The 144,179-nt window shown below is 37.7% G+C and overlaps 3 protein-coding genes and 1 long non-coding RNA gene across 8 annotated transcripts in view; 3 read left to right on the top strand and 1 right to left on the bottom strand.

Annotated features, from left to right (window-relative positions):
- Positions 1 to 10,138, bottom strand: part of LOC129776451 (uncharacterized) — a 12,446-nt gene extending 2,308 nt beyond the window's left edge. The window contains exon 1 of the mRNA XM_055782106.1: positions 9,713 to 10,138. Within this exon, the coding sequence (XP_055638081.1) occupies positions 9,713 to 9,871 (159 nt within the window). The 5' untranslated portion in view covers positions 9,872 to 10,138. The remainder of the gene's footprint in view (positions 1 to 9,712) is intronic.
- A 10,420-nt stretch (positions 10,139 to 20,558) lies between these two features.
- On the top strand, positions 20,559 to 21,389 carry LOC129779655 (uncharacterized). The gene is made up of 2 exons (XR_008743731.1): positions 20,559 to 20,793; positions 20,872 to 21,389. It is a non-coding gene; the product is annotated as an uncharacterized LOC129779655 (long non-coding RNA).
- Positions 21,390 to 29,918: 8,529 nt separating this feature from the next.
- On the top strand, positions 29,919 to 75,011 carry LOC129780023 (BUB3-interacting and GLEBS motif-containing protein ZNF207). 5 transcript variants are annotated; one of them, XR_008743814.1, is made up of 8 exons: positions 29,919 to 30,237; positions 30,384 to 30,697; positions 37,846 to 38,083; positions 38,141 to 38,546; positions 46,644 to 46,799; positions 47,041 to 47,179; positions 69,042 to 70,015; positions 70,581 to 75,011. XR_008743814.1 is itself a non-coding variant. In XM_055787876.1 (7 exons), the coding sequence occupies exons 1-7, from the start codon at positions 30,197 to 30,199 to the stop codon at positions 69,134 to 69,136; spliced, it is 1,389 nt and encodes a 462-aa protein (XP_055643851.1). In that variant the 5' UTR covers positions 29,919 to 30,196; the 3' UTR covers positions 69,137 to 75,011. The 5 variants fall into 5 exon arrangements, 2 of the variants coding, with proteins under 2 accessions (XP_055643851.1, XP_055643852.1); XR_008743815.1 differs by adding an exon at positions 53,625 to 53,827 and having other exon boundaries at positions 69,042 to 75,011; XR_008743816.1 differs by adding an exon at positions 53,588 to 53,827 and having other exon boundaries at positions 69,042 to 75,011.
- Positions 75,012 to 86,817: 11,806 nt separating this feature from the next.
- LOC129778751 (protein yellow) lies at positions 86,818 to 141,084 on the top strand. Its single transcript, XM_055785845.1, has 3 exons — positions 86,818 to 87,186; positions 108,551 to 109,342; positions 139,345 to 141,084. The coding sequence occupies exons 2-3, from the start codon at positions 109,054 to 109,056 to the stop codon at positions 140,454 to 140,456; spliced, it is 1,401 nt and encodes a 466-aa protein (XP_055641820.1). The 5' UTR covers positions 86,818 to 87,186; positions 108,551 to 109,053; the 3' UTR covers positions 140,457 to 141,084.
- Positions 141,085 to 144,179: the final 3,095 nt, after the last annotated feature.

Here is a 144,179-nt window from a genome sequence, read left to right as displayed (position 1 = left end):
AAAAGCACAACACCACCTCTAGGTGGATTAATTCGATTTTTTCATCATTTAACGGACATTCGGGATGAGTTCAGACCTTGGATGAATAAAATTATTCCTCTCACGAACGATAAATCTCTACGCTTTGTATATTACAGACCTGTCCATATTCCCCCCACTATATGTCCATATTACCCGCATCGAAAAAAATATTGTACTTTTCGGTCCGTTTTAATTTCAGTGAAAAAACATTTAAAAAACATGATTTTGTAAACAGTATATTGAATTGGAAGAAACCGTATTCAAGTTTGGCAGAACATGAGTTTCCCAAGATATAATTGAGGATCTTTTTAACATGCCCGTATTACCCTCACCTACCCTAATAGTTTGATACCTACATGTTTCTTACATAGAATTGTAACTGGCTATATCATGGTTTTTTTTTTTAAACGGACGTCAACTCTCCTGTTAGGATAAAATTCGTTAATCATGAGTCCATTAGGAATCGAAGCAAGTAGGGTGTGCGAGCAGGGATGATTTGGACCACCCTTTTTCTCGAAAAGTACGGTTCAACTTGGATTTATATATGTCATCTACTTTTGTTGTTGAACCGAATGTTCCTAAGTATGTATGTAACTTTGCTAAAATTTGACAAGGGGTGGGGGGAACGGTAACATGAACATAGCAAGCATTTGATTGTAAGAAAATGTTTGTGGTCGTTGTTTTAAGATTTTTTCCGCTGATTTCACAAACTTTTTGTGTATTGTGAAGTAAAGTTTTGTTCGCCTACAGAAGAAGAACCGTCTGATGCAGCGAAACTGTAAGTTTGATAACGATGAATGAAATAAATTGCATTTCGATTTTTGCATGCTGTGTGGGGTGATATGGACACGTTTCTGTGAGGTGAATTGGTCATACATGATTTAAACTTTTCTTTTTTTTTATTAATAATTATTTTTAATTTTTTAATTTTTTATTTTAATTGGTTTAATTGATTTTTACAGGCTCAGTTACATAGGTTTAAAGGAGCCAAACTCCTAAAAAACTTTTCTTTGGTCTAATTGATTCTAGATGCCGCGAAATTACAAAATAGGATGGACAGAAGGAGGAGCTTGAAAGAGCAGCGCATACCATCCAGGACAGATTTATTTGTACAAAGCATTGAAAGTATTTGAAAATGCTCGAACAACAGTGAAAAGATTCATGTAGAATTCGAAATGGTCTCAATGCAATCTTTCTGGTCTAGCTTCTCACCAAGATACCTGGTATCGATCCCAGAACACTGTTACTGATTGTAATATTAGCCCAAACTACTTTACATAAACATAGGTATGTTTTTTTCGATGACACACACACACAGTGTAGCTGAGTGTACAATGTGACATTTTTTACCGTATTGGTTTGGAAATATTAGGCGATTCACTTAGGGGGTCCAAATTACCCCCACTTACTGTATAGTTAAAATTTAATCCATAGAAAAAAGACAAACGTCGGAAAATGCAGTCTTAAACTCTCCGAAATTTGGGACAAATCCGCTAGTCACCCCAAAGTTCAAAACGAATGAATAAATCTAGATAAATTCCCTCATCAAATGCAATTTAGATGCAATTGTATCTAAATAAGTACAATCTTCAAAGATGTAGGATCATTTGAATATTGAAAGAATGTTGCTAGTCTCATTCTTCTTGTCTTTCCAATTCCATACCTCACCTAGCACACCAAAGTTATTCTATCAAAAGGTCGCCTCCATTAAACATGATTCTGGGGTACTTGTCTCCAGCTTCCCAAGGGGTCTAATCAATCGCAAGTCGCTTTCGATCTGGTCTGCACGCTGTGCTCCTCTGTTCATGGTACCAGAAGTGGTTTTACCGCGCCATCCGATCTCTTTACGTTTTCGATCCATCACAATGTACTGACTTCTTCAGATGCACAGAGGGGTCCTCTTCAAAGAACGCGTGCAGCGCCATCGCCATATAGTACGAATGTTCATTACCTTGTCTTAATTCTCCGCGTGATTTGTAAAGACTCAATCATGTACTCATTTTTGCAAAATATGTTAGATTGAAAAGATTTGATCCGTGGCAGCACGGACTCCTATAACTCCCATCTTGGCAACTAATCTCTAGGTTATCAGTGATAAACGTCAACATATGATTTGGGGGAATATTTCTTCTGTGGCAATGATAAACGTAGTGTCACGATAGTTGCAGCATTCCTGCTGGTCACCCTTTTAGTAGACGGGGTAGACAACTCCCTGCATACAGTCATCCGATAGTTTCACGATAGTCTCAGACCTTGGAAATACAGTGTTCTTGCAAAAGGTTTGTAGAGCTCGATGGACAGTCCGTTTTTGCCGGTGGCTTTGTTGTTCTTCAGATTTTCAATCTCTTGCTCATCGAAGTGCCGCTTCCACCTCGCAACCTCCTTCATTCGTGATCAAGTTCCCCACCACATCCTTGGTTAATCTTCTCCTAGATCTTCCGCGTATTCTTCCATTTTTACATGATAACAGTCCTCCTGTTGACGATTATTCTGTCTCAGAGTCGTGGTCATGCCTTTCCGTGCCTGTCTGTGCTAGACTAAACTCACCCTCTCATCCTAGAGCTCAGGTAGATCGCCCAGTTACGGCTTTTCGCAACGATTATGTAGCGTTTCTAGTTGATCGTCTGTCAGGTGATTTCAATATGCCCTGAGGAATGTCCTTGCGGAGGAAGAAGGATCTTCAAACTACCAATCCTAGTCCCAGAAAATCCAGAATATCTCCGGAGTCCATGAGACCTAAATCAGAAGCCACGTGTTTTTTCGAGTTTAAAGAAATATGGAAGAGTTCGGTTGAAATTGAGTATATACGAGTAATGTAGAATATAACAACCATTTGAACTTTATTGTTTTGTTCAAGCACGAAACATTCAAAATATAAAAACACCAATGTTTCATAACTGTAGAACCAGACGGAAAAACTCTCATTCCTTTACAAAACTAACATCAATTTCGCACGAATTACAATAAACTTCTAATTCGTAAGTCATCTTCAGTTTCAATCAGTACAAATAACCTTTTCAGGGTGGTTCCGACCAAGCTGCGGCATGTTGTAGTGTGTATCTCTGATCTCTACCGTCTGAGCTCTTCAAAACTCTCAATTAACTCGGTGGCTTTGGTGCAGAAACAGCAGTGAATGATCCTGAAATACTACGTTAAACTTCTGACTGTTCATTCGTGTTGATGAAAAGCTATCTTAACCAGGCCTTTTTGAAATTATTACCCCCCAAACCATCAGATCTCCGCCTCAAATTTGAACTGCTAGAAACTGATGTACGAATTAGAAACTTATTGTAATTTGTGCGAAATTGATATTAGTTTTGTAAAGAAATGAGAGTTTTTCCATGTGTTTCTCAAGTTATGAAGCACTGATGTTTTTTGTTTTTGGAATGTTTCGCTCCTAAACAAAACACAAAAGTTCAAATGATCAGTCCTATAAACTACGATAATTATTGAGCAATTCCACCCCAAATCAACCGGCCGTTGACCCGACCCTTTCCGTTTTTTTCAAAACTTGGTACTTATGACCTAAAATCACAATTTTCATTATCATAAATTATCAATTATCAATTGAAATTACGACTGATTTTATAAAAGGGCGTATACAAAATCATTGATCTGTCTTTCAAAAAATCGTAACTCAAAATCAAGATGTCTGATTCAAATATGATATTTGACAAAGTTGCTGGAAAATAAATGAACCATTTAGGAAAAATCACATTTAAGATGTAATGTTAAAAAACTTACTCGAAAATTGAATATAATATTGAAAACTCAAAACGTTCCTATAGGACATTTCAATACAGAGATATTGTAGTTTCCCCTTCCCCTGATTAATTGTTCAATAAATAATGAACTGCAATAAATTATGTACAAAGATAATTTGTTACATTGAATTAAAAAAAATAAATAAAATTTATTATTGCATCAATTTAGAAAGAAATGCCTAAAACCTGTGTATCAATTTGCGATGCGATCATTATTTCTAGCACAATTAATCATCAAAGACGAAGAAGAAATTTTTCATTCAAACAAAAAATCCTCTGTATTGAAAAGTCCTACAGTAACGTAATAGGAATCAAATGAAAGCTGGTTGATAAGGCTAATTGGATTTGCTATTTAATTAGTTAACGAATTAGTTAGCGAATTGTTTGAGGTCACAAAATTTTTGAATAAACAGAAACAGAAAAGAAACATAACAGAAATAAATCTATTTTTTATTTCTTATATAAATTTGTTCGTAAAATTCGTTCCAAAACTTGAGTGTTTAAGCTTTGAAATCATATACATCCCATCTTTATGCGTTCACTCTATATACAAAAATAATGTAATTTATTTGTAATGGAAAAATTAACAATAACATTTCGGGCATCCAAATATAATAAATAAATAAATTGTAAGAAATACATTCGATGTTTCAAAGATTCCTTCTCTGGTACTGATTTAATCCTTAAATCATGCTGTTTAGATAATCGATTCATCAAGATCGATCTTTTTCTAAAGATTGCCAATCCAGGGTACCAATCCAGGTACAAACCGATCAAACTAGCGTTGGCAGAAAAAATTTCATCTTCGGCAGAAATAATGCTTTTTCGTGTGCTGAAGGGTCAAATTAATAAATAATGAGTTGTTTTAAAAGCTTTCATATGTTTGTATGTATGGGAGCAGACATCTCTTTCTCTTTTCTTTTGACGTAGAACTACGTCTTTCATGAAGGGTGCCAAATCAGAAAACAGGTCACGTTTTTATAAAATAAAGTTAGCGTTAATAACTATTTTTGCAGCGAACGGATTTTGGCGATTTACATACTAAACGAATCGGAAATTCCCTAAGATTTGTTTAATATGCTATACATTAGAATCCCCTGGTTTGTAAATGGTAAAATTCATGAAAACTCTAAGCGTTTCCATTTTCCCATACATTTGTTCTGTCCATTTGTGTGCTTTCCCGAACAGAGCAGTCAATAACGAGCAACTCATCGACGAGCAACGAAGGGGAAATCGTAGGATATAAAGTCACCGTGAACAAAGGAAAAAAAGAAGAATGAAGGGGAATACTTGTCTAGAGTGTAAACAGTGGATCTCGCTGAGGCAATATATGTTTGTATGTATGGGAGCAGACATCTCTTTCTCTTTTCTTTTGACGTAGAACTACGTCTTTCATGAAGGGTGCCAAATCAGAAAACAGGTCACGTTTTTATGAAATAAAGTTAACGTTAATAACTATTTTTGCAGCGAACGGATTTTGGCGATTTACATACTAAACGAATCGGAAATTCCCTAAGATTTGTTTAATATGCTATACATTAGAATCCCCTGGTTTGTAAATGGTTAAAATTCATGAAAACTTTAAGCGTTTCCATTTTCTCATACATTTGTTCTGTCCATTTGTGTGCTTTCCCGAACAGAGCAGTCAATAACGAGCAACTCATCGACGAGCAACGAAGGGGAAATCGTAGGATATAAAGTCACCGTGAACAAAGGAAAAAAAGAAGAATGAAGGGGAATACTTGTCTAGAGTGTAAACAGTGGATCTCGCTGAGGCAATATATGTTTGTATGTATGGGAGCAGACATCTCTTTCTCTTTTCTTTTGACGTAGAACTACGTCTTTCATGAAGGGTGCCAAATCAGAAAACAGGTCACGTTTTTATGAAATAAAGTTAACGTTAATAACTATTTTTGCAGCGAACGGATTTTGGCGATTTACATACTAAACGAATCGGAAATTCCCTAAGATTTGTTTAATATGCTATACATTAGAATCCCCTGGTTTGTAAATGGTTAAAATTCATGAAAACTTTAAGCGTTTCCATTTTCTCATACATTTGTTCTGTCCATTTGTGTGCTTTCCCGAACAGAGCAGTCAATAACGAGCAACTTATCGACGAGCAACGAAGGGGAAATCGTAGGATATAAAGTCACCGTGAACAAAGGAAAAAAAGAAGAATGAAGGGGAATACTTGTCTAGAGTATAAACAGTGGATCTCGCTGAGGCAAACTTTCATTCGGCATCGGACTGTTGAGCAATTCAGTTCACTTTGCTTTCGCTGCGCTCCGATCTAAGATTGGACCCCACCAGTGGTAATTCAACTTGGATATCGTCGTGTGGTTTTTCCAGTTCGTTTTTCGCGTTATTCGTATCGTGTGTTTTTCTTTCCGCGTCATAAATTGGACGCTGTGTGAAGAGACAAGAAGAAGAGGAAGGCAGGCTTGAGCCCTGCAAAAAACGAACGCATTGCCAGGGGCACTAAAATTTCGAAGCAAGCGTCATCTAATGATGCACGCGATGTTGGTGCAGTAAAAAGCGCTCGCACTGAACCGAACCTTTGCGAGAGTGACACCGCATTGACATGAAATAAATTGCGACAAACGATCAGCTAGTGTATTGTTTTGCGAGGGCAAGAATGAATCATCAATCAATTATCGTCAACTGATTCTACAATGAAAAAAACATTTCAGGGATTATTCTACTAAGCAGTAGTTTCTAAAATTTCCCAGCATTATGGAATAATATCCGAAGGTATGAACAAGCGACTTATATAAAATAACAGCGTAGTTCTACGTCAACAATGCGGTCGTATCTTGGACACAACTTCCTATAATTTTTTTCATCTCTTTTGGGATTGAACTAAAGAAAAAGTCCATACAATGTCAACGGGGATCGAATCAAGGCCAGATGGATATCATATGAATAAAGAATTTCATTGATATACAAAACCGTTTTTGTTTTATTTAAAAAAAAACTTTTGCAGCGCTCTTATTGGAAACCCCGAAATATTGTACAAATGATATACAAGTATTGGGGAGAGTAGCTCATTTCCTGTTATCTTTAGGCTTATTTAATGTAATAAATCGGGATTCCAAAACATGTGCTAAATATTAATATTGGGTGTACCAACTATGGAGTTTGTTTCACCTGTACAAACGATTAGTGAAGAATGTTGACTCTAATATCCAGAAAGTTGGACTCTTCTACGCGATGATTCACTACTAGTTAATAATCGTGTCCAATTTTCGGCTCTAAAACGCGACTGTACTCTGTAACATTTTGCCTTTTGTACCAAGGCAAAATTAGGAAAACATTTTGGACGACATCAGGGCTATTCGAAATGCTTCAAGCGTTAAACACTTATTTTTAGAATGACATAGAACAGACAATTGAGTCGCAATTAATTCGATGTAAAAATATATTGAAGCTTAAATAAATTGAATTGCACGTATTTTACTGTTGCAGTATCGGTATCATAAACGCCATTCACAGTTTCAGCGGCTTGCATTTTCGCCTTTATAAAAGGAAATCTGTAAAATGTATCGAATTTTCAATTTGTTGGCCTCCATTGTTAACACCTTGTAACTCATAATTGAATGGAACAAACAAAAAACAGCAAAAGATTTTTCTTAGTGTGAAATGTTACCTTTACAACAAGCCTAAACTTGAAATTGTATGATCGATATCACGCGATATATTGATTACTGTACCCATTTACCGAGAAAATAATGGATAACTTTTTCCCCAACCTAATATTAAATGCTAATCTATATAAATAAAAATATAAGGCAAAATCTGTTGGTAAGCGGAAAACCCGAAGAAGAGATGGTCCTATTTTAGCCTTCTTTATTTTGTTGTGTTCGTCTCTTCCCGTAGATCAATATATTGGAGAGAAAAACCGGAAAATTTTTGGAAAACTCTGAAGGAAGGTCGGAAAATTCGGAAAATTGAATTCCCACATGTTCGAAAATTACATCATAATAAGCGTTGTTAGTCCATTCGATGTTTGCGCTATCGAAATTGATCTTTGTTCGTAAGTGGAAATGGATTTTCAGACGAAATAACGCATTTCCATATATTATATCTATATAAATAAAAATGTAAGGCAAAATATGTTGGTAAGCGGAAAACCCGAAGAAGGGAATCTCCGATTTTAGGTTTCTTTATTTTGTTGTATTCTTCTCTTTCCGTAGATCAATATATTGGAGAGAAAAACAGGATTTTTTTTTGGAAAACTCTGAAGGAAGGTCGGAAAATTCGGAAAATTGAATTCTCATGTAATCGAAAATTACATCATAATAAGCGTTGTTAGTCCATTCGATGTTTGCGCTATCGAAATTGATCTTTGTTCGTAAGTGGAAATGGATTTTCAGGCGAAATAACGCATTTCCATATCTTTTATCTATATAAATAAAAATGTAAGACAAAATCTGTTGGTAAGCGGAAAACCCGAAGAACGGATGGTCCGATTTTAGCCTCCTATATTTTTTTGTATTTGTCTCTTCCCATAGATCAATATAGTGGAGAGAAAAATCGGAAAATCCTGAAGTAAGGTCGGAAAATTCGAAAATTGAATTCCCACGTGTTTGAAAATTACATCATAATAAGCGTTGTTTGTCCATTCGAGATTTGCGCTATCGAAATTGATCTTTATTGGTAAGTGGAAATGTATTTTCAGGCGAAATAACGCATTTCCATATCTTATATATGTATATATATATATATATATATATATATATATATATATATATATATATATATAAAAATGGAGTGATGTCTTTCTGTCTTTCTGTCTGTCTGATTTCGTGACAGTTTGAGACTCCTCCCTTCTCTCTAAGGGGGGACTGCCATACAAATGAAACACAAATTTCTAAATTTCTCGAGAATTGATCAACTAAATGAAATGAAATCTGCCGTGTGGAGGTTTTATGGTTCAATAAATGATTCTGTGGTGGATAGATACCCCTCCCTCCTCTCTTAGGGGGAGCTGCCATACAAATGAAGCACAAATTTCTGCATTTTTCTTTCTTTTCTCGAGAATTAATCCAGCAAATGAAACCAAATTAGGCATATGGAGGTTTAAGGGTGCAATAAATAATTTTATGATGGTTAGACACTCCACACAAATTTCTGCATTACTCGAGAACTAATCGAACAAATGAAATGAAATTTGGCATTTGGAGGTTTTAGGGTGCAATAAATGAATCTATGGCGGTTACATACTCCTCCTCCTTCTCTTAAGGGGAAGCGGGACGGGGCTGGTTCTGCCATACAAATGAAACACAAATTTCTGCATTACTCGAGAATTAATCAAGCAAATAAAACCAAATTTGGCATGTAACGTAACGGAGAAACATGTTATTTGCAAGTGGTTAAAAATCTTGAACGAGAATTGTGTCTGAAAATAATCTGATATTATAATGTCGAGTTTTGGTAGAAGTACTAGGAATTTTACAGTAAAAGGTAATTTTAAAGGGTAGATAAGGAGATCAATCAATGAACAATTCTGCGATTGGACCCATGAACAGCGCTTAGTGAGAAAACGTGAATGTTTGAAGATATTGATAACGAAAAATAAATTTTGGGCGGGTCGAAGTTTGCCGGGTCAGCTAGTATTAAAATATTAATACCAAATTGTTGCACATTTGTCCGGAAGCTTCATGGCTTAATTAATACGTCATTGATTATAGTAATTAGTAATTGTAATTTATTGTAATTTATCTTTTTCATAAAAAAAAATGTTTCGTAAAATATTTTCAATTAATAAAATAAATGAGATTCACTATCGTTCACTGAATTGCTCACCATACCTACAGGATACTTATTGACTTGATTTCATTTAAATTTCGAAGTTCGTTTTCGAAGCTAGATTATTTCGTAATCCGTTTTCGATAAGCATAAACATGTTCCAAGAAATAACCTACCGGATAATCATCATACTGCACTTGTGGAACCGGAGGATACTCCAATGATCTACCGTTTCCCGATTGTTGTTTGTTCTTGAAACTGGCCGCTTTCGCAAGCAATAAATTCGATTCCAGCAGTACCATCCATAGTGTTATTTGCAATACTACTCGCTTCATGATTGTTGTATTGCAATAGTTTAGTGTCAGTTTTATCTGCAATCTTGAACAATTTCCACTTATCCGATTATCTGGTTCACGCAAACCGTCCACTCTCAAAACTCACAATTTACCAGAGTAAATTATTAATAAATTCATTCATTGTCGCTGTCCAACACCGTTGAGATTTGTCACTGATCAACAACTGTAGATAACCCTTGGAGCACCACAAAACACCGCAAAACGCGCGTATCCTTCCGGACGACCGATCCGAGCGCTCACACGAACACGTTGAAAGCAATCTAAACGGTTTCGATGCGCTCCCATGCTCTTTTATAGAGTGTGTCGAAAATCTGTCCGGGGCTAGGAAAATCGAATGCCGCGGGAGGTCCCACTTGGCGGTGCTTGCAATACAAAAGTAACCATGTACACAAACAGAGAATGCGCTCTGCCCAAGGATTGGAATGGGAAAACATGTTCGTTATGATGGCGAATGTTATCCTGTTGCACTTTCTTCTCTGCTGCATTGAACGGTTGTATCTTTGTTTTCGATGAATCATACATTATCCAATATGCAATACATCATTTGGAATACTTTTGAAATCCAATACATTATATCAATTAGTAAATCATGTCTGGTTTGAAAACATAGAAAGGTCTACTCATTTCGTCTGATTGCCATATTTGATTGGTTATATAAGGCTTTTTAAATATCGGCTATGTATAATCGTCTATCGCTGTATTTCATTAATGTTTTATGGCAAATTTGATAAATATCTCGCTTTTCTACTTACACTTCATCTACCCCTGCACATTACTTCTGAAGACGGATTATGGTAGATTCACCGGTGCTGGACAAGAAAATCTAGAAAAAATTGTATGTGTACATTGCTCGACACTTTTTACCTGACCATGAATAAACACAAATAAACACACCTCTAAATTGCAACGGCCATTAATACATTGAGCCCCGCGTCGGTCCCAAGGGACCGAGACTGCACCGAAACCGAAGTTGAAATTGAAATGTTGTATCGTATACTTTTTGCCGAAATTTCTGTCCAGTTCATAGAAAGAAAATAGTTATTAATGTTAATATTATTCCACAAAGAGTCAATAAATACATGATGATGATGATGATGATGACTGATTGGGAATTGAACCCAATATCTAAAAGTTTCTACTTAGAACATAAAAGAGATCTGCTACAATCAGAAATAATCGATATAACCATTTGATGAAAGATAGTTTACGGCAATTCCGAATGAGCTATCCCAATTCCAGTTTCCACTCCAGACCCTATATAAAAATTTCATCATGTGTCAGTTTTCTGCCAGTGTTCATTATTAACATTCGTCCAGTCGAGTTCGGCACACCATAACAGTTTTTTACATTGAATAAAATAATATATGTCAAAAAACTAATTATCGAACAATAAGTAAATCTCAAACGTTATCCAAACGGAAATACCTTGGTCATCTGGTCCGGGTCAAAATCGAAGTTACAAGCTTCCTCTTTTGAACTCCCAATTATTGCTCAGTCATTTTCTGATAGTTTTACGAGAGTTTTGCATCAATCATTTTGGGCACTCCATAACGATTCATTACAATGAAAATAAATAAAATAATATATTTTTTAAATGTATATATATATTTTTTTTAGCCCTCCACTCACCCCCATCTCGAAGAAACTCTTATTCGAGAATCCTAGAGTTGGGCACGAATTATTTTTTGCTGAAAAAAAAATTTTAAGATAATTTACAATTCCATAGGACGAAACAAGATATTTAGGTACGAGGTGAGCGAACAATAACATGTAAAGCAAAGATGTATGGATCCCAGTGAAAAAAGGATTTCTTTTAAGGATTCCAATATAATATAAGAATATAACATAGTAAAAAAGATAAATAGAAACAAACAACAAAAATTTGAATATAAAACATAGATGTAGAAAATTATGAGAAAAACTGGCAAGTATACAAAAATAAGAAAGCTAAACACTGAGGTGGTTTATTGTGGTTGATCGAAATCTATACTAGGAAAACTCTTATGATCGATTTTAGGTATAGCTTCAATTTATTTTTAAAAAGATCTGAACGTGTTATTGCTCGGATTTCCGGTGGCAAAGCATTGAAACGGGACGGTCCATAAAACAAAATGCGCTGTTGACCAACATTGGTTGTTGCCCGACTTCGCATTAAATTTTGAGCTTGTCGTGTGGAGTGTTGGTGATTTGCTGTAGGTATTGTCAGGTTGTGATGGATATTATTGTCATTTATAACGCTGTGAATAAATTTTACAGTCTGTAATTCGCGCAGTCCAATAAGAGGCAGTATACTATGAGAATCGTCAGAGTATAAGTCCGAAGTAGGATGAAGAATTGGTAGTCTGTATATGATTTTCAAACATCAAATTTATAACACTTGTAATTTTTTTAGTTTTGTTTTACATGCATGCCCCCATACTATTATTCCATATTGCAATAGTGAGTGTATACATGCAAAGTAGAAATTGATTAACGCTTTCTTGGCCACAAAGTGGGATACTCTCTTTAATAAACCACAGAGTGAAGAAATTTTTCTCTCCAAAGAATTTACTTGTTGTGTCCATGATAAGGTCGTGTCTATCTGAATTCCAAGATATTTGAAGTGGTTAACCTTGTCAATTGAAATATCCCCGACCTTTGGGTCGGGACAAACGATGATTTTTTTCCTAGGTGAGTGAAAGAACATATATTTTGTTTTTCACAGATTAAGTGACAAAAGATTGTCTTGAAAATAAGTAAGAAGAACATTTAGATCATTTTCAATATTTGAGACGACGGTTTTTGATTCAGAACAAGGATAAAATAATGCAGTGTCGTCAGCAAATAGTCTAGCTGTTCCTATCAACGGAAGGTTACCTATATCATTAACGTACATAAGAAACAGCAGAGGCCCGATATTACTACCCTGGGGTACTCCTATATTTATTGGACTCTTATATCTGGCATTATTCAATGCAACATATTGGTGTCTATCGGTGAGATAATTTTGCACAAGGTCGTTGGCTATTCCTCGAATACCATAGATATTCAATTGTTTTAGTAATACATTATGATCGATTGTATCGAAGGCCTTTTTTAGGTCAAGAAATAGTGCTCCAACTACCTTTTTGTGATCGATTCCATCTATCAGCTCATCCACAAGCTCAGTGACGGCAGTTACAGTGCTGCTGCCACGCCGAAATCCGTACTGGAGCTGGTAGAAGACGTTATTTTTATTCAAAAAATCAAGAAATCTGACAATAATGAGCTTTTCAAATATTTTATTAAACACTGTTAGGGTTGATATCGGTCGATAGTTGCTAGGATTCGTACAATCGCCGGATTTAAAAATTGGCACGACTCTAGCAATTTTTAGACAGTTTGGGTATCTTCCTGTAGACAGCAATATGTTGAACATTTCTGAGCAAATTCTAGAAAAGGCAACTGCGTTCGTTTTTATTACATTCACTGGGATATTATCAGATCCGCAACCTTTTTTACTGTTCAGATCTTGTATGATCGTTAGCACCTCAGCTGGATTTGACGGATATAAAAAAATTGAGTTTGGGACATAACGAGTGTACATCGATGGATTACCATTATTACGCTTAGGAATTTCACGAGATAGTTGAGTTCCGATGCTTGAAAAATATTCGTTGAAAACTTCACACACTTCTTCGTCCTTTGTATACTCAATACCATCATTAATAAGATTAATTTGTGTTCTTTCCTTGGAGCGTCCAAAAATGGAATTAATTGTTTTCCACATTCTTGAATCATTCGTATTGTTCAATAATTGTTGGAAAAATGCTCTTTTACTGTGCCTTTTCTCTACTTGAACTTTTTTTGAAATATGGTTGAGCATTTCTTGTAGGTACGTATCATTAGGACGGCTTTTAACCTTTTTCAAGTATTTGTCTTTAATTTTCAACAATTTCCAAAGATCATATGACATCCAGGGACAAGCGTTTCCTTTGGTGTTGACCTCAACAGAGATGGTTTTGGAGCATTGGTTTAACAACGCTTTGTACGTCGACGAGATATTTGTTAAGCACAATTCAACGCTTTGCCCACAACTCACTGTTTCCAAGAAATTAGAGAAGAGCGTGTTTAATCTGTTGTGGTCTACAATGGTCTTTTTCAGTTTTGTTTTGACTTTGCAACCGTTTAGTCTTAACGAAGATACAATCAATGAGTGATCACTGAGACAAGAGAAAACAGTATCATTCCGAATGTTTGGCACGTCCATGATTCTGCATACAACATGGTCCAATATATTGTTATATATCGCCAGAGCGAGAAAATTCTGCAGGCGTTCCTCAGGGCAGTGTTCTTGGACCAATTATCTATCTCATCTACACAGCTGATCTGTCGACCGCGCGGAACTTAATGACTACAATATTCGCAGATGACACAGTTATTCTCAGCAGGCACAAAAACAGAACGATTATATACAGTTTGGAATTTTTTTTTATATTTAAAATATGGCTTATTTCAAGAAGAATATTGTTATATTTTATGAAACTACAGCCATCAATACCATGGTGCCTGGGGAAATCGGCATTGCAAATACTGCATGGAAATGAAGATAAAAAACACTCTAGGAAAGTCAAAATTGTAAATGAAAATTATCTTTTAACATAACATGTGTTTTGTGGTGAGAAAAATTGATAATTGTGTTCTGTAATGATGATTATCTTATATCATATTGATGAGTTTTTTCTTTGTTTCATCCATACAGAACACAAGGTCAGGGTCATCCGTCTCGTCCAGGGTCACAGAGGGCGGCTTTCATTTCCACTTCTTCTATCGTGATACCCTCTACTGATCTGTCATCATCACTTTGATGTTAACACAGTTGGAGTGAACAAACAACACCCAACTACGGCCTTTTTTCAGGGTCACCAAATCATTATCGAAGGGTTTTACGATGTAATTTATCAAACATATCCAAAATCAGCATACAACAGATAGCCTAACGGAATCCTACGTTAACTATGCGGTCGTGTCTCGGAAAAAAGAATGATTTAGATCTAAACAAAAAAAAACAGATTTAAAATGATTCGTTATACAACATTTGTAGCATGGTAATCGATACGTTCGCCCACAATTGTTGAATAAATATTGATTCTATGTTTTATGGAAGCTTGTTCTATTTTTTATACACAGTACCGTAACCAGAAAATTCAGAGCGTAATGTGTATACTGCTGCCTGATGAACTTGGCAAGCACGCTGTTGTGGAACGTAGGGAAAGTGGGGACATAGTGGTCACCCTAAGGAATATATTGTTTCCAGCATCCACATACCGCTCCAATCCCCGTTTTTAAAAGAATACCTTTTGGGGATCAAGGCTGATTACAACTCGTGGTTATATAACGTTATCACTGACTCTGGCTATGACATTGCATCATGCGGCGAACCGACAAACTGGCCAGAGGACCTCGCACGACTTCCGGGCCTGCTAGATTTAGCTGTAACAAAAAATATTAATAGTAAACAAATTCGTTCGAAGCTTCTTCTGGACTTATCATCTGATCACTCATCAATATTCCTGGAATACTTCATAGAAAAGGAAGTGAAGCAGACGTCATCTAATCCCACTAACTTTTCAACGAACTGGACAAAATATAAGAAATATATCTCCTTTAACATTCTCGATCTACCTCTGGATAACGAACATCATATCGAGGACGCAGTTAACCAGCTCAGTGTACTCATGACGAATGCTGCGAAGATTGCTACCCCACCTATGAAGACCCAGAAACACAAAAAAATTATTACTGCCTCCCAGATAAAAGCAGCAGTTGCAGAAAAGTGATGACTAAGACGTATCTGGCAAAACAAACGATCGCCAGAATCTAAAAACCAATTCAATATAGCATAACGTAAATTAAGAAAGCTATTACAAGACGAGAAAGATAAAAAAATCCATGATTACTTAACTGAATTGTCGCCAAATCAAGATACTAATTACTCACTATGGAAGGCAACTAAGAATCTAAAACGACCTCAGTTACAGGTCCCGCCCTTTAGAATGCCCTCTGGTAATTGGACCAGAAGTGACGATGAAAAAGCAGCAATTTTAGCAATCCATCTTCAAAAAGTTTTCACTCCGAATCAATCGGGACCTAATCAAGAAACGCTCGAATTTTCTGGTGCCACAAACCGAAACAAAATGAAAATCAAACATCGGCTGGTGAGACATGTTATCAAAAATCATATTAATGTGAAAAAGACACCCGGTATCGCCCACATCAACGGAAATATGATCAAGGAACTACCTGACCTAGCAATTAAACATCTCACGAAAATTTTCAACGCAATGACCCATATAGGATGTTTCCCACAAGCATGGAAAATTTCGACCATCATTATGATTCCTAAGCCAGATAAAGACGCACAGAAAGTGGATTCTTATAGACCTATAGACCTATCCTTCCAATCTTCTCAAAAGTGTTCGAAAAAATTCGAAATTGATAGAAGGAATTCGTAAAGTATATGAAGGCCGCGGATATTGCTAGGCTCTTTTTCTTGATGTAGCTCAAGCATTCGATAAAGTCTGGCACGAAGGACTGCTCTATAAAATTAAAAATATGCTACCACAAGTATATAAAATTATGCGTTCTTACCTACTGGAAAGAAAGTTTCATGTTCGGTATAACCAAACACTATCGCCAGAGCGAGAAAATTATGCTGGCGTTCCTCAGGGCAGTGTTCTTGGACCAATTATCTATCTCATCTACACAGCTGATCTGCCGACCGCGCGGAACTTAATGACTACAACATTCGCAGATGACACAGTTATTCTCAGCAGTCACAAAAACAGAACGATTATATACAGTTTGGAAAAATTTTTTTTTTATATTTAAAATATGGCAAGAAGAAATGTTTAATGTAGAGCCAGTTTGATGCAAAAGAGTCCGAAACCAAAAAAAAAGTTCTATAACTCTGTCAATGTTGAAATTCGAACATATTCGTAGGGGGATTTTTTCATTAAATATGATCGTCTATCACCTCCTGAAATAATCTGGATAAATTAATTTTTTTCATGTGAGAATGGTGTTTTCTGACTTTAAGGGGATGAATCAAAAATCAAATTCCTCTTTCATTTTCAAAAAACGAATAATACATGCAAAAAAAAACAAATAAAAAAAATTTTTGACTCGATTATATACAGGATTTGTTTATATACAGTGAAAAGAAATCAAAAACTGTATATAATCGAGCCCGCGCTGTATTGTTATTCCCACATCATGGAAGATTCAATAAATGTATGTATGAAAAAAAAAGATCTCAACATTTTCATTCTATTCAAACCGAAGTCCCGATGTAGAGTGATGTCTAGCATTCAGATTAAAACCGAATTTAGCTTAAGTGGGTATTCTAGTGTAGAGACACGATTTTCGGATGTTTCTTCGAGCTTTAAAAAAAAGAAGAATATTTTTACTATCCATCATTTCATTTTTTGTTTCTTCATCTTTTAACAATTCAACAAGAACTAAACGAGAAAAAAATAAATTAAAGGGTGTGTCACATCAAATTGCATCACGGAAAAAACGCTGTAGAAATTCGCCCAGTAGACCGATCCTTTTGAAAATTTTAGACAGTAAAATAAAAACTATTAAACAACTTTTGGCATTTTCTTTTTATTCATACTTCGAGCCCAAGCCCGTATGCTCGCACCTTCCTCTTTACCCCGTCCATAAGGTTCTGTACAACGTCAGGTTGTAGTTTTCTTTGAACAGAAATCCATTTTCTCTTGAAGTCCGCCTCCGATTTGACAACTTTTGGGTTCTTCCGGAGGGCCTGCTTCATAATCGCCCAATATTTCTCTATTGGGCGAAGCTCCGGCGCGTTGGGCGGGTTCATTTCCTTTGGCACGAAGATGACCCCGTTGGCTTCGTACCACTCCAACACGTCCTTTGAATAGTGGCACGAAGCGAGATCCGGCCAGAAGATGGTCGGGCCCTCGTGCTGCTTCAATAGTGGTAGTAAGCGCTTCTGTAGGCACTCCTTAAGGTAAACCTACCCGTTTACCGTGCCGGTCATCACGAAGGGGGCGCTCCGCTTTCCGCAAGAGCAGATCGCTTGCCACACCATGTACTTTTTGGCAAACTTGGATAGTTTCTGCTTGCGAATCTCCTCCGGAACGCTGAATTTGTCCTCTGCGGAGAAGAACAACAGGCCCGGCAGCTGACGAAAGTCCGCTTTGACGTAGGTTTCGTCGTCCATTACCACGCAATGCGGCTTCGTCAGCATTTCGGTGTGCAGCTTCCGGGCTCGCGTCTTCCCCACCATGTTTTGCCTTTCGTCGCGGTTAGGAGCCTTCTGAACCTTGTATGTACGCAGGCCCTCCCGCTGCTTGGTCCGCTGGACGAATGAACTTGACAAATTCAGCTTATTGGCGACATCCCGGACCGAACTTCTCGGATCACGTCTAAACTGCTTAACTACGCGCTTGTGATCTTTTTCACTGACGGAGCATCCATTTTTGCCGTTCTTCACTTTCCGGTCGATGGTTAGGTTCTCGAAGTATCGTTTTAGTACTCTGCTGACCGTGGATTGGACGATTCCCAGCATCTTACCGATGTCCCGATGTGACAACTCCGGATTCTCGAAATGAGTGCGCAGGATTAATTCACGACGCTCTTTTTCGTTCGACGACATTTTTCCAAATTTACGAAAAATTTACAGTGAAGCATGGCCAACGTGATCTATACACTCTTATCTGATTATAAGCGAAAGCTGAAGATATAATTCCTAAAAATTAAATTTCTACAGCGTTTTTTCCGTGATGCAATTTGATGTGACACACCCTTTAGAATAGTTACAAACTGGTAAAGTGAGGGAGTCCCAAAAAAAATGTTCGCATGGCGTACACCATTCCAGCCATTCCGGTTATCGGAAACATAATATCGAACAGATTCTGAATCAGTAAAAATCGACTATGGTATGAAGCTCAGACAAGTAAAAAAAATTACGAAATGGTGACAGTTTAAAAAATGGCATTTTGCACGTTTCGACGACATTTTTTTTTAAATAGTAAAATAGAAAAAAAAACAATTTCTATTGGTTCATGCGATAGAGAGATGTATAAAGATTTAGTCACATTAAATTAGGAATAAATCGGTTGAGTTCGAACTAGTTTCAAGATAAGTGCGTTCGAAGTTTTATGTCGAGGCCGTACTAAATACCACATCACTAAAGAGGCTATAACTTGGTAAATATTGGAAATTTCGAAGTCTTTTCTAGGGTATATTCTGGAATGTCCAAACTTCAAATATTTAAAGAGATAAAAATCGCTTTTTTTACAAATTTCTAGACTAGTATTCCCCCTTAGTGTATACACCGAACAATGCCAAAGTTGTTTTCTTCAACTCAGTCAATTTTGGCAGATTCCAAAACCTAACTTCTTTATCAACATTTGATAAATGAGAATTGTTCTTGATTTGAGAATACATGTCGATGTATGCTCAAATTTGATTGACTAACAAAATCTAACGGGGTGAGACACAAGTAAGGGGCTGTCCACATAGCACGTGGACAACTTTAAGGGGGTAGGGGGTACGAAGATGTTCACGCTTGTCCTCGGTGAGGGGGATGAGGATACAGACAATGTCCACGTGGCACGTAAAACAATTTTTTTTAAATACATTCATATCTGTTTAAAAAAATAAATTTTCAAAAATCTTCAAACTTTCCGCAAATTTTGAACATTCCATATTTATCCATAAAATAACGGTTATGTCGAATATTTTTCCATATCATCGAACTTCTGAAATATGTATTCTGCATATTTAATACAGAATGGTCGCTGGGAATTTGTTAATAAAACATATTTTCGAAGCGCTCTTAGCCGATATATGGAACGGAACGCGTCCTCTGAAAATGTTCCAAACGATGACAGGAAAGGTTTTGTCACGGCTTACAGAGACAAGGCTAGCTACTCCGGATCAGTCATTTTTTAGTGACGTCATCTGAGTCGTTGAAGTAAACAATGTGTTCTTATTTTTTATTTTTCGTGCTTTGTAAGTTTGTGCGTTGATAATATTGTTGATTATATTTAACACCATGAATAATTTGATAAAACATTTATCCACAAAGAACATAATTCTCGGTTTTTCGGAAAGCAAAAGAATCTCTTTTTTGGCCCGATAATGTCATTTTCATAATTTATACACCCGCTCACAGCGCATTGAACCATTTTCGATTTTTCATTTCAGGAACATTTACGCGTAAGTCGGAAAACAAAATACAACTGGCGACTGTTTACACTGACAATTCGGATGACGTCATCAAAAAAAATGTTTACTCGCTAAGGAACTAACCTTGTCTCTGTAAGCCGTGAGGTTTTGTATTGCACTGACAACAACAGTCAAGTTGAGATACTGTAGCTGGATAAAGTACAGTTGAGAAGCTTTCGAACTTTTGTCTACTTAATTTTTTGAATATGTGATTTGCGGAGACGAATGAATCGAAAGATTTTTAGTCTCCATTAACAAAAAAAGAACATGTTTTTTTCATGAACTATTTTTAATTATTAAAAAAACACCGAATATAAAATAAGACACTAATTTAAAATTGAATATACGCACAATGCAATTATTTCCGTTTTTCAATCAAAATACATGGAAGTATTTTGGGGAGTCTAAAATCGTGCTTTTTCTGTCCACGGTGTATGTGGACAGCCCTTAATGAGATTGAATTCATGTGACGTTTACCGCCACACGCGCTAGAGATAGACAATCAGCTGTGTTTCATTTTGTTCTCCTCTTTGTGGGAGTTGCTCGTGCTAAGTGTGTTTTCATTTGTTTACGATGAAGGTCTCGGAACAGAGTTGTCTCAGAGAGCGCGTCTCTCGGATGCTTGGACAGCATCCGAAATCTGAGGTGACTAGACGAAAGAATGTTCGCCAAAAATGGTTGGTTTTTGTAAAAAAGCAATATAAAGATTTTTCTTATCTTTTATCTTTTTCTTATTTTACGTCGGTATATTTCAGCCACGTTTAGTGTCAATCATCGACCAGGGAGACGACTCCACCACCTGTTTCCTACCTATCAGATTCAACAACTCATGAGCCAGGACAACAGCTTTACTTCCTTTCCGAAGGAAGAGGTAAACAGAGATTTTTCATCTCAGGTCGCACGGGTTGGGAAGCAACGACTGACGCCGTCATAAAATGATGAAGATATTTTGTTCTGTCCGGACCTAGCTTCGTGCCTTTACGCATAGGCCTTTCCGGATTGGTTTGTACGTAAAGAAGATAATCTCCCAAACGTACCTCAGATGTGGCCAATCGAGTCGTATTGGGCCATACTGTCCCAGTAAGTGTACGAAAATCGTAAGACAAAAGAGGACCTCATGGTGGTCCAGACCATGATCGCGAGTGTTTAGGGAATTTCGAGGAAGATTGAAGACGAAGGGCCACTATCTGTCTAATTATTTGAATAAAACGCACATTGTACGGACATGCGAAAATGCAATAATGAATTGAATTTAAATAAACTTTTCACCGAACGTGTTTTCATTTAGTCTCGCTACTTATGACTCACCCGTTAACTACTAATACAAGCATAAGAACCACATATAAAAATAAACAAAATGCGTTTGTATCCAAATGCACAATTGATGTTTAGTACCAATCGAAAACTCAATATCATCAGCACCATTTAATGCCAACTATACAGCTCTTGCGTACCAGAAGCCCCACTCAAAGTCGATCTCCCATGATGAATTTAACAGAACAAAACGCTTACTGCCCTCAGTGGGAGTTCTCAAGCGTATAACGTGGGCATTAATGTGGTTAATGGATAATCGATTCCAGGATTTTTGCCAGCATAATGGTTCATGACGCAACGGCAAATAACCATGCGTTACCGTATTGCACTAAGTGTGTGTGTGTGTCTAACATTAGGAAAACATTTTTTCTTGGATAGGATCAGACTGTTCCTCAAGACATTGGCAGCTATTTGAGCGTTTCAATGCGCGAAATAATCAAAAGAGTCCATGACCTACGGAAAATCATGCATCGAAATAGAACATCAAAAGGCGCATATATCACTCTAACGACGGAAATATCTCACTTTACACGTTGCAAGAAGATTCATTTTTCATTTGCTGAAGGAAGAGACAGTTTTCATGCTCTCGCTGCAGACTGTAATCATCTTCTCAAGTGAAATTGTAAAAATAACAAGAAATGCGGATTGAGAAAAGAATTCTTGTAATTCACATATTAAGTTGATTCCGAACTGACAGAATGAATTTATGATGTTCATATTATGAGCATGAATACACAGCACCAATTATGCGCGAGTTATGGTTTCCATAGATAATGAAATTACAATAAAATGAGTTGATAAGTTCGACGATAAAAGAGGATTAATCATTTCCAGATAAAAGCGAGCTTTGATATGTTAAACGACTGTTTATCTTCATTTCAGCAAAATTAATTCATGATCGTGCTGCAAGTAGAAGGACAATAGCCGGCTTTAATTATTAATCTACAATTTATTCCGGTAATGAGGCCGCTTTTCACTGACAATATCTTACTTTGATGTTAGGCAATGCTGCATACGTTCTATAGTTGCCTCGCATCCATGGCCACATGAGCTCGGAAGCTACATATTTCAACATTTTCAGCAATATTCTACACCGGAGCATAGGGTGAATTCTTCACCGATGTTGCTTCAGCAATATCTCCCAGGCGTTATATCAACCGAATAATGCTATTTAAAAGAATTACATTACAAATTGTGCTAGAATTTTGAGGAAATGACCAGCTCTACAAGGGATTGTAATAATAAATCTCTGGAGCATTTTCTGAGTCAAGCTGAAAATCCAAAGAAGTCGCGTGCACTGCAATCGGTGAATGTCCATTTGAAGTAGAACAAATGATTCATGATCCATTAATGCAAGTACAGTAGAACCCCGATTATCCGCGGAATAGTTGGGCAAGCTCACCGAAAATCGCGGATAACACAAAATGAGGTGCAAACACGAGAAAAAATATGTTTCAGCATGAAAACTACGTTTTATCAATACAGAAATCATTCAACTTTCCATCTATGAGGTCGTGTACACCAGTGACCAAATAACCTGAAAGCCATAACCGAAACAAAAAAAGCATAAGTCTACCACTCACTGACAAATTCCGAGAAAGTCTATAGATTTACTAAGGAACTCGGATCATCCGCTCGTGAATAATCGAGGTTCTACTGTATCAGGTGTTTTTGGTAAGGTTCAACTTTAAAGTTATCTTTAAAAATCAGTAAATCACTAAGTTGAAATCTGTTTGCAGCATATACAAGATATAACACATGACTTTTGATAGAAAATAAAAATTCACACTGGATGCTCCGAAAAATATCAATATTGAAAATGTTTAGTTTTCATATGCATTGTTTCCCGTTGTCTCGATGAACGGGGTAAGTTGAAACGTAGAACTATCATGAGTTTAATGTACGGTTTTGCTTCTCGAACTATCTACTTACATATAAACATTTGGGAAAAAAGGGTTTGGTACACGTGAGATATGGGGGAGTAGGCTAATACACACAAAATAGACACTACATACTAGAAATTAAAATACGAAACAATAATATCAAGAATACTATACTATTTTAGACGGTTTCATGTCAGAGTTTCATGTCACTCGAAACGGCCACTATTGAGGATTATGGGATCATTCAAATATTCAAATAATACGTAACGCACTCAAATAGGGAGGAAGGGATGGCTTGTGGGAACTTGTATAGGAGTAAATCCAACTAAATCTAAAGGGTGTGTCACATCAAATTGCATCACGGAAAAAACGCTGTAGAAATTCGCCCAGTAGACCGATCCTTTTGAAAATTTTGGACAGTAAAATAAAACCTATTTAACAATTTTTGGCATTTTCTTTTTATTCATACTTCGAGCCCAAGCCCGTATGCTCGCACCTTCCTCTTCACCCCGTCCATAAGGTTCTGTACAACGTCAGGTTGTAGTTTGTTTTGAACAGAAATCCATTTTCTCTTGAAGTCCGCCTCCGATTTGACAACTTTTGGGTTCTTCCGGAGGGCCTGCTTCATAATCGCCCAATATTTCTCTATTGGGCGAAGCTCCGGCGCGTTGGGCGGGTTCATTTCCTTTGGCACGAAGGTGACCCCGTTGGCTTCGTACCACTCCAACACGTCCTTTGAATAGTGGCACGAAGCGAGATCCGGCCAGAAGATGGTCGGGCCCTCGTGCTGCTTCAATAGTGGTAGTAAGCGCTTCTGTAGGCACTCCTTAAGGTAAACCTACCCGTTTACCGTGCCGGTCATCACGAAGGGGGCGCTCCGCTTTCCGCAAGAGCAGATCGCTTGCCACACCATGTACTTTTTGGCAAACTTGGATAGTTTCTGCTTGCGAATCTCCTCCGGAACGCTGAATTTGTCCTCTGCGGAGAAGAACAACAGGCCCAGCAGCTGACGGAAGTCCGTTTTGACATAGGTTTTGTCGTCCATTACCAGGCAATGCGGCTTCGTCAGCATTTCGGTGTACAGCTTCCGGGCTCGCATGGTGGGAAGACCCCACCATGTTTTGCCTTTCGTCGCGGTTAGGAGCCTTCTGAACCTTGTATGTACGCAGGCCCTCCCGCTGCTTGGTCCGCTGGACGAATGAACTTGACAAATTCAGCTTATTGGCGACATCCCGGACCGAACGTCTCGTATCACGTCTAAACTGCTTAACTACGCGCTTGTGATCTCTTTCACTGACGAAGCATCCGTTTTTGCCGTTCTTCACCTTCCGGTCGATGGTTAGGTTCTCGAAGTATCGTTTTAGTACTCTGCTGACCGTGGATTGGACGATTCCCAGCATCTTACCGATGTCCCGATGTGACAATTCCGGATTCTCGAAATGAGTGCACAGGATTAATTCACGACGCTCTTTTTCGTTCGACGACATTTTTCCAAATTTACGAAAAATTGACAGTGAAGCATGGCCAACGTGATCTATACACTCTTATCTGATTATAAGCGAAAGCTGAAGATATAATTCCTAAAAATTAAATTTCTACAGCGTTTTTTCCGTGATGCAATTTGATGTGACACACCCTTTATTTCCTAGTGGCTTTGGTTACTTCGAGAATTTTTATTGTCAGAAAATGAAGCAAATATCAATATCCCCATTTATTTTTTTAACAACATGAGTTTGCTTTCGTTTTTTTTTATCCGATTTTTTATCGGAGATTCTTCAGATGGCTTGTGATGTTCGTTAGGAAAGCTACATCTGCTATACATTCCTCGTTTTTGGAATTCTCGCCCGGTTTTAACACTCCTATACTCGCGCATTAGTCTGTCAGACCGAAAAATCAATAATTTCTCAGAAAATATCAACACTGCGACTTTGCGATTCTCTCTAGCTTCGTTATTCGTCGTTCGTCATCGTTCAGCGTATCGCATCTGTTGGTACAAAGGGGACGTGTGTCACTTTTTTTAACACTTTCGGTCTGACACACCGACGCGAGTATAGGAGTAACTTTTTTGGACAAGTGCCTTTTTTCATATTCTAGAATATACGTTCGAAAGCAAAATATAAATGTTTGACTTTCGTATAGTTATTCGCTAAATATAATACATATACACACATATACACATATACACACTTGTGAAAGACTTTCACTTGTAGAAGAATTGTAAACAGTAAACTATAAACTAATCGGTGGCTTATGGTAATTTTTAATAGTTACAGTTTCGGGAATATTTTTTTGTAATGAACAATATCGACAAGAAAACAAGAAAAGGAAAAGGAAGTTCCTAGAAATCCATTTATATCATCTTTTTATGTCCCATCTAAGAAAAGGCATTAATTCTTAACTAATCAAGAATACAGAGACAAAGAATAGTAGAAATATGCAAACTTTATATTCCAGAACCTTTATCATCTGGCAATTATTTAGAAGGTCGTTATAAATTCTTCTCTTCGATAAAAGACCTGAAAACACGCAACAACTGCATGAAATGTAAAAAATATGTTAGTTTCGAGCATGCTGTTATGCTATGTTCTGATTCTTACTCCAATGAAAACACAATCGATTAATACGTTTTTATGTTATTTTATAGCTTTTTATACTTCCATGAATTATATTCAGTTCCTTACTTTTAATCAATAACAGTGAAAAATTCAAATTTCGTTATTTGTGTTGGAGTATCAAAAATTATTTTGTTTTGAAGAGACTGAACTATTGAGACTTTTGAAATATAATAAAGAAGAAGAAAACCTATTTTTTGGAGTTTTTTAATTCAATCATACCCTCTTCTTCAAATAAATGCCAATAAAGCCTGAAAAATACACAATGGAAACATTACAGCGAAGTTCAATTTTCGGTCTGTGACACCGTGCGCGAGTATACGTGTTATGATTTTGCACGCGAGTACAGAAGGGTTAAATGAAAGATGGAATGTCGCCATAGAGCAATTCCAAATGAAATCGACAAATGACAAAACATGAGTATTTTTGATTCGAATGAAAGTCTGTATTCCGTTTGGGTTGGAGGAAATATGAGTTTTCCACAGCAATTGAGAATGTTTTGACTCTAGGGTAACTTTTCAATAGGGCGTATCGATTTTAGTAAGAGAAATTATGATAATTTATATTTTAAAAACTATGAGTCGTATCGAAATAGTGTCATGAAAAAAGTAATCGAATATTAACGTTTAAACGTGAAAAAAATTACACTGAGAAAAAAATTAGTACTCTTTTTTAATTAATTAAATTAAATTAATTTTGCAATATCTTAAATATGTATTTTTTAATTTTTTTTTTCATATATGTACATGTACAAAGTTCTAAAAATGGGTCCAAGATGGTAAAACTATTTTTGACAAACTTTGTGAAACATCGTTTTTTTATGAATCTTCGAAACTTCGAATTTTTGTATGTTAACAATCAATTTTAGCCACAAATTATGAATCCTGATGTGATTTAAACAAGAAAGCTCAATATAAATCTCCTTCTAAATGCAGCCATTCTCGAGATATTTAAAACAATATTTCTAATTTGTTGTCTTTTTATAATAAATAGGCACTTTTAATATGTTTGTTGTGTTATACCAACATGTTTATGATTTTTCTGAATTTGCTTATAATTCCCAACAGCTTTTCCAAATACATAATTATGGTAAAAATATATGTTTAGGGGCTACGTTGAAAAACATTTGAAGGCTTGTGGGTTCATACAAAACGTAGCAATATTTAAGAATGTTTTCTTTTATTAATACAAACTTTTAACATATTACTCGTGTTGCACAATCAAAACACAAACAGTTTTCAAAGTAGAATTGAAATCCCAACAACACAAACACACTTCGTTGATTCAGCCGGACATTATGGGTAAAACAATAATTAACTTGTTTACGTTATGCGTACCTGATGTCAGGTATCTTTAAGGTACCTCTGTATATAAATATAAAGCCAAGTATCTCTAAGGCTCCTCTGTATATATACTACATGCGTTGAAAATTCCCGAGACTTTTCAACAGATGGCACCACTAAAAATGAACAATATTCATTTCGAGAGGTTCATCTGTCACTAGCTTATGTGTATAGTTCCATGACATTTCGTTTATTTGTATCCATACTACACTTGCTTATGTGTCACTACCTGAGCATTCGTATAGAAAATTAAAAAAAAAGAATATCAAACATTGTTTTTGATAAGAAAAAAACTCCTGAACAATCAATGCAGTGGTTGACGAAATGTTATTCAATTTCCGCTTCTTCGAGAACAACAGTTTATTAGTGGTTTAGTGAATTTCAAATGGACCGTACAAGCATCGCAGATGCACCTCGCTACAAATACAAAAATCGTAAAACAAGTGCATCGACTCGTTTTAAACGATCGTAAAGTGAAGTTACGCGAACCGTTAGGCATTTCAAAAGAACGAGTGGAATAAATTTTGAACGACATTTTGGACATGAAGAAGCTAACCGCGCGATATGTGCCGCGTTTGATGACAGTCTACCGAAAACAGCAACGCGTTGATGATTCAACAGCCGGTTTGGCGTTGTTGAAGCGTAATCGAGTGGACTTCTTTCGACATTTTGTGACAATTGGTGAAACGTAGATCTATTATCACACTTCTAAGTCCAATAGGCAGTCTGCAGAGTGGCTCTGAGGAACATTTCGAAGACTTAGACGTTTCGTAATACAGAAAGGTAATAGAAATGTTGGAAGCTCGCTATACCAAATTATTAATAATTTAGTTATTGCCCTCCAAGGAAACTATGTTGAGGAACAAAAACAGCTTTGCCCAAAAAACTGACTGTTTTCATTAACAATCTCGGGACTTTTCAGCCCATGTAGTATATAAAGTTACTCATACTCGAATATCGTTCATCAGTCGAACAATCTTCCTTATCTCCATATAGAGATAAGTCTTTTCACGTTTAAACATCAATACTCTATAACTCTTTCTAAGACACGTTTTCAGTACGAATCATAGTTTTTGAAATTATCAAATCTCAACTTAACAAATTATCAAAGATTTCTCTTACTAAAATCGATACGCCCTTTTCAAAAGTTACATTTGAGTCAAAAAATTCCAAATTGCTCTGGAAAACTCATATTTCCTCCAACCCAAACGGAATACAAACTTTCATTCGAATCAAAAATACATGTTTTTCAAATCTGCATTTTTAGGACGATTTCATTAGGAATTGCTCCAATCGAAAAAAAAACCGGCATCTCTGTTTTCTTTCAGTTACAGAGATGCCTGTATTTGTGAAACGAGTACTATTAAATTTTAGCTGTCAAGATCATGGGTGCCAGGTGATTTTTTCAGAAATCTTCACATGTTAGCAACAAATGTCTTCAAATGTCTTCACAATCATATTGAAGGAAACTATAATTCATAACCTTATTTTGTTGGAAAATTTGTTGCCATTCTGAAGGTAGCTTCATAATGCCTGTCTCATAGAAGTCTTGATCCTTATTGGAAGAAAATTCTAGCAATGGATTTTTATAATCTTCTCTTGGTCCCAATTTCTTATTACTCAGGAAATTTGACAATGAGAGAAAAAGATAGTTATCACTAGGGACCAGATCCGGACTATGTGGTGAATGCATTAAAACATCCTAATCAAGCTCCCGGAGTTGTGTGGCCTTGCGTTGTCCTGATGGAACACAACACCCCCTCCGTTGTCCCATTCTGGACGTTTCTTTTCGGGTTAATCGCTAGCTTCAAACGGTCCATCTGTTGACTGTTGAGATCTTAATTCAGTGTATTGCACTAAAAAAACAATTTTGGAAAAATAATTGCACGTATTTTACTGTTACAGTATCGCCATATTTAACACCATTCACAATTTCAGCGGTCTGGTTTGCATTTTCGCGTTTATAAAAGAAAAATTGAAGAATGAACCGATTTTTCTCTTTGTTGACTTCTATTGTTAACACCCTGTAACTCACAACTTAATGGAACAAATAAAAAACAGTGAAATATTTTTTTTAGTGTGAAATGTCATCTTTATAAGGGTGCTCATACACTGTTTGACCGAAGCCAAATATTTGACTCTTTTTGACAGATAAAATTTGGTCAACGTGTACTGATCAAATATATTCTACACAAAACACGACAAGCAAATATTCAATTATTGGATGCCTAAAATATTTTTTCAGTCTGTTCTTCGAACCTGTCGATACATGGTTAGGTTACCTTGAATATTTCAGTTGATTTTTTCCATGTTCGGTGTTTGATATTGTTTACTACTGTTGAAAATTGAAGAGTGGCAAACTAAATAGTGTTTGTACAAATATCAAATCAAACCTTATCTGTCAAAAAATAACAAATATTTGAGAATTGAACTCGTGATCTCTGCGTGAGAGGTATGGATGTTACCGCTACGCCAGATCGCCTCCTCAGGTAAATTAAACTGTCCGAAGGCCGTCAACGTGAATAGTGTTTAAATTTCATTAACGCACCTCTCTCTAGCGCCAAAAATAGCTTTAACACAACCCCTCGTTAAACGTCAATGTATGTAAATGTGCTGTTAATAGCAACACACCTGGAAGTGAGCATAAACGTCAAAACTCATCAATCGTCTCCATTTTCCTTCGTGTTCAAGTGGATGGTGAAAAGAATACACGCGATATTCTTTTGCCAGTTTAGTGAAATAGTTCCCAATTGTTTAAGAAAATTGTGATATTTTCTTTATTGTTGAGCCGGCGTTAAACCGGTAGCATTTGTGAAGGCTCGATTTAAAGTGATTCTTTGGAAATACTCAATTGATCACATCACGGCTCTGCCCTTGATGCTTAATTAGTAGTGACAGTAGAGACCACAGAGAAGAAAAAATCCAATAATGGGTCGCAAAAAGAAGAAGGCATCAAAGCCTTGGTGCTGGTATCCTTTAAGATTGAAATTACTACGATTTTCCGTTTGATGATTCCGATTATATAACTGCATAAGCACACAACAAAATGTTTATTTTTTCCTTGACTCAGCGTTCCGCCCTCGTGCGCATTAACTCCCTTTCCTCACTAACACAGGTATTGCAATCGTGAGTTCGATGACGAAAAAATTCTTGTGCAACATCAGAAGGCAAAGCACTTTAAGTGCCACATTTGTCATAAGAAGCTGTACACCGGACCGGGCCTATCCATTCACTGTATGCAAGTGCACAAGGAGTCGATCGATAAAGTGCCAAACTCGTTACCGAATCGGTCCAACATCGAGATCGAGATTTACGGAATGGAAGGAATCCCCCCGGAGGACATCCGGGAGCACGAGAAGCAGAAAAATGGCGGTACCCGGTCTGATTCGGACGACGACGAGCCGGCAGGGAAGAAAGTAAAACAGGAGGGTAAGAAAGTTCTTTCCATGGTTGAATTATTGATTCGAAACTGGGTTAAGTACCGAGGCGGAAGGAATGGGAGGAGATGTTTACGGTGTGTGTATTTCTAGCGCACGCGATTAAATATTCAGTTTTGGGTGAAAATATTCCGCCATAAGCTTTGTGTGTGTAGGGGAATCCGGAGGATCAATGCGGATAACGAGTGTAAACAATGCATACCTAATTTTGCTTGGGTGAACGTAATATGAATCGCAGTGGTTTTATGGGCCTGAGAACAATATTTGATGGTAATAATATTCCACAACACATTGCTAGACAACAGATATTTAATAGTAATATTTGATCGACATTCTGTGTATTGATCAATACAACGATACATTTACTTAAATCATAGTGCATTGTTCAACAATCTTTCAAATTTATTTTTTTAAGATTGAGACAAAATTCCAAGGAACAGGGATTATGTGTAATAACATAATCCTTTATTGATAGTTGACTTTTATTATTTGGTCTAATACCTGAAAGAAGTTTTAATTATTTGGAGCGACCGTTTCGGAGACTGTTGTCTTATGAAATTATAATGGTTTGGACAAATTGTACAATTATATAAACCGTTTATTTGTACAGGCTCAATCGCATAAGCATTGCGGAGCCGCCAATTCGAGATTTGTTTATACAAAACTTTAACTTAAATCTATGTTTAGTAGATTTCGACTGATTATTCGCGGTTTACTCGAGGTTAGAGGGGCAACGATAAAGAAAAACACAAACTGCTATATGCAGTTGATCTATATGTTTTATAAACATATAGATCAACTGCATATAGCAGATGTCGCGAGTTCCCAACACAGCTCTAACGGGAACATAGGGTAGTCTTCCTTGGGCCTCAAGGGCATTATCTCTGGCTGCGTATCTTTCCGTACAATGCCAAACTGCGTGATCGATGTCATCGTAACCGTATCCACACCGACAGACATTGCTTTGAACAAGATTTACTCTGTGGAGATGCACATCTAGCGAGTAGCAGTTGGACATAAGTCTACTCAGTATACGAACGAAGTCAAGACTTACGTCCAAACCTTTGAACCACGCTCTCGAAGAAACATTTGGAATAATTTAATATAACCACCGCCCAAGACTTCCAGTGTCCCAAACGGTTTGCCAACTCAAGAGGGAACTCTGACGCAGTAATTGGAAAAATTCATCGTATGAAATCTGTCTATCAAACAATTCGCCTTCCTGGGCACCCACCTTTGCGAGAGTGTCCGCTTTCTCATTGCCAGGAATTGAGCAATGAGAGGGGACCCATATAAAGGTTATCTTATAAGATCTTGCGATCAGTGCACTCATCTACTGCCTCACTTTTGTAAGGAAATAAGACTACCTGGAAAGTCCTAGAAAATCAAGGAATATCGGGGAATTGAAACAGTGTCAGGGAGAATCAGGGAATTTCATCACCAATCTGGAAAGTATTAAATTCCGCCGATGAAAATTTTGATTATTGGAGTAATTAGAAATTTAATGATACTAGTTTGACTCTATAGGTAGATAGGTGGGTGTTGGTGCCTGTAGTTGAACTTAGTCCTTCACAAATATAACTTTGAACAAACGTCTTCTGGTGTCGATGAACGGAAAACTAGTAGAGAAGCTCCTTCAATCGCTTCTGAATTTCAAAGATTTTGGAAACATCACTGTAAAAATATTGATAGCAGAAGAAGTCGCTATGATCCGGAAATGGTTAGTTTACGGAACCATAGTTAAAAATTGTCTTCTGTCTCTGATGTGGAAACCACAACGTTGAGAGGGCTATTTCATCAACTTCGAATGTTTTTTATGAAAACATAACGTGTGAGGAAACGGTTGTGCTATGTGACAAGTTTATGATGCTATGTTTCACTTTGGAGAGATAGCATCAATAAAAATGACGAGCTAGATCTCATTCACTTTATCTAGAAGAAAAGGAAAGCCGGAAGCAAGAAGCTTTTGTGTTGAATGAATCAAAGTTAGTTAAACGACTACGAGAGGCACAAGCGAAATCTCCCGAGGTGAAACTAAGGAAAGTGTTGGAACACGCACAGAAGGAAGCTGAAAAATGGCAAGGAAAATACTTTCGGTAGAATCGTGAGTGGATATACATGTAACTTTATTAACTTGGTTTTCGTCAGAAAATGTGACATGTGACTTTATCACTCCGACTTGAATTCAATATCAACCTGCGACTATCTCGGATAATTTATTTGTAACTAATCCTAAGTTCAACTGTCCCAATAGGTATATCATCTTCTGTTTTCTATCTCTTATCTTCGGTCCTATCGACGATCGTGAAAGCGATCGATCGTTTATGGGCTGATCTCTATTGCCTTAGTTACTAATAATTAGAATGATTGCACGGTGGGTTCACATAATGCAAATACTAGAAATTCATGCTATAATATTTTAGGCACAAGCCTCAACAGTGGGATTGATCCGAATTAAAATGAAAATGACTGGTTTTGTCGTTTCCATTCATAACAACTTTGAATTGTATCGATAAATCCATTTTTCTTTTACTACACTTCTCAGTCGTCGTTTTGAAATCACAAACAATTCATTTTTTCGAAGATATCGACAGACGTTCAAAAATATCATTGTTTTGCTTATTAAATATTTTAAGAACTACAACTACAGAACGAGTTGTAAATTTGATTACTAGTCTACATCTGGATTTTTTCTGAAAAATTACTGGAAAATTAGGGAATATCAGGGAAACTTTTATCGGGCTTTAGTCGACACCCTGAATAGAGGAACTGTTGATGGTGAAGTGAGCACGTTCTGGAGTAAACGACGGAAGTCAAATATCCGACGAAATATAGTGGTGATAAATTCTCATAAACCGAGATTGTATATTTTCGGCATTACAAAAGCGAGAAAGATCATCTTGTGCTTAACCTATGTTTTAAAGATTATTTACTGGGTATTTACTCGGACAGTGTCCTGTTACAAGACCAGTGAATGTGCTGAAGTCTTATTAAGGCTCAGCAGTTGTTGAGTAATGTTAATATTCGCATTGCTCCAGTAATTGCAACGCATTCTAGTCGTTGGAGTTTGTTTTGTAGCTACAGTCTCCTTAGTCTTTGGCCACCATACAAGTGAGGCATAAGTTATCCTAGGCCACACAATTGCAGTGTAGACCCACATAACCATTTTTGGTTTAAGGCTCCATGTTGTTTCCATCATTTTAGATCATACCCATAGGGCTGAATTTGCCTTGCTGATTCTCGAATCTAAGTGCGCATTCCAGTTTAGTTTAGCATCTAGGATAACACCTACCTAGATATTTCACTTGAGCGCTGCTTTTTCTTTCCTCTCCCCCAAGATGTAAGGACTGCAGATGATCTTTTTTTCTTTTTGGTGAAATGAATAATTGTTGTTTTCGAGAGATTACTGCTCAGGCCTTCTGTGATACGCCAAGATTGTGTAAAGATTATGCTACTTGCCACGTACCATTATGACTAGATCATCGGCAAAGCCCACAACTTCGAATCTTTTACCTCTAAACTTATCAAAAAATCGTCAACTAGAAGTGACCAAAGGAGAGGTGATAGCACGCCTCCTTGTGGGCAACCCTTTGTTGTAATCACAGAATTAGACGACGCACCCAGCTTCGAGGTGATTCATCTATGTGTGAGCATGCCCTGGATCCATTCGACTATACAGTTATCGAAGTGTTTTCTTCTCATAGCTTGTGCCATTGATAGATAAGAAGCATTATCAAAGGCACCTTCGATGTCAAGAAACGCGCATAGTGCGGTTTCTTTTGACGAGAGAGATTTTTCAATTTTTGTTACAAGCGTGTGTAGCACTGTTACTGTGAATTCGTATGATTTCTAGGCAAACTGGTATTTAGATAATGGGCATTTGGACATGAATTCAGACTATATGTAATCATATACAGTAAACATTCACTAACTGGGCGAAAAGGGAAGACCAGTTATCGACATTCGCGTTTTAACTGGTCCGGCATGTTAAACGTCAAATAAAATCGAGGGGAACTTCAATGAATTGTTTGATTCGCGTTGGTCATGAAATTGGATAAGCAAAAGGATTCCAATGGATGTTTCGCATTGAGTGCGACAACAAGTATGAAATATAATTTGAGGAAATTATTTTTCTGTAATTTAATCAATGTTTTTGTCATGCGAAAATAATGTCAAGTTTCATTACATTTCAAATTAAATTCGAATGCCCCTCACAGCAAATATTCCATTTGAATATGGCGTCGATTGTTTACGAAATTCTGCTTTTAACCAGGGGTATGACTAAAACGTCAAATCCCTCATATTGCCAGTGTACCCAATATTGCTGCGGTTCACTGACATTTTGGTTCTATCAATTACTGTGGTTTACAACTCGGTCCGGTTATATAGTCGAATAGTGGCTAACTTGTTGTAGTGACTCCATGTTGAATGTGAAAACCTCCATGTGAAACCGAAATATGAAAATCGCTCATGCAGTTAGAAATAAAGTATACTATCCCCGTGATTTCAACGATTTCAATTCTCGCAAATGATATGTTGGTAAACAAATGACGCCATATTGATTTTGGTTTTGGGTAGCCTATACTCAATTGATGTCTAACCCCTGCTTTTAACTGGTCCAAGGACCAGTTAACGTTCGCCCAGTTAAAAAGCAGACCAGTTAAACCAGAACCAGTTAGCGAACGATTACTGTAATACTTTCTCCATAGTTTTCAGCAGTATTGATGATAAATTAATTGGTCTGAACGCCTTTGGAAGTGATTTGTCGCGTTTCTCCGTTTTTGGAATGAAAACTACTTTAACAAGTCTTCATATCGAATGAATGTGCTCTAGTATCAGACTTGCCTTAGAAAGCTGCTACAAAGGTCATAACAGTTCGGGTGGAAAGTTTATAAGGTAACACAGTAAAACTATTTTTTTGCAAAATTTAATTTTATTATTCAACACAATTGCCTTCGAGGGCGATACGACGATTATAGCGATATTGCAACTTTTCGATACCATTTTTATAGTACTCTTTCGGTTTTTTCCAAAATAGACCTCAGATTCGGTAATCACTTCATCATTCTGTGAACAGAAAATAGTCGCTGAGGGCCATATCTGGAGAATACGGTGGATGCGGAAGCAATTCGAAGCCCAATTTATGCAATTATGCCATCGTTTTCATTGATTTGTGATTTTTCCAATTTTTTAACATAACAAAAGTTGCTTCACTCTCAATGCTGTAACTCACGAACCAATCGAACGATTACTGTCGAATTTTGACACGTATCCATTGAAAGATGGTGCTTTGTGATAGTCAAGCAGATTTTTGCAAGAGGCGCCATCTAGACGTCAACCTCATGAACTTTTCATTTTTTTTATTCTTTATTTGAGAGTTTTTCAGCCTCCTGGGCTGGTTCGCCTCTTTATCGACGGCATTGCCGCAAGGTTTCGTTGGGAACAGATTGCACATAAAATTATCACATAAAAATTGGACGTAAAAATTAAACACATATAAATCTTTTTGCGAGACATGACTTAACAAAGAACTTGCTGTTTGCTTGTTGGACCAGATGGCATGGATGTCCTCGGACCATGGCTCCAGGCCAGTGGAGAGGAAGCCGTGCCGTTGAAGATGCCGGCGTGTTCTTATTCCCCTTCATCGTGGAGGGGAAGGAACAAAGATCTTCTTGACTGATCCATTGTTCAGACGCTAGATCTTAAAAAAGAGTTCGGCATCTTTTAGGTAGCAGACAAGCGCTGCTACTCTTGCTGGATCGTCCTTCAAGATGTCCCTTACACTCCCGCTGATTCCATGCAGGTTTCGTAGATCATCGAATTTCGGGCAACCACACAAGAAGTGCTCGACGGAGTTGTGGATTTGGCAGAGGTCGCAGAGTAGATGGAAGGGTCCTCTATTGAATCCGTGTGAGACCGAGCAGTGACCGGTCCTCAATCTGGACAGGATTCGTTGTTCTCTCATTCCTTTAACATCGTCAAACCTGACAATCGTGCCCTTGACTTTTCTGAGGAACTGCCCCCTCTCTGCAAACCACCTCCAAAAGGTGCGGAATAAGTTGGTGATCCACAACTTCACATCGTCAAGCGGCACATCCCGAGTGAAGAACGGTCTGGTGTGACCGATTCCGGCAAACTGGTCGGCCGCTTCATTCCCTGCGATGCCGTTGTGTCCGGGGACCCACATGAGCACAGTGTCGGGCAAAGTGTTCTTCCTGATGGCCTGTACCCATGGATGTTTGGACCTGGTCGCACCGATGGCATCAATGGCGCTTGCCGAATCGGAGACGACCAACAACGGTTTGGAAGATGAAGTTGTAGTTGCCTCGAAGAAGCCGGCCACTTCGGCCGAGAAGACCTGGCAGATGTCCGCGAGTTTCTTGCTGGAAATCAGACTATTATTATTATCGCTTACCCCAAATCCAACTCCCGATGGTCCTTTTGAGCCGTCCGAGTATCTGATCTCGTGGAGACGGTATTTTTTTGCTATGATGGCCTTGAAATATTCTAGCAGACCGATCGAGCTCGCCCTGGCTCGAAAGTTGTCCCTAATACCGTTCTCGACGAGAACAGTTGGGAACCTCCAGTCGTTCGCACCAAACCAGGATTGTTTTGCCACTGGGGGGAGGTTGGCGTGCGCCACCCGCTGCAGGATCGTGTTGCTAAGGGCGGTCAGGTGGGTCTCCCCTCTACCGCTGGTTTTCGACAAGAAACTGGCAGTCCTGGCTACGATCGCCGAGTCTATGATCAGATCGAAAGGAGGTTCTCCAATTTCGGCTTTTCAGCCGAACTGTTAAATCAACAATAAATCAACAAATTGTCATCGTACTGTTCCCCCCTGGCGGCACCGTGAGTGCTGAAGACTCCCAAGATCAACCGTGCCTCTGAAAGGAGTGAGCACATGTCAGCAAGTTGCTTCCTGCTAACTTGAACTTTTGACAATACAGAGGTCTTTGTCTCTGATGTTCACATAACAAGCAACGGCTTCGATCCCTCCAATATGTGGAAGGTCAATTCCAAAAAATGAATGGCACTCTGTGTCGAACTACTTAGAAGAATGCAACTTTACGCACCGTTGAGACCAACCCGACGTTTTGAATTTCTAGTTTCAACGAATACATTCGCTCTGTTCTTCCACAGCCACTACTGCACAGAGTGTAGTGATGCCGAGTATGATGCCACCCCATCTTCAGCCGTACGGAATGAACCCTATGATGGCAACGATGGGCCATATGCCGTACATGGTACCTCCAGGAATGCCCATGATGCCACCAATGATGGGTGGTCCGCATACGAGGCCACTATTCCCCGCTGCTGCCTCAGCGACCACAATTTCTGCGAACCCTGCAATCAACAAAGCGACCTTCCCCGCTTACAGGTAGATAACATCCCATTCCAATTTATTATCACCATTAAATTCACGCATAATTTGTAGCAACGCAACGATAAGTGCACCGCCAACCACCAACACAGCCAACGCTGCGAATGCAGCCGCAGGCGACGCGTCCAAATCTTCAGCCGTAATACCCACAACAGGTACTACGTCCAAAATTGTTCACCCGCCGGAAGATCTCAGCTTAGAGGAAATACGAGCGCGGAAGCCCCACTATCACAAAAAAATAAGTCTTGCGACGCAGCAGTTACTGCAGCAGAAGCAGCAAGAAAAACATCAACAACATGCAGCAGCAGCTGTGGCAGCGGCAAATGTAGCCGCGCATCAACAACAGCAACAGATGCAAGCTCAGTTTAAAGCATTTTCCTCGGCGGCTGCGGTCAGTGGGACTAACACGATGGTAACGAGCCAACCGAGTAAGGACAGCCGAATGATGTCACCTCAGGAGGTATGTTCTGATTTTAATTTACGACACATTTCATCTCATTACAAACTCTTTTAACTTGTCCGCATACTCTTTACATTCCTAGTTTCAAAAATCTTCCGTAGTACATTGTTGCTGTCCCTCATTTAGACTACATCCTGTATGGTATTTAGTTTTCCTTTTTTATGAAAAATTTTCCTGTTTCCACATACGAAATCTGTTTGACTGCTCGTATCGAAAATGACTATCCAAATTCGTACTAGATTTGATTCGCATCGGTTACAGTAAACTGTACCGTTTTGGAGCACAACATAAATGGAACAGCATTTTTTCGTTTGTGTTTTGAGTTACTTTTAGAAATAAGAAACGGTTAGAATAATACCGAATATATTGTTAGGTTTGTTGACTCGTTGACTTTGTCAGATCTTTTGTACCTTAGTTCTATTTACAACCGCCATTCTAATTTACATTTGTGCATGGGTGTGGGGCGTAATCAGTTTGTTTTATTCTAATTTATGCTTATGTTTCTAATAATACTACCGGTATATATATTCACATTTGATTTGTGTCCTGTATGTTTCGCCGTCTGGGAAACTGACCATTTTATCTTGGTATCCTATGGGCATTGATTTAGGGCCTCTGTGCAGAAAATGTGAAATTGTGAAATACGATTTTGTTTTGATCATTCAAATGTTTGGGGAATTAGAAATGATAATTTATTTATTGATTGAAGTTCAGAAAGACAAATCTATCTATTAGGGCAGTGGTATTCAACCTTTTTTCCAGAGGAGCCACAAACACGTGCTAGTCGTGGTGTCGCGTACCGCAAAAAAAGTAAGGGGGTGTCCAAAACACGACCCCAGTATTCATTTAGGACTACGGAATTATAAACAACAAGAAACAAACATTATACGAAATCCAGAATGAAACTAAACTAAAACATTTGGTTGCACTGAGCCGATAATTGAATGCTTTCACTGGGTGAGCGGCGCGAACGTCTCGTGGAGTAAAAAAACGCCAATTTGAGCAGATTTACAAATTTACTCTCAGAATTGATATTTATTGTTGATTGTTCGTTTTCTAGAGCGAAACTGAAATACTGAACTCACTGAATATCCAAGTAGTTTTTCAGTATCTCTTTACAAAATTACGGTATTTCTTGGATTAGGTGGGGGTCGGGGTGGCGGTTTCGACAGACCTGTTGCGGAACAAAATTCCACGTTCAATATTCCACCGAAGAACGAAGCTCTTTTCGCTGAAAAATATCTTCTTCACATCCGGCTTGAAAAGCGCTGTACTTTGACGCCGCTTTTAACCCGGAAAAATGATCGAATTCACAAAAATTAATTGATAACATCATGCTAGCGACCAGATGGCAGCGGCAACGAGGCTTTCCAAATGACCTTTCTCAAAGCCGAGTGTCTAGTTTAGTTTTCCAATCTTTTTGATAACGCATAAAACCAAAAAATCATTCGTGTGATTCAATCATACACAATCAATATCCACATAACGGTATGAAAACCAACGCGAAACGTCCTATTTAATATCTCTCTTCATTTTTGGTCCTGCCTGTCAGTGCAAGCTCAGCAATATGCTGATTTTGTTCATATTCTGAGAATGTATCATGAGGTGAAAAGTTTGCACATTCATTCAAAACAGAGGTAAAATAGAAACTGAGGTTGGTTACGACGAGAACAATATCTATAATGCATTCACGGACACCCGATGACATGTATCAATCGCTAAGCAATATTGACTTCCATGGAATTCCAAACATATTTTTTATTTGTGATTTTTTGTAATTTCACCAATATTTATAGATTTTTCTGTTTTCAACAGTTTGCAGTTTTTGCAGCAATGGAAAAGTTGGGTGAATAAGTAACAAACATCACTCATATACATCTTTCTTATATATATATCTTTCGAAAGAGATTGTTATACCACTTCTTTCACCCGGCAAAGAGGCATTAAAGCCCAAATTCTTGCACCCCGAATGTAACGCTCCCGTTTTCGAAATTTAAACTTACACTCCAGAACAGATGCAAAAATGATTTAGTGTTAAAATACAGAAGCTCTCTCCACCAGACGGAATGAGAACCGACGGAACTGAAGAGCTACGTTCCGTTTGTATCGAGTAAAATAATTTGTATCGAGAAAAAAGACATCAGTAATGAGGAAGACTGCTGTCTGCCAACGAGCCTGTGACTTGAATAATGATCATAGTTTGAATTGTAGAGGCTTTAGAATTTCCCAGTTCATTCGCCTTTAGCCTTGAAATAGGTCAATTTGAAAAAAACCACGCTGCCATCTAGTCGCCAGCTAGATGGCTGATGGTTCGTGAATATTGTGAAAATAGTTTGTTCAAACTCGATAAATTGAAAGCGGGCGGAGCCTAAATTGCTATAATTTCTCTATCCAAGTGTACTGTAACTGAAAGATGAATGATGTAGTCCTACGTTAAATGTGTGATACTGAAGGATAACACTGAATATTAGCTACTATATAGTGACTTGTAATCAAACCGATTTCTAAACAATTGTTTAAGAATATACAGAAAATAAATTCGTTCTCTATACTCATGAGCAGGGCCCGAAATCTGCGAAGGTGAAAAATGAAGATCGACTCTACTTTCAGTAGCTTCGCTTCGACTAGAACTGCAGTCTCCGTCAACAAACAGAAACTTGACTAGAAAATGAATTGACTAGTTTTGACTAACGAGGATGACTGGTGAACTAGTCCAGTCAGTGGTTATTTTAACTGACGCGACTAATGAGTACAAATCTGCCTCTTCATTCAACTGACTTCAATCCACACTTCCATTTCCCCCTGACTCTAGTTTTATACCCGCGTACGCAATCTTATTTCACGTCCGCATAAAGAGGAACGAAAACTTGATTTCTGATGCAAAAGAGTAGTTACCCCATCAATGGACGGTTTATTGTCTACCCATCGTGAACTCAAACCAACGAACTCAGACATTTATCAAGTATATGTTAAACCACGTTGAGCTCAAACATCGATGCATGCATAATGATACATGGGAGAGAGAGGAACGAATTCGTTTAAGGAGAAGTCACTTCAAAATGCAATGAAGACAATTTGACTGGGAAGAATGTAATGATATAGTCGAGTCGGTAGACGGAGATAGCGACTAAACGCCCGATTGACTGTTTAATCGTTTTGGAGGAGAAACTGCGTGAAGAAGCCAAAAATCATTTCGGACTGAATACGGATATAATCAGTCAGATAGTCAGCTGACTATCCTCAGTTGACTATGACTATGCTGAGCCCTGCTCATGAGTCGAATTTAATGAGCAAATTAACATTTTACTGTTCGGTTTAAATGTGAATGGTGTATCGAATTATGTGAACAACCCTGCATGTACGTAAACTACGATCAACACGTTGACTGCCACGTCAGTCACCGGTGACTGATGCAGCCTGAGCGAAAACTTCAAATTCTTGTTCCGCTGACTGACAGTATAACATATGATACTGAAGATAACTTATATAGGCAAATAAGCTTATAAGCATTCCCTTTCGAACAAAAAAAACCTTCCACTACGATCAGAAACGTTGCCCCTAATACGTTTAAAAATTTCCGTAGAGCCGCGATAAAACTGTGGCACTCAACGTGGTAACCAGATTTCAGTTCAATTTTTTTCATGTGCTATCGATGGTTAGTTGGTTCTAGAGGCGAATGAACTACAAAGTTTAAGGCCTCTTAAAAACAAAGAACCAACTAACCATCGATGGAAATGCCTGTCAAATAAATGAACTCACGAACTTGGCGAGTTCAATAGAGAAATAAATAACTAATTTATTGACATAGCCGTAGTACAAGGTAAATGATTTTGGTTTGTCCAGTCGAAAATAAGATCATGGTTTGTCCACCTCTCTGAATGCTGTAGTTCAGCCCATTCAAATGTTTCAGAACATATAAATAAAATTGTCTTTTCCATGATTTACAGTAGTTTTAAAGTATATTTTTACGGATTATAATGTTTAAAGGATTATAAAATCCTCCTTCTATTGGTGTCAATACGTCGCTTATTTGAGCTAACTTTTAATCAATCATCAGATGATTATTTGGTTCGTATTCAGTTTTTTTCGGGATTAAAACACTTGCAAATATTGTAAATGTCATGCTTGCACACCATTTGTATAAGATTTACATAACTAAACCATGTAATTAAAATGAGGTTTCTTTGTATTGAGTGTGTTGAGTTGAACACTTTTCAAATGCCCAAGAAAAGGTAATACCGATCAATATGATTCAAGCAATGAAAAAATCGCATAGAAAATCGTGCAAAACTTCACCTTTAAAAACTGTGTTCGGTACAGATTTTGAAAAAAAAACTTTTTTTGTGCGGTAGATAGGGACCGCAGGAGGGGAATGATTTCAGAAGTGGATAATTAACACGCAAATATGCTTTTTTTTGCACTGAAATGCATATAAACCATCGAAAAAAAACTAAATGGACGATAACTTCGTCAAATATGCTTCTTTTCATATACCGCACAAAAAAATCGTACAAAAAAACCGCACAAGAACAGAAAAACGCACAAAAAAAATCGCACAAAAACAGGTTTTACTGTATTAGCAACTAGAGACTTGGTGCTTTTCAACAAACCCAAACTCGTCTTGATTATATATGATTTCCATAAAGAAAAATCGATTTGCATTTACAAGTTGCATGAAAACAGCCTAAATCGGACAAACCAAGATCATTTACAAACACGAAAAAGTGATAATTCACCAGTGACCAGAAAATGTGAAAGCCATGACCAAAACAAAAGGCTGCCTCTCACTGATAAATTTATGGAAGGCCTATAGATTTACCATGAAATAATACGCACCGCAGACCATCCGCTCGCGGATAATCGGGGTTCTACTGTACTTTTTTTAATTTTGTGACGTGACAACGCTTGTGAATCCTGTTTTTCGCGCAGAGCGTGTTGTTACGTCACAAAATGCATGCCAATATTCACAAGATCCTGAATTTTTGCTCATCTATTGTTGACCAATCATAGAAAAAAGTACATTGGTTTGTTTTGAAACGGAGCTTAAAAGTATTTGAGTATTTGATAGGCGAATTTAACTATAAAATATTATCCAACTCTTGTAGGATTTTTTTTCAATTTCACTTTGATATCGTTTACTCTCCGAGATCGTGTGACTTTCACATGAAAACATGAAAAAAAACTTGTTTTTACGTTTACGTTGTTAAACTTATTAACTTATTATTATTAAACTTATCTTATGACGTCACACTGGAAGTCGTTTTCACGCCAAGCTAACAGTGTGTCGACTACCTTGAAAAACCTTGAAAATCAAAGAATTCAAACAAGGTTAGGAAATATCAGGGAATTTCGTCTCCAATCTGGAAAAAAAATGCAATTCCGCTGTTTAGAATTTTGATTATTGCAGTAATTAGCAAGTTAGTAATACGAGAAAATATATTTGCCTAGTTTGACTCTGCTGGGTTTATTTGTTTATTTGTTTATTTTGGAGCAGGGAAAAGCCCATTTTAGTTTGCTAAAAACTTTTTTCTAAAATGGGCATAAAACCTGCTTTTTTGCGTCAACAGAATACAATAAACCAAATGACACAATCTTAATCCTAACAAAGGAACAGCTTATTCTATCTTAACTCTAGACACTAATTTACAAAACAAATGATAATATGAGAAACAAAACAAAATAATTAACATAAACGAGAGTACAATTTTCTGAGGACTGAGCGAGATAAATTAAAATCAAAAAGACTATATGGCTTTAGCTACATCACGACGCAAGGACAACCGTTCAAGTCCTATAAGCTAACAACGATCTTCATATCTAGGAAGGTTCAGAGGATCCCTCCGAGGTAGAATACGAAGAGCAAATCGCACAATTTTTTTCTGAATATTTTCAATCCGAAGCATTTCGTTGTGATAGTATGGGACCAGACAACGGTAGCATATTCCAGTGTTGATCGAACAAGGGAGCAGCACAATGCTTCTAAACAATGTATATCATTGAAATGCTTAGTAACACTAGAAAAGAAATCCTAAGCTTTTTGACGCTTTTGCGAGTCATGCTTGATTCTAAGCTTACTTTTAAAGATCACATCGCAGACATCTCAGCAAAAGCGTAAAAAAGCTTAGGTTTTCAGTTTGTTGTACGATGAAATAAAAAGTTGTATAGCATTAGACGGCACCGACGTGAATTGGTCATTTTACGAGAGCTGCAAAACTCCCAAATGGAAAAGAAAAGCTCTTGTATTTGGGCACCTTCGGATTGTATATTTTACACGGTGCATCCAAGGATGGATGAATTTAAAAAACTAGTCAATATTCCACTACAGACAAATCCTGCAATTTGGTCTGTCATGCGAAGGAATTTCGAAAGCACTGGTTTAAAACCTTTTGAAGCGTTGATGTTTCCTGCGACGAAAGCTGTATCTTCTCTTCATCCTTCCATTATTAATTCTGATCGAAAATTGACTGGAAAACGATTTGACAAGCTTTTGACTATGTTAACGGATTCTGGTCGTCTCAGTTGAGTTCCAGCAGACAGCACTGAAACAATATTGCTAGCAATAAAAGCAACAAGTTTGCTCACTATGATCCGAAAAATGAACGACTGGGCCATTTTTGGAAAGGTTAAGTTTACGGATCGTTTGCCGTAGTAAAAATAGTTTTCTGTCACTCGCATGGAAACCCCAATGTCGAGAGGGCACCGAATTTATGAAATCATGCATTTGAATACTTTAGAGATCAAGAAAAATGTCGGAAAACTGGAAGAAAGAAGTTTTTGATCCAAATGAATCACAGTTAATAGACTTATAGCCGAAGAAGAAGTGAAGCCTCTCGAGACGAAACGAAAAAAAAATTGGGAAACGTACAGAAGGAGCCGATAGATTGTGATCAAAAATCGTTTCGTTAAAGTTATAACAGATGAAAAAGATCCGAATCAAAATGAAAATGACTCGTTTTGTACTAGTGTTTGAGGATCCTTCAAGATAACTCTAAACTATATAATAATAACAGAGATCGAAATGCTCGCCGATTTGAGACGAAAAACATCCATTTTCACCCACAGAGAAACATAGCTGAAAATATAGGAGGCGAGAAAATATACGCTCACTTCGATTCTCGCGAGAAACGCAGAGCCGATTTTTATTTTTCGGTGAGTTATGATTGCCGAAAAATGGTCTCGTTTTCAGTGACTCCTTGATGCCGATAATGGTTTTTCACTTCTTCAGTACAGCTGAAAACATGCGGCAATATTGGGTTTCATCGTGAACATGAGATGGATTAATATTTGTACAATTCACATGCTGTCCAAATGCAGATCGTTTGGACGCTGCTCTAACAGACTAATGTTGGTAAAGTTAGCTTTGATTTTTCGCTCCATATTTACAGTACCAAATGAGAGACGAAAAAGCATTCTCGTTGAACTTCCGAGATAGAGATTTTCGACATCTCTTTCTCTCTGAAAAGAAAGAGACGAAAATATCAACAATACACAGTTCATCGAAAACTAGATTGATTGAATGAATATTTATCGCGCAGCCGAGCGAGAATTTCGATCTTTGAATAATAATATAATTATAATTCTTTTTTTTCTTTTACGACACATCTCAGTCGTCGTTCGACTCAATCGAAAATCACATACAATTCGTTTTTTAAAAGGTATCGACAGACGTTCATAATTTTCATTGTTTTATTTAATTAAATGTACTAGTACAAATTTAGATTACTAGTCTACATCTGAAACTTCTCTGAAAAATCAGGGAATATCAGGGAATTTTTTTTCGGGTTTTGAGTCGACACTCTGGTTAATGATGAAGACATTAAAATGTGATACACGATTGTGAAGCTTAAGAATGGTACTTTGTTATACTTTCTGTTCGAATTTAATGACTCCACTCCACTCCACTCAAGCAGATTTTCAGTTTTCTCGACTGTTTCTTTTCTTGTTCCGCACACCTTCTTTATTTTATGATTCACCAAATCATTTAAGTTTTATGCAGAGCCAATACACATCTTCACAACACACTTTATACTTGAAATTGAGTAAATTGTGTATCGCAACAACAACAAAAATCGTCTTTTCTTTCCCTCTGTCCACCAGCAAGCAGCTGTTATAGCACATGCACACGCTGCTGCGGCAAACCACCAGAAGCACATCGAGGAACTGAATCGAGCTACCATGATCCATCGGCTGCAAGCAGCGAATGCAGCGGCCGCATCCGCTGCGGCATCCCGACCCGGATTACCAATTGGAATGGTCAGTTTTGCGTGTCTATCTCGGTTGCGAATGTGATGCTCGTAATCATTTGTGTTCACTTTTATCTAAAATAATGAAGTTCGATTGGTAGTGTTATAATTGTGATGCGTATGTGTGTTTATAATTGCTTACTAACGTTTTACCAAGTATCGAGCACGTTGCAATGGTGATGTTACTAATTTATGACAACGCAATTCTCAGATTGTATCCCACTGCATTCAAATGTTATGTTATGTTTCAGGTACCGATGTCGTTGAACCCCCAAATGCAGCTCATGTCTCCGATGATGCGGCAAGGACTCGCGATTGGTCCTCCAGGTGCAGCTCTAATTGGCGGTAACATGATCCGCCACGGTCCTCCACAAATGGGGATTGGTCCAGGTAGGTACAACCAATACTATCAAAGATAGAGTTTATACATTCTGCCTGAAAAAAAAACCCACGCGCGAATGGAGCTCGACATAAAAAAATCCACACATATTCTCTAGATTATATTGAGACTTAATGGAATATTTTTACATCTATGTTTTTAATTCAACATGTTTCCTCTTTAAAAGTGTAACGTAACAAAAAGACATGAAAAGATAATCATATACAAGTAGGATTTGTAATATAGACCAATGAACGCGCCAGACGAGCAAAATTCTATAAGTAGGCACTATTATACACCACACATTTATAATACAGAAAATCGAATCCTCAGTGTGTGCAGTAGATTTTTTTTATTGTACATGGTAGAAAAAGAAATTTGCATTTAATATAATACGCCGCCATTGTCCATGTTAATCAATTCATATTCACCTGTTTCAATTATGCTCTACATACAATTATACTATACATAGTCGATTCTTCTACCGAGAACAATCCCACACCATTTGATAATCAGAACATTGAGAATATCACTGGTATTCATTTTATTACAGTTCCATTTTCACTTATTACCTTTGGTTTGAACTGCATTATGCCATAGTGATGTAAGAAACAGTTATCACAGTTAATCTGCATTTTAGTTTGCTTAAGAGAAATTTGTTTACGAAATAGCGCGTATGTAAATTATTTGCTATCTTTACTCATTCTGTTCGCTGATTAGCACCTTAATTCATTCGATAGCTTTATAAGGTGTGTGTGTGTGTGTGTATTTACATCCAGCATATCGATGTGATTGTATAGAAAGAACCGAATACATTTGTAGTTTGTCGCTAAAATGAAAACACATTTCTTGCATTTATTTATTTCGTTTGTTTTTGTTTTTTTCTCTTGTATGTGAATTCCGAAAACTTCGCCAATGTGTTACACACGTTCAACGTGCGATTGATCTTCTCGAACAGTGATGCAGTAATGGCAAATCCAGTCATTAATTCGTTCTTTGGTTGGATTCTGAAAATTGAACCACAAGTCTATTTGGTTTCTGTTGCATTCTATGGTACTACAACCGGGAATCTCATTCTGAACCGCCGATCTAGTACTTGAGTGCGCTATAGATAATCGCGTTGTGCCCGAGTTATTTACTTGAGCTATATAAGTGTTGCCTTTTCCTTAAATATGGAAGAAACATTTCACATTTCTATTCAAACATCGATGGCATTTTATTTTGATTCTCAAAATAAAAGTCACAAAAACTTGGAAAAAATCGATCTTCTGAATATCGATCCAAAATCGCCCAATACTAGTCCTGTTATAATAGCAGTGAATGTGCTGAAATTTTTCTTATTAATCCATTTTATGTCAAGCGTTCGAACAGCAACTTCGATAATTTTTCATGGCTTTAGAAAGCAAACAAATGATAGCTTAGTCTTTAGCCACCACACTTACTATCAATTTCATACAATTTTGTATAATTTTATTGGGAAATAAATTCGGAACACGTTGACTACCTCGTCAGTCACCGGTGACTGACACTATAACATATGATAATAAAGGTAACTGATATAAGCATATAAGCTTATAAGCATTCCCTTTCGAACAAAAATACCTTCCACTACGATAGGAAACCATGGCCCTAAAACGTTTAAAAATTTCAATAGAATCGCTATAAAACCGTGGCAATCAACGTGTTGAAGCAACTATGTGCGGAAAGTACATAACCTCACATAACCTAACAAAAAACAAAACCTTATGAAATTCAAAAATATGTAATCTTTTTTACATTACTTTGATACAAGATCACATATTGTGATGCAGAAAAAAAACCTTGGATCGACCCTTTCGTGCGGTTTTCTGTTCTTGTGCGTTTTTTTTTGTGTGCGGTATATGAAAAGAAGCATATTTGACGAAATTATCTTCCATTTAGTTTATTCCGATAATTGATATGCATTTCAGTGCGAATAAAGTTTATTTGCGTCTAAATTACCGTTTTGTCTCAAATTTCGAACAATTAAGCTTTTTTGGCCATTAAACAGTGTCTCATTACTCAAAATGGTACTTTTTCGCGAAATTAATGTGGTTATTGGATATAATAGAGCCTTTTCTTTCATTTGGCTATCATAAAATTAATTTACAAATGATTATTCATGGTGAAAAACGAAAAATATGTTTGATTACATTTGTCTCAAATTTCGAGCACCCAAAATGCCATTTAAAAAAAATCATAACTTTTGAGCTACCATATCGATTCAGATGATCGATATATCAAATCAAAGCGAGTTAACTATTCTTCTTTGGAAAGATATAACACTCCCAAAAATTTGAATATTGTGCTTCGCTTGATTCAAATTCCGAATTTGCTAACGCAAACATTTTATCGCTGGTTTTGACAGTCACTTTTTTGCAAATACTCAGTATTTTAAGTTATATACAGTATTGATACCTGTGAATGTCGTTAAAATGAAGCCTACACCACAAAGAATGTTAGGATATTTATTATTCAATTATTGAAAATATTAAAGTTCAGTAAATATACATTTAAAAATGAAGAGATCAGGATTTTGAGACAAAACGGTATCCACTTCTCAAATCATTCCTATCCTTCCCTCAAACGCTCAAAGTTGCGCATGACATGATTTCTAACAGCAACAAGTTTCGACATGAAACTGAAAACACAAAACAGCCATGCGCAAATCAAAAGGCAAACTGTCCCGTCGCAAAGTAGGGAAACAAAAGGAAATTGAACGGTGAACGGCGTGGATTTGAGTTACAGTAGAACCCCGATTATCCGCGAAATAGTCTGGCTAGCTCACCGCGAATAACGTAAATCGCGGATAACACTATAAACGACTGAAAATGGGGTGTAACCACGAAATAAAGATATTTCAGCATGAGAACTATGTTTTATCTACACAGAAATCATTAAACTATCCATCTGTGAGGTCGTGTACATTAGTGATCAGATAATTTGATCAAAACAAAAAAGCAAGTGCCTACCTCTCACTGAGAAATTTCGGGAAGCTCTATAGAATTACTACGGAACTCGCTTTCGCGGATAACTCGCACCGCGGATCATCCGCTCGCGGATAATCGGGGTTCCACTGTATTTTCTTGATGGAAACTTTTTTTATGCGGTCTCTATCTACCGCACAAAAAGCTTTTTTCAAGTTATGCACCAAACACGATTTTTTAAATCTACTGGTGAAGTTTTGAACGATTTTTTTTTGTGCGGTCGGGGATAGGGACAGCACAGAAAAAGGTTTGCCTGTAGAAATGTAGGTTTTGGCCAATGTTTTTGTTTGGCGATTTTTCGATTTTTTGTCATATACCGGAGAACGGAAATAAGAAAATTCTTGAAGACTGCCGTAGTGGAAGGGTTAATGGGTTTTTTGGCGCCAAATGTCTTATAATTGCACAAGACGTCAAAATTATCTGTTGTCGAAAAAAAATTTTTTTTTGCTCGCTCGTTTTTTCGTCTAAAAAATATATTTTCGACAATTTTTTTAGATAACTGTGAATCTCGACGTGTTATGCAATTTTAAGACATTTTGCATCAAGTTTTTTTGTTTTGAAAACCCAGATTTACGGTTATTTTTCAGTTTTCAAAAAACTTTAATCTTAACTTCTGCCACACTAGTAAGCTAATATTTTACATTGGGTATCGTGTAAATCAACATTTCGCACGAAGTTCCATATGAAAAATCTAAATTACCATTTTCGTTGGCACCCTAAGACATAAGTTTTGACTCGTATTCTGAAAAAAAAACGACGTTCCAGAGTGTCGAAACGAAGTTGCAGAGTGTCGATTTTTGGCAAAATTTGTTTTCGATATGATAGTAGATCTCGACGTTTCATGCAATTTTAAAACATTTGGCATAATTTTTTTCCTAAACATCATTTTTCGATCACTCTGTTTGGAATATCGTAATTTGTCCTACACCCAATGTTAATTTTTAGCACATGTTCTGGCATCCCGATTCATTACATTAAATGAGCTGAAAGATAACATAAAATGTTCTACTCCCCAATACATGTATATCATTTGTATAATATATATGCTAGAGCCAATGAGAGATGCGAAACAGGAGACACATTTAAATGAAAGCATATGAAAGCTTTTCGTATAGTTTGCCAAATACACGGCCCAGTCAGAGAAAGATATATTCTCGTTCATGTTCTTCTTTATCACCTTAGAAAACACCTCTAACTTCATTTTATGATGAGGTGTAATATTATCACGCTCCTTTATAATAGCGCTGGCAGCTATATGGATAGCGTGGTCGTGTAAAGTAATTTTGCATTCCAGCCGACCTTGTTTCGATCCCCATTGACGTCGTATGGACTTTTTTTTGCACAATCCCAAATGAAAAGAGAAAAGAAAACAGAAAGAGATGTCTGCTCGCATACATACAAACCATTTTTAAGCTTTTAAAAAAGCTCATTATTTGCGCATTTGACTCTCATGCGCAGGAAATGGCATCTTTTCTGCCAAAGATGACATGTTTTCTGCCAACGCTATTTTGGGTGTAGGTTCCATCCAATCACTGTTCATCGCTGAGGTCCATATTAATGAGGCATACGCTATCCTAGGCGGCACAATGGCAATGTAGACCTATATAATCATTTTTGGTTCAAAGCCCCATGTTCCGCTTATCGTTTTAGAACATGCCCATATGGCAACGTTGGCCTTACTGATGATTGAATATAAGTGTGCGTTCCAGTTCAGTTTAGCGTCTAGGATTACGCCTAGGTATTTCACTGAAACGCTGCGCTAGATCGTTAGCGAAACCCACGATTTCGAAACTCTTTGCCTCCAACATTCTCAGAAGATCGTCAACCACTAGTGACTAAAGGAGAGGTGATAGAACTCCTCCTTGTGGGTAACCTTTTGTTGCAATCACAGATATCGACGACACGCTCCGAGGTGATTTGTCTATTGGTGACCATATCTTGGATCCATTCGACTATCCAGTCATCGAAATGTCTTCTCATATCATATACCATTTATAGATATAAAGCATTATTGAAGGCATATTCAAAATCAAGAAACGCACATAATGAGATTTTTTCAATTTTTTACACAAGCGTGTTTAACGCTGTGACTGTGGAATTCTCTTTTTTCGAATCGGGGTTGGAATAATCCCATCTGCACCTACGGATATGTTTGGTAGATCGGATCTCATCGCGTTTTCTACTCTGGTTCTCGTGAAAACCAATCCAACAACTATGTTTGCGACCTCCTTTGCACTTTTAGATCCTGTGAGACACCTTCGAGAGCATTTTATGTCTCGATTATAGCTAGATTGGTATCAGAATGGCAAATGTAGATGTAGATCTCGGGAAGGAAATCTTCATAAGTAAGTCTAATATTTATATGGGAGATTTTGTGAATGTCACCCTTCTTAAAGGAACCTTGCCCGGTCAAGGAGTTTTTTGCAAGAGGTATTGAGAGCAAATCCATGTCATTTTATCTCTGTTGAACAGTTTCCGCGCTGTTTTGCGAAGTCACTCGAGGCTCTTGTCTTTTTTTAGTGGACAATTAATGTTATAAACAGAGACTATCGTATCGTTGAGTTCTTTTGAAGTTGATTCATGCTTTTAAATTGACCTTATTCTTGTATTGAAAATTTTTGACTCGAGTTATTTTCTTCAATCACGATATTCTCTATGTACCGGACGGTCACCATCCCATCCAAAAAACCTTTGCTGACTTCTCTGCAGTAATTTACAAACACTGCAACCTCTTGTATAGAAACCTCAGGGACGTCACCAAGAAAATGAGCCGACGCAATTATTATGTCGGATCTTCCCTTGGTGGTTGGTAAACTATACTTTTAAGCTTTATTCGTAATTTACAATTGAAACTTCGCCTATAACTCTATTCAGTTTGATATGAATTAGAGCATTTTCAGTGTTAAGAGCGCCTTTAAATCATGTTGAACAATAAATTAAACTTCTTGTTTAGTACAACATAGATTCTTTAGGTTGTGCACAACAATTAATTATGTACAATGTTTATCTGTTATCAAGGTCTAATAGATTGATTCCGAAGGGACCTTCCCTGATGGAGGTTCGTTGCAATCACTGTTTGTGGATCGTATGGCTCTCATTGGGTTGCAACACTAACAACTATGGGATTTATTTCTCCAAAATCAATTTCGTGTGATTCAGTAATTTACCTCAAATCTAATATCTTGTTTCACGTTATTCCATAAAGAAGAACTATTTCGAGTTGTGTGGACAAAAATTTCCATTAGAAAAGGTTGTCATAGTGAATACAAACATTTCTTTTTGCGGACAGCTTTGACCCACTCCACAAAGATAATATCTGTTTCTGTGTGTGTATTCGTCTTGATGTGATTGTTGGCATTCGGAATATTTCCACACTATTGAATGCACTTTTTCACTTACCTGTTTACTCCCTAGGCATTATTTGAGTAAATCTTCCACCTTTTTCCACCAGTCTGTAACGATGCTATCCGGATGCAGCAAAACCATTAGTTGAAAGTACACAAAAAGAGAAACATACATAAATGATATCTAGCAAGCATGCACCAAATTCTACTGCTGCCACAGCCAGACTGTATTCCAAATAGTTTGCTCGCAACCGAACTACAATGAAAGAGAGAAAACAGAAATCGAAACGACTCCATTTGTTGCAGCCATGTGAGTTAATATCTCCATTACTCTGTAACCATAAGAAACCCCGTTTTATACTCCTTACACCGTTCTTAACCGTTTACTAGACGTTCTAAGTTTGTGCGTGTGTGTGTTTGCATTATTAGTAATATTGTCACACTTTTTTCCGAAACTCATTTGCCATTAGTTTGCTCTAGTTGTTATTGCTTCGTGGTTAATTTGAGTGTGTCTTCCATATATTCACGTGGTTTTGGAACTCTGTTTCTCTTTTAACAACAAACTATATTGGTGTGGGTACTCATGCTGGTCCAAAAAATGACAAACATGAACAAAAATCAAAGTTAGCACAAGTAAGATGCTGACATATTTCTAATGTATTGTAAGTTTGAACAGTAGTTCATTCAATCAGAAATATCTGAAATTCTACTACATCACTCTGGCATAATCGCGTTTCACGAGAATAAGGTACAAACTCTGCTCATTCACTAGTGTTGTTGCATGTGTTGGAAAATTTTGATTTCTTGCGTCATACCATTCGTTCATCCCCCACTCGATTTTGTAAATAACAGGAAATCAATACAACTGACAAGGGTGTTTGCCGAATATGTTGCTTATATTATAAATCCGAGGTATGATTATTTTTCAATATAGTATACGTATTTATCACAGGCATTGCTTACAAATCGTAAAGTTTAACCAATATGTATACTCGATCTGGTATTTACATATTACTCATAATACTTACAGTTTATTAAATTGTCGATAACGCTTTCTCATCAGTGTTAGCTTAGCTTTCAATTATTAATGATCCACGATGAGGAGTAATATTTAAAACACTGTTAATATTATATTGTAGAGCATGAAATGAAATGTCTTTAATACATTGTTTTTTGAATTGCACGAATTTATTCTTCTGTTCATTTTGTCGTATTGTCCGATTGTTGACATTCCATATCAGATTACAAAAATAAAACATTTCCGCTTTAATTGTTAATGTTAAATCGTCAAATCTTCCATAGAAATGTCTCCCAAGTTTGAACTCGAGATATTATCCTTTATTCTGCGCCGCGAGTGATGTAAGATAACGAAGCTTCTCGCTTTATTCTGGCAGCCACCTCACTATTTAGCTGCCAACATATGAGGACACAACTTACAATCTCAAACTATAGTCACGCCATTCGCTTTCGGGAATATTGTAACTTGAGTCATCCACGTCATTCACCGCGCGGAATACAGGAATTGCTTTGTGGTTTACTTTCTTATAAGGGGCCAACAATCCCCAGAAACAATACTTATGTTAGGTTGGTGGAAAGTAATCCATTATTTTTGGGTGAAATCCAAAACTATTTTTCATATGCTTCGGATTGTCCGATTTGGGTCAAATATGCACCGTTTTGTTGGAAATCATTCTAAAGGTAGCTACATAATGTCTCTATCATATAGGTATTGGTCTTTATTAGCGAAAAACCATAGCAATAGATTTTTACATTCTTCTCTTGATCCCAATTTCATTCCACTCTGGAAATTTTTCAATGCGAGAAGAAGGTGATAATCGTTTGGTGCCAAGTCCGAACTATATGGTGGATGCATTAAAACATCCCAATCAAGCTCTTGGAATTGTGTGGCCTTGCGTTGTCCTGATGGAACACAACACCTCTTCTGTTGGCCAATTTTGAACGTTTCTGGTCGATCGCTAGCTTGAAACGGTCCATTTGTTGACAGTATAAATCATAATTTAGTGTATTGCACTGAAAAAAAAATCGAAAAAAAAATTTTTTTTGAAAGTAAATTAAATTGAAATTATTTTACTATTGCAGTATCGGAACTATAAACATCAATCACGGTTTCAGCGGCCTGGCTTGCATTTTCACATTTATAAAATAAAAAGTGTAAAATGTATCAAATTTTCTCTTTGTTGACCTCCATTGTTAATACTATGTAACTCACAACTAAATGGAACAAACAAAAAACAGCGAAAGAATTTTTTCTAGTGTGAAATGTTACCTTTACAACGAGCCTAAACATGAAATTGTATGATCAATATAATGGATAACTTTTTCCCCAACCTAATATTAACACTTCGACAGCCGAAACTTCTTTCCGACGTGTATTGATAAAAGCTTTATAAAAAGTAATTACTGAGGTATTCATCATTATTTTTTTAATAAGTGAAAATTCGTACTTATTTCAATTATAAAATAACGTTTTTATTTCTCAAAAAGATTAAAACCATGACATTGGCTGACAACCACCAGACATAGTTTTAAATGGTAGATGAAAAGCGTGCTGAGAATAACTTCATTTTGTAAGTAGATTTGCATAGTATTGGTGACGGAAGCCCTATTGGGATCACCAATTGTGTATTGTGTATGTATAATAAAGCTAAAGTGAACCTACTTACAAACTTACTACTTACAAATACATGTTTTTATGTAAAGAAAAAAAGCATCAAAAGCAGCAGCTTTGAGGTTATAACGTGTCCTCCGACAAAGTTTTCTTTTCGCTGTACCGCCACCCACCAGCTCTTCGGTTAGTAGTGGGCTATTAGTAGCTTCGCTCCAAGTTTTCAATTCTGTCGATAGCATCAGTTGCTAACATCTCCAATTCTTCGAGCGTCTGCCGCTTGGATGTCTCGCAGAAAAATAGTCCCAGCTGGCGCTATTGAAAGCGTTCTTGACGTCGATTGTTGCCACTTTCAACTATTTGGATAACCACGGTCGACATTCCCGAATGTATCCAGCAGACATAGGATCTGTACGAAGTTGGATCTCTCTGCGTCTTTCCTGGTTTCGGTAACAATACCAATTTTTGGGTCTTCCATTTGTGAGGAAAGTGGCCTTCATCTAGATATTTCTGTAGTACCGTTCCAAATATATCCGGGAACGCTTGAATCGCCGTTTTGAAAGCTATGTTATTTGCATCGGAATCTGGCGCTTTATTAGTCTTCAAACTTTTCGCCACTACTACTAGTTTCTTGTTCGAGACTGACTTGCACGGGTTCGGCTACTTCTTCGTCATATGGTGTAGTTGGCCACATCGATGGGTTGTTATTCGGGAAGCGTTCCTCCTCGATAGCCTTAATTTTTTATGAACTTGATTCCATTGATGTTGTTTGGCTTCTGTTCTACGTCATCACGATACGGTATGCGTTCCCCTTGATATTAGCTTCCGCGACACGGAACAGCCTACTTATACAGTTTGACTTGCTTGTTTTTATTTCACATTCAGAGCGGCTCTTGTCGTACGGGAGTTCATCAAACGCTCCTTTTTGACTCCAGCAGTTCTAACTCTCTAGACATGCCTTTCGGCGCCAAGATAATTAACACGGAGACTGCTGAGTGTTTCGTCTAAGGGGGGACCTCGGTCTGAAAGGTCGAAAAATTCGAATTTTAGTTTTTTGTATTTTTGGAAGCTTATGCCCTCAGAAATGTTGTCCTAAAACGATTTTTCGATATTTGATTTCGTTGAAAAGTTACAGCAAATAGTATGAAGTCACCTAAAGGGATATAGAACGAATTCTTTACCGCGTTTTTCTCGAAACCATGTTTTTTCAACTGGTGGTCGATATCTCAGGATTTACTCGACCGATTTGGCATGATTTATTAACATCATGTAAAAATGAATTATCTAAAGCGTTACATAGCCGTATTTTGATATCTTTTTTTTTCGATTTTTTATAAGCTTCTAAACAGCGATTTTTCAAGAAAAATAACTCATTGCCGCAATTATGGCAATTTTTCGAATTTTTAAAAACCCTCATGTAACGTCTTAGGTATTGTCCTAAAGTTTCAAAATATACATTGGAATTCGTTTGCGACACCCCGCTTCTTCCGCCCGTAATTTTTTGTCTGTTCTAGTTCACAGAGTTGGCCGATGCCGTTTCTGCGAAAAATGCGCTCGTTTAACAAAATAACATACATCTTAGTCAAAGCTCTTAGGAGGTTCTGTCCTCTTGTGTTGGTGCATCTGATTCCCCAGGCATTAAAACCCCGCCGATTGCTTCCGATCAACGAGCTCATCACTGCTTCCATCATCTGGTGGACCTGCTCTATTGACCATCTTATGGTGCTGTGCTGTATCGTAATGATGGAGGTTGGTCTAAGTTGCCTCCATTACCGTTGGTCTTCTCTCTCCCGTTTATTTGAAGGGCATTTTAAGCTTCCCGTGCTCGTTACCGTGATTCTGTTTGCTGAGCATTATCCTCGTTTTTTTGTGCAACATGCAACAACCCTTATCATCACACCTCCTGCATAATCTAGATTCGTCCGGGCCGCTGTAGGTTTTATCGTGATGTCAAAGCTCAAACACTTGAAGCATTTTTCGATTTTCTTGGTAGTCCGAAGGGTAACCTTCAACGAGCACACCGACCACCCTCCTTTGATTTTGCTTATCCCCATTAGTTTGCTTTTCGCAGTCGTCAAAAGTCGTATCGATGCCGTCTGCATGACCACCGTACGTCTCCCTCAACCGGATTGTTAACCTAGGCCTCACTGTAGCACAAGTGCTCATTCCATCTTTCGCCTTGACGACCAGAGCATGTTTTTTCTTTCTCTTCGAGGTGACTACAGTACGCCATTCACTGTGGTCACTTTGCTCTGTATTATTGACGTTGTCTTCGCAACGATCTTCGCAATTTTCTGCTTTCTGCGAACATGTTCACCTCTTTGTTTTGAGTGTTTGGTGTGTTAATTATTCCTTTTTTATGTGTTTCCATATTTTTGGGTCTCTCTTCACTGGTTATTTTCGCAAGCATGGTTGACACGATCCTTGACCGTGTCCGTGTTCAGAGTTAGATCAACCTAAGTTAGCAAAGTGGTAATTGAGTCTAGAGCTTCGAACGTATCAGGAGGCCTGCCAGGGTTTTACCGAGACGTAGACAGCCGCATAATTTGCCCTCTCCGCATTTCAGGAGGTGTCACCCTATCTCACGCAGGAAGCGTGGTTTTCAGCTCTTATAGTCGAATCTCAATTGATTCCCGTATCGTGTCCATAGTCAATGTCGTAATCAAGATCTTAATGTCGTCGAGCCTAATGTGCCTGTTGGCGTTCATCCATTTCTGCTGTTCACGACTATTTCTCTTACCCTCGATGTCCCTTGATTAGTTACGACAACTCCACGGAGTTGTCGGTGTTACAATGATACTCTCAATCAGCCACGTGTTTGGCAAACGTTTCAGCTATGCGGTCTCCATCAAGTTTTGAGGCATAGCAGAACTATTGCAACGGTCGATGGAAATAATTTTGCAATTATTGCTGTTGACGCGCATTCCGTTGTCACTACGCCATACCAACAAAGTGATGATATCTGCCCGCATTCAAATCTGAAGGAGATCGATAGGGCGGTAAAATTTTCGGTCGTCAGTGAATGAGATCTTGGACGAGGAAAGCAGAATATACAAAAAGTTGATAAATATGAAGAATAACATCGGCCCGAAAACACTGCCCCGCAGTACTCCAGATGGGATGTTCAGGGTGCGAGATCGAGTTGAGTTGAGCGCGAAATATGCGGCTCTGTCGCAAAAGCACGAGGAAATTTAATTCGTGGTTGAATCTGGAAAACATATGTGCTTTATCTTCTCGGTGAGTAGAGTATGCGGAACCGTTCTCTTTGACTTCGCGAAACATGGCGGTGACGTAGCACATAAGATTCGTTGCTGTAGAACGATGCTTCATGAATCCGTATTGGCCTTCGGTATCACGTTGTACAAAACGTTATGCACGAATGTTTCAAATACTTTATTTATACAGAACAGTATAGTAATGCCATGATAATTTTACACTGTTTTGCAATTGCCAGACTTGTGAGTGGGAACAATGTAGGCAGCCTTCCAGATCTCCAGAAAGGTCACTTGGAGTCGCTTATTCTCTCGAGCAGTGTTTCAACAGTAGGGCAGGTATTCCGTCCGTGTATACTATTTAAGAGGTGAATGAACTGTGTAGATCCCTCGTTTCGCATAGTCTAATGTAGCTCGCATTCTCAGTAATTGTATGTGTTTCAAACTGCAAGCCTAAGCTTCTCAAAACATAGCGAAGATAAATATAGTATACATGCATTTTTTCATATACAAATTTATTATGGTTAAATTATACGATTCCCGTTGTGGGATTCCATCACTCAGAAATTGACAAAAACAAATTGTTTTATTTCTCCCTAATATTTCAAGATGTCTATGCTTAGACAAGCATCTGTCATATAGAACAAAGTTTCTGTTCGTACGTATGACTTATCAAGACAAAAGAACCGATGTTCAGATTCCGGCTGTCTTTATTTCATTGTGTTCGTCTCCGCTAAAATTAAAATGATAGAATAATTTGGAGAATATTGAAGAAAAATAAGAAAACCCGATACAATCGATTACGCATATGTTCATTATTTCAAAGTTTGCTCAATTGGTGTATATTCATTCATTTGGAATTAACGTTGACGACAACTTGAACTTCGTGTTCCGTTATTATGAAAATTATGATGAATTTTCAGACAGAATGAACACGTGACATACATAAAAAAATGTTATTGATCCCGAATGTACAAGAAAAAAAACAATTTCGCAAGAAAACTGAAAAAATACAATTTTGAGCGGGACGAAGTTCGCCGGGTCTGCTAGTATCTAAATAAATGTGGCAATTGTGCAAATTACATTTTCAAAAATGTGGACATTAAAACCATCAATACACAACCGAAAACCCTGAATCTGAAAAAAAAAACTTATCAAATATATTCTCCATCATCTAAATCAGTTTTTCAGAGTGCAAAAGTAAGATTACTGGCAAGACTAATAAATATTATAATAAAAATGAATCAGTGTTACACAGTTGTCACCACTGCTGCGGATATGAGCCAATATTAATTCAACCACTCCGTTTTCAACCAAAACTATGATTTGTTTCACTTAGTGTTTCCCATAGTTTACAAATAAAAAACAACAACACATATTTCATCTAACTGCGATTGGAATGTTCACGAATGAAATGATATCAAAATTAGAACCGATGAATTCTAAAAAAAGGTTCAAACTTTTGTAAAGAAAAAAAATATTGAGGGTTCCAACAAACATTTAAGTACGAAATAGGGCAAAGGCCATGGTCGGCATCCTTCTCAAGTATTCAAAGTTCAACAGAATCAATGAAATACTTGTCACACCCATGTTTGTTCTAATATGTTCTTTGAGCTATTTCTCTAATTCAGGACAAACACGAAGAGCAGCCTTGCAGACGCATCGTCCACCTTAACTCAAGTTCAAGATTTATCATAGGAAACTTTCATATAAAATTCACTGTTTCTCTATAAATCAGAGAAGATATATTTTCTTCATTTCAAAAACAGGGCAGAGTTACGGGTATATACAATCGATTATTTTGATGGAGCATGTTCTTCCAATCGAAATTGGACTTTAAATAGAGTTTTAAAAAATACCACTCTTGGAAAGAGAATTCTTCGCGCAAGTCTAATTCAATTATGGAATCTTGAAGATGTCACTGACGACCTGATTTATATGTGAAAAGTGTTTTTTTGGTTATGTTTTATTTGTTTGATCTATAATGATTTCTGTATGTTGGTGAGTACACAGAACGATACACCACTCCAAGTAGCTAAACAACTTAAGTTTGTTACTGTCCTCACTTCGTTTCGCTAGCGTGCGCGCAAATTAACAAATATTGCACTAACTTTCGAAACTGTATTTAATCATAACATTGTTGTGCGTTTTTTATGTTTCTTCTAACTTTGCTCGACTTCCTCGTTCCTCGTTTTCTCTTTCTCTCAGGTCAGGATAAAGTGTTGGATCACTCAAACTGAAGACGCGTTCCAATATCTTTCGTTTCGAAGACGTGAGCAATTGTTGCTCTGTAATTGACGAGCATTTGTTTTTCATTCTCCAATAAAAATGGTTATATAGCAGTTGATTTGCATCAAGTGAATTGGTTGGTGGATGCTATAAATGTACTCTGATTTATTCGTGATTTTGGTCTGTAATTACTGCTGTAGATCCCTCGTTTCGCATAGTCTAATGTAGCTCGCATTCTCAGTAATTGTATGTGTTTCAAACTAATCCCACTAAGCACAGTTGTTCCTATGTTTTGCTATTTTGTGCTACTTGAACTAAAATCGATGTGAATTTATGTTGCTTTGTCGAGTAACACAGTTCTGAACATTATCATGATATTTTTAGCGAATTTCAGCAAACCACATCTGAAAAAAAAAGAACATTCGACATATATTAAAAGCCAAACTCGAAGCTAGGTATTAACTTATCATTACTCATACTAGTAAAAGTATACCATATATAATAGACTAAAAGTCATCACTCCCCCTTCGGATAGTACACACAAATATCTAATTCATTTTTCAATTTACATTTTGAGTTTGTTGCAAGAGGTGCTATATTGATTGTGATAAAGTATTGAGTGAATTGGAACGAATACCGCGTAGTCGATTGATTAACAGCAATGTAAAAAAAAAATATACCAACAAACCAATAAAACCAAACATACACTTGCCCAAACCAAGGTTAGTTGAAATTATCATTTTCTCCTTACTTTTGCGGTGTGCCCAACGTAAGTTGCACTTCTTATATTTATTATTACACTCTTTAGTTTTCATCTTATATATTGGTATTCGTTTGTTTCAGTCTCCAGGAAGTTTCTTTTGGTTTTGTACAATTCGATCATATGATACTGTCACCTTTTCCTTTTTTATGAAATGTAGTTTCTTCCTTTAGAGTGTACTTATTGGTTGAGGGTATTAAATCGTTAGTTTAACTGCGCTGAAAAGAATGACTCCAGAAAATGCGTTTTTTGTGTTTGTGAAGTTCAGTAAACACGGCACAACATTTGCCACGAATACCGTCTTACCTGAAAAAGTAAAACTTTGCATATCCGACTACTGGGAGCACCACTATGGTCAAAATCAAGATGGTGCAATTGACAGGTGGCTCGTAACTTACACTATTAAGGGGGACCCCTGTCTGGAAGGTCGGAAAATAATGAATTTTCGTGAATTTTTTTTAGAACGTTAGGAATAAAATGAAGTGTTCTGGTATTTTTGTTATTGTTTAAGGTATATTTGAAGATGTATTTTCCATTTTTTGAGTGCACGAATTGAAATTTTAGAACAATACCTGAAGCAAACATAGTGGTTTTTGAAAATTCGAAAAATTGCCAAAATGGGGAACATTTTTGTAAAAAATGAATTATTCTTCATTAAAAAAATCGAACAAATTATGTATCATAAAACAGCTATGTAACGCTTTAGATAATTCATTTTTACATACTGAAATTTCAGCCAAATCGGTCGAGTAGTACCTGAGATATCGATATCACCAGTTGAAAAAACATGGTTTCGAGAAAAACACGTTTAAAATTTCGTACAGCAATACTAGATCCCTTGAGGTGACTTCATACTTTTGGCTGTAACTTTCCAAGGAAATCAAATATCGAAAAATCCTTTAAGGACATCATTTTCCCAAAAATGCAAAAAACAAAAATTCGAATTTTTCGATTTGCCAGACCGGGGTCCCCACTCTAAGGGGGTAGTTCAACGGGGTTTCAACGAGAAAATTAATTATTATGATTATTGTGATATCACAGTTTTGTTAGGTATATATTAGGTTGGGGAAAAAATTATCCATTATTTTTGGGTAAAATTCAAAACTATTTTTGATATGCTTCGGATTGTCCGATTTGGGTCAAATATGCACCGTTTTGTTGAAAAATTTGTTGCCATTCCAATGGTAGCTTCATAATGTCTCTATCATAGGTCTTGGGCCTTATTGACGAAAAACTCTAGCAATAGATTTTTACAATCTACCCTTGAACCCAATTCCTTATCACCCTGTAAATTTTGTAATACGAGAAAAAGGTGGTAATCACTTAGTGCCAGATCCGGATTATATGGTGGATGCATTGAAACATCCCAATCAAGCTCTCGGAATTATGTGGTCTTGCGTTAACCTGATGGAACACAACACCTCTTTTGCCAATTCTGGACGTTTCTGGTCAATCAATAAATTCAAACTGTCGATTTGTTGACAGTAGAGATCTTAATTTAGCGTATTGCACTAAAAGAAATATTTTTTAAAAATTTGAAAAGAAATCGAAAAAAGAAATTTTTTAAATAAAAATAAATTGCACGTATTTTACTGTTGCTGTATCGACACTATAAGCACCATTTACAATTTCAGCGTCCTGGCTTGCATTTTCGCATTTATAAAAGAAAAAGTGTAAAATGTATCAAATTTTATCTTTGTTGACCTCTATTGTTAACACCCTGTAACTCACAACTGAATGAAACAAACAACAAACAACAAAATAATGTTTTTAGTATAAAATGTCCTCTTTACAACGAGCCTAAACTTGAAATTGTATGATTGATATTGCGTGAGATATTGAACACTAAAGCCAGCTATTGAGAAAAAAATGGATAACTTTTTCCCAAACCTAATATTATTTAACAAACAAAAAATAAAGTGGTATCAATTGAGCTGTCCTCTGAATAGTTGCAACCAGTTTGTTGAACCCTTGCAGCCAAAACTTGCAAAAAATGCGTTTTAAATTTGGTATACATTTATTTCGTTCATTTATATCGTATCTTTAGTCTGCAATCCCTGGACCATAAAACTGTCCTTTAACGCTTAAAAGGCGATCTGCCTGTTGGATTTTGAACTTGCGGGCTTCTCTAGCTGCTTCTGACATCCGCATCTCTGCCCGTTCGATTCGTTCTTTGTCCGATTATCCACAGAAGTTGTTGCACTCCGGTCCAGTTTCAAGCTTAACTTTTTTCATTATCTCTAAAACGCCTTTTCGACCACCATTGATGTTACAGGTTGCTACATTTGCTGCAATTTCCAAAACTTTTGACTTTGGGTTACATGTATCAAATCCAAATTCAATTTTTTATGGTGTAAATCGCGATTTTCAATTATTTTTGATATTTGATACATACGGAACGGTATATTTATCAAACATTGAAACACAATACCTGAAATCATCTGGTACCGTTCGAAAATGTTTCGAAATGCTAGAGTGTAAAGCTTGCAACTCCAAAGGATTACATTGCAAGAGCTTGTTCGTTTTATTCATCAGTTTGAGGATATATGACAGATGAGTCAAATAGAGCTGATAAAATTGATCGTCAAATGAGTTCTAGATAGATACCACTTTGGCCTACTCTACATAATCAACGTTTATCCCGAAACTAAAAGAGGTTCGCAGAGCATCAAACCTATCAAGGACTCTCTGAGCAACTGCCTTTAATAACAGCCATCTTCTCGCGCATTGATGTGACATCCTCAGAGGCTTAATTTTCAGAAACTCATGAATCTCATCAAATTGGCTGATTCACAAGGGACTACAGCGTAGGTCATAAATGGATGTCATTGTCATAGCAATTACTGCTAAAACTCATCAACTTTCAAGAAAGTTAAAGCCAGCCAGATAAGTTAATGTTAGAACATTGCGATAAATCTGGAGAAATCTGGACGAATAGTAAAAAATATGGACTAGACAAAGGACAGGACAGGATGGGAAGCTTAGACTTTAAATTTCTAGATCCCTCATACGGTCACGTTTGGTTAGCGGAACATTGTCGAGATGCTAGCTGAATCGAAATAGTTTTTTTTTTATCTTCTAGGCCATTTAATCATGAAACACTTGCTTGAATTAGGCGTCATTCGGTTCTTGGGAAATTTCCAATTTACACAACAGAAATGAAGATTCCGACTTCACACGGAAACAGCTTCAAATCCTAAACGAAGGGTAAAAGTTAGAGAGTTGCCGCTGAAACGTGAAACTTGTCTAATTTTTTTTCAAGATAGGTAGAACGCATCGGAAGCTGGAATTACGGGACTAGCGATCGACATGGCAATTCCAATGTGACAGTGGACTACAGTTTTTCAGAAAAAAATACATGCTATTCTAAGGGTGCTCATACACGTTTTTACCGAAGCCAAATATTTGACTCTTTTTGACAAATAAAATTTGATCAACGTGTACTGATCAAATATATTCGACACAAAACACGCCAAGCAAGGTCTGTTCGTCAAACCTGTCGATACATGGCTAGATTCCCTTAAATATTTCAGTCGATTTTTTTCCATGTTCGATGTTTGACATTGTTTACCACTGTTGATTATTCAAGAGTGGCAAACAAAATAGTGTTTACAAACCAAACATTATCTGTCAAAAAGTGTCAATTTGACCTCCGGACGTACAGTGTACGGCCACCTTAACATCTACAAATTTTTGTTTGACCAGGAAATTTCGGCATGTCAATATTAGTATTTTCTCAGATAGTATTGTGTATACTTTCATCAATGCATTTGTCACTTATTATCAGTCAAAGACAGTTTAGAATGTATTTATTCCTTGAAACTACTGTTCATTGCGCTGTAGAAGAATATAAAAAAGTTGGCAAGAATTGATTCTTCAGCTATACTTGTTGGACCTAAGTCAAACTGTGCAATTTCTACATCCGGTATGAAACTCAAACTCAGGACGTGGTTATTATCTACCCATATTCTGGAATTCGAAAGGATTTGAAACTTCGCAATCCGATCGAATGGATTTGAATGTCGGACAGAATTTAAAATGCAGAAGTTGATCTCGTTCGAAATGCAGAATGCAAAAGTCAATCTCTAACAGGTTACAGAATACATCATCGTGCTAATTTCAAATCCGATCGTGTTCCAGAATAGGGGTAATTGATGATTGATACCCAATGGATGGTTTTATCAACAATAAGGCTGTCAAAACATAAATTATACCTTGTGACAGATCCACACACAGCCTACTCAGTTTGAATAAAGTGGATCTGAGTATGTTGACTGAATTAATGACCGGACACTGTCCGTTAAAAAGATAGGAATATTGATAGATTATAAATGTCGTTTCTGAAATTTTGTAACTGAAATTTCGGAACATTTATTGTGTCAATGCAGTGTTTTGATTCAGTGAAGACTTCGGATTCTTGGATAGGGTTATAGGGTATAACGAGATATGGTATGCTGAAAAGGGTTCGGAACTGCATAAAGGAACCAGGTCGTAAAGGTCGTACCCATATACTCATTGTGATGGAACGAAATGGAATCTGGAGTATTCCAAACTAAATCAAATTAATAGTCGCAGTGGTTCAAAGCTTCTACAGAACAAGGTATTGATCGAAAGGAATGCAATGCTTGAGATGAGTGACAATACTGGGACTTCAGTTTGCCGAGTGCTGATTCCTGCATTGAATCTTCAACTGCAGTTCGGAACAATGAACAGATCTGCAGTGGAACGCTACTTGTACCTACTACCATAGATATCTGAGTTTTGAAATACAGGGTGGGCCATTTAAAGTGGAAGCATCTGGCAACCCCATAACTTTTTACAGAGATGTCAGATTAACAAATGTCATACCGCGTTGGAAGCGTCATTTCAGTACAATTTTAACCATGGAACAATACACACCTAAACAACGCGCTGAAATTGTTCAGCTGTACATTCAAAATAACTTCTCAATTGTGTTAACTAAACGTGCGTGGAAAAATAAAAATAAAGTTAAAACATCGCCTGGAGACAACACTATACGTCGATTATATGCAAAATTTATATCGTCTGGTAGTGTTGGTAATGCCAGTCATCTGTCCAGACAACGACCAAGACGTTTCGACAATAGATGCCGTTCGAGCCAGTGTTGCAGAGACTCCATCGACATCAGGTCGCCATCGTTCGCAAGAGTTAGGCATCGCTCGAACCACTCTCCGACGCATAATTCGTGTTCATTTGAAAATGTTTCCGTATAAAATTCAACAGGACGGCGCTACATGCCATACAGCGGCTGCCACGACCAAATTATTGCGCGAAATGTTCCCCGGAAGATTAATATCGAAAAACGGCGATTATGACTGGCCACCGAGATCACCTGATTTGACGCCTCCTGACTTTTTTTTATGGGGATATTTAAAATCCAAGGTATACACTGGTAAACCAAGGACCCTGGCTGCGCTGAAAGACAATATCCGACAAGAAATTGCTGCCATATCGGCCGAAACATTGGGCAAAGTGATGGAAAATGCCGAAAAAAGGGCACATTTTGCGGTCAAGGCCAGAGGCGGTCATTTACGAGATATCATAATCAAAAAGTAGTTAGAACAAATCTCCTTGGACCAAAATAAATGAATTTCAAAAAAAAAATGTTAATATTCCACCTCTTTACTTTGCTATTGCAAAAACAAACCCTTCCACTTTAAATGGCCCACCTTGTATATTCGCAAAAATTCTGATACGAGACTGTAATTCCAACACCATTGAACATATATGACGAAAGCTCAGGCTCTACGTTGCTCATGGGATGTTTCCAGTATATAGGTTTTATTTTAAATTCCCATAAAATATCACGACCACCAGAACAGCTCCTTTACCAGTTTTGAGCCGTTAGAGCTCGGTATTCAATAACGGTTTTTGGATAGAGCGAAGTACATGATGAAAGCCTAACCGGAAACTCATTTAAGCATCTCGGATATGCAAAATTTTAGTTTCTCAACAGCGATAGCTATACATATGTTGAAAGACTATAATTAGGAATTTATCTACGCATTTTCTGGAAGCATTTTTTCTCTTCATGTAAATTTTAGTTTAGTTAATTTTACATTTTAATTTAACATCAATGAAGTCTCGTCGTTCTCAAATTGAAAAAAAATATAATAATCTCGTTCTAACTTTGTAAGCATGCTTTTCTATATTCGTGATTTAAATAACATTTCACATCACTTTTCTCTAACAATTCGTAACAAATAAATTGTGGTTGTGTGTGATTACATCGAAAGCTAACCTCACTATCACTTTGTTTGATTGTTCTGTCACCTCTAACACCGAATGCAGTTTTAGTTTTCGTTATACTTCCCACTTTCTGTTATTGACATTGTATTGTTCTACTCTATCTTTAAACATTGTAGTCTTTAAGTTTTTTTTTTTCCTTTTTCAAGTACCATTACTACTGTTTTTATATCGTATATAAAGTATTGAAGAATTAAAAAAATTGAAAATGCCAAGCGATCCGTTTACAGTTTTATATATCAAATTAAAATAAACTTAGTATTGAATCGATCGAAACAAAAAAAAACACATTCGTTTGCTTTTCCGCCATGATTCCAGCGATCTCATCGACGAAACACTAATTTTTGTTCCGATTTGCTTTCTCTTTCCTCTCTGTCTTTCCTCCCTCCAATGACTGTTACTCGTGTGGGGTATCATATCTGGGGTACAGGTGGCCTAATAACTCAGATTCAGGCAATGCCAGGCATGGGCATGATGTTCCCGGGACCCCCGATGCTGCCGATGTTGCCGCCCCGGTACCGGTGATCAACTCAAGGTGCACTAGTGCTGCGAACGGCCGGTCCTCTACTGAACATTGCGCTCCCTATCGTGTTCCCATAGAGGGAGCGCAACAGAACGGACTGTTGAAGCAAAAAAAAATGCATCGCCGGCATGTTAGAAGCAGCACCACTGGAAGCGATCTGGAGAGGAGATTGATAGACTAAGAGTATGGTCATTCCATCGACCCGGCAGCGAGTGATCCTGTCTTGCAAGCAAGTGGAAATTTTTCTTTCAATTTTAAATATTTATCACCTAGCAGATAGCACTTCTAGTATAGTAAGGTCTTACGGAAGAAATGTACATCGTGGTTATAGTTTTGTGAGATTCTCATATACTTTATTTCGGCCGGGTAAATTACAAAAAAGAGATCTAATGCTATCATAATATATTAGTGGAAGAAATTATGTTTACAATTCCCGGATTACGATACTAGTACAGCTTGTTGTTGCAGATCCGATTGTAGGTTTCTACCCCACGAGACAACTTTAACGTAACAATACGTTATATAAAAAAAACAAAAATCATCTTATTCTCGTTGCTAAAGCGGACAGCTTTGATTGATTCTGTTCCGTGTAAACGCGTCGTAGGAGTAGATGAAGGTTCAGCAGCATTTCTGTTCGATAAGAACCAATTGGAAAATAACACCATTCACATAGCACCCAGATGACTTTTACCGCACTCAGTAGATGTGTTATTCCAATGATAAAGTAAACTCAATAGTCGTAATAGATCCTTAATACCCCCCTACGTATATATATTCGACAGGTTCATTTCTACTTACCCCCGATAATGGCTCATGAAACTGAGCGAAACTAGTACTAGCACTAAAAATGCGATGGCCTTCCTCTACACGAATCACGAGGGGTATGTCACTCACATTCTACTTTGTATGAACTATCACCAGTTAGACAGCTTTCTATCGATTTTCTGTCATAATTAATGAAGGGTAAAATCAACATGGCAAGCAGCGTGCAAACTAAACTAATTACGGAACAATACAAACATACATTTAGAGCAACTTTGGAGTGATTCGAAGAAAAATATGGCTTTGAGATAAGTTTTCCCAATTGAATACTGTTGCTCAATCAATTATAAATCAGTGCCACCCATATTTTTCTTCGTGCGTTTTATAAAACTTTTGAATCAACGTTTCTATCGAAATTGAATCGGTACTTGTAGAGCGAGTGTTAGGGTGAAGAGGTTTAAATAGCAGAAAGAGTGATCAAAATTTATGTACCCGTAGTAATCACAAACTGTAAATGTAGTGAGTTTTGGAGTATTTCGAAACAAGGCCATAACCGCTTGTTCTAGAACTACAAACTAACAGAACACGACAGACACAATACTAACTGTTTTAGAAATAAGCCTATCGATTTAAGATTTCAACACACCAATAACAGTTTTTATCCTGTACGTTTCGTTCGAACAGAAATATCGTTATACATATAAGAATCGATAGTGAATGATACCCTTGCAAGCGTGAAAAAGTAGGTACACAAATGAATCACTGACTAGACGCACTCGACGCAAGGTAAGGGACTTATTTTTCCAAAAAAAAAAAAATCAAAATCAAACCATAATCCATCACTATGTTTGGATGTATCCTCGAGAAGATTGCCAACTGCGGTCAGAGTCAGCAAGTATTCACCTTTTTTTCTCCGTTACGCTCATTAAACTACGTAATTCGTCGCACCTTCGCCGATACTCAGATTATCCGACGAGTCGGAAAACCGTAACATTATTCCATTCTTACTAGTTCCTTCGATCAAACGAGTCGTAAACAACTTATAATTTATGTTGATGGTGAAGGCTTTCATTGTACGTTTGTGTGTTTTCTCTTACGATTGTCTTGTGCTGGATGGAACACATCATGTTATACCGAGTTTACTATTTTTGACACGTTGTTTTCTTGTTTATAAGTTTCCCAATTTTTCGAGGAATGAGTACACACAATTATAATACATAGAACTGCTTACACCCTTGAGGGCTATAGTTTCGGGGAGCAACTTTTTTGTTATTTCAATTATATTTTAAATGTTACAACTCCCCCACCAGGTCCTAATCGTAGAAACTCGCTTGTGTCATTCTAGCATACCCTATTCGCCTCATCCCACTGTGTAGACTTTTTTCTTTTATTTAATTTTCCCTTAAGAATCACACATTGAGCGCGTAAGTACACACATCTTTTTCACACACTCTTATTTTTTTCTCGTTTTTTCACTTTCCTCCACCATCACTACACAGGCAAGTAAATGTTATTGGCTTTACTATAGTAATTAGCTGTAATGGAAACCGATAATTCCCTGGTAGGATGATTGGTAGCTGTATCATGTCACTTCGCGGTTTAACAGAGGCAAATTTTGATTGAATAGGATAAGCCCAAGATAAGACGCTATACAGTCAACTGTTTTGTCGCAAACGACGAGAATGGATTATTTTGACGTAGGACTACGTGTAACAGGAATATATTGGTGGGAGGGGGCAAAATGAAGATGTAAACACTGAATACGTAGGAAAAATGAAAGATTTCGAATGCTTATAACTCGAACATTTCAAAATAGATCGCAGAGATTTTTGCGTCAATTGACAGGAAACATTCCTAAGCATTTATCACAAAGAATGAAGTTTTATTTTTCTAAAGATATACCACTGAACAATTGTGAAATGTCAAGGATTGTCTCCGCCCTAAATACCACGTTTTGATTGGCCCGATTTGTGCTCCTAAAGATGTACCGACCAAAAGAAGCAACCAGAGTAACAGCAAAATACGGTTTCCTCAATCAAAACCTCCAAAACCAAGGCGTATGGGTGATGATGATGATGATGGATTAAAGAGACTTTAAACTCTGAGAATTCATTCGTCTCTGCAGGTGTATGGGGAAATCGGTATTGCAAATATATGCAAACTGCGGATACTTTTGTACTCGCTTGCATTTTTGCAGACCAGAATGTGTTTCCCTAACACGGACTTCCAAGCTATGGAGTATGGGGAATCGGCATTGCAAATATATGCAAACCGGGGGCGATTTTGTTCACTCATTTGTTTGTCTTGCAGTTCTAATTGGAAAAAATGTTGTATTCTATTCTCACAAAATCAAACTCAGCATATTTATAACAACAATTGAACCCTAGTCTTCCATCTACGAAACTATGGAAAAACATAAGTCGTTTAGGTCTTACCAAAACACAAAATCGAGGAGATGTCGGAGACTTAGGTTGCGTAACGGCTGATTCATTGACTCGATTTTTCATTTCTGATTTGTTCCCGGTATTTAATGAAGGAGCCTGAAATAAACTATTTCTTAAACTTTTCCTTCAGGTCTGTTAGCTTTGATGAAATTTCAACAGCAATCGGTTATGACGATACTGAAGCATCTGATGTGCTACTCCCGGTATACAAAAATATTTTCAATTGCATAATTACTAAATCTACATTCCCAGAAGCCAATTACCAAAAACGACAACCCTACCGAAAACAAAGATTTTAGACCAATAAGCATACTGCCTGCTTTATCTAAAATCTTTTAAAGTCTCCTATGCAAACAACTTAACGAATATTTGCTTTGCAATAACACTATGTCGTCTTCAGTCGGGATATCGTAAAAAATGCAGCACAACAACAGCACTAACAGTGGCGTCCAATGAAGCATTTGCACCCGTGGCGGAAGAGTCGATTTGCTCCCCCATCCCCCATCAGAGAATGAATCAATTATGTTCAACTATTTTATTCATACAAATTCGGTTCTTCCTGGACCCCTAAAACAGTGTACCTGGGGGCGGTCCGAATTAAGAATGTGTTTTCAAACTTACAGAATCTGAACTGGAGCTCCATCATATTTACAAAACTGTTTTGTGTATTTGAGATTCTCACGACCTACGAATTTGATGGTTTCAAGAAACAGTACAAGCGTATTAAAAAAAATCATTCCGCCAACGTGCTGAAATTTTATGGAACAACCTTCCTTTAAGCTGCAAGCTTGCTTCTTCATTTTCTGCATTCAAAAGATTGTGTAGTCAATACTTTTCATCAAGGAACTAATCGTCATATTAGTGTAGTATTGAGACTTTGAGAACCATTAGGTTATTTATACTATTATTTGGTTTTATACAAATAAAAAAATAATAAAAAATGATACTTAAGTATTTCAAATTAAAATAAATTAAGTTATTTCAATGAAAGTTCTCGTCCTCGCATATTTTCAATGAAAGTTCTCGTCTTTTAAGATAAAGAAATGGATCTAAATATTTGTTTTTTTTTTTATAAAAAGTAAAGCGCTGCTTGGCGAGTCAATAAATAAGTGGCAGACCGATGGAGCAATGCATCTACTGAAGCTCTTCCAAAATTGATTTGACGACTTTTACAACATGTAGCCTACCATTATCATGCAGAAATATCAATTTGTAATGTCTTTTGGCATTTTGAGAGCGCTTGATGCTCGACTTAGATGGTCTCTGAATATTCTGTTTGGCCGTCGATGTCAATGCATAGCCATGCTTATCACACAAAATTCTGAGCTTCCGATTGCCCATTCCTGTTTTAAAGCAATTGTATGCAAGTAAAAACATGAGTTCATATGGCATCCATGGTATGGCATTGTTTGTTCTTGCGCCATTTCCACCTTGAAACTTTCGAGATTTCAATAAGCGTCTCGTCTCGTCTCGTCTCATCACTTCAGAATGCCAATCAGCCCCCAAACAAGAAATGTTAGATAACTCAACCATAGTTGATATATGATCATGAGGATTTTTTTACAGTTTTGACCATTTATCAACTGAAAGATGTCGGATTTTTCACACTCAACTCGAATCGTTTGCGACAAAACAGGGAGCTCCAGGAAAAAAGCCATAATCCACTAAGCCTACAATCGCCTCTTTTTCTAACCGAGAAAACTCAAACATTTACACCAAGCCAACTCATCCAACCACAGTGTAGCTATTAAGTAGTGATGTCCGTATGACACATCTGTCAGGTTTGAAGCTCGAGACCAGGATTTACTTCAACTACTTTCTTTTGCTTTATTTCTTCCTCTTCAAGATTTTCTGTGAGCGCGCCTGTTCACAAGCCCTTTCGTAATAAGACCTGACTCTGACAAATGCGCATAAAGTCGGATCATGAGGCACATGTGCTCAAAGAATCGATAAGTACCTCACATATATTTTTTTCTTTTCTCCTTATAGTTTAATCAGTACTACCTCTACAGTTACAAAACAAATCGAAAGTCGCATCCAAAGATAAAAAACAATAAAAAAAAACAAGAGTATACATTCAGTGCGTTCAATAACGTATATTTCATTTGAGTAACTTCCCAGGCAGGTGATAGCAAGAGACAACCGATGTCTCGTTGTCACAAGTTTGATGTTGGATATTAGCTTATCCCTTGCTTTACTGGGCTTGTTAAAGGACACTCGATGTTCGTTCAATCTACATTACACCCTTTAACAAACTCGTCGAGCAGGCGACACACAGGCGAGATGGTGAAAGTGTTGAAGACTGATGTTCTTGATTCAGGAGCATGTAGTACTAGTTCAATCTAATCCAACCAAAACTGTTTAACGCTTTCACCAAAAATCCGTTGTGTCACATCAAATTTGTTGAGTGAGAAGTCCCTTGTTGGATCAGTGCCGACCCACATACGGTATTGATACAACAGGTGAAATTTTCCCCAACGATATTTCACAGCTCTATCCAAGTCTACCAAATAGTTTAATGTGACGGAGATGGTTTCTACTCATATTCTCTTCAGGAAAGATATTGTATGTTATTCGTTCTGTATCTTAGGCATAATGTTTATTCAAAACTATGAGCTGTTGGACTTTTCATCCCCTGCCTGGGGGCTTCTAGCGCAGATTCTTCAATGAATGAATCACACCTATACTGTCGTATTACAGTTTAACTTATATTTTTCAAAACAAGCTACCTAATTTCCGCTCCTTCAATAACTAATTCTTTCGTTTGTATGGCAAGCGACAAAGGTACTCGGAGTTCAGCAATATATATCTTTTTTTTTTGTCTTGTATACAAAGTAATCCGGTGTGTGTTGTATAGTGAGTGACTCAGTCCAAATATCGTTATTGTTAGTATTAATTGAATATTGATTTTCTAGCGAATTCATCAATCATTTTACCGCGAATAAGAGAGAGTAGCAAAAAGCTTCAGTGTATAAATCTTCAGTTTCTTATCATTCACCTTTTCTTGCCAGATCATCCATTTCGTGTAATTCATCACGGCCTCGAATCGTATATTGATTAGAAATCGCGCTTGAACCCTGTTGTAGAGTTCCATCCCCTCAACCCTGTTAGGACATTCACATTTGCTGGTAACTTTGGTTTTGTTCTTCCTCTCTAATCCTTACAATCTACCATAAAAGCATCGTATTTCGGAATGGGGTCCTAATTAATTAGTTCATAGGAGTTCACACATGTTTTCGATAGCTAGAAGTGACGTGTTGTAAATCAACAATCAGTTAAACAAAACAATTCATTCAACGTAAAATCATTTCGGTACATGATATGATTACTCGTATTGTTAATTGTTAATAAACAACGTCAACCCTCACCGTGTTGACACACATAATCAAGTTACAACCTGCAAAACAATTAATGTGTTTCTTTCAATAAGTTTCCAAATTTCGAAAAATTCTGCACTTCTTCTGTAAACGGGAGATAATCATTTCTGTAGAAGAAACTATGAGCAAAACAAAAGCAAAATAAAATCCCCCTGGTGGAAAATAAGAAGTTAAGCCTTGTCGTGTATTGCTTGCGAATTGATGACAGCCTCCTGCTAAGTGTTCAGTTGCTTCCAAATGTGATGAGGTTCTCTGCGGAAACGAACGACAATGTGCATTTGTTCTCATAAAGAATTGAGGCTATTGTAGAATCTTGCGGTGGGTGAAAATCTCGAGTACGGGTTGAAGAACAAAAAGGGGTATCAAACCTTTAATAGAGTTGACTTGCACTGTATCAAAAAATTGTCCGTACAGCACTGGCTGAATCGTTACAGCACAAAACATATGCCTAAAATAAAATCAAAGCGACAGTAGATTTGTTTCTTTTTTGGAAGGAATATGTCCTTTACTTAAGTCAGCCATTCAAACAAACAAATAACTATTTTAACCACTCTATGGCAAAGAATACTGATCAAAAGTGGAAAAGGGAAACAAAAACCGAAAATCATACATGATTCCGCGTGTGGACAGCTGTAAAAATTGTAAAACATTTCAAATTTTGCGTTTTTTCCAGTTATATTATGATTTTAATCTATTAGGTGTACCGGTATGTTTCTTCGGTTTTACAAATGATAGCGTAACTTGATTATTATTCTAGTGAATCAAATCTCCAGACATTCGTTAGAAAGCTATTGCCATTGCGAGTCTTTTTCAGTATATGTCAAAAAGTTGAAGCTTAAACAACATAGTTTTTTGCCACTTCGAATATGTCGAATTTCATACCAACGAGAGTGTTTTTGCGGAGAGTGTTACTTCATTACCTTAATATCAAGAAAAAAGCTGCGGAAGGTCATCGCATTTTGGTGGAAGTTTATGGTTGCCATGTTCCAACTGAGCGAACGTGTCAGACGTGGTTTGCACGGTTTAAAAGTGTTAATTTTGACTAGGAAGACGTAAAACGTTCCGGACAGCCAATAAAGTTTAAAGATGAAGAATTGGAAGCTTTACTGGATCGAGATCCGTCACAAACGCAACAAGAACTTGCAGATATACTTGTAGTAGCAAAGCAGCACACCATATCCGATCGTTTAAAAACAATGGGAATGATCAGAAATATAGGACATTGGGTGCCGTATGAATTGAAGTCACGTGACGTCGAACGTCGTTTTTTCACGTGCGAACAACTGCTCCAACGGCATAAAAGAAAGGGTTTTTTGCATCGAATCGTTACTGGCGATGAAAAGTGGGTCCATCCTAAACGTCGAACAATGTATGAATAACCGTGCCATGTGAGTTATATCTGTGGTATAACCGCAATCCAATAGACAAAATATCTGTTGCATCAAATCAGTCTACATAATTTTTGCTTTCGCTCATCCTTTCTCACAACACCCATTTCTCGTTTGAGAAATTGCCGAAAGACGTGGTCTTACGTTGTATTTGTCGCAGTATTATATGGATAGGAAAAATTAAAATAACCTCTTTCGCTTGAATGTAATTTTCAATTCCAAGGGGAACTGGCAGATTATTTTTCAGCAACGATAACATCTTTCCAGATTCTCCTCGATACTCGAAGCCCACCAGTGGTTAATGCTAACTACATAACCACCTGTTCATTGCACTTGATCGAAAAATCATAAAAGCAAATATATTTGTTCGCTGTGTTATATGGTTAGAAAACATTAAATTAAACTCTTTCGCTTGAATGTTTTTTTTTTCAATTCCCAGGGGAACTGGCAGATTATTTTTCAGGAACGATGACATCTTTCCGGAATCTTCTCGACGGTGGATGGCAACCAAACGAAAGTAGTTCCGCGCGTGTATGTGTGTGTGTGTGTGGCGGCTGCTCCGATGTCTCCGACGTTTTTTAATGCTGATACTCTCTTTGTCGCCTTCTCTTCTCCATCTGATGGATCGGTTTTTCTGCGCTCCCTCACAGTTCCGAACAAACTGAATGCGTTTCAGGTAGAGGTGTGCAAATCAGCTCATCATGATGAACAGCTCTGATCATATCAGCTCATCTAAATGAGCTGTTCTTTATGAACAGCTCTTCAGCTCAGTTGTCAGTGCCGACTTTCAATTTGGGTCCCAAACTCGATAGCCACGAAGCCAGTTTGAAAATGTTAAAATTCAAATGAAATTTTTCACACCATATTATTAATTACTTGAAACACGTATTCCAGACTATTATTTACAACAGACTCGGCGAGTACAACATTTCCGACATTTTTACTGAGGCTTTACATTACAATAGAAAGTTTTCTTCAAAAAAAAAAAAATCTTATGAGATTTTTGCACCGCCTGCAAAGTGTTTTTCATTAAAATAGAATACTCATTTGATACACAGAAGTTAATTTTCATTAATAATTTGAATTTTAAAAACGTGTTCATTCTGCCTGAGAGCCAATTATTATTTTTGGCGCCCCCTAAACTGGTAAACAAAGCTCAATGCCGTCAACGCGAATATAACAGTTGAAAAGACGAGGGACAAATGGAACTAAACTGATGTCTTAACACGAAGAGCGAGAGACGGTCAGTTCATTTGAATCTTACAGCTCACACACTCTCTTCAATTCTACAGCTCTTTTCTCTCCTTCATCATCATCAAAGTGAGCTGAAGAGCTGTTTGATTTTTTTGCGAGCTGTTCCGCGTCAACTCACTTCAAAGAGTCGATTCTTCGGAACAGCTCATGAGCGGATGGCACATCTCTAGTTTCAGGTCAGCTCAGGTTAAGTCAGGTAAAGCCAGGTAATAAATCCCTCGCCGTCCAGCTCGTCCAGCTCGTTCAGTTCGTTCAAAAACGATGTTGTCTTGTTGATGTCCTCACGAAAAATTAATGCGTTTCACCACCAGCGTATCGCTTAAGTATGCTTTTTGTCCGTGATTGAATCGAGAAGAGGTGTGGTTCACGATGGCAATTTGGCAGGCAAACTAGAGGCGAATGAACTCTCTGAGTTTGAAACTTTCAGCGACTGAGCAATAATCGATTGAAAATTATATGATTTTCGCGATGCGAAACATTTCCCCTTGCGCGTGCATCCAATATTGGAAACTAAAATATCCTACTGATGGGGAAGAATAATCTTCAGAAGCTTTCCTTAACAGATAGAGTTTATTTCGTTTATTTAGTCAACAAGAAAGTAAATGTCGTTCTGAAATTTTGTATGTGATTTGGTTTCACTTGCTAGTAGCAAAACTTTCTCCACTAAGGATGACAGCTGCGCTTATCTCGAGCATGTATTGTTCTGCGAGCACAAGAATGAATCATCAAACAATTATCGTTAAATGATTCTACAATAAAAAAAAATACCCTTTGTTTTGGAGCACATTCCGTATAGTTTGAGGGCTAACGTTGATGTTGGCGTTTTTTGGAAAGCTCTCAGTTAACTTGAGAACACTCTCCTTTTGGGATTCTATTAGATTCTCCGCAGAATAATGCGAAGATGACGTTCTGTAAGCTTTGCCGTACATCTTCCAGGATTTGCTTCCAAAATGTTAGTTTTCTTGAAGTTCTGAAGCACGTACTGAACAGACGATCGGGGTCGTTTCTAAACTTCTGCGATTTCAGACAATCTTTTGATTTCATTTCTCAGCTGCTTGATCATTTTGCTGACAACAGCTGGAATTTAATTGTGAGAAACGGACATTTTCTTCGAAAATGAAGATTAAACTAGTAATAAAATAGTCATTCGCATTTGCATCAATTGTTGCAATAATGTTTCTACTATTGGAAACATTGCGGTGACAATGGTTCTGATGGAGTCGGAAATAGTGAAGTACTTGAAAATGGAGAAATAGCTTTTTCAATTCCGCATGAAAAGAAATCTATTTCACAAGAAGACAGGCGGGAACAGATTCTGATAATTTACCTCACTTGTTTTGTAGGCAAGCTAACGGGAGGTTCCACCGGGAACTTTTATGAATGGATACATTTTTGCACGGGAAGTTCCCTTTGAGAATAATCGGTGTGCCCTCGTTAGCTGTGTCTGCGAGCATTTCGACAACTGATATCGTGGTGAAGACATCACATTACATGGATTGCATTAATTCGTTGTTGTTGTTGTTGTTGTTGGATCAAAGGGCGCTCCTGTTTATCCCTACGACTCTTGTATGTTTCACATACAGAGAGCTCATGTGGGGGTTCCCCGCAACATGAGCGCTTGTTTACAGTGGTCTCACCGGGTCACCCCCATCTTACTCTCCACAAGTGGAACAGCGTTCCTTACTAGGGAATAAACTGACCTGTGGCCCACTGACTTGCTTTTTTGACAGGTCATTGACATAAGTACAAAAAGTGGCTCAGGTGCCCTCACTTGTTCACCATGACTTGATCAAAGAGAACGGATACAAAAGTGATACGAGATGAGTAATATTCGTGGGAATCACAACAAAATATCAGCGCGAGTAGATATTATAGAAATTTGAAAATGAACTCTTGAATAAAATAAATTGTGTTGGCCCTGAAAAGGCAAATTTCAAAACTAATTACTAATCTTAAGGAAGGCTGTTGACCGCTCGTTGGCTGGAGTGAGACTGAAATAGAATTTGCAAATGACATCATTTGTCGGCGAAGCCTTAGTTGCAAAAGTCTCTTCTTCGTATTTTTAATGTCAGTGCAAGTATACCGAAACAAAAAGTTTTGAGCGCGACAAATCCAAACAGAAGCAGAAGAACAAGTGTTGGTTTACAGCAGTAATATGGTTATGAAAGATGTTTAGTTATGATTAGTTTTGCAATGGTATTGAATGGTATTGGGAGTAAAACGGACAGGCTAAAAATAACCTCAATTGTGTATTTGGAATATCTGCTTTGCTTAAATGCAGTTTCTTGGAGCTCAATTTTATGTTTTGCGAATTAAACGAGTTGAATGCTCTTTCCATCACTAATTTGTTACTGTTCATCTTACCTCCTCTAGAAGCTGTTCGTTCTTCTTCACCAGTACGATGATTCGTATTTTTCACAATGTTTCACTTCTTCTTTCTTTGTTTTTAAGAGGCTTTAAACTTTGCAGTTCATTCGCCTCTAGCAATGTTTCACTTACAAATAAAATTATGGATTCGGCTACCGAAATAGAACCACAAGTGAATTAAATTTTCAAATTAAACCACTCATTATGCATCACATTGAATTCGCAAAAAACACACACAGAATCACTAACGATTTTTAAATTTGACGTAGGTTGACCCATATCGTGAATATCAGGTGTATAATAATGGAACCTCATTAAAAATGCACGTTTATTGTTTTTGGATGGTTTAAAATATTTTATCCAAAGAAATAGCCATTGGAACCCGCACGTTTCCCTTGCCGTTCTTGCTCGGTCTGACGGGGCATTGTCATTAAGAAAAAAAATGCTCTGTGTTGCCTTTTTCTGATTTTCCGGTCATTTTGGAGCAGAGTATGGTTCTATTCGATCAATTGTTTTCGTAAACGTTCACCTTTAACAGTTAAATTTTCGGCTTAGTTTAGTTTGGAGCAAAATATTAATAATGGCTGCATGAAACTTCTGATAATTGGATACTGTTGAAATAAGTTCTAATGACGATTGATGTAACTTTCAATATTTTACTTTAGCCTACAGTGATAGGCATAAAAAGGATGTTTAGAAACTTTCTCAATTTCTGGACTATTTCATCAAAAACTACTACCGTAAATTTATAGAATTAACTATTTACTCTTACTCTTACTTGAAAGATTTGCCATTTTTGTTAGATTTAGTTTACTCCCTTACATTACTTCTTTAACACGTCGAGCCCCGGATTGTTCTTGCTGCGCTTTCCACAGTCCGATTCCTTCAGATTGTCCTCAAGGATGTCAATGTAGATATCTGCTGTTATCATTCCGTGAATTCGCACCAGATTTCCAACACCAGCCCGTGAAAAGCATCCCCACACCATAACATTGCCTCCCCTGTGTTTGACTGTAGCCTGCAAATGAAGTTCGTGGAATCCTTCATCATCTTTCTGCCACACTCTTTCGTCCCACTTCTTGTTAAAAGCTCAATTTTCAATTCGTCAATCCAAAGTACTTTTTCCAAAGATCTATGGGTTTATTAACATGTTTCCGGGCAAATTCGAACCGTTACAGTTTATTACACGTTTTTTGTGAATCTGCTCTTGAGTCCATGCGCAGCTAGTCTGGCGTACGGTTCTAGCCGATACCGTCAACGAGAGATTTTCCTGAATTACATTGTCTGATGCTTTGGTGATTTCTTCACTTCCCGGATGATTCGTTGATCCGTCCGGCTATTGGTCGTCCGACGATGACCTCTTTCGGATCTGTCAACAAGCAAACCGTAAGCTTTGTGCTTATGCATAATTTCACGGACTGCTCCCAGGCTTATTCCGAACTTCTCTGCAATCTTCCACAGTAAAATCTGCTACAAATAATCCTTAACAACAAGATTTCGAACTTGCATGCTGATTTTCTTCCCACCTATTTTGATTTTGTTGAAAACTCTTTGTGTAGACAACCACAATCGACTTTTATGTGCCAACTTAAAACAATACTTTGTTTATATCGCGTCAACAGAATCACTGAAAGGTTGTATATAATATTGCACAGCCCTTGCTGTCACGAGGGAGGGATTACTCAAAGGTTTTGAATTATTTAAATATAATTTTTTGGGGTGGGCTTTTATTTTTGTCATCGCATATTTGCATATTTAGAGAAGTCATGTAAGGAAATAAACAAATTTAACAAAAAAAGGCAAAACTTGTTGGTTATTTGAAAGAGTAATAGTTAATACACAATTCTATGAAATTACGGAAGTAGTTTTTGATAGTCCAGAAATTGTGAAAAGTTTCCTAATATACAAGAAGGGCTTTTTGATGCTTTTTTAAATCAAAGCAATGTTAGGTATATACCAAAAATAAATTCATTTGTCAGCAAAAAAAAATATTCTTGGAATTATTGTACTGGTGGAGTGAAACGGACAGTTGTCGGTGAGACAAAGGCGGGCGTTGAAAAGTTTTGAATGAATGATATCACTTCCAAGTGGATTAATAGGGTTTTCCAATATTGAATGGATATTAGAAATGATTTTATTGCATTGGTTGAATAAAATAAATAAATTTTTACGCTTCGTCTTACCACTACCATATGTTCGTTCAACCCGCATGTTTGTTGTCTTTCGGTCTGTTCTAATTTCAGAAAAAAACATTGGGAAACACGCATTAGATTGATTTATTGGAAAAACGGTGTATTAAACTAAAAAAAACTGCATTAGATTTTTTGGAAACATCGAAATATAAATCGAAGTTCTTCTTAACCTGTCCGTCCTACCCCCACTTCCCCTAATCATTGTACCAGGAAGAGAAGAGTTCAAAAAATATAGGAGGTTGTGTCCAAGATACGACCGCATTGTTGACGTAGAACTACGCTGTTATTTTATATAAGTCGCTTGTTTATACCTTCGGATATTATTCTATAATGCTGTGAAATTTTAGAAACAACTGCTTAGTAGAATAATCTCTGAAATGATTTTTTCATTGTAGAATCAGTTGACGATAATTGATTGATGATACATTCTTGCCCTCGCAAAACAATCGTATGTCGCAATTTTTTTCATGTCAATGCATTGAAAATTTACCTCGAACGCTATTCCGGTGGCCTTTTTCGAAATTGACATAGACTCGGCTACAGTCGATTATATACATGTTGCACCAGCACCATTATTCCATACCTCATAACTACATCAATATATCTTTGGCATCGCATGTAAACAACAACAATGACAACACTTGTAAGTATCAAATACCATGCTACATGTTATTTAGTATTGCCTCAAAGGAATTGCACCTCTAGGTATCGTTCGTACAAACTAAGCGTAAACCAAGCGCCAAACAAGCGTTCACCATAGCATGCATACAGGGCCATACATTGGTGGCTTGAAACTACTAGCAATATAAACATTTCTCATCATTTTGCGCTATTCTCAAAAGAAACGCTTCTGTTAATATTACTGGCCTCGAAAAGAGTTGCATTACTTTCTCATGCTCGAGAGAAGCGCAGCTGTCACCCTTAGTGGAGGAAGTTTTGCTACTGGCAAGCAAAACCTAATCACATACAAAATCCCAGAACATTTACTTTCTTGATGACTAAACAAGAGAAATAAACTCTTTTTGTTAATAACAACCTCGAAAACAGTAGCAATGCTTCATTATGATCAGCGCAAATGCAATCCTAGTTGAAGGCAGTTTTGCGACTGGCACGCGAACCCAAATAACTTATAACATTCCAGTAAGATATTCAAGATGCTTAGTATTCCCAAATAATTTTTTGGTGCACAACATTAACGTCTGCTTCGCCATAACGTCAGTTCAATGCATTGATGCATTCTCAAAGGCACAAACGAAGCCCTTATGAAGACGGAATATAAACAATGTTAACTGCTTGGAAAAAGACCAAATTATGCCACACAGCTTGTACTCTGCTGTAACACCCATCAATGCGAATTCGCTGATGAGTTTGTCAAGAGCGACCGCCTTCACCACCAGCGGGGAGAGCTTGATTTTGGTTGCTGCCTGGGCGTTTACATTTTCGACCGACGCGCCGAAATCGCCTACTTTGCTGTTGTTCGGTGCGGTGTCACATTCGCGAAGGCTCGGTTCAGTGCGAGCGCTTTTCACTGCACCAACACCGCGTGCATCATTAGATGACGCTTACCTCGAAATTTTATTGCCCCTGGCAATGCGTTCGTTTTTTGCAGGGCTCGAGTCTGCCTTCATCTTCTTCTTGCTCATCGCACACTACGCGAAGCGTCCAATTTATGACACGGAAAGAAGAACACACGATACGATAACACGATACCGCGAAAAACGAACAGAAAAATCAAACGACGATTTCCAAGTTGGATTACCACTGGTGGAGTCCAATCTTAGATCGAAGCGCAGCGAAAGCAAAGTGAACTGGATTAAATACTCAACAGTCCGATGCCGAATGAAAGTTTGTCTCAGAGAGATCCACTGTTTATACTCTAGGCAAGTATTCCCCTTCATTCTTCTTCTTATCCTTTGTTCACGGAGACTTTAAATCCTACGATTTCCCCTTCGTTGTTCGTCGATAAGCTGCTCGTTATTGATAACTCTGTTCGGGAAAGCACTCAAATGGACAGAACAAATGTATGGGAAAATAGAAACACTTAAAGTTTTCATGTATTTTAACCATTTACTAACCAGGGGATTCTAATGTATGGCATATTAAACAAATCTTACGGAATTTCCGATTCGTTTAGTATGTAAATCACCAAAATCCGTTCGCGGCAAAAATAGTTATTAACGTTAACTTTATTTCATAAAAACGTGACCTGTTTTCTGATTTGACACCCTTAATGAAAGACGTAGTTCTACGTCAAAAGGTATAGGAGGGTTGTGTCCGCATTTTTCCTTTAGGCTATCTGTTGATTTTGGATATGTTGGAAAAATTACATCGGTAAACTCTTTAATAATGATTTGGTAGCCCTGAAAAGGGCCGTTTTGATTGGTTGTTCGGTATTGTTTGTTCACTTCACCAGTGTCGACCGAGTGATGATGATAGAAGGATGGTAACAGTCGTAGAATGGTGCGTATCAGATGCCGAAGTAAAACGAGATATGATGAAGACCGCCCTCTGTGATCCTAGACGAGATGCCTCCTGTGTTATGTATGAATGAAATAAAGCAAACAAAACTCACCAATGCAATATAAGATAATTACCAATACCGTACACAATTATCAATTTTTCTCATCAGTAAAAATTTGTTACATTAATATAGAGAAAACATATTTGAAATGGAAAAGGTAATTTTCTTTTATACTTTTTACTTTCTGAGTGTTTATTACACCCAATACGAATTTCAATTGGACTAACAATAACACAACATACTATACTATTTGTAGAGCATATGGGAAATCACTTTTTCTAATATTTCTTCACTTTTCCAATTTTTCTCGCCGTGTAAACTTTCCTTGAGTGAAAATGAACACAACAAAACAGAAAGCTTAAACCGAACGATCCGTTCTCGACCCGGGAACACACCTCGTATCACTCACCTTACTTGCATTACTTGCAATATAAAAATGCCCCCGACTTGCATATATTTACCATGCCAAGTTCACCCGGGCACCTTGGTTTTGATATCTCTGTTAGGGAACACTTTTCGGTGGGAACAAAAGCTCCCCCTACTTTCATGTATTTGCAATGTCGATTTCCCCCAGGCACCTTGGTTTTGATGTCTCTGTTAGGGAACACATTTCGGTAGAAACAAAAGTTTCCCCTACTTTCATGTATTTGCAATGCCGATTTCTCCCAGGTAGCTCGGTTTTGATGTCTCTTTTAGGGAACACATTTCGGTGGGAGCAAAAGGTCCCCCTTTTTTTATGTATTTGCAATGCCGATTTCCCCCAGGTTGTTTAGTTTTGATGTCTTTGTTAGGGAACTGCCGCATGTGTCGTCAATTTCGACCAATCAAAAGAGGGCATTTCCGTTAGGAAAGGGGTTGAGATTTTTCAATTGTTCGATAGTTAATTTCTAGACATTATTTTCTTCAATTTAAAAAATTATTATGAAATGCCGAAATCGATTACGCAAAAATTTCATCAATCCCTCATGAAACGGCTGAGCAATAAGCGTTTAAAATTGGACAATTTTCACGATGTGCTCGGTTTTCGATTTTCAATTTGTACCCCAATATGTTCCCGAAAGATGTAATCCTACGTCAAAACCATATGAATCATATTCGCTGTTCAAATCAAACAGTGTAGAATCGCTCACGCATTCTCCTCATAATTTGGCACCATGATCATAGAAATGATGGAACACTGTCGAACACCACATGAAACAAACCAGAAGAATGTCGCTCACATGCGTTGCTCTGCATATGACTTCATGTTCCAGCACACCAATCTGTCCCGTGGGTACAGGCGACATGTTGCGGGCGGATAGGCGCGCACGGCAGGTGGTCAGGCCGGATAGCAAAATACTTTCCATTCCAGTGATTTCATTTGTCATCTTGCGCTCATCGCGAGCAGATCGTTCGGCACTCGATCTCTCTGTGCCGTTCGCAATTCGATCCTGCTCTGTAGGTTTTCGAGACGGATGATATAAACCCACGAGAATCCCGTGGTTGCGCGCACACAGGGGTTCATCAATGATATGGTTCGAGTACATCACCACAGCGATTCGTGCAATTAAATTGAAAACGTGACTTGTGTATTGTTGTTCTAAACGGTGTTGAATTGTGTTCATTAAAATATTGGTGACGAATTGTAGTGTAGTACAGTTACATCTTGGCTTACGTGGTGATTTAACGCATACGCGTTCAACACTGGAATTGTTAGAGCATATGGGAATTTGGCTCGCGCTAATAGTTCTTTTTCACGCCATCGCAGGTGAGTGATAAATGGTAGTTCAAATAACGTAATGGAACAATGAAAAGTGAAATGAAGAGAAATTAGTTTCGACCGTCATGTGTCGTCAAATTTGAATTTTGTTTGATGATGATGTGTTTTGAATGGAGGAACAATTACCACAAAAAGCTCAAAACAGATATCATTTCGCGTAACCAGTCAAATTGATTCATCATCCAAATCGCAGAAGAATAGTAATAGCGCTGTTTTTGTGTTCTTCTCCTTCTCCGAATTTGTATGAGTTATCTGCAGGAACGATCTACTGAACGCAGTGCATGCTGAAGTAGAAAAGAAACATAAAAAGCATGACAATGGCTCCCTCATTTAAAGTTGCAGACAACCAAACATGTTGCAAACTGTGTGGAAATTAAGAAAAAGGTGAAATGAGTTTTTATTTGGCGGTTAATGAGTGAAGCTCTGCGGCAGATTTAACGCTGATGGTTCTAAAAGTGTTCTTAGCTAACATATTAGCTAATTTCTCGCTGTTTTCTTAACGTAGCTCATAACTCGAACATTCCTATATAGACCGCAAAAATGTTTGCATCAATTGGTTGGAAATATTTCTACGTATTTGTGATGGATAAAAATAATTATTATATAAAATTATATTACTGCGGCTTATCTTTCTCAAAGATAATAAAAATCAACATTCACAAACATCGAAACGTAATCCTGCGTATAACTTTGTGGACTAGTCTCGGACACAATCCTCCATTTGCTCTCGCGAGCTCAAGAATAAATAATCAGGAATCAACCATTTTTAGCTACTCCCACCAAACCATCATCGGCCCTTTCCTGAGCCACCAAAGGTGACATATATTATATTGTTATAGAGTGTCTCTGAAAGTTAAATTTTCTATTTTTCGCAATGGTTTTGTGTATATTGGTGAAAGCATCGTTCTTTTTTCAACGCTGATGCCAGACAACATAATCGAAATAGCTACAAAAACCATTCCATAAAATGTTATTCCTGAGTCATAGCGTTTCATGTCATGAAAATCAATGAAATAAAATTGTGTTGATATCAATACAATTATTATTTTTACATTTAATGGGTCTATAATGTAAGTTTCAGCAACTTTAACATTGGTTAAGAAAATTGTATTGCACCGAGCTGTGGGTCTCCTCCAGATTCTGGTTCAGTGGAATAGCGACATCGATGATGGTGACTTTGCGGTCGCTCTTTTTTTTTTTTTTTCCAAAATATATTTTTTATTAAGGCACATGTGGCGTTAGCCTGACGGGGCCGGGAGTCCAATATTTTGACAATTTTTGTCTTACAACTATGTTAGTAATATGTAACCGATTACTCGCGGTTGGCTCGAGGTTAGTATTACAAGTGTTCTCATAATTGGTATGTTGCAGTCTTCGATGCTCTATACGTGTGCCCGACACGGGCTACTTCCTATTGGGATGCAGCTGACCATTAATCAGCAACGGCCCCCTAGTCTGTACCCCATATCTAGCGTGGTGCGTCTTTCTCGACTCGAGGAATCCAGGATAGAATGGTCACTAGCCGGCGCAATCATCAGTTCGTGTAGAGTTGTCATGAGCGGTACAACCTTTGGCTCTTGTTGAATGATCAGTGGACTGCACAACCTTTGGCCCGTGCATCTGTAAAGAGTGTGTGTATGTATTGCCGCGACTAAGTAAAAGTTTATCGATCGGATAGGAGGGATATGAAACGGGGACACAACGAAGGAAACATCATTAAACGTTGACATCGGCGTTTCTGAGGAACAGGTATAGATGAAGCAGAAGATCAGGATCCCGGCTACCTAAGATATCCCGGACGGGGATATCCGATTGTCTGCCTTGTGCTCTCAGTGCTCTAGAGAGCTGAGAGCGAGCAGCATGGAACCGGATACACGACCAGACAACATGCTCGATGTCGTGGTAGCCATCGCCACAATCACAAAGATTGTTTGCTGCGAGCCCAATGCGATAGAGATGCGCGTTTAGGTTGTAGTGATTGGACATAAGCCGAGATATCACGCGAATGAAATCACGACCGACATTCAATCCCTTAAACCAAGCTTTCGTCGAAACCTTAGGGATAATCGTGTGTAACCAGCGACCGAACTCATCTTCACTCCACATGCGCTGCCAACTAACGAGTGTGTCCTGACGAGGAATGTGAAAAAATTCATTATAGGCAATTTGCCTTTCAAAAAGTGTGCCTTCTGAAGCGCCCACCTTAGCTAGCGAGTCCGCTTTCTCATTCCCCGGAATCGAGCAATGAGAGGGAACCCATGCTAAGGTAATCTTGAATAATTTTTCGACCAAAACACTCAATAGATGTCTTATTCTTGTTAGGAAATAAGATGAGCGTTTATCAACTTTCATTGAGCGGATTGCCTCTATTGAGCTGAGACTGTCTGAAAAAATAAAATAATGGTCGATGGGCAATGTTTCAATGATTCCTAGAGCATAGTATATCGCACCCATTTCTGCGACATACACGGAACAAGGATCTTTGAGTTTGAAAGAGGCTCTGGAATTTTCATTGAAGATGCCGAAGCCAGTGGACCCGTTTATGTATGAACCGTCAGTAAAGAACATTTTATCAGATCCAACTTTCCCATATTTTTCCGAAAATATCGACGGAATAACATTGGAGCGTAGGTGATCTGGTATTCCATGGATTTTTTGTCGCATGGACAGATCAAAAATGACAGAGGAATTGCAAAAGTATGGGAAGCAAACTTGGTTGGAGATGCCTGGTGAAGGGTGCACGTCGTGGGTAAGGTACTCATGGTATAAAGACATAAAACTTGACTGAGGAGTCAGTTGGAGTAGATTTTCGAAGTTATCAATCACCAATGGATTCATGATCTTGCAACGGATGAGAAATCTGTAGGATAATTCTGTGAACCGAAGAGTAAGCGGGGGTACTCCTGCCAAAACTTCATTTTTGCGGTCGCTCTTGTCGTAAACCATTATATCTGGGCGGTTGTGGTGGGTCGAGAGGTCGGTCAGAACAGTGCGATCCCAGTACAGCTTGAAACGGTCATTTTCCAGGACAGGTGCAGGCAGGTACCGGTAGTTTGGTACGTTGTCTTCCAGTAGAGCACATTGGAGCGCCAGTTGTCGATGAACAATACGGGCCACGTTGTTGTGGCGCTCGGTGTAGGCTGCGTTGGCCAAAACGGGACAGCCTCCCATAATGTACTCTATGTTTTCACCTGGTTGATGGCACATCCGGCAAATGTCATCAACGTCTTGATGCCAGACGTACCGCCTGCAGTTTCTCGTCGGCATTATCCTGTCCTGGATGGCTATCATGTCGGCTTCTACTACTGAAGAGAGTTCACCACGCGTTAGCCACAGATTAGATGCGGCCTTGTCGACGTGTGGCCGGTCCAGTTGCTGGGGGTGGGCACCATGCACTGTATTCTGCTTCCAAGTTGCAATTTTAGTATTTTGATTTTTGTTAATTTTTTTATTATTTTTCTTGATACACCGTAGTAAAATGCACATTCACTATTTTTTTCAAATTTTTTATCTCGAAGCTTTTGAGGATGGCGTGAAATTAACGAAAAACTACGTTTTTTATCATAGACCCTATGTTAAACCACATAGGGGTTCAAAAAAATGCCAAAATTTCTTTTTTAATAGCCTATACAATATTTGGTATACAGCTGGTGATTTGGTTTGTGGGCACTTTTTACTCTCTTACCCGGCCAGGACCTTCACAAAACATGTCATATCCGCGCATAGAGCTTGAAGAAGGGACGTCGATAGTTGCTCCTGAATTTGGATTTTCAAGCTCATAATGCAAATCTTGGAAAACGTAGAACTCTTAAATCATTTAGTGCAATTATTTTGTATACATACCTGTCGATGGCAAACATTCGGTATTAACAAGTTCTCCCGCACTGTAACTCGATGTTGATAATTTCTTAATATTTTCCTTCGTTGATCGTATTTTTTTCACCCATTCATGTTGGAGAGCTTTAACCCTTCTTTTCTTTGGCCGAGGCATTTTGATTGAATGTAATACTTTTCCGCTCAGCATTTTTGACAGCTGAGGCAGCCGTGGCAGTGTTGGCACAGCTCGGTGCAATACAATTTTCTTAACCAATGTTAAAGTTGCTGAAACTTACATTATAGACCCATTAAATGTGAAAATAATAATTGTATTGATATCAACACAATTTTATTTCATTGATTTTCATGACATGAAACGCTATGACTCAGGAATAACATTTTATGGAATGGTTTTTGTAGCTATTTCGATTATGTTGTCTGGCATCAGGCAAGAACGATGCTTTCACCAATATACACAAAACCATTGCGGAAAATAGAAAATTTAACTTTCAGAGACACTCTATAACAATATAATATATGTCACCTTTGTCACCTTTTTTCGAAATGCCCGAAGATATATAATATATATATATATATATATATATATATATATATATATATATATATATATATATATATATATATATATATATATATATATATATATATGTATATATATATATATATATATATATATATATATATATATATATATATATATATATATATATATATATATATATATATATATATATATATATATATATATATATATATATATATATATATATATATATATATATATATATATATATATATATATATATATATAAAATTCTGAAAAAAATCACATATACCTAAAATAGACGTAGAAAGAAATGTGAATACAAACTAGAGTAGTATTGAATAGCAAAATAAAAAAAAATTATTTAAAATTAATATAAAAATGAATTTAAATTCTTTTTTAGTATTTGATTTTTTTATATGAAAATATTGATCAATACACCTTAGCAAGATGTACTTTCAGTGTTTTTTTTTTCAAATTTTTTATCTATTTAGCTATTGAAAATGAACTAGCTATTGAAGCTATTGAAATAAACGAAAAGGTGCATTTTTCACCATAGATTCTCCCCATTCCCCCCTTCATGAACATTAATCCCAGTGCTTCCCTCCTATAAGTATGTTTTAAGAAAGTCTATAGCATATCAGTAAAATGATTAAGGAATACAAACAGTTTTCAAGTTATATTATATACTTGTATCTGATTACAAAAGAGGTATATAAAATCTGTCAAGTCAGTATGTCACCTGCGCATGGACGATTTCCACTAAAATCGCAATTCTTGAGAACGTTGTCGAAAAGCACACCTCATGTCATATTCGATATCTACTCTGTTACGGTGTTTTGTTTCCATCAGCAGACAACAGCACTCGTAACGCTTCTTCCGCATATCAGGATAAAAATCGACCAATGCTGTACAATTTCCTTTTTTATGGTCTTCCGTACTGTTTCGTCACCTGTTCCATCATCATTCACTAACGAAAATCTTTCAAACATTGTGAAGTTGTTCAAATTTTAGCGTATTCAACAAAGTATTTGTGGCAATTTTTGCCAATCATAGTCATCATTGTCAAAGTGAAATAAATGTGCAATATTCCCTTGCACAATTCCTCCCTTTCAATGACCAAAATTCTCCACCGGTTGAAAACCACTGTGTTAGGGGGTACTTTTTACTCCCGTACCCAGCTAGGCCCTTTGGAAATATATTATGCCGCGCAACACTGAAAATAATTTGCAGAAATCACACATTTGTATCTAGAAAAGCCGTAGGAACACATTAAAAATGTATTAAAGTAGTACTGAATCTCTGAATCCCAAAAAAAAAATTCAAAATTTCAATTTTTTTTTGACGTAGGACTACGTCTAACCGGAAGATAGAGGGGGTGAAATGAAAATCTAGGCACTGAACAAGTAGGAAAAATGCAAGATTTGGAACGCTTATAACTCGAGCATTTCTCAATAGATCGCAAAGGTTTTTGCATCAATTGATAGAAAATATATCTACGCATCCATCATAACGAATAACATTTCATTTTTCTTGAGATAAATAATTGAATAATTGTGAAATATCAAGCATTGCCCAAATACACTATGTGCCCATTTTTGATTGGTCCATTTTGTGCTCCTCAAATCGTTCCGATCAAAACGGGCAACCAGAGCAGCAGCGAAATACAATGAAGCACGATTGGGAAGGAAAAATAAAAAAATGAACGAAACAACGATCATTCTCATCGAAACCGTGTGGTGTACGATGAGAATGATCGTTGTTTCGTTCATTTTTTTATTTTTCCTTTTTATTGATGTGATGCGAATCACATCACATCAACAAACCAATACAAGCAGCCATGTCTGGACATGACAAAGGAGGAAAAGTGAAGGGAAAGGCAAAATCCCGCTCGAACCGTGTTGGTCTGCAATTCCCCGTAGGTGTATTCGCCAATTGCTCCGCAAGGGTAGCTACGCCGAGCGCGTTAGTACCAGTGCACCAGTCCACATAGTCGGCGTTATATAGTTTCGGCCGCCGAAGTGATCGAGTTAGCTGACAAAGCTGCTCGCGACGATAAGAAAACCCGCATTCAAAACAGAACACATTCGGTTCGGTGGACATCAAGACAACAACAGGCAGTTGCAGCGAGTGGCGAGTGACAAACACAATCGCAAAACAACAGCAGGTAGAAGAAGGAAAAATTTTGTTTATACAGACTGCTTTGGTGGCAAAACCAGCCACCGTAAAACATGGCGCTTTTCAGGGCCATTAAACCTTTCAAAGAAGAGTTATTAAAAGTTTTTCACAACACCAATGCATTCTAAAGTGACATAATATTACATATAATATAAACTGATTTATTTTGTTTGAGCTTGTTCTTGAACTTATTGGTGGTTGGGGTCTTTTAAATTGAACATTCAGTTTTCACAAACCCATGCATGGTTTCCGAATTAAAAGTGGCTTCAAATTACAACACATTGTATGCAGGATGGCATTAACGAATTTTCTCGGTAGCAAGAACAGCTTTCTTTGGTTGATAACTGATGTTGAAAATTGACTAACGTTACATCTGCATTGTATAGAAAAATAACTAAGGAGCAACATGATGAACTATGTATTTCCTGCTTCTTTTAAAGGACTTTTATCCGAAGGTCATTCGTCCCTGTATTTACTGTTGGTTTTTCAGAACGCTTATAGCTCGTTTATTTCTCAACAGATCGTAGAGTTCGTCTCCAAAACCTCAGTTCTTTTTCATTTTTATTTACTTTGTTTGCGGAGACTACAAATCTTACAATTCATTCGTCTCCGAAACCACAGTTTAAGATACGGTAATGTGATCAATAGTGAAATATATGAATGAGCTGATGACCACCTATGCATTCCCTATCACAGCCATCTTTTTGATTGTACAATATGTGTATACGCCGAAAGATGCCCGACGTTGAACATTTAATAAGTACAAAGCCTTCAGAAAAAAATCAAGAATCAAGTTTGTAAAAAAAAACACAAAAACACAACACCAAAGGTTCTTTTCAGAACCCCCAACATGTTCATAAAGATTAAATAGTAAACTAATCCATTTTTCAGGTAGATAGGTAGGTATCTACGTAGGAGAAGAAAATAAAACAATATATTCAAAATATATATTTAGCAAAAGCTGTCCCCTTTGTACAGTCCTACGACACTCCGGTTATGTCTCCGACATTACCCACCCGTCTTTTTAGTTTTATAAAACATTTCAAAATTTTTTGATAATTTTTCTTGATACACCGTAGTGAGATGCACATTCAGTTTTTTTTTTCAAATTTTAATTTCTAAGCTTTTGTGAATGGCGCCAAAATTTCTTATTTAATATCTTATACAATATTTGCCATACGGCTAGTGATTTGGTTTGAGGGCACTTTTTATTCCCTTACCTTTGCTTTACTCGGTTTTACTCGATCAAGATCCGTCACAAACGCAACTAGAACTTGCAGATACACTTGGAGTAGCTCAGCCAACCATATCCTATCGTGGCAAAGGGAATGATCCGAAAGATAGGACATTGGGTGCCGTATTAATTGAAACCACGAGACGTCGAACGCCGTTTTTTTACGTGCGAACAACTACTCCAACGGCATAAAAGAAAGGGTTTTTTGCATCGAATCGTTACTGACGATGAAAGATGGGTCCATTACGAAAATCCTAAACGTCAGGCAACGTATTGATACCCCGGCCATGCATCAACATCGACGGCCGCGCGGAATATCCACGGCCAGAAGGTTATGCTGCCTGTTTGGTGGGACCAGCCGGGTGTTGTGTACTATGTGCTGCTAAAACCGAATGAAACCATTACGGGGGACCTCTACCGACGACAATTGATGCGTTTGATCCGTGCTCTGAAGGAAAAACGGTCACAATACGAGCAAAGACACGATAAAGTTATTTTGCAGCACGACAATACTCGGGCGCATGTCGCGAAACGGTCAAAACATACTTGGAAACGCTGAAATGGGAGGTCCTATCCCACCCCCGTATTCTCCAGACATTGCTCCGTCCGATTACTATCTTTTTCGATCGATGCAACATGGTCTGATTGACCAGCACTTCTCCAATTTTGATGAAGTCGAAAATTGGATCGATTCGTGGTTAACCGACAAACTGGGATTCATAAATTACCAGAAAGATGGGAAAAAGTTGTGACTAAGCGATGGGCAATACTTTGAATTTTAAATTTGTAACCATTTTTGCAGAATAAAGCATTAATTGCTGGGAAAAACATTGAAAATTAACTGGTACTCCTATTATTTTTATCAAATGTATTCTAAGAGTCATGTCAGTAGAGCGCCGCATAGTTTGATAATTGAATTGATCTATTTTTGTACCAAAACCAAAACAAACGGTGTGCTATGCTCTTCTCTCACAAACACTATTACCCAATAGTATAGTTTTACCTATACTACTACAATGACTTCATTCCACCTTCACCTTAAATCCATCAAGAAGGGATTGAGGAACGAGCGCTCAAAATTGGACATTTTTCGTGACGCGACCGTGATAGAGTTTTTTTTAGTTGTATCCCCAATATCTTCCCGAAGGATCTAATCCTCTGTAAAAAAAAGTTTACACGAGTGAAAGTAACTGAGGGGCTTAGAATGAAAGGGGTGTAAGTTATTTGATCGATTTCTCTACATCGACTCTCTCTTCTGGTCATAACTTAGCTGCAAATATATTCCCAGTTGTATTTGACAATGTGGAAGATAGGTCAGAACCTCATCTATCGTATAGAATCCGATACTTAAATTGGAACTTTTTTGCAGTTGAGTTATTAACTAAAGAAAAAGTCGATGAAGAGAAACCGATCAAGTCACTTACACCCCTTGCATTCTAAGGCCCTCAACTCTCAATTCGGATAAGGAGAAAAGTTCAAAACATGTGGTTTCGGGTTTAAAATCAGTGCAAATGATAACTTACGAAAACGTCTTCTTCCAGTCTTGTATTCAGTCCCGCATACGTTGAACGTACAGTAGAGTTATCTGATCCCTACGATTTGTAGAAATCTGTGTGATGGAATTATTTGAGTACCTCGAACTGATAATAATTTTTACCACTGAGAGTATTCATACTACACCTCGGAGTTAAACTAGAATAATAATCCAACATTATTTTAAGCATTGGTTGATCACCTGATTTCATTTACGTTCCCGGCTCGAAGAGAGACGCCCCTTGCTGGCAAACTGGGGCCCCGCCGGGGTTGATCGATCCGATCCAAACCCCCTTGATGTGGTGAATGAATTGAACGGCAATTTGCGACCGTTTCCCCCCTTTCTCCGGTGTGCGACCATAAATTCACGATCGAGCTCGGGCTATTCAATGACTTTGAGAGCTCCGAAAACCTGTTTTCTGCCGCCGCGTGTATTGGGTGCGCTTGTTTCTGCGTTTGAGATTGAAATTTAATGTTGGGCTGGAGTGCGCATAGCCTGAGCTGAAAGAGACTAAACAAAGTCACTATGAAAGTGTAAGTGACGAAATTTGCACTGTGGATGCTATCCGGTGTGACCAACTGACTTTTGGAGTGTAATACCATTTTTTTACTTGCAGAAATAGTTTCTGTTCGTTAGCGATTACCAAGGGGATTTATTTTCATGTTTAACAACAATTATCACTCAACACATGTTTGGTTGCGTAATATGTCGCTTGGAGTATGTGAATAATGATGTCCTTAAAATACGCCTTTGTCCCATTAAGTATAAACCCATTAAAAGTCTATTAGACCAGCTACACGCGAAGTGTAACAAATGATTAGAATATTGAAAAACAATAGAGGACATATTTCTTCTGAATTTCCTCAACTTAGCCAAAAACTGTAAAAAAAAGCCTAATAATAACAAGTATTTGCTCATATGCTCAAAGCTCTTTCCATAGGACCACCAGCAGCAACAGGTTTTAATTACTCTACCTTGGATAGTTTGCACAACACTTCTGAAGTCATCGCATTGTAATATCCCTATGTATAGTGAAATGTGAGCCCGTTCATTGGGCCACTCCTACAATAGCACAAATTCTAATGACGCTGAATGGGGTGCCCGTTTATAGCTATATGTAAATATTATTGTCACACCTGTAACTGATGTATATTAATGTGTGGAAAAGAAGTATATTATTGCTGATCACCGGTTATTGTCAACATGGGCTCAGTGTGTTTTCTCTTTTCGAGTGCAATTTTTTCCGATTAATTTGTAGTAATCTTACTTCTTTACCTTTTTAGTGTTTTATACTAAGCTTATAAACTTATATTATAAAATAAGTATTTAAAATATACTTATTTTATACTTGACCGAAAAATTAGTGTAGAATAAATGATTGAACCAGTATGACTTTACTGTTCTGAAGGCGTTAAGGAAAAGTGAATCGAAAGAGACTGAAACTTTTCTACTGAAAAATGTGGAAAAAATCACACACCTAAGGTTTCGCAAGGGACTCATAATCTCATTTTAACAGCATATGAAATTCAATTTGAACTAAATTCTCTGGATTATTGTTGTGGAGAGTGATCGAGTTTAGACAATCCGGAGTGGTTACGACAGAACTTGATTATCTTCTCGTGCCTTGTTTGTATTGAGATTTTATCCTGATAGAAGCCTAGAATATATTTCCACTCACTCCGATTACAAGTAAGTTTCTTTGGTACTTCGTTAGAAACTTGCTGTGTAACTTCTGAGCACGTTTATCGACTACTAGCGCTGACAGAACAAGAGAGGTAAGGCATGTCGGACCATCATATCTCTGTTTAAAATGATGCTTGTTAAATACAAGATGAAAATCGAATATTATTCCGGGTCCGTACTGTATTCACAGCATCATTCCCATTTTTCCATTCATTTGCTTTGCACATTTGTGTGTTTGCCTACTCGTGCTGTCAGTAAAGCGCAATCTATCTGGTCATACGAGAAACCAACAGTCCATGTCCACATAATGTGTTTGACCTTTCTGTAGTTTCACATAGGACAATGAGAGAAATATAGTATTGGGAGTCTATGGCCAACTGTCGTAATAAAAAATGACGTATGAATTCATTTTTTTTTGTATAAATGAAAATAAACAGTTAATTGTAGACTCCCAGGTTGGTGTTTCATAAAGAGTTATTTTTTGTTAGTTAGCTAGTTGCTTGTTTTGTTTGTTCAACTCATTGCGTATTTATTATTTATTTAATTATTTAATTGTAATCGTTGTGTCTGTCGTCATCGCAGCAAAAGAGGAAACAGGACTTAATGGAAAATTGTCGGGAAACATGAGTAGGTTCGAGAGATTCAAAAGTTTGATGGAACTTCAAAGGAACAAAAAAGGAAGAGAGAGGATTGAGAGGAGACAATCGAAAGATCTGGTAGTCTTTGCGACGATCTATTAAAAGTTATTCCTAAATCCCTAATCCCTTTTATTTCACGTCCGTGCGTGAAATGCATACAACAACAGCTAGTCCACGATAAAGAACGTTTTGTTCTGGTAAATTATTGACCGTGTGTGTTCGCGAGCCAGTGCTCAAGAAAAGCCTCGACTCTCTGTCATATCAGTGCTGCAGGCCATCATCGTATTCGGCCGTTCAAGGTTTTCTTTCTTGGCGTTTGAACATCCCTCAGTCCTTCTTAAGTCGTCCTGTTCCTGTCATCGCCTGCTCCAGTTATCAAGGTACAGGAAGACAACCAACTCAACGAACGGTCGCTACGTAATTGGTGATCTCGAGCCAAAAAAAATTATAATAAATGAAAATCTCTCTCTATATATTGGGTGGGGATATATAGAGAGAGATTTTAATTTATTATAATTTTTTTGGCTCGTGATCACCAATTACGTAGCGTCCGTTCGTTGAGTTGGTTGACTTAAACATATCTTGTGTTGTACTTATCGCATCGGGTCATACTATGAGGCTATTTAAAGACGACAATGCTACAAGTGCTACAAGTGTCGTTTTGACACTGTTGTGATTGTACTTTTTAGTCTCAAGTTATAGCGCATCAAAGATGGAGTCCACCAAGCAAGAAATTCGCCATATTTTACGTTTTTACTACCTGCGAGCGAGGTAAAACTGCAACGAAGGCGGCCGAAAAAATTCGTGTAGTTTATGAACTGTTATGGATACTGTAACGATTCGTACAGCACAGCGTTGGTTTGATCGATTTCGTTCTGGTGTAGTGGCTGTCGAAGATACACCCCGTACTGGTAGGCCAATCGTCGTGGAAACCGCTGAAATCATCCAAGTAGAACGGCATGTGAGCACTCTCTCGATTGGCCCGGAACTGGATATAGACCATAAAACCGTTTGAAACCATTTTCAGAAAATTTGATTACAAAAAAAGCTGGATGTATGAGTGCCACACGAGTTGACGCAAAAAAAAATCTTTTAGACGGAATCAACGCCTGCGATGCACTGCTGAAACGGAACGAACTCGACCCATTTTTGAAGAAGATGGTGACTGGTGATGAAAAGTGGATCACGTACGACAACCTAAAGCGAAAAAAGTCGTGGTCGAAGAGCGGTGAGCCGGCATAAACAATGGCCAAGCACGGATTGACGGTCAGGAAGGTTTTGCTGTGTGTTTGGAGGGATTGGAGGGGAATCATCCACTATGAGCTGCTCGAGTATGGTCAGACCCTCAACTCGGTTCTCTACTGTGAGCAGCTTAACCGTTTGAAGCAGGTGATTGACCAGAAGCGGCCAGAAATGATCAATAGGAATGGTGTTGTTTTCCACCAGGACAACGCTCGGCCTCACACATCTTTGATGACCCGCCAGAAACTACGGGAGCTCGGATGGGATGTCCTATTGCACCCACCGTATAGTCCGGACCTGGCTCCAAGTGATTATCATCTCTTCCGGTCCATACAAAACGCTCTTGGTGATACTAAGTTGGCCTCAGAAGAAGAAATTTCGATCAGAAATACGACATGTCAAATTGATCTTCATCGCTTGCAGTGAATTTATTGAGAACGTGTTTTATTAACATATTCAGAAAAAAGAAAGGAACAGGTATTCGGAAAAGCCAACATTATGGGTTTCACTGAACGTTGACCGTTGTGCGGCGGTAAGCGGTTGAATATTATTAAACCGGAAATCAAAACAAGATAAGGTTCATTTTCCGTTCGGCTATTATTTTCACCCATTGACCATATGATTGGGGGTGTATGTCGTTTCCGAACTATCGGAAGTAGATTCATAAAACATAGTCAAAGAGTTATACTATACATTGCAATGCCGAAGTCACCAAAAACAGAAATTTTATGCCTTCCCTTACCATTAAACGATTTAACACTCAATTGGTTGACGTTGAATTTTACGCGTTGATTCTCACTAATACGCAGTGATCTTCAAGTTCGACGTTTCGAATATCATGACGGAAATGAAGATGCAAATGAAAAATGAACTTCATGGCATGTTGATGGGGATATTCATCCCACTCGTGTTCATTAATAGTGTTGTTTCATATTTATCGACTCTCGCTTGAACAGTAGATCATCAATACAAGGTAAGTTGAAATTCGCCGTATTTGAATGTCGTGAACGTGAATATTTTCGGCACTGGTGACTATAATGCAAGTCAGAAGGGTCTCTTAGGAGGAAAATTCCCCAGCTGTTCTGAAGGTACCAGACGGATAATACGTAAACAATAAACAACGAGACCCCGCTAAAGGTAATTCATTCATTATGAACATCATTATCTTTTCGAATTGCATCATACAACGCCATTTTACGATATCGTGATCTGCCCCAACAATTAAAGATCAACATATACGCGAAGTTACCTTCGTGTAGAGCGTGTGTTGAAACAAAAAAATAAGTCATCTCTAGAAATGATTTATATGGCAGAACAACGTGTGCCGGGTCAGCATACAAAAGAAGATTTTTAAGTATATTAAATGTGTATCCATCCAAACCGCGGTGGTCTTTGTTATTTCCGTTCATTTTTCTGTTAGGTTTTGTAGTGTAAATCACGTTTTCCACTGATCGATAAAAATGTAGCAATTGTGCCTTTCCGCCATTTTGTGTCCACCATTTTATTCTGTATTCGAGTCGCGAGTTATTCTTAGAAGTGTTCCTGAGATCCGTCACCAAACGACCCAAGCTGCGTTAAAGAATACAGCTACTCGAACAGAATAACTGTCAGTTTGAACCCTGCATAATAGAAAAAACCAATCGATCAATACAATATTAATATACCACTGCGAATCAAATGCAGCGTTCGTTCCATGGGCATCGTACAGAAAAAAAATCCAATGTATGCTCCGCATGTTTTGAACTGTGTATAATTAACTCATTCACGATTGCATATCACAATCTCAATCCAGCTAGCGAGCAGACAATATTCTTTCCTGAAACAGCGGTGCAATTTTGTTCTATGGGAGCACCGGATCGTACCGCCTGGCGAGAGTGTTTCTGTATTATGTGCATGACACGTATTCTTTGTTTTTTTGCGTTGCCAAAGGTAAATTGAAGTGGTAAAGAAATGTTCCATAACGGCGCTGTGGAGCGAATGTTTGATTGTGACTGTCGCGAGAACAAGAATGAACAATCAATCAATCAATCATCTTCAACTGTTTCTACATGACCATCCATCGGTTCTTTGAAGGTCCTGAAAAGTCCTGTTGAAGAGTGATTTGAAATTTTACGATGCATTTTGAAGTAATATCCCAAATAAAAAGCGAATTTATTTTTATAGCTTTTTGCCAGGAAAGAGTTTTTATGTGAATTCAGGAGTATGTTGGTATCTTTTTCCTGATCGATCATTTAATTTCCCTGAATTCGGTGGCGTCAAAGTGTAACGTATTTCAAGTAGAATGTAATGAAGGCATTATTTGGTAAGTGGCGGAGACTGTGTTCTTCGATGGAAACTAAAAGTGAAAGTTTTTTCCGCAACGATTGCTGTAGCCGCCGTCACCAACACATTGCCGATGGTGCCGTCTGCAAAAGATGTTACATAGTCTAATTTGTGTTTTTTTTTGGAAAATGATATTTTTGAGGAATGCAGTTTTGCTGAAAAAATATTGAAAATCTAATTGGATATTCTTTATGTTCAGTGTTGCAGTTTCGTTCTAGACAGCGAGGAATCACCAATATATGTGAATATTAAGAGTTATTTTGGCGTTTTGTTCAAACTGCCTTTTTATTGGTTTGCGAATCGTTGGCGCCCCTTAGTGCAATTATTCAATAATCGTCCTTTGTCAGCGCTACCAAATATTTGCACTAAAAAATTCGTTCTTAAATTTCTATAATGTTTGTTCTTGCTGGTAACAATTTTGTAGTATTACGTTAACAATGCGGTCGTGTATTGGACTCCACTCTTCTATTTTTTTATGTCATTCCAAGCTTATTTTTTACATATACACCGATGTTTTTTTACGCTGGGGATACGTACCTTGCAAAACAAACCGCGTTAATTAGAAAATCCGCGTAAAAAAAACCGCGTTAATTGGAAAATCCGGGTAAAAACACCATGTCACCTAATGATAGATATCAAACACTACGTTGAACGGAAGTAAAAAGTTGAGTGTTGCTCGCTTCCGAAAACGCGTTGTTTTTTCCTACAATTTCGTTGGTTATTGGTAGCTATAGTTCGGTTTTCCTCACGAATGAGATCATCTGTGATTTGTACACTCTAGGGCCGATGCACGTGCAGTACCACTGTTGGATCGTCCAGAGCTAAGTAGACAAGGAAATCCATTCACGAACAACTGCCCGTAAAAACCTCGTCCCGTTATACCGCCCGGTAAGCTACCCGTTACCCAACACCTAAAATCCACGTACGAATCGTGATAAGGTGCAGCACTCATTTCCTTCATAAGCGCTAAGCTCCGTTATAAGCACTTACCGTAATATGCTCTGAGGGAACATAGGAGAAAAATGTGAGCTGAGGGGGAGATGTGATATTGCATTGGTCTTTTTTACGCGGGTACCACGTTGATTGGAAAATCCGCGTAAAAAACCGCGTTAATTGGGAAATCCGCGTAAAAAACCCCGTAAAAAATAACCGCGCAAAAAAAACCACGTAAAAAAACCTGGGTGTACAGCCATTTCATGCCAAACCAATACAGTGGTTTTCAGATTTTCGTCAAAAATGGTAATTTTGTTCTTTATCGCAGAACATTAGACCCGTTTTTTAAAAAAAAATTTCTCAGGGTGCCCATTTCCATTTTGGGGTGGCCCGAAAAATCATTTTTTCAACTTTTTCCCAAAATGCTTTTTTTTTCAAAATTCACAACTAACCGATTCGTATTACCGACATATCAAATTGAAGCCAGAAGCCTCTCATTAAAAAATATTGAACTTGCAGAAAAAATGGATTTTATTTTTATAATTATCGATTGTAGTCGTTTTTTATTATTTTCTTGTCTTTGGACTAGAGGGCACTATATGACTACAAACTATAAAAGATAATTGGATGGATTAATTTTTTCCTTAAATCTTACGTTTACGCCTTCTACAAAAATGCTTCGAAGCCCAGCCGAGCGGCCTTACGGCAATTAGTCGGAACCATAGCCATGGGAGATAGAACGATGGATATTTTCTGCTGTGTGTTGTGACACATGAGATTTTCGGATCATCGTTCCATCGAGTGGTCGATGGTTCGGGTTCATATAATCGCATCACTTTCCTCTGTGAATCTTGATGTTCACCTCTCTTCCCAAACAAGTATCCCTTCCATGATAGTCACAAGGGAACCATGCAGTAGAGGCGACCCTTCTGGCTACGAGTATCTTACTTACATTCCTTCCCTTTTTTCTGGTGACTGTAGCTCGAATCGCCGAAACATGCACAATAAGAATGGTTTACTACTTCCAAGCGTAACTTAGTGTGTTCTTTATGCAATTTCGTTGGTTCAGGTCAATCACGGAGAGCAACTCTGAAGACTACCAAATCTAAAGCTCAGAATAAGAAACCTAGGATCAATTCCAAAAAATATCAATTTTACGGTAATTTTGGAACTCCCTTAGAAGCACTTCATGATTCTAAAGAACTTACCAGACCTAACCAGTGGTGTCCGCGGGCAAGGAAGCCTTGCCTTGGAATGGCCAATGTTTTGATACCATTCTAGAATATTTATTTTATTTTTTTAGCCCATTTGTATATTTTAGGCTCATTAGCATTTTTAGCTGTAACAGAGCCGAATTTTAATCGTGTACACGTCACATGGTTATCATATCTATATTTATCACATTACACAGTTGCCATTTTTCGGCGTAAGAGTATTCCTTCTATACCATTGCATATGATACATTTACACAGTAGCCATTTAGGCGTAAGAGTATTGTTTCTGTTCTTTCATTATCAAGTAAAACCACCGGACAGCGGGGACAGTTGATATGATCATTGTTGAGTTATTAATAGATCAGCAGCCCGATGTGTTTTGCAGAGCAGAGCAGTTGAATGGATGAATCGATATAATATGATGATGGTCCCACCTGATTCCCCTGCAATGGTTTGAGCGGGACGAGTTATCTTATTGATAATAATTGTATTACGGTATTTATATTTTTTTCATCAATTAACCAGTGAGCAAATTAAATTGAACAAGAAAACGGAGCTCAGAGATGGTCAGCTGCATATTACTTAACATAGATAATAAGAAAAAATTGTCAAAATATTAAACTCCCCGTCAGACTAACGCCATATGAGCCGTGATAAAAATATATATTTTGGAAAAAAAAGAAAACGGACTGGTTATCTCGCAGACATAGATTACTAAACAATAGAACAAAGATGGTCAGTGAGGGCCCCGAGTTTGAACCCACGATCGATCGCTTACTAAGCGAACACACATCCAATGTGGCTGCGGAGACCCCCCTATTAATTTTATTAATCAATAAGAATATGAGAAAAACACTCCATTTTGGCCCAATTAGGAAATGAAATCGCGAGACTATCTTCATTACATTACTTGATTGCTATTCTGGTTCACAAGACCACCACTCCTTCGAAATCTAACTAAATGGTATCCCACATAAAATTGCATCACGGAAAAACGCTGTAGAAAACTAGCCATTGAGTATTTTCTCTTGAAAATTTGGCACTACGGAAGCATCTCAAGTATTGAAGTTGAATGAAAAAAATTGCCAAAAGCTTACTGACGGGTTATATTTTATTGTCTGAATGTTTGGAAAGAACCGGTCAACTAGGTAATTTTCTACAGTGTTTCTTACGTGATGCAATTTGATGTGGGACATCCTTCAAACTGTCATTTTGAGGTCACGCTGTAAAGGGTGTGTCACATCAAATTGCATCACGGAAAAAACGCTGTAGAAATTCGCCCAGTAGACCGATCCTTTTGAAAATTTTAGACAGTAAAATAAAAACTATTAAACAACTTTTGGCATTTTCTTTTTATTCATACTTCGAGCCCAAGCCCGTATGCTCGCACCTTCCTCTTTACCCCGTCCATAAGGTTCTGTACAACGTCAGGTTGTAGTTTTTTTTGAACAGAAATCCATTTTCTCTTGAAGTCCGCCTCCGATTTGACAACTTTTGGGTTCTTCCGGAAGGCCTGCTTCATAATCGCCCAATATTTCTCAATTGGGCGAAGCTCCGGCGCGTTGGGCGGGTTCATTTCCTTAGGCACGAAGGTGACCCCGTTGGCTTCGTACCACTCTAACACGTCCTTTGAATAGTGACACGAAGCGAGATCCGGCCAGAAGATGGTCGGGCCCTCGTGCTGCTTCAATAGTGGTAGTAAGCGCTTCTGCAGGCACTCCTTAAGGTAAACCTGCCCGTTTACCGTGCCGGTCATCACGAAGGGGGCGCTCCGCTTTCCGCAAGAGCAGATCGCTTGCCACACCATATACTTTTTGGCAAACTTGGATAGTTTCTGCTTGTGAATCTCCTCCGGAACGCTGAATTTGTCCTCTGCGGAGAAGAACAACAGGCCCGGCAGCTGACGAAAGTTCGCTTTGACGTAGGTTTCGTCGTCCATTACCAGGCAATGCGGCTTCGTCAGCATTTCGGTGTACAGCTTCCGGGCTCGCGTCTTCCCCACCATGTTTTGCCTTTCGTCGCGGTTAGGAGCCTTCTGAACCTTTTTGTACGCAGGCCCTCCCGCTGCTTGGTCCGCTGGACGAATGAACTTGACAAATTCAGCTTATTGGCGATATCCCAGGCCGAACTTCTCGGATCACGTCTAAACTGCTAAACTACGCGCTTGTGATCTTTTTCACTGACGGAGCATCCATTTTTGCCGTTCTTCACCTTCCGGTCGATGGTTAGGTTCTCGAAGTATCGTTTTAGTACTCTGCTGACCGTGGATTGGACGATTCCCAGCATCTTACCGATGTCCCGATGTGACAACTCTCGAAATGAGTGCACAGGATTAATTCACGACGCTCTTTTTCGTTCGACGACATTTTTCCAAATTTACGAAAAATTAACAGTGAAGCATGGCCAACATGATCTATACACTCTTATCTGATTATAAGCGAAAGCTGAAGATATAATTCCTAAAAATTAAATTTCTACATCGTTTTTTCCGTGATGCAATTTGATGTGACACACCCTTTAGATAGTTGCTTAAACTACGTGGACACTTTCTTTATGCAATCTGGTTGCTGTTAACCTCCGAATGACTCTAAGATTCTGGCAGCAAAGGATATTTTAATGTACATTCGTCGAGCTCTTGCAATTATTAGTAATTTGACATATGAGGGGCTTAGAATGAAAGGGGTGTAAGTGATTTCATTGATTTCTCTACATCGACTCTCTCTTTGGGTCATAACTTAGCTGCAAGTACATTCCCAGCTGTATTTATCAACGTGGAAAATAGGTCAAAACCACGCTCATCTATCGGATTCTATAGCAAACTTAAATTGGAAAGTTTTTGCAGTTGAGTTATTAACTAAATAAAAAGTTGATGAAGAGAAAACGATCAAGTCACTTACACCTCTTGCATTCTGAGCCCCTCATATATGAGAGAGCGTTCCTAAACATATTCAATGCAGAATTAATAAATAAAATAAAATAAAATGTTATAGGTATTTAATGGGTTTCGCAATTTAGGGGATTTGTTTAGTACCACCCTCCCTGAGAATTTTTATAATGTTAATTTGCATTGCAAATATTCGAATTGTTCTAAAATGGCAATTTCAGCTTTTGTGCTGTTCTGGAGTAAGTGGAGTGGATCCTTAGATAAGTTGAAATTAATAATCGCCTCATCGTAAAATTAGTTTAATAATGGTCTCCATAGTAACGACAACATTAAAAATGGTATCAATAATAGCTTTACAATTTATAATTATATCCTTAGTTACGGTTACATCTATAACCACTGCCATAACCACATTATCAATCAATTGTATCCATAGTTACTCAACAAATAAAGAATCATCTTCGCTATAAAAGTCTTCCACAATTAACGTTGATATCCAGTTTATACCGATCGCAGTTACAGTGAGTGAAGAATAAATACAGAAATTGTAAACGAGAAATTTGCTTATTATTTAAACGTTGAATTTATAAAGAGTCCACCATTTCTTGTTCACGTTCTAACGAAACCTAAACCCTAAAAGTAAACGATTTTGGAAAACACTGTGTGAGTTTCACTTTTGTATACAATGCCTCGTTATCATTGCTTTGGAATATTCGTTTTCCAATCAGATCTACAATCACTGCTTTAATTCTTTCACGAACACCACTGTTTTGACGGAATTCGTACAAATTTATTATCGTGAGTCACTTCGGCAGATTTTTTAATTTTTTTTTGCCGCCGCAAACTAAAAATAAACAAAAATTCAGCACAGCACACGATCAATCCTTAGGAAAGCCAATAAAACTAAATAAAGCGCTGCGACTATCGCCACCTGATGGTGCGCTTCGAATATCAAAAGAACCCACAATAGATCTGAGAGGATATGCCAATGACTTGCGTGCGCCGTAATAGCAAACGCGAAACCCGAATCGTGAACTAACAAAACTAGCGAAAAAAAAAGTGGTTAACCTTAAGCATACTTTTTGTTCCTTTCTTCCTCTCCCGTACAGCCCACTGTCAGCCATCGGCATCAACGGTCGCCCACGAGTGCCGTATTCTAGAGACACGTTGGTCCGGTCCAAGTCTCAGCGAGTGTTAGTCTGTTCCAGTGCCTCTCAACGACAACATCGCCATCAGAGTCGTCGCAGCCGCCGTCGCCGCCGGTTCTGCCGAGATTTTCAACGCCACCCCACCCAAGTAACCTCGTCGTCGTGCATCTTCCAATCACGGTGTGGGAATTAACGAAGAAAAGTGTTCATTACGTAAGAGCAATTACTGTTACTTACATCTGTGGTCTTGTGTGTTTGGATTTCGAGTGTTTGCCTTCTCGCGGGTCAGAGCCACATTGAGTGTGCAGTGAATTGGTGTACATAATTGAACAAACACGATAACCTAATGTTTGTGGTGCTGGTTATTTCCATTTGATGCGAACTTGGGCCACGTGAATCATACCCGCTGAACTTGGAAAGGCAGAAACAAAAACCGACACCCAGGATTCAGGTTTGCCGATAATATGGGTGCAACAGGAATGAGTTCGGTTGTGCTGCTGGTGATTACTGGAACGCTGCTAGGATTAAGATCCGTTTCTGGTAACGATAACTTACGAGTGGCATACCAATGGAACCAGATCGACTTCGAGTTCCCCAGCGAAGCAGAGCGCCAGGAAGCAATCCGCACGGGAGTATATGTTCCCGAAAATGTGATACCGATCGGGCTGGAAGTGTACAAGAAGCGTCTGTTTGTGACGCTGCCCCGTTGGAAGAGTGGAATCCCGGCGTCGCTCGCTTATATCAACATCAATGGTAAGTGGGAATTTCGATTGCTATGACGCATAAAACGTGGCGGTGCGGTTTCGGGATTTTTTTTATGAATTCCACTGTAAATCATACGAATACGAATTCTGGGTTTTGCAACGTGACTGATGGAAAAAGCTATTACAAGGTTGCTGTTGATGCATACGTTGTTATTAAGATAAATGTATCACAGCAGAGCAATTACTCTCAAGTACTCATTGGTGGGATAATTATCTTTGGAATGGTTTTCAATGTATCAATTTAAATGAATGCTAATCATGTCGAATATATTTCTTACAATGGCATGCCATCACATAATTAATTTCATTGTTTTCGTTCGTTTGTTTAGTATATCGATGAGACTAGCTTTACTCAACCTGCGGCCCGGCAGACTCTTCACGTTGGCCCATCTGTTGTTGCTTCATTTCAATATATTTTGAATGTGTAACAATAATGGAAACCTCAGAAGTCGTTACCTTTTTTCTGACAGTAATGATGCCAAATCAGAAAAAAGACACGTTTTTATTAAACAAAAAAACAAATGCAGCGTTCACCGAACAATGTGGGTAGAGAAAATATTGCAATTGAGGCTCATCTTCAATTTATTGTGTTTAAGCAAGCTAGTTTCACAGCATTAACGATTCATCAGTCATCCTGCTAGCGAGCTGACGACAGCGAGGTTTCCCGAATGGCCTTCCTCAAGGTCGAGAGTTTATTTTAGTTTTACAAATTCGCCTTTTCAAGGCAAGAGGAGAATGATCTGAGAAATTTTAAAGTCTAAATAATTCAAGCTAATTAGCGGCTCCGCAAAGCTTATGCGATTGAACCTTACAAATAAATGAACTGGATAAAAAAAAATAATTCAAGCCATTATCATCATTATTCAAATCACGCTCCAACTAGCAGGCAGCAGGCTTTCTCAATACTGATGTCAGACACAGCCAGGGTTGCCACATATACAGAATATTCTGTAATTTACAGATTTTTCGTCAAATTTCAGATTCAGAATCTGTATATACAGAATTACAGATTTTCAGCAAAAATACAGAATTTATAGATTTTTTTAGAATTCAATTTTAAATTTTAAATTTATTACAGTGCATACACAGGTACCTTGATTTATAAAAATGTTGAACGCAACGCAACGATATGGCTTTCGTTGGAGGCAGTTGTTAAGCGAAATCTTGAACTTTTCTTTTCGTTCCAAGTTATGTATGACCATAATCAATCCGCCATTTCAACGTTCTTATGATTAAACCGCTTATGCTGTTTCTAAACTTTGTTCTATCGCTCATCAAAAACGTCAACCGCACTTTTCAATCAGAAAGTTCTCAATGTTGCGAGCCTTACAATGAGACAAAAATGTTATTGTTGATCATGTTGGGTAACTCATGTTTGGAGAGCTACGTGCAACAATTCGCTGATGCTGACCTTGATGTGAAATGTTTTGAAGACTTTCTGAAGAATCCCGAGGATGTTTGCGTTGGTATTGATACAGAAGAAGCTGAAGAAGGGTTGGATGTAGCTAGAAAGTAGACCTTCAAATCGAGTTGTCGTGACTTCTTTATTGAACTCGTGAAACACTGCGGCCTTGATATACCTCAAAATTTCATCAAGCTACCAAACCTTAATGATTTGATGCGCCAATTGCCTCAATTCGTCGAAGCAGGTAATAGAAAAGGCTTGGATAACAAATTCAGGCTACTCAAGTCGAATCTTATGAGGCAAAAACTGAGTGATTCAGATATAATTTGGTTCCAGCTTTTGAATGTCAAAAAGCGTGACGAGAAATTTTTGTATCCATTGCTAAGGTCGTTTGTAAGATATTTTTTGATGACATTCGAATATTTTCGCTTTACAATGCCAACAAAACAAAGTCCGGAAATTGGTTGGATCCCACCATTTGTACTCTATTTTGAAAGCGAAAAACTATGAATCGGCTCAAGAAGTAGTGTCAAGGATGAAATTTGCGAAAAATTTGAAGACAAAGTTCAACAAATCTATGTATAAACATCATATAATTCGAAACTTTTTTATGATTTATTTTATGGTATTGAAACGATCTTAACAACCCACTAAGGGGTGTGTCACATCAAATTGCATCACGGAAAAAACGCTGTAGAAATTCGCCCAGCAGACCGATCCTTTTGAAAATTTTAGACAGTAAAATAAAAACTATTAAACAACTTTTGGCATTTTCTTTTTATTCATACTTCGAGCCCAAGCCCGTATGCTCGCACCTTCCTCTTTACCCCGTCCATAAGGTTCTGTACAACGTCAGGATGTAGTATTTTTTGAACAGAAATCCATTTTCTCTTGAAGTCCGCCTCCGATTTGATAACTTTTGGGTTCTTCCGGAGGGCCTGCTTCATAATCGCCCAATATTTCTCTATTGGGCGAAGCTCCGGCGCGTTGGGCGGGTTCATTTCCTTTGGCACGAAGGTGACCCCGTTGGCTTCGTACCACTCCAACACGTCCTTTGAATAGTGGCACGAAGCGAGATCCGGCCAGAAGATGGTCGGGCCCTCGTGCTGCTTCAATAGTGGTAGTAAGCGCTTCTGTAGGCACTCCTTAAGATAAACCTGCCCGTTTACCGTGCCGGTCATCACGAAGGGGGCGCTCCGCTTTCCGCAAGAGCAGATCGCTTGCCACACCATGTACTTTTTGGCAAACTTGGATAGTTTCTGCTTGCGAATCTCCTCCGGAACGCTGAATTTGTCCTCTGCGGAGAAGAACAACAGGCCCGGCAGCTGACGAAAGTCCGCTTTGACGTAGGTTTCGTCGTCCATTACCAGGCAATGCGGCTTCGTCAGCATTTCGGTGTACAGCTTCCGGGCTCGCGTCTTCCCCACCATGTTTTGCCTTTCGTCGCGGTTAGGAGCCTTCTGAACCTTGTATGTACGCAGGCCCTCCCGTTGTTTGGTCCGCTGGACGAATGAACTTGCCAAATTCAGCTTATTGGCGACATCCCGGACCGAACTTCTCGGATCACGTCTAAACTGCTTAACTACGCGCTTGTGATCTTTTTCACTGACGGAGCATCCATTTTTGCCGTTCTTCACCTTCCGGTCGATGGTTAGGTTCTCGAAGTATCGTTTTAGTACGCTGCTGACCGTGGATTGGACGATTCCCAGCATCTTACCGATGTCCCGATGTGACAACTCCGGATTCTCGAAATGAGTGCACAGGATTAATTCACGACGCTCTTTTTCGTTCGACGACATTTTTCCAAATTTACGAAAAATTGACAGTGAAGCATGGCCAACATGATCTATACACTCTTATCTGATTATAAGCGAAAGCTGAAGATATAATTCCTAAAAATTAAATTTCTACATCGTTTTTTCCGTGATGCAATTTGATGTGACACACCCTTTAATAAGAAAAAACAAGTAAACCTTTATTTTCACTTTCTTTCCCTGAACTTTTCCTTACAGATTTTTTTATACAGATTTTGTTTTATAAAAATACAGATATACAGATTTTTTTTAGTAAATTTTACAGAATAAAATGTGACAACCCTGGACACAGCTCTTTGCTCGATACAAAGGAGCAAACTCCACTCGCACACAGTGGTGCAATTTCGTTTGGTGGAGTTCTGCGTCGATTTTCATGCCGTCTGGTGGTGAGTGCTTCTGTATTTTTGCACCACATCATTCCTGCACAGGGTTGCCACCCGTACAGATTTATCTGGAATGCTACAGATTTTTTCGTTATTTTTGGTACAGATTCTGTACGGTACTGAGTACAAATTTTTGTCAAAAAGTACAGATTGGTACATATTTTTTCCATTTGTGAAATTTCTTATATTTGAACAAAGCAAAATTGAGGTACATGACGACTTTCAGGCACCAGTATCGCTAGGTGCAAGCATTTACAATGCCATGATTGATCAGTTTCATAAGAACGAAATTCCTTACAAGGATTTGCAGCGGACGGTGTGACGTATGTTTTGTTCCAGATCCATAGATTGAATCGTTTGTTCGTTTGGCTGAAAAACCTGAATTCACGATGCTACATGAAGAGCTGAAAGATTTTTATTTGATCTTTCTCACTAATATCTGCGAGGAATCTTCCGTTGTTCCAATGTCCAGTGCTATTAAATATGAAGATCATTTGAAAAGCGACAAGAATTTTAGGTTTGAATAGTAGTAGAAGAAATTATCAGAACAATGGACACCGAAAGGTAAATCATTTCAAAGGCTATTTGTCGCAGTTTTTTCGTGGAGCTGATCAAACAAATGATAAAAAGATTCGATTTCGATAATTCGACGCTCAAGTCTACGGCAATTGCAAATTACATTTCTTGCAAATTACATTGTCACAACATAATTTGCCTGTATTACTTTTCTTAAAACATACATCGAATGTATTTTTCAGTGTTTACTCATCTCTTGTTATTTTCTTACTGAGCAATATACGTAATCTGCCCTAACTACCACAACGAGTCATTTGACCCGTGCAACCATTTATATGATATCAGAAAGATTTGTATGTATGGTTGTGATACAAAACCATTGCATTACAAATTTTTGCTATTCCTTTATATATTTTGTTATATTTGTGAATGAATAGTGAATGATTAGAATTAATTGTATTGCTGGCTATCCATGTGAGCTATCAGTAACCGAACTACAGTGCTATTTTGCGTGTCAAAAATTGTAATTTCATTGTTTTGCTTATAATTTTTATCCTAAAAATGTCGAAATATCGATGAGAAATATTGTATGTCACGTTTCTCAACAAAACCATATAAATCGAGTCATTGTTCACTAACTATTTAGAAAGAGTCACCTGACCCGCTGTGGTAGGAATAGGTATACATGAAACATTGTTAGGTTTGCTGTTAAACCCCAGTAACTTTTCCAATTTGACTAGCATTAATGTTGTGTTGCGTTTCCAGGATTCTACAATGGGAATGTACAAGAATTGATTCTGTAGCATAAAGATAAAATTACTTCGTAAGGAAATCACAATTCCAGAAAACGAGCATATGCAGGGTTGATGGACAAAAATTGGATGCCCAAAAAGAATTGACGGTTCGCTCGCTTTTTCGGCGCTTCGCTGCCTTGTTTGTGACGTCCTCACTATGCCTCACTCCTCGGCAACTGTCGAGCGATTTTTTTTCTGAATATAATCAGAACAAAAATAAGCTTTGAAATCGGCTCAGCAACGACACGATGAACGCTATTTTGAGATCAAAGGATTTGGTCAAACATCGTGGTGGCAGCTCGAAAATTTCAAAAAATAATAGTATGCAATCTAGATTCAAAAAAACTATGTATAAGCGTCATCAAACACACGAATGACTTGCAAATATAAATGTGGTATTTGTTATGGATAAATGAGTATTTTTTAATGCTAATAATTTTTTTTTCTCTACAACGAATATTTTCGATGGTACAGATTTTTGGAATAAAAAAGTACAGATGAGAAGGATTTTTACCCCTCTGGTACAGATTCAAATGGACACTTGCGCTAACGTGGCCGAGTGGTGAGCGTCTCACATTATCATGCCGGGTGTTCGAGTTCGATTCCCGTTCTGGCCGGGGGACTTTTCTTCACAGAAATTTCCTTCGACTTGCACTGTGGTCACGCGTATTCTAGAGCTTGTCCCTCGGAATATTCAATATAGGTCTCGGAATATATTCGAGGCGTGTTATTTGACTTAAGAAATCTCAACTAAGTATTGATAAATGACGCCAGTTAATGCATACGTTGAGACGGCAAAAGTTCCACAGGGAAAGTTAACGCCATTCAAGAAGAAAAGAACACTGGTCAATTCAGTAAAATTTTCTGAAAATCTGTATATCTGTTTTTTTGCAAAAAAAAAATTGAATCGAAAAAATAAATTAAGGACAAGTTTTATCTTGCAAGGCCAATGTAAATATTAACCGGGCCCCGTGTGAATGTTTCTTTGCCCCGGGACTCGCAAAAACATCTTACCTCTGCAATGGCTGTAACAAGAACATTCCGTCGATTCCGGACCACTTTTTCTGTCAAATTCGGACCACTTGCAACTCGGCTTCTGATTGGTTGATGAGGAAAACAATTGACAAAGATAAATATACAAAAATGGGATTTCCAAGATTTTCACAGTGTTGCCAACTATATTCAAAATTGAATAATAGTTGCATTCACATTTCAGTTTAGCGATAATTTCTATAATGGATTCTTTGTATATTTTCGTTTCTATTACGTCCGTGAATAAACGCTATGTTATAATTTGGGAATGTATTATTTTATCAATATTTCAGTACTGTTAGTGTTTGAACGATATCAAAGTTGAATTATAAGGCCTTATTCCCGTATACACTCCACGGTGAACACGAAATGAAAAGTATTTGCGATTACAACAATACGGTGTCGATATCTGGATACGAAATTAGTTTTTAACGAGTTTTACTACTCGGCCCGAATGCACTTTTAAATTGCTAAAATCTGAATGAAAATTTTTATCTGGCGTTATTTATTTACTTACATACATGTATTGCAATACATGTGTATTCAAATGTTTCAACGATCTATAAAATTAATTGATTATGATCGATGAAGGATAGATTCCACGTGGATATCGAGCAGATATGTGAATATTTGACCGTGTATTGCATTGGACCGTGGGAACTTCCCGAACCTGAGTGTGATGTGGAGATGGAGATGAGATCTATGATGTACAGAGAAATGGACCGGATCGATCGGATCTCAGGATTCGTCTTTTGCATTCAAAAATCTGATCATTCGTGCTATGAAATGTAGCAACCTTGCCTCGGCGCAAAATAAACTTCAAAATAAGTAATCCGTATTCGTGGAGCAATTTAATCTGTGTCAGATTAACAGACACGCAAATAATTCTAAATTGCCTAAATTTGGATGAAAATCATTACTCGATGTTGTTTAAATACCTAGAAAACAGTCCGAACTTAACGATTCTTCTTTAAATCTTGTATCATCCAGGAACATGTTGGACAAAATACGTGTAGTTTTGTAATAGAGCCCATCAAAGACTGCATTTCTTTTGTTTGAACACACGTGCTGTCGTTTGAACAAAGGCTGTGTAGGTGTTACTCATGATAGCGTCTCGCTATCATTCCTCGAACCGCTTCTGTTGATTGTCTCATAGGAATCGCAGTCGTTCGCTCTCTACCTTTGCGAATATGTCATCCTCAAGACATCCTAGAATGACGTTGTCCTGACTGCGCCAATTCATCAAACGACACACATAAGAATCCATCGAGGGCACTCTTTTGTTTGTTTCGTCTCCTCCAACCACATAATATTAAAATAATAATTCAAAATGAGTAATTTATCCCATTTATTTATTTGAGGCTCATTAGCATTTTAGCTATAACAGAGCCGAATTTTTAATCGTGTACATGTCACATGATTATCATATCTATAATTAGCACATTACACAAAGTTGCCATTCGCCAGTATTCCTTCTATACCATTACATATGGTACATTCACACAGTAGCCATTTAGGCGTAAGAGTATTCTTTCTGTTCTTTCATTATCCAGTTGGACCACCGGACAGCGGAGACAGTTGAATGATCATTGTTGAGTTATTTATAGAACAGCAGCCCGATGTGTCTTGCAGAGCAGAGCAGTTGTATGGATGAATCGATCTTATTTCGACCGTGGATCGATCTCCATCGCTGATGATTGTTGCGTGGACGTAGCTATTCTGTAACAACACAAAGATGGTCAATGAGGGCCCTGAGTTTTGAGCTCACGATCGATCGCTTACTAAGCGAACGCGCAACCATTGTGGCTACGGAGACCCCCCAAAATGAGTAATGATGTTCCTTATAATTAAAGTAAGTGTGGCGCATTGGATCTACACACGTGCTCTTCAATCGGTTTTTTATCAGGATTGACGACAATAGCGTGACTGTTATTTTGCATTCCGAGCATGGGTGTGATTAGAATAATTTCAATAATTCATTGTGCTCATCCAAAAACGCTTCCAGCTCGCCGGCGATATTCCTAGTTTTAGTCGAATTGAGGTTACTTGCGTATGTGTAGAGTGAAATTCGATGAAGAGGACGAAGTGCCATATGGCATTAAACAACGTAAATAAATTCGTCCTGTTTAAAAAACGAACGACGAATCAATTATTTGGTATCGTTTATATAAAAATACATATATCGCAAAAAAAATGAGATGAAGGTGAAAATTGGTTATATATGGTTATAAGTTTTTTTTTCAAGCCAAATTTATGCAAAAAAATACGAAAACAAAGTTTTTCAGATTTTATTTGCATGTGACCACCCTAATCGGTATCAAATATGAAATAATAGGTATTCTAGCGGTATCATATATAGTTTACGACCTATTCTCATGCCTACCAAGTTTTTTAAGTATAATATCATTAAAATCGGTCGAGCCGTTTCGGAGGAGTTTGACCACGAACATCGTGACACGAGAATTTTATATATAAGATAGATATAAGATATGGTAATGCGTTATTTCGCCTGAAAATCCATTTCCACTTACGAACAACGATCAATTTCGATAGCGCAAACATCGAATAGACTAATAACGATTATTATGATGTAACTTTCGAACATGTGGGAATTCAATTTTCCGAATTATCCGACCTTCCTTCAGGATTTTCCGAAAATTTTCCGGTTTTTCTCTCCACTATATTGATCTCCAGGAAGAGACGAATACAACAAAATAAAGAAGACTAAAATCGGACCATCCCTTCTTCGGGGTTTCCGCTTACCAACAGATTTTGCCTTACATTTCTATTTATATAGATATAAGATATGGAAATGCGTTATTTCGCCTCAAAATCCATTTCCACTTACTAACAAAGATCAATTTCGATAGCGCAAACATCGAATGGACTAACAACGCTTATTATGATGTAATTTTCGAATATGTGGAAATTCAATTTTCCTAGTTTTCCGACCTTCCTTCAGAGTTTTGCAAATTTTTTCCGATTTTTCTCTCTACTATATTTATCTACGGGAAGAGGCGAATACAACAAAATACAGGAGGCTAAAATTGGACCATCCTTTCTTCGGGTTTTCCGCTTACCAACAGATTTTGCCTTACATTTTTATTTATATAGATTTACCGATGCCATATCGGTATACAGAGCGGAATTCATAAAATGCGCAAGTAATTGCGTAACACAAACAGTATTTTAAAATATACTCTATCCCCCTCCATAACGTATTTTCGTAATCCTTATGTATTAAGCATCAAACAAATAATACACATTCGACCCTCCTTACCCCTCTCTCCTTTAATGCAGAATATAACTTGAAAACAGCCCCATTCTTACTTGGTATGAGCATTATGAACATTAAAAGTACATGAAATTGAATTGAATCTCTCCAAAACCGCTAAATATACCGCTGATTTCTCGTTTGTTTGAGAAACCCCTTAAGTCCACCAACTTTGAAGCGTTATATTTTGAGCTTAACCTGTTATTTGATGAAGGAGTGGTCCCAAATTTTAATTTCGAACCTCATATCAACAAATTAGAGGATCAGGCCAAATTTTGAGAAAAAAGCATTTTTTGGCGTTTTTTCGCAAGTGCGTCAAATGGACTTAGGGCAGTGATTTTCAACCGGTGGGGAATTCCCCCCTAATAGGGAATTTGGTCATTAAAAGGGAGGAATTCTGCAAGGGACTATTGCACATTTACTTCGCTTTGAATTTGACAATGATTAACAAAAATTGATCGTGAGTTCAAAACTCAGGGCCCTCATTGACCATCTTTGTGTTGTTACAGAATAGCTACGTTCACGCAACAATTATCAGCGATGGAGATCGATCCACGGTCGAAATAAGATCGATTCATCCATACAACTGCTCTGCTCTGCAAGACACATCGGGCTGCTGTTCTATAAATAACTCAACAATGATCAATCAACTGTCTCCGCTGTCCGGTCTAACTGGATAATGGAAGAACAGATAGAAAACTCTTACGCCTAAATAGCTATTGTGTGAATGTACCATATGTAATGGTATAGAAGGAATACTGGCGAATGGCAACTGTGTGTAATATGCTAATTATAGATATGATAATCATGTGACATGTACACGATTAAAATTCGGCTCTGTTACAGCTCAAATGCTAATGAGCCTCAAATAAATAAATGGGATAAAAAAAAACAAAAATTGCCACAAAAACTTTATTATAAAAACTATTTGAAAGTTTTTCGTCGGAGAATGATGATTGAACAGACAACGAAACAGTACAAAATACCATTAAAAAGGAAATTGTACAGCATTTGTACAACAATTTAAACTTGAAACATATTTCCTTGTATCAAAGAACAAGATTTGGACATGGTTTGAATTCCCTTTCGACTGGCAGTGACGGAAGTTTCGGATCAATTTCAGAACAAACTCATCGATCTGCAAATGATCGATTTTTATCATGATATGCGAATCAAGCGTTACGAGTGTTGTTGTCTTGTGTGTAGTATTTATGTGAATCTGGATTTCCTATAATGCTGCTGATGGGAAGATAACACCGTAACAGAGTGACAGAGTGGATATCGACGATGACATAAGGTGTGCTTTTCAACAACGTGCTCAAGAATTACGATTTTGGCGGAAATCATTCAAACGCAGGTACCATACTTACTTTATATACCTTTTTTGTAATCAGATACAAGTACAAAATCATATTTGTTGCGAATATAACTTGAAAGTCGTTTGTATTCTTTCATTTTTTTTACTGATATGCTACAGACTTTCTTACAAAATACTGATATGGGGAAAGCACTGGGATTAATTTTCGTAAAGGGTGGAAAGGAGCAGAAAAGGTTGAAAACCACTGACTTAAGGGGTCTCTCAAACAGAGGATTGAATTGTGGGTGCCAACCGTTTTGCGGACTTTGTTTTATTGGCATTGTAAAGCGAAAATATTCGTTTAACACACGCTGATGAATGTTATCAAAAACCGTCTTACAAACAACCTTAGCAATGGATACAAAAAATTCCTTTTGACATCCAACAGCTGGGACCAAGTTCTATCTGAGTCATTAAAATTTTGCCCTTTCTTCTTGAGTAGCCTGAATTCGTTATCCAAGCCTTGTCTACTACCTGCTCCAACGAATTGAGAAAATCGGCGCATCAAATCATTAAGGTTTGGTAGCTTGACGAAATTCTGAGGGTTTATCAAGGCCGCAGTTTTGATAACCGGATCGCTGAAATCAAACCGCTTTGAAATTTGTTTCACGAGTTTAATATAGAAGTCACGACAAATCGATTTAAAGGTCAGCTTCCTAGCTGCATCCAATCCTTTTTCAGCTTCTTCTGCATCGATACCAACGTAAATATCCTCAGGCTTCGTCAGAAAGTCTTGAAAATCTTTCACATCAAGGTCAGCATCAGCGAATCGTTGCACGTAGCTCTCCAAACTATAAGTTTCATAACATGATCAACAATAACATTCTTGTCTCTTTATAAAGTTCGCAAAACTGAAAACTTCCTGATTGAAAAGTGCAATTGACGTTATTGATGAGCTGTAGAACAAAGTTTAGGGATAGCATAATCGATTTAGTCGTAGGATTGTTTAAATGAGTCAATATACGATTGGCGGATTTATTATGGTCATACTTAACTCGGACCGAAAAGAATAGTTCAATCTCTTCAAATCACTCAATATTTCGCTGCCTCCAACGAAAGCCATCACATTGTGCCGCGTTCAACGTTTTTATAATTCATGGTATCTATGTATGCACTGTAAAAATTAATATTTAATATTGAATTTAAAACAAAAACTATAAATTCTGTATCTCAACCGAAAATCTGTAGGTCGTCGCGCGGATGTCGCCTATAGACGACGCTCGTGTAGAAAGGATTAATACCTCTTTGCCGATGTCACAATCATAAACACTAGAAGAATATTCACGATGCATACTGAGTGCGTTACGTGCGTTGGAAATAATGACACATGTATCAAGTATTGTTCGAGAATAATAATGATTTACCCATATTCAACTGATTCTACAAAACCTTTCGTTTCAAGGACAACCAAGACTTTCGACTACGGATGTATATTAAAATAATATTCAAAAAAAATCAAAAGCGAATCAATATTTGGAATTTTTTCCCGGAAAAGTGTAATAATGATGTGTAATGATGATGATTTGAACTATTCACGCTTTCTCAGACTTTCTCGGTTCATACGACACTAGTCTTGAAAAAAGAAAACTTGAAAAACAATTCTAAACACTTGGTCTTGAGAAAGACTATTTGGAAAGCATCGCTGACATTGTCATTTGATTGCTAGCAGCACGATTGATAAATTAACTTTCGTAAATTCGAGCATCGTTTTCGGGTTGAAAGTGTCATAAAAGTGTAGCGCATTTCAAGTCATGTAAAGTCATGTAAAGAAAGTATTTTATGAGCGGTGAGAGTTTAGAGCAGTTACTGTCGACGCCGCCACCCTAGCACAAACCCGTGCTCTGAGTGTTTTTTGGAGCGTTGGATATGTAGTTTTGCTAAGAGATACTGAAAAACTACTCAGAAATTCAGTAAGTTCAGTGTGGCAAACAATAAAAAGTACATTTTGATTCTGAGAGCTGATTCGAAAATCTGCATTCATCGTCTCTTGTCAGTGCTACCAAATGTTTGTACTAAACAATCCGGTCGTGCCTTGAATTTTGTATTTTTTTGTGGCCCGTGACACCATGATTAAAACGGGCCACCCTTTGGAAAAAAGGTTGAGTTCCGCTGAATTAGACAATATATCTATGTTGGGCTGTATAGTGGGTTTTGTTATTTAAAGACTTACAATCACGTGATATATATATATATATATATATATATATATATATATATATATATATATATATATATATATATATATATATATATATATATATATATATATATATATATATATAATGCGAAATACAATACCTTTTGAATATTTTCCACAAAGTCAAACATTTATTACATGTTATGTCAAAATAGTATAGTTATTGCATTGAGGAGACTGGATCTGAGAAAAGGCGTTTTTGGTGAGAGTTCTTCTACTAAGTAACGCGCCTTGGATGTATTCTGAGGGGCAAGCTTTGGAATACGTGTAACCACGGTACAAGTTCGAATTTTTTTTTTTGACGAGAGATCCCTCCGGTCAGAATGAAAATCGAACCCGGACCCCTGGCATAATAAGTGTGACGATAACCTTTCGGCCAAGGGAAAACCCATAAAGTGATTAACGCGTTTTAATTTTTGGAATTTCTTCGGCCAAACACACAAATGAACGTCAGTCACAACGTACCTATCGGAAACAACGCAGTATACGATCATGCGTGAACTTCTTCCCAACCAATAGCCCAGTGTCAATGTTTGAGAAGTTTAATTTTCTCATTTGGTTTCAAAACACCGGTTGATGACGGCATACTGCCACTCTAACTTTTATCACATTCATCTGGGGGAACAATCACGAATATCTCGTTTACCCTGATCCCAACACCTTGTCCAATGATTTCGATCCAACTCGTGAAAAACTATATTTATTTGTACAGTTCCGGTTCCGGACACCTTCGTCGCGCCGTAAAAACAAAACCCGTTCCAACTATTATTATATAGGGTTCAGTTAACAAAATATCTAATCAATCAACCAGTTTTCAGCGCAATCGAAGTGGGGGTGAAAGAGGTGTACACCGGGGGCTATCATTGAAGGCTGTTTTAGCACTTGAATCACACATTTGACTACCTCCTTCATCAATATCGCCCTTCGTTACAATGGTAGTGTTTTTTACGTGGCAGTTAATACGGAGTTAATACAGATTGATTTTGTTGAAACGTTTATCGTTATTTTATCTGCCGAAACAATGAAGTCAAAACAATTCAAAATAATAGTGCCGAGTGTATAGACCTGTTGACACCAATTGTATCATATAAATGCAGTTTGCGGTGTAGGTTGACTATAATGGTATGGTTTTGCATCCTACATTTAACATTCGTTCATAATCACCAGCACTTGTGAATTTGTTTCAATTTGCTTCGCTATACGATTTTTTCCTGTTTTATAGTTGCTTTCAGCGCTTTTGGCTGGTTCGTCACTTTTCACTTCCATTTTGGAAGAATGCCGGAAGTGAGATTTGAGCTCGTATAGCGGTAAAGTTTTCAATAATAATTTCATTCGAATTTCAATTTGATTTATGATCACTCGTGCTTTGAAAATAAGTAACATAATTTCATAAATTTGATAATAACTGCGATAGCTTGAAGCTTCGGATTTGATCAACTCTCGAGTTGTTCATCTATCGGCAGTTACTCGATAAAATGAATTTTAGTAGAGAAACGAGCACTTTAGACATCCATTGATAATTATTTAATCTATATTTTCCATGGACTCTAAGGCTCTGTTTAACAGTGGAGATTGCTTTGATTCACTGTACCTTCATTTTCAAAGAGCCACTTAACGAGTGTTGTATTCAAGGCAACTTTAATTGGTTTGAAAAATGAAACGTCTAGTGACTGAACGAAATGAACGAGGTTTGAAGGCAGGTAGCGCAAAATAATGCCACGATCTTCACAGAATTGAATCGTGATGAAAGTAGCATGGCAATTTTCTTGACCAACAATGATAGATTGCGTTGGTCATATACTCGTAGAATTCTCCTGAGCTCATCTTGTCACTACCAGTTCGCCCAACGCCTTTTGGATACAGAATTTGCCATTCGCTTCGAGATGGTAGGAAGTCGTGTCAAGAAATGTAGCATCTATAATCGAGATGCTATTCCAGATTGAAATACTTCTATTTACCCAGAATTTTAGCGTACTGGCCCACGTTGATTTTAAATAGCTCTTCACAGATTAGGTGACCTGCGGCGACCATGTCTTCTGGCCAGCTCACGATCTCTTGCTCTTCAGTGACAAAAGAGTGATTAACGGAGTTTAGTCCAATCGTTACAGGAAAGGTTTATACCTTCACTGCAGTTCGAAGACCTTCCGTCCTTTCGATCTTCTGTTTTTGATCTTTTTCATAGATTTACTCCAGAAATTTGGTTTAGTTATTGTTTCCTATTCTATTGATGTTCCAGAACTGGACTGTCCTTTTAGCCAAATGAGTGAACTGCATTTGCCTGAAAATAGTGACTTTTAACATCCATCGCTCGGAATTGGAATCATGCGTCGAAATTTGATTCATATTACGAACACTACTTTAATACTAATTTTGATTATGATTTCTGCATAAAAGATGTTCATCCATTTGTAGCATATTCTTACCTTTTCTAACAGTTTTCAAAACTGCTTTCCGATTTGCGGTGCGATCATTATTTATTGAATTATGCATCATCAAAGACAAAGAGGTAATTTTACATTCAAACAGAAATACCTCTGTATGGAATGATCCTACAGGAATGTTCTAGGAACCGACTGAAAGCTGGTTCAAACGTCAAATTTACTATTGTAAAAAAAATTGTGTTGGTCCACAAATTTTTTGAAAAAAAAAACCGAAAAAAATCGATTTTATATTTCTTCCCGATATTGTTGTTCACTACACCTACACACGCCAAGATTAAACTGACCAGACGTCCCGCGTTACGCGGGATAGTCCCGCATTTCGATAAAATGTCCCGCGTTAGATTACGTCCTGCGAAACGTCCCACATTTAGCAAAAGAAGCGAAAATGTCCCGCGACATCGATAGATTTTAATATAGCAATTTGGTCATGTTGATTTTCTTAAATAGATGAACCTCAAAAAAGCATTTATCAGGCAGATTTATCAAAAGCGCTTCAAATCCGAAGATTAACACGTTGAGCCAACTTCATCGCACCGAAAGTGAGCTTTTTGTTTAGAGAGTGTCAACTGGGAACGAAAATGTGAAAATGATTTTTATTAAAGTGCCCTATTAATCTGCAGGAACCGACGTGAGTGAGACAAAAATTTCATTCTCAATCCTCTAGCACGGTCGGGGCTCAACGTGTTAAATAAGCCGGAAGAAGAAGTGGATGATGTACAGGAAAATACAGAGATGTTTGAAGATGTATCGTAAATGAAGTGCCGGGCTGTCTTACGGCCGGAACCGATTAAAAGATGGATGTCGGAATATTCTTTAAACTATTCGCGGCTTTGGCGGTTTCTCCGCTTTGGCGATGAAATTATTGGGGGAATTCTTCCGTTTTAAGTTCACCAAAATTTTTTCTATCCTTTGCAGCTGGGGAATGTTGATAAGGTTGGCGGTCTTCGCTACAATGTTTATCTCCAGTCGATCCATCTCCTTAAGTGATCTCTTGGCATAACGGACAGCTGCCAGGTTCGGCCTAAAGACCACATCACCGTTGCCTCTTTATGAAGGTAGCACCTTCCGGCAGGTACTTCGTACTGTATATCTTCCTGTTCAACGCAAGACTCGAAAGAAGAGCGGCTTGGACATTCCCTTCTCGCCGATCGTCAGCTAGAGAAGGACCTTCTTCGAGAACTTGATGTGAAATTTATATTTGACGTCAATACATACCTGCGTGGTGGGGAACGTAAAATGCCCGGTCCCCTGCCATTCGTTGAATTCTAGCGTCAGGTAGGTTTCGTCATTCATTATGAGCACGACATAGCGCTTCGCCGGAAAGAGGTTTTCCACCAGCACTTTTCCATCTGACCTCGTCTGGCGCCTCCGCATACAAATGTTCATTCTGGCTAGATTCTTCTCCACCGTTTGGCCGGTTGGCAGGTGGCAGGAGAGGATGTTGTAAATACCAAATTAGCCGGTTGACACGAAGTGTCTCAGAATATCTATCTTCTAATGTTTTATTGGGTGTCACTCAATAGTAAAATCTTCAAAAACGATCCGGATTTGAGAGTTTCAAAAATACCCGACATAAAATGAATTTTTGGTGATCATTTTTGTCTGATGCATTTGATTCAAATGCGGTCTTTGATAACACAGTAGAAGAAGAAAAGAGGGTTGTATTAATTGTGTAACATTATCAATCACATAAAACATATTTTTTCAGACTGTTGAGTAATGAACACGGATGAGACTCAGTGAAACGATGCATACGATGTGTGGCGTAGAACGGAATGGTTTGAATGAATAATAAATCAAACAATTACAAGCATCGAAAATTCAAATTCATTCACTACCCGAAGTAGTGTGTCGATGAAATGACAGTTTCGGAGTATATAGAAAAGAAACAGAAAATACTTTATATAGAACAAATAACGGAATAATGCCGCTAAACGATACAATCACATGGCATAATTATTCTTAATGCGATTTTTCGCTTCGAATCCATTATAGCGGAACGTTTATGCGCATTCTTTATAACTCCAATCAAATTCATATCGAATATCTGAAAGCCGGCACGTGTGGCGAACAGATCCATAGAGGCAAACAAATCATATGCAAGGTCTTCTCGTAAGCAACTCGATATCTGTTTAATTTTCCCTCACGGCTACCGAATGCTGGGTGCAGCTGCAGGGCCCGAACGGGTTTGATGTTCATTAGTCATTCAGCAAGTATCGGCCGGGTCCTCTATTGCTTCTGGTGCCGACTAGTAACAAGCTCAAATTAATCAGCTATCGATGGCAAAGGTGACAGCGTAAGACATGGACCATAGGCCAGCTCGCTAGTCGATATCGGTGCGACCATTCGTGAGTACTTCGGGTGCTTTGATTTAGAAGGGGTGTGTTGAATTTTTCAATGACTGTTCTTTGTTTTTTTTCTATCTTCGAACCAGTTGAACGATGGAATGTGCATTTTATTTCTTAGCTATTTACGAAAGCCCAATATCCGACACACAGTCACCACATGAGGAAATATCATTGAGTTTGGTGTTCGTTCTTGGACGCAGTATCGATTAATTTATGAAGGATAAGATACGAGCAATTACATTCCCTTCACAAATTAATGCGCACCGAACGCACTGAAACGAAAGAGTGGTTCCAGAAATCGATGTTAACCCAACTTCAACATTGATAACGCATTATAGAAACAATAAATAATGACTAAACATGCTCCCTCCTGATAGTTATTTGAAGTACACACTCCAAGTGACTGTGCTCGAATAACAACCGATTAGGCGAACCTTTGAATTCAAAACAGCTCACGACGTGGGAGAATTCATCAGCAGCTGTGCGTGACGTTGGGCTGAAACACGCCCACACTCGCCTAACCACACGAATGTCAAACCGCGATCGGCGTTGTTTTCTGATAAGATCAGGCTATATGCCGCATAACTGCAATGATGTTCAGTGCCGGTTCCGATTATGAGACAATGTAAACAGACAACACGATGAGGCACTAATGTTTACAATTCACGGCTCAGCGAATTTCATACTTCACACCAGAGAAACGAAAGCCGCGCGCTCCACTCGTTCCGTTTTAACGCATTCAGAAGCAGAGCGAACATATTTTAGCGACTGTATCGAATTACTTTTTTCCCACAATTCATAGGTTCATAGGCGTTTTGAATCCACGTTCAGTATGCTATAAAAATGTCTATGCTTAGCGGCGCGCTTTGGAGATGAAATAAATTATGAGAGACTGCCATGGGAAAGGCTTTTAATTGATTTTTTTCGCATTTGTTTCCGCGTTAAAACGCGAGCGGTTCTACTTTATGATAGAAACGAGACTTTGAATTGAAACCAAAAATGCCTTTCCGTAGTTCATTTTCAATGGTTGATGGTAGATGCTCTTCGTAACTTCGTTCGGGGAAGCTTTTTCGATGAACGTAAAACTTATTCATACGCATACTTCCAATCATTTTATTATGTGCCAATAGGAGCATTAAGGGAAGACGTTTGTCATACCATTCAATGTTACATCAAGTTGCTTAGTTTCTTAGTTATTGTCAAGAATTGGTAGCAAATTTTAAATCCATACCCCAAAAAAACTCTTTGATTCGGTGATCAGATATCCTCACTTCATCGTTATAAGGAATGCGTCCACCGGTGACTACTTTTTTCCAGTAAGTGTATTTATTAAGGCTCTTTTGACGTTAGCCTGAATTCAATATTGTAACAATAAGAACAATTGACTTATACACAGGGCGGACTCGATTGTATACAGTCACCGATTTATTTTCATTGTATATAATCACATCCTGTATATAATCGAGTCAAAAAAATGTCTTATTTGTTTTTATACATATATATATATATATATTTTTGAATATAAAAGAAGAATTTAATTGTTGATGCATCCGCTTGAAGTGGTGAAATACCTTTCTCATATAAAAAATCCGAATTCTTTCAGGAGGTGATAGAGAATCATATTTGATAAAAAAGCCTTTCTACGCACATGTTTAAATTATGACAGAGTTATTGAACTTTTTCTCAGTTTCGGACTCTGTTCGCCTTAATCTAACTCTAATTCAAAAATTACGCTACGTAGGACAATTATGATGCTTTCATTTGAAAGATAAGAAGAATTTATACAAGATACAGTTGTGAAACTTCAAAATTAGTGGATTTAAGTAACATTTTGGAAGTGAAAAACTTCAAGGTTAGTGGATTGTTTTCCCCAAAATACATATTTTTATTAACTCATATGATGTTAGCCTGAATAGCTTGACTGGGCCGAGAGTTCAATATTTTAACAATTTTTGCCTTACGACTATGTTAGTAATATGTAACCGATTACTCGCGGTTGGCTCGAGGTTAGTATTACAAAGTATTCTCATAATTGGGATGTTGCAGTCTCCAATGCTCTGTACGTGTGACCAACACGGAATACTTCCTATTGGGGTGCAACTGACCATTAATCAGCGACGCCCCCCTAGTTTGTACCTCATAACAATCGTGGTGCATCTCTCTTGACTCGAGGAATCCAGGGTAGAATGCTCACTGGCCGCACAATCTTCAGCTCGTGTAGAGTTGTCATGAGCGGCGCAACCTTTGCTCTTGTTGAATGACCAGTGGCCTGCACAACCTTCGGCCAGTATTTGTGAAGAGTATGTGTATGTATTGCCGCGACTAAGTAAAAGTTTATCAACATATCGAGTATCCCACTGACATTTTCCCTTTTGTTTTCACATGAATTAGATATCCCACTGACAGTTCTGCTTGGGATTTTGCTAACAATCCTAGCATCAATCATAGCACCCGGCTGGTTTAACAATTCGTCCTTTGACACCCAGCGTTTATCTTTTTTTATTTCGCTGCAATGTCATTTGAGGGGCTCAGAAGGAAAGGGGTGTAAGTGACTTGATCGATTTACCTTCATCAACTTTTTCTTTAGCTAATAACTCAACTGCAATAACGTTCCAATTTTAGTTTGCTACAGAATCCGATAGATGAGGTTCTGACCTATCTTCTGACAGCTCCTGGGTAATCTCCAACTAGAATCTACAAAAATCACGAAAAAATCACGATTTTTATATTTTTACTTCACTATACTCATGATACCCAATCAATTTTCACTTTAACGCTGGAATATTTCATTTTCGCTTGAAATAAGTCATATTTGAAAAAAAAATTCGATCTGTGTACAATCTAGTCTAAAATTTTTGACATGCTGTAATTTTGTGGAAAAATAACGCATATCGATGAGGTATACATCATTTTAAAACTAAAACTTTCAGTTATTAGAATATTTTACTTACATATTTTATCTTGGTATGTGTAGGTGTAGTGGACAACAATGCAGGAAAGAAATAGAAAAACGATTGGAATTGGTAATTGGAAGGCAATTTTGAAAACTCCAATAAATCCAAATTCAAAATTTGTTACTTTAGCGAAAAAAAAAGTTAAATTTTTCGCATCGATTTCAAAAAAGTGCCAAAAACAGGATTTGTATAGTGCTTCACAAAATCTATATATATAAAAATGGATTTCTGTCTGTCTGTCTGTCTGTCTGATTCTTATGGACTCGGAAACAACTGAACCGATCGACATGAAAATTGGCATTACTTGAGAATTAATCAAGCAAATGAAATCAAATTAGGCATATTGAGGTTTTAGGGTACAAAAAAATGTTTCTATGGTGGTTAGAGACTCCTCCCCTCTCTCTTAGGGGGGGCTCCCATACGAATGAAACACAAATTTCTGCATTACTCGAGAATTAATCAAACTAATGAAATAAAATTAGGCATATGGAAGTTTTAGGGTACAAAAAAATATTCTATGATGGTTAGATACTCCTCCCTACTCTCTTAGGGGGGGGGGGTCTGCCATACAAATGAAACACAAATTTTTACATTTCTCGAGAATTAATCAAGCAAATGAAACCAAATTAGGCATATGGAGGTTTTAGGATGCAATAAATGATTCTATGGTGGTTAGAGACTCCTCCTTCCTCCGTTGTTGATAACCTGCCTTACAAATGAAACACAAATTTCTGCATTACTCGAGGTTGAAAAATCTTGAACGAGAATTGTGTCTGAAAATAATCTGATATTATAATGATGAGTCTTGGTAGGAGTACTAAGAATTTTATAGTAAAAGGTAAATTCAACAAGATCGATTAGAAGATCAATCAATGAACAGTTCTGCGATTAGACCCATGAACTTGCGCTTAGTAAGAAATCGTGAATGTTTGAAGGTATTGATAGCAAAAAACAAATTTTGGGCGGGACGAAGTTTACCGGGTTAGCTAGCCTGCTATAATTCTGCAAATATCGCAGTAAGTTGTATTGTTTGCAGGCAGACTTTTAGCCTAGTATTCCTTAAACATCTGTGAACGTTTCATATTGATACGTTTAGCCGATTTTTCAAAGTTTGCAGTAAATTAGAGGAGCACTTCATCGCAAATTGTACCAAAAATACAGAATGCTCTGCGTACTCTCAGATTGAACGATTCGTAACTTTCGTGTGCCTTCCGATGCGGTGCAATGGTTGTTTATTGAATAATTAATCATCAAAGACGAAGAGGTACTTTTTCATTTAAACTGAAATATCTCTGTATGGAACGGTCCTACAGGAACGTTCTAGGAACCAAATGAAAGCGGGTTGATAAAGTTAATTGGATTTGCTATTGAGTTGGTTGGCAGAAAATTGTGTTGGTCCACAAAAACTTTGAAAAAACAGAAAAAATCAAATTTTTATTTCTTCTTGTTGTTCATTACTCCTACAGACACCAAGATAAAAATATGTACGTAAAATATTCTAATACCTGAAAATTGTTGCTTTAAAATGATGCATATCCCATCGCTATGCGTTGATTTTTCACGAAGTAACATGTTAAAAATCACTTAAAATTTCCGACTTCGCACTCTGTTCTTCGAATTTTTTTGTCGAGTGTATTTTGATTATTCATAACCGATTACTGGCGGTTGACTCGGGATTAGTACTATAATTTTGTTTGTCATAATTATATAATTTGCAATTTTTCTGGGCGTAGCCGACGCGGGATACTTCCTATTGGGATGCAGCTGACCAATTATCAGCAGCGTTCCCCTATCCTGTACCCCATGTGCTGCGTCTCACTCGACTCGAGGGATCCAGGGTAGAATGCTCGTTGGTCGGTACAATCTTCAGCACGTAAAGAGTTGTCACAGGCCGTCACAATCTCTACTGATCACATGACAAAGAGAACTTCGAACATAAGCCATGTGAACAATTTATAATATTCTCCATAATTTATTGAAATCATAGAACTAACCGATATTCCTTTGTTTTGATATATCATTATAATCTATATATAACTACAGAATATGGTTTTAATATGCTTTTCGTAATATGAATGCTAAATCTGATCCGGAAATCTGGTACTCAAATTTGTATCTGGTGAACTATCACTGATTTTGTATCTATGATCAAGAACGTAAAACAGAAATGTTAAACGGTTGTATGTAATTATGTAATTACAATATCGAACATGAACTTGAATCTGCGATCGAATTTCAAAATGTGAAGATGCAATTTGAATTTGGAACTTGAAAATGGAATTCGAATTCCATTTGACATCGTGAATCTGCATTTGAGTCTGCTCTGAAAATGAAATTGAACTTCTAGCTGAAACTAAATCTAAAATCCGAGCTAGCATCTAAAATATGAGTTTTTTTTTCTAAATGTCAAGAATTTGAGATTGAATGGGGAATCTAAAGTTGAGATCTTGTTATGAAGTCCGAATCTGAATTGGAATCAGGATACAAATTCCGTACTGTATGGAAACTCGAATATGGATGCTAAATTTGAATCTCAATCGTATTCTGAAACTGTGATCAGAATATGGTAATCTGAATCCAGATTGCAAACTGAACCTGAAATTTGTTGAGGTTTTAAATTTTAAATTACAATTTGAATCCAACATCTAAATCTTGAATATAAATCTGAAAACCGAAATCTTTAGTGAGATAATATTATTTAAAATAATATTACCTGGATTTATAACGGATGAAATTATATCGGTGTAAATACAACAACCATTATTATCCATTATTCACCACCATAGTCGACGATGTCGACTCGATTACGGCTGGAGTGAAACTTTGCTGTTATTTATATCGGAAATTGCAATTTTTACAATCTCCTGTCCTTTAGCCAATAAAAGCACCGACTAATTATAGCCAATCACTGGAATGAATACTGAATAAAGTGATAGTGAGTTGTCTTTCTCAATGTTAAATTTGAAACAAAACCCAAAAAAAAACTTAACGACTAATGATCGGTAGTATCATCTCGGTCGATCTAAATTTATTTTTATTTGGGGATAATTAGTTTGGCGGTATGAGATGGTGCGAAAATGGCATGGTTCCACAATAACACATAGAGATTTATTTTCTACACTCACTCAATGGAGGAACAGAATAAAAAATCAAGGCAAGATATTTCAACTGAGTTCGAAAACTCGAATGAAAGAAAGTTCCCACACAAAGTGAGTTAATATAAATATGTGCATCGATGATGCAAGTGACTCCTCTGCCAGATGGAATTGACCTTCGTATGTAAATGTTAGGCGACTTATTTTTATTATACCCGTTCCGAGTGGAACGATTGCCACAACACCGGCATTGTGGGCTGCTCACTTCAGGTGGCAGTAGGTGCATTAAGTTTGGTAAGCCTGTTCGAAATAATAACTCAATTCACACGCATCTTTCGTCAGAATAAATGCGTGAAAAAAATTCACCGAAGTTAGACGCGGGCACCACACAATGCTATAAACACAATTCGATGTGTTGGACTTGAACTACGAAACTTCAATGTCATGCATGCCACATTCATGTTTTGATATACGTTCGAACTATCAAAGGTATTGACCGAATGTTTGACTCCATGATTCGAGTTAAACTTCAGACGCATTATGTGTTGCTGGTTTGGCTTGTTTTTGTGAAAAGAGTTTTGAATTGTGGAGAAGAATTTAATTTCAGTAATATTTGGACCGCCGCAAAATTTTGTGAGATCATTAATGGCGTGGAATGTATAATGCCAATCATAATAAAACGAATGTGAAACAGGCGGTTCATCAATGTTTCTCAAACCCAGCAGGGTAATTGACTCTGCGTTACGCTATATAAACCGATGTACCGAAAGATAAACTCATGATTGATCTGCGGCACGTGTATAGGAAAATTGTCGGTTTTGTAGGCGTGAGAATTTTTCCTCGTTTAGATAACAATTAACCGTGATTTCACGGAAATTTGTTTGAGGGTGTTTCCGCTTCTAACTTCTACACAAAGCCGATGTTCAAGGCAGAGAACTGGTAGATTTCGCAATCACAGATTATGCGTAGTGCAATATGCAAATCTCGGCCGAGCTGTCGTTCGACAAGGCAATCTTATTTAGAGAAAATTCTCACACCTGACAAGCTTCCTCTGCACGTGCCGCAGATCTACTTCTCTCACGCCTCTGTAGTATCATGGTGAAAAGTATCTGGGTATGACAGGGTGCGTTTAGTGATCAATTTTATAAGTCAAATAAAATAAACAAAAGGTGATCGATCGATTAGTATTTCTGTAGGGAAGATTTCATGAACAGTGATTTTTATGTACTTTCATGAACACCGATATCATAAAACCTGAGAATGTCGAGTTTTTCGTGATAATTTAAAAGCTAGGTGTTACCTCTAAGGAGCCAACATTGTCTAGCATCAATGAAAATGCTGATTCCATTAATGACTATTTTTCTTCTAATTTTACGATGGGTGATGATGAATCTCTCATTTACCTGAAAATGCTGATGGTCTTCTTTTCTGAAATGTGCATGATTATGATTATGATATCATAAATGCGATTTTATCTATTGATTCCAATGCAACGGGATTGGATGGTACAGCAATGAAGGACATTGAAACTTCGTTGCCGTATGCTCTTCCGTTGATTAATCACCTATTTAATTCCATAATTTTAACATCCATTTTTCCTCAAGCATGGAAAATGGTTAAAATAATTCCTATTAAAAAGTCAGCTAAGTGCTCCGATGTTTCAAATCTTAGACTAATTAGCTTTCTTAGTGCTCTGTCGAAAGCATTTGTCTGAAATGTTTGATACCTTAAGCGATATGAGACGATTAAGTGGGTTAATGGGTTCCGGGAAGGACATAGCACTGAAACGGCATTTTTTTTTTGACGTGGGACTACGTCTAACCGGAATTTATGGAGGGTAAAATGAAAACCTAAACACAGAACATGCAGGAAAAAATGAAAGATTTCGAATGCTTATAGCTCGAACATTTCGTACTGGATAGGGGAGATGTTTGCATCACTTGATAGGGAATATTTCTACGCATCTATCGCAACTAACAAAATGTTGTTTTTCATTAGATAAACAATTGAATAACTGTAAAATATTAGGTGTTATCTAAACGCCCTAACTGCATCGTTTTGATTGACCCGATTTACGGTTTTCCTAACACAGCCATCAAAACCAAGCAGCCTTGGGGAAATCGGCATTGCAAATACATGAAAGTAGGGGGACTTTTGTTCTCATCGAAAAATGTTCCCTAACACAGACTTTAAAACCAAGCAGCGAAATCGGCATTGCAAACACACGAAAGAGCCTAGAGGCGAGTGAACTGAAAAGTTTAAACCCTCTTAAAGCCAAAAAGAAGAAGAAGAACACACGAAAGTAGGGAGAGCTTTTGTTCCCACCGAAATGTGTTCCCTAATAGAGATTTCTAAACCAAGGTGCCTGGAGAAATCGGTATTTCAAATTCATGCAAGTCGGGGGTATTTTTGTTCCGACTGGAATGTGTTTCCCTAACACAGACTTCAAATCCATGGAGCGTGGGGAAATCGGCATTGCGAATTCATACAAATCGGGGGTATTTTTGTTCCGATTGAAATGTGTTTCCCTAACACAGACTTCAAAACCGAGGTTTCTGGGGAAATCGGCTCTGCAAATAAATGCAAACTGCGAGTACTTTTGTCCTCGCTTGCCTTTGTGCAGAGTGGAATATGTCTGTCCTAACATGATCTTCTAAACTTAGGAACCTGGGAAAATCGTGCAGACACTAGAAGCGAATGAACTTCCCAGTTTCAAGCAAATTCGAGATTCGAGAAGTATGTACACTTTTGGGATGTAAACTTCAGAGGGAAATGTAAAATAAAATAATCGTTTGATAATTTTTTTTTGTCTTTATTGGAAAGATTTTCAGCCTTAGGCTGGTTCATCAAACGTTTGATAATTCTTCCGTACATATATTTGGTTCTAGTCATCATACCAAACGTAAAAGGTCCGTCATTAAATTTACTTGTAACGAAGAACAATCAATCACAATAAATGAATTGACTTTACACGGCATTTGTTCATTTTTTTCAATCACAGAGCAAATATATTGAACTCAATTGAATTTGGAAACTGTTTCATTCAATCAAGAATCTAATCAATACAAACGAATGATTGCTAAGCTAAGGTAGTTCCACGTCAACCTTGCGGTTATATCATAGATATAACCCACTCATTTTTTTATCCCATTTATTTATTTGTCAGGCTCATTAGTAACAGTAGTAACATTTTATCAGTAACAGAGCCGGGTTTTTATCGTGTACATGTACATATGTTTATGTTTCTATAAATTGTAAATTACACAGTAGTAGTAGTAGTAGCCATTTAGGCGTTAGGTTTTCTGTTCCATTACATTATGGTAAATTACACTGTAGTAGCCATTTTTAGGCGTAAGGGTATTCTATCTGTTCTTCCATTGTTCAGCAGACCGGGCAGCGGAGACAGTTGATATTGATCATTGTTGGGTTATTTATAGAACAGCAGCCCGATGTTTCTTGCAGAGCAGAGCAGTTGTATGGATGAATCGATCTTTGTTCCACCGTGGATCGATCTCCATAGCTGATGATGGTTGCGTGGACGTAGTTATTCTATAACAACACAAAGATGGTCAATTGAGGGCCCTGAGTTTGAACTCACGATCGATCGCTTAGTAAGCGAACGCGTAACCAAGTGGCTACGAAGACCCCCTGACTGAAACGGCATTGTTGAAGGTACATGATGACATCGCTCGTGTTATCGACAAAAAAGGAGTTGCAGTGTTACTGATAACTGATTTTGCCAAAGCATTTGATCGAGTTTCCCACGCTAAACTCCTTAAAACCCTTTCATATGATTTTGGTTTCTTTCGGTGTGCCATAAGTTTGATTAAATCAAACATTTGTGATACCAGTGTTCTATAATGAAGTATTGTCTTCCCTCAAGCCAATTTGCTCCGATGTTCCTCAGGGGTTCGTTCTGGGGCCGTTTCTTTTTTCACTCATTATAAATGATTTGCCGGTGGTTTTGAAATATTGTAGTATATGTATATGTAGTATATGGCTGATGATTTTCAAATTTATTTCTGTACTATTGATCATTTTTGGGTGGACGAGATTTCTGTGAAGATTAACGAAGATCTGCATCGAATTTATTGTTGGTCACAGAAAAAGTGTCTGCCCATAAATTCTTCTAAAACTAAAGCAATGTTCATATCGACGTTGAGAACATCATCTGGCTTATCTGTGCTAGCTATTAATAACGAACTAATCCTATTTCTCGACAAAAAAACCAATCTTGGCGTAATTTTTACCTCTAATTTAAGTTGGTAATCGCATATTAACTCTCAAGTTGGTAAAATAAAACAGATATAAATATAAACAGTTAAATTTAGTTACCAAATATTTCGGCGTCGAAGTCAAATTCAAGCTATTCCAAAACGCTAGTTTATCCTCATTTTATGTATGGTGACTTTATATACACCAATGCCGCTCAACAATCAAATAACAGACTGAAAGTAACGAACTGTTGCATAAGGTATGTTTTCAATATTTCCAGAATGTGAAGGGTTTCGTCTTTAGAAAAACAATTAGTGGGATGTCCATTCAACCAATTCTATAAGTACAGAGTTTGTTCTATATTGTTTCGGTTGATAACGACTGCCTAATTATCTATTTTCTATGTCTTTCTGTCTGTCTGATTCTTATGAACTCGGAAACTACTGAACCGATCGACATAAAAAATTGGTATGTAGGGGTTTTTGGGGTCGGGGAAGGTTCTTATGATAGTTAGCCCCCTCTCTAAGGGAGGGCTGCCATACAAATGAAACACAAATTTCTGCATTACTCGAGAATTAATCAAGCAAACGAAATAAAATTTGACATGTGGAGGTATTAGGATGCAATAAATATTTCTATGGTGGTTAAATACTTCTCCCCCCTTTCTTAGGGGGGGGGGGGCTGCCATACAAACGAAACACAAATTTCTCCATTACTCGAGAATTAATCACGCAAGTACAACCAAATTAGGCATATGGAGGTTTTAGGGGACTCGAAACGGGGGAGGGAGGGATATCTGGATCAAGCAAATGGAGCCGAATTTGGCATGTGGAGGTTTTAGGGGGCAAGAAACATTTCTAAGGTGGTCCCACACTCTTCCCACCTCTCTAAGGGACTGCCATAGAAATGAAACATAAATTTCTGCATAACTCGAGAAATAATCAAGCAAATGGAACCAAATTCGACATATGGAGATTTTAGGGGGCAATAAATGTTTTTATAGTGGTTTGACACAGGGTGCTGAACAACTCGAGAACTAATCAAACAAATGGAATTGAACTTAGTATATAGAGGTTTTAGGGATCGATAAACGTTTCTACGGTGGATCGACACTCCTCCCTCCTCTTTAAAGGCAGGCTACTATACAAATGAAATACAAATTTCTGCATAACTCAAAAACTAATCAATCAAATGGGCCCAAATTTGGCACGTGAAGGTTTTTGAATATGAGAAATGTTTCACCTTCTTTGAAATGGAGAGAGGGTCCCGTAAAAATAATACACATATTTCAACCAACCATATTCCAACCAGACATGGCAATTGATTTTTGTTAATGTGATAAAACGAGCTCCTATATCTTCTTCTATCTATATAAATAAAAATGGATCACCGAATGTGTTGATAAGAGCAAACCTCGAGAAAGGGATTGTTCGATTTAGGGCTATCTTTATTCTATCATATTTTCTGTATCATACATTTATTCCAAGTAACGGAGAAACATGTTATTTGCAAGTGGTTGAAAAATCTTGAACGAGGATTGTTTCTGAGAATACTATATATAATTTATCAGGTTTTTTTAGATTTTTTTTTACAATAAATTATTGAAAGTAGATAACATTGATATTCGATGGTTCCGCATCTTTCCTACTACATTGGAGTCGCTTTTTACGTGGAGGTACGTTCCGCGTAAATTCCAATAATGATATCTGTATCTCCCTTCATTTCTCAGCTTCTTATCAATGATAAAATACAAACTTATTTAGTAAAAAGTCACATCAATTTGCATATTGAATTTTTACGCGGTTGATACGCGCGGGTAAAAAAAAGCGTAATTTTGAAATGCGCGCAAATTCCGAAATCCGCGTAAACTCGGAATCCGCATAAATTCCAAAAACCGCGTGAAAAAAGCTGCGCAAAAAGCGACTTTAGTGTACTACCATATACAAGCCGCCATTTCAGTTGCAGTTTCATATAACGAACGGTATTTCCAGGGCTACCATATGGAGTATTGAATGAGTTAAATTTGCGAACTTTGAATAGTTACAAAAACGCAATTATTGGGGACATATGCCCCAATAATTAAAATCCTATGCCAAACACCCATCTATACTTTAAGGCATAGGCACCCATCTACTTTTCTAACATAGTCCCCTTTTTCCATTGCAGATACTACCACAAAATCACCGAAACTGCGGCCCTATCCAAGCTGGAACGCTCATCGGCAAATGAGTGCAGAGGAGGCACCGGAAATCGTCTCCCCATTCCGGATACGAGCCGATCGATGCGGCCGGTTGTGGGTGCTGGACACAGGGGTGGCCGATATTCTTGGCAACACGAAGGTCCACTCTCCCACTTCCCTGCTGGTGTACGACCTGCACAATGATAACCTGCTCAGACGGTACAAATTCCCCGTGGATCACATCAAGGAAAACTCTTTCTACGCGAACATTGCTGTCGAAGACACGGATTGTGATGACACGTTCGCTTATGCTGCAGATCTGGGCTCGCCGGGTCTAGTGGTATACTCCTGGAGACAGCAAGAATCGTGGCGTTTCAAGCATCATTTCTTCTACCCCGATCCGCTGGCCGGAAACTATACCATCACTGGGATATCCTTCCAGTGGGATGATGGTCTGTTTGGAATAGCTCTGTCCCGGCCTCAGAACGATAGCTACTCAACTCTGTATTTCCACCCGTTGAGTTCGACGAACGAGTTTGCTGTTTCCACGAGGATCCTTCGGAATCAATCGCTTGCCACATCTAACGACATATACCGTGAGTTCAAAATATTGGGATCCCGCGGCCCGAACGGCCAAGCTGGTGTCGCCTTTTTGGATCAGAAAACTGGCGTTATATTTTATGCCCTGCCGAACCTTAATGCCGTAACTTGTTGGAAGACCTCCAACCGGGCTTACACCATCAAATCTCTCGGCCGGGTGTATATGAGCGCCACCGACATGGTGTTCCCCAACGACGTGAAAGTAGACGATGAAAGCAACCTGTGGGTGCTTTCGGATCGAATGCATCAGTACATGTATTCCAGTCTGAACCCGAACGATGTGAACTTCCGCATTCTGACGGCGACCGTGAAGGATGCTATAGAAAATACAGCCTGTGATACGAAGATCAAACCGCTACCGGATATCATCACCAATCTGGGTGACATTTTGCGACCGTCGACATCTACTGTGTCACCCAAATCGAAATCCGGAGCGCAATTGGTGCTTAAATCGAACATACCTCTCATGATTGTTGCCGTGGTTAGGCTATGGCTGTAAATCGAGGCGATGATTTTTTTCCCATGGTGGTGTTCAACACGTGTCTCTTTGCGACGCTATACAAGATGTCGTTTGGACTAAAAATTCTCACTTCTCCAATTTTTTACAGATAATCTCACAGTTGTAGCAAGGGAAAAACGCAGATAATGAGCACCACTTAAAATGATAACACAACACAGGAAATCACTAGTAGAAACCAGTCAACTAATATTAAGTCTCAAGGTTCTTGTTATGATTAGGTTTAAGTTGAAAATAGCTTTTGTAAATTATTCTCTTCGCTAGAAGTATCATCATAGAATCGTAAATTATAGTTTAGAGCCCCAAGATTACCAAGAAACAATATTTCAATCGGTATTGTATGTAAACAATCACGTCCGTTTTTAAATTTAATAACCGACACAAACTAGGTAAGTAGTTTGTAGCAAACAATTTGTGCTCTGATTTGGGAATGATCGCAACTACTACATATGAAGTGCTGGAATCATAGATGCACAATTTTTGAAGATCTAAATATACAATCATAAAATGAAGCATAAAATGCTTCATATACTCGAACGTCCATGTGTCATATCCTGCTTTGATAGTCATTGACAAAAGAATTGATAAAATATAATTATTGCTAGAAGTAGACTCATCAGATAACAGTCATGATATCACAGCCATGTTGAGAATGGGATCTGTACCTTCCTATAAATTACTCATATGATGACGTGTCACTGGTGAGACGTTCTCTAAGTCATTTCAGGGCATCACACACCGTGAGTTAGAGAAAATTCAACAGTTCAGCCAACTTACGAGCGAAATATTCGGGAGTTTCATTGTGTACGTGCGCTACGCACTTGTTCCAGTGGCTAGAGATGGGCAAACCGTTCATGAACTGTTCAAAAGAACTAGTTCACTAAAAAGAGTGAACGAACGGTCGTTCTTTTTTACTGGGCAACAGTTCACATGAACTGCTTACCCAGTTCAGAACGAACTGTGTACGAAGACCGCTGGCTGAACAGTGTATACAGTTCAGTTCAGAACGAACTGTACGGTGAACGATGAACTGCGTATGCAGTTCAGAACGAACTGTTTACGATGACCGCTGGCGGAACTGTGTATACAGTTCAGAACGAACTGACCGCTGGTTGAACTGTGCGTACAGTTCAGAACGACCTGTGTATGGTGATCGGTGTATAAGAGGAAGGCGAGCGAACTAGTGATAGACGAATGCTGCTGCAAGGTAAATAGTCCTCAAATTAACGAATGGAAACAAACGATAGCCCCATGAAATAACAAAAAAAAAATGTCGGTATTGTCGTTTTCGTAATAAAACGCAATATTTCAGGATACGGTGGTTCTTAAATTGGATTTCTCGATTATTTATCAAATAAATTTCAATTTTTAATAATAAATTAACAAATTAATAATATTTTTTTTCATATTTTTAAGTTAAGGGGAAATATTTCAGTTTTGCTATAGCAGTTATTGCAAAACATTGAATAAAAGCAACGCAATGTTGGTTTGTGCTGAAAATAATGAATCACGGCTCAAACTAAATAAAAATTTCAGAATCACAGTTTGATTTTCCATTCTGCTAAGATATTTGTAACAAAATTCGGACATATAATCATTGCTAACAAACAACATTTAAGAATGAAACGAACAGTCCTACATAACATCTCACACTTTTTTATACATGCTTGGACATATCCCTCTAATTAACGAAAGAGTGAGTGAACTGCTCAAAAGAACTAGTTCACTTAAGTGAACGGTTGGTCACTGAACGGTTAATTAAGGTGAACCGTTTTGCCCATCTCTACCAGTGGCGCCGTAATGTAAACAAATGAACCTATCATGACAGCAAATGCCTGCTGTATTCATTCATGACACTATACACTATTCACGAAAAAACATAGCACGCGTATAGGGAAGATGCGGGTAAAACGGACAGTGGGAGAAAGATGGAAACGTGATTGATTTGTATATTATGAATATTAATAATGAATATCAAATTTCCGTTGATGAGAATCCCTTCTACATGCTATTCTCTAATATTCAAACCACCTTATAACAACGAACACTGATCAAACAAAACAAAAATCGAACTTTTGACTGATTTTGTCTGCGTTGTTGATATACAGCCATTTCACGCCAAATCGATATTGTGGTTCTCAGATTTACGTGAAAAGTGGTCGTTTTGTTCTTGATCGTAAAACAATAGACTCGTATTTTTTTATATTTTTATTAGGATGACCATTTCCATATCGGGGTGGTCCGAAAAACCAACTTTTTCCCCTTTTTGCAAAAATACCTTTTGACATAGGACTATGTTTTTGATTTCTATATAGGGGGGTCACTCTACGAAAAATGTAACGATTCATTAAGAGTTTTCAAACGCATATTACTAAAAACCGTTATTGCGACATATGTTGTGTTATATATCATTAGGCAGGAAATTTATCCAGCAATTTTTTTGGCTTATAACATGAACAGTGAATATAGTGTGTTTTCTTTCGATTGAGTTGAGGCGTATAATGAATTACTATCAATTTACCATTTATCAGTAATTGTATTGTATGTTGCCCAATCAATTCGTAGGTTTTTATCGCGTAATTTATGTAATTGTGGTCCAGGATGTCATAATATCGAGCATGTCGTTTGGTTAGGTAACAAATGCAATCAAAGAATTTAATTGGCTGCTGATTTAGAAGATCGAAATTGTATACTCACGCATATCAGATTATGATAGCTTGAGTAGTCGCGATCTTTATATCAAGCTCCTGATATATGTCTTCCTAAAAAACCCGCTTCACTTCCTCGAATGCACATACTCGTTCTCCTTTCCCTATCCTATACATAAGCAGAACTTAGCACCCAATGAGATGAATTCACTACAGCAGCTACACGAACTTCCCAAGAGAGCACTCATTGCCATAGAATACTCAATGTACATCACCTGGCTATAAAGTTATTATAACCAATGTTCCGGACAACGTGGCGACGAAGGAGAAAATGCTAGTTTTATCTATAATATATTTCTTTTTCCTTGTCTTCTTTTGCATAATTGAACCAACAGAAGAAAAGGGTAGTAATGGCATTAATGGTATTTTGTGTGCATTTTTGAATAGAATTTGGTTTCATATTCTATCACGTTATTTCATCTAAAAGTATACAAGTCCATACAGGAAACGGCATTTTTCAGGGCTTCCGTTTGATGTATCAAAGGAGAAAAAATTACAGTTTTTGAATAATGAAAAAACTCAATTCAAATGCAATTACTACACACAATCACTGTCCTATGTCAAAATCCCGTCCGTGCCCCTAAGCTCAGACCCATTAACTTTTTTTTCCAAAATGCATAACTTTTGAACTACTGAACCGATTCAGATGATCGATATATCAAATTAAATCCAATAAGCTATTCTTTTTGAAAAAATATCTGACTTGCAAAAAAAATAATTATTTCCACAATCATGAATTTGATTGATATTCATAGTTTACATGGTTTCGGGACCAAGCGCGCTATATTGTTTAATTTTTTTTTTTCTGAAAGCTTTTTCACATAACATATCCAGAAATCAGAGAGGTGTTATGTTATTTAAAAAAAAATATGACAGATTCTGTCTATTAAGCTATCGCAACCAAAACATCTCAATTTTGAAGAATCATAACTCAAAAACGAAAAACAACACTTTTCTGAATTTTAGATATATTAATTTAAAAAAATCACAGCCTTCA

The sequence above is a fragment of the Toxorhynchites rutilus genome, chromosome 3 (assembly GCF_029784135.1).
Source record: "Toxorhynchites rutilus septentrionalis strain SRP chromosome 3, ASM2978413v1, whole genome shotgun sequence".
Lineage (NCBI taxonomy): Eukaryota > Metazoa > Arthropoda > Insecta > Diptera > Culicidae > Toxorhynchites > Toxorhynchites rutilus.
Note: the sequence above shows the minus strand (reverse complement) of the source record. Positions and strands in the feature narration are given on the sequence as shown.

Excerpts from the sequence above, each read along its gene's own strand:
- LOC129778751 (XM_055785845.1), top strand. The coding sequence starts at position 109,054 with ATGGGTGCAACAGGAATGAGTTCGGTTGTGCTGCTGGTGATTACTGGA. Across the intron at positions 109,343-139,344 it reads CGCTTATATCAACATCAATG|ATACTACCACAAAATCACCG; the intron begins GTAAGTGGGAAT and ends TTTCCATTGCAG.
- LOC129780023 (XM_055787876.1), top strand. The coding sequence starts at position 30,197 with ATGGGTCGCAAAAAGAAGAAGGCATCAAAGCCTTGGTGCTG. Across the intron at positions 30,698-37,845 it reads GAAGAAAGTAAAACAGGAGG|CCACTACTGCACAGAGTGTA; the intron begins GTAAGAAAGTTC and ends GTTCTTCCACAG. Across the intron at positions 46,800-47,040 it reads CCGGATTACCAATTGGAATG|GTACCGATGTCGTTGAACCC; the intron begins GTCAGTTTTGCG and ends GTTATGTTTCAG.